Genomic DNA, 144,179 nt, shown 5'->3' with positions numbered 1-144,179 from the left:
CAGCCACGCTCACATAAGAGGCCATTAGATGGAAATGACACAACTCGAGATGCGTGCACACGTGCACGTAAACCGAGGACCGAACCTAAGGCACGGGCGGGTTCTGTAAATATTTCTTGATCTGTTCAAAAGCAGCTTGGAATCAGCCGTCCCATTGGAATTTCTTGCCTTTCTTCAGGAGACCAAAAAGTGGTTCACAAGTCAAGGTTAATTTTGAGATAAAGCGTCTTATGAATTGCACTTTACCCAGAAAGCCTCGCACCTCCTTTTCAGTCCTTGGTGGTGGCATTTCTAAGATGGCCTTGATTTTTGAAGGGTCAACCTCGATACCCCTTTGTGTAATCAGAAATCCCAGCATTTTTCCCGCTGTAACACCGAGCGTACACTTTTGAGGATTTAGCCGCAACTGAAATTCTCTGATCCTTTGAAAGAACTTTTGCAAGGCGGTGTAGTGGCCCTCTCTTTCCTTGGACTTGACAATCATGTCGTCCACGTACACTGTGGTCGCGGCCCGTTGATAAGTAGCTACGGCATTCTTCAACCCAAACGGCATTACTCTGTAGCGGTATGTTCCCCACGGGGTGGTGAATGCAGTCTTTTCTCTGTCTTCTAGTGCCATTACTATCTGATTGTACCCTGAGAAGCCATCCATGAATCAGAGCAAAGCATGCCCTGCTGTGAAATCCACCAACTCATCAATATGCGGTAAGGGAAAGTCGTCCTTCGGACTAGCTCTGTTCAAATCCCTGAAATCCACGCATACTCGGATCCTGCCATCCTTCTTCGGCACTGGAACGATGTTGGCCAACCAAGTCGGGTATTCGGATACCAGCAGGAAGCCTGCATCGATCTGCTTGGTGACCTCTTCCTTAATCTTGAGAGCCTAGTCGGGGCGGATCCTTCTGAGTTTCTGCTTGACAGGTCGGGCCTCGGGGTCAAGGGGGATCCGGTGCTGTACAATCTTAGGATCGATCCCAGGCATGTCTTCGTAGGACCACACGAAAACATCTTTGAAATCTTTTAGTAAAGCGACTAAGCGCTCGCGTTCCTCCGAAGACAACGTGGACCCGATCTGGACCAGTCGCGGGTCCTCCCCAGTACTAATATTCACGGTAATGATTTCATCCGTTAAGGGTTTGACAAACCTCTCCTGCTCCTGCTCAATTAAACGTTGCAAAACCGGAGGAATTTCGTCCTCGTCGTTTTCATCAAAATTTTGAAAGTCTGAGTTTATGCAATAAATTAAGGGCACAGAAAAATACTCAGAAACCACAGTTACTTGATTCTCATTAAGCACATCTAAATCGTCCGAGTTCTCGGTTACAACAGACTAAATGAGAAAGAAAATGACGACCTGGACATAACTGTGGCATCCGGGTTATCATCCCCAGGATTACCAGACTCAGACTCAGACTCAGTCGAGCTGGAACCTGATTCCGACTCACAAGACTCGGTGGAATCAGATTCCGGCTCACTACCTGACCCGATGTCGCTGGACAAAAATCCCTCCTCGTACTGCCAAGTGAGAGATGGTGCGATAGATGCATCCAAAATAGTCGCTGGAAGGCCCGCAGCCGTTTCATCCCCAATCATGGAAACAGAGGAGTTATCCCCCAAGCACTTTTGGTCGATCGAAGGATCTGAAAGTAGACATGCCAATGCTACCCCCATCTCAAGTTCGGTGCTCTCGGAATCCACTGCCTTACACTGCCCAAACTCAGCTGATGGGTCTGTCTGCTCTTCGGCAACGTCATCCCCGGGTAGTTGCAGATCGAAGAAGATCTCGAAACCAGGCACACGCTTCCTCTCCGCGTTCAGCCATGGTTCTGGGAAGCCGCAAAACGGAAAGTCCTCCCCCTCTCGGACGAAGCGTCCGTTTAGGGTACCCTGAATGGGCCGATGCATTAATTCAAAAGGCTTCCCAGCCTTCTTTGCCCTGGCTCTTCCGACCATCTCTTTACCCTTCCTCACCCAGTCCTCTTTGGTGGGCAGATAACCCAAGCCAAAGGTGTAAGGGTTGTGTGGCACTTCGGCCAATGCTGCGACGCCATTCCGGCAGCTCTTTCCCAATCCCATTCCGGGGATGTGTTGTAACTTGTTTATGAGGTAGACGGATTGAGCACTGATGTACACCCCCTCATTCATAGCCATAACATTCTGTACCACTCGAGCTTCAGCCAAAGTGAACCCTGATAAGAACACATCCTCAGTGCCATGCTCGATTTCCAAGACTGGTGTGGACACTTCCGACGGCGGATGGATTGATGAATTCCCGAAGACAATAGCCACCCCCTTCCCGTGAGGGTACTTCAGCATCTGATGTAAAGTGGAAGAGACTGCCCTGACCTAGTGCAACCACGGTCACCCCAAAAGTAGGTTGAAGGTTGCGGGAACGTCCAAGACATGGAATTCAACGTTGTGTTGTCCGGGACCAACCTGGGTCTGAATTTTGACAGTCCCCATCACTTCCCTGCTAGTATTATCGTACGCTCTGATCACTTGAGTAGTCGGCACGAAGTCCGCGGGCTTCAACCCGATTGCATACGCTGTTCTGGTTGGGCAGACGTTGATGGCGGACCCGGTGTCAACAAGTACCACCGGTATCCACTTGTCTCTATATTCCACGGAAATGTAGAGGGGTTTGTTGTGATTTGTGCCCTCAGGCGGTAGTTCTTTGTCTGAAAAGGTTAATGCCGGGGAACCTCCTCCCTGAAAAACCAGCCCAACCAGCTGTTCTGGTGTAGTATCTATGGAGAGTTTGGACTTGTCCATGGCAGATAAGACAGCTTGTCTATGTACTCGCGACGCCATAAGCAATCCCCAGATGGAGATGTCTGCTTGTATCTTCTTTAGCTGTTTCAGCACAGCTTCCTCTTCAATCTGCTTCTCCTTTTGTTTCTCAGCTTCTTTATCCTTCCCGGATGCCTCGGGTTGGTCTAGGTGCAGGGGCTTGAAGTACCGCCCACTTCTTGTCATGTGATCAACCTCATCGAGGTACCAAGTGTCATCCGGTTGATTGCTTCCCCAGTCTTCGTCTGTGTGGTCAAGACATAAGTCATCGTCTTCTCACCACATTCCGTTGGCATTCAAAAGGCACCTGTCTGGTTCGGGCATGTTTGTACTCGCAGCACTTTCAGCCTACATGCCCACAGTATCCTCTGTTCTTATGCGTGCGGCACTTTCGATCCCCTCATGGATTTTGGCTTTCCCGGTTCTCTCAGAACCCTGTTGTTCTACCTGCGTCAGTGTAGTTTGTTGTTCAACTTTCCCTGCATTCACAATGCTTCCGTCCTGAGCGAAATTCTTCGTACCGGCGCTCTCCGGCAATGTAACCTGACTTTCGGCCCTTCCGGCCATAGCTAATACTCTCGCCCCTGCCAGGCCCTATTCTGGTTGGGATTCTCCCACCACATCTGGTTGATCATCGAGCCATCCAGTGGCCTCTGCCGATTCCTCATAGTCAAACCAGTTGACTGCCGCGTCCCCTGATTCTTGGTCATCGAAAAACTGTAGGTTGGCAAAGTCCTCCTCCACAGCTGTCAGATCATTTGCCCCTTGCTCAAATCCATCCCCCCGGATCACACACAGCTCTCCCTTCTCTGGCAATTCTATACCCAGCCTAATCTAGCCTGTTGACAAGATGTACTCACTTGGATCGTAGGCTTCCCTAGAAAAACTCTCAAACTGTTCAATCCCAGACTCAACAATCCCATTCTTTCCTGAAGTCCGCCCTGCCCCATCTTCGATGGTCACCACCGTCGGCTCTGGTTGGGAAGTGGAGATGTCCAACATGCACAAGAAGTCAGTGCAGTCGGGAAGGAGCACCTCCGGCTTAGGTAGATGGGTGGGAGTAATATAGATGCTAGGATCGTAAGACACGACCCCAGTCTGGATAAGATTGACTCTTTTGGGAGGTGGAGTTTGGTTGTGTGTAGGGAGGAGGTTGGTTGTGACGTTGGGTTTTTCTGGCAGCAAAATCACATTTTTGTCAACGAGGTCTTGAATCTCGTGACGCAACCTGAAACATTGGTCAGTATCATGACCGTGCTACTGGTGATATGCACAGTACTTGGCTGGGTTGTGAGAGGGAGGGAGTGGATTCGGCAATGGCCTCGGCTCTAGGGGTTTTAGATGCCCCTTTCTGATCAAGACCCCCAGAGCCTTAGACAAAGGCATGTATAGTGGGGTGAAGGTTCTTTGGCCTCTGGGCTGGTATTTAGAGGTTTGAGTATTGCTTCCGGATGCACCGGAGAAGGGTGTGCCTGCCATGGGCCTTGGAAGGGGAGGGGGAATGGTGGTGACCATGCTAACCTCCGAAGCTCTTGCGGTTGCAGCGCCACTCGGGCCTGCATTGTTGTTACGGTTGAATGTTCTCTGGGGTTGCTCCCTGTCCTGGTCAATCAGACCTTGCTTCATCGCGTATTCGATTTGTACCCCCATCTCATGTAGATCCGAAAAGGTGGGAAAGGGGAGTACAATCATTTTCTGCATCAATTTTGGTTGGAGATTACGCACAATCATCCTGATTTGGTCCTTATCAGTGGGCCTCAAATTCATCATCGACGCCTTCGCCCTCCACCGAGTTACAAAATCTGAGAAAGTTTCCTTGGGCTCCTGCCTTGTCGTTTCGAGATCACGAGTTGTAATCTCGATCTGGGTGTTGTACGAGTACTGTGCGACAAAGGCCTCGGCCATTTCATCCCAACTCCTCTTTACCTCATCTTTTAACTTCGCGTACCAGATGGCGGCCACACCTGACAGGGTTCGGCCGAATAGCGAAAGCTTTTGTGGTCGGGTTAGGCCCATTGGCCGCAGGATGTCTGAGAATAGCCGAAGATAGACCATGGGGTCCCCAGACCCGTCGAAGCGGTCAATTTGCGGCATCTTGAACCTATCGGGCAATGTTACGGCCACATCGGTATATCCGTCCTCGATATCCGGAATAGCCTTTACTCCTTGTGATTTCTTGAAGAGCTTCTCAAGCTTGCTCAGTTTTAGAGCAGTATGGTCTATTTCGAACTCGAAGGGGGAGTCCGGGTGGTTGGGTGTATGGGTCTTGGACAGTTGAGGCGGAAGCGGGGGCGGAGCTGGCCCCATTGGAAGGTTCGTGTCCTCTTGTATGTTCTGGATATTTGGCACGGTGTTCTGGGTGTTTGGCAGAGCGTTCTGGATAGTAAGTGCCTGCTCTGGTAATGGGGCCCCTGGCGAAGGAGGAACTTGATGTGATGTAGATGCCGCATTCTGCTGTTGCAATCTAGTAATTAGTTCGGCCTGCTGGGCCATGATCGCGGCCTGCTGTTTGGAGATTTTCGCTTGACGGGCGGCATCCTCCTGCATTTGTCTCATGCTCTCCTGCATTTGGCGCATCAGGGCTTCCATCCCTGATGTATTTTGCTGATCCATCCGACTAACTGGTATGTCTATTTCTATAGCAACAATCGAGACCTCAGTCCTATTGTCCTCTGATGGAGTAACCCGCTATTCTGGCAACCTCTGTTCTGACACACTGCGCTTTCTTGGCCTTCTTCTGACAACTGGGGGTAGAGAATGAAACACTGGCTGTCCGTCAACCAGATCCTCGGATCGATTGAGTCGGCGACCTCTTGTCCAAAGTGCTTGGGAAATATCTACTGGGTTGGAAGCAATTGTGCTAGAACTGCCCTAGTAAAAAGATAAATAAAGCAAAATAAGGAATGAAATAAACAGATAAACGGACAGCATAAATGCATGACACACAGCCGGGCATAACAACACACGGTTGACAAGCTGAATACACACTGTCCTCCAACACTGATTATTATCCCCGAATCACTGCCCCCAAAACTGAATCTCTGATACCCGCAGATAACTGATTCTCAAATATTGACTGATGCCCGCAGGCCTGATGCCCAAACTCATAAACTGATACATGCATTCCTGTAGAAACGCACTCAAAAAGCACATAACAGATAAGTGAGAGCAAAAACACCCCTATGTTGGGGTAGGGTTTTCCCTGTCCTATTTTGTCAGGAGCTAAGGCTCTACTACGCACGCAGCGGTTTCAAAACAACCTATAAACGGGTAAGCAACCTGTCCTAGTTTGGAATGGTCACTATGGATCTGAATATGCACTAGGTCGAATGGTCAAAAGGGTGCCCCGGTAAAACCGGGGTTTGTGTTCCCATACTGGCAGAGCCCACAACCGGTCAGCCTTATGGTCATGCCTTGACAAGACAAGCCTCCGGCAAACCGTTCAGGAATAGCAGATGGCAAACACGGTGTCCTAGGTGCACCAATGCAAATGCAATGCAAAGAAACACATAAGTGTAGTCAAAACAAGATATCATGAGTTTGAGTCAAGTTCTCTAAATCCCCAGCAGAGTCGCCAGAAACTGTAGACGTCCCCGAACGCCCCGGGAGGATGAGTCCCGTTCTGTTCATTTGGGGTCACTACAGCTCAGGATTCTAAAATTGTCACGATTCTAAGTCTGAACCAAAGAGTCCAAATCCGGCAAATCGTTTTGAGAAAACAGATTTTGAAAGAAGTGCCAAACATGGACTGTTTTGCCAGATACAGAGTCGCCACCTAAATATTTTATGTTGGGGGAAATTTAGGAAACCCTGACTCGTTTGCCTAAGGCCACGTGTCCGTCATCACCAAAGTTGCCTCAGCTCGGGAACTTGGGTACGATTGGGGAAGGTCACTTCGTGAGCACCTCCGCTCGCCCGATCAAAGATCGGCCTCTACTAACCATGATATCTAGTTTTGAAAACATTGTGTGTTCTTATCCCGGTTATTAGCCTAGATTTACTATGTGATGCGCACAGCATACAAGTATAGACTGGATCGCCTGAATTGGAACAAAACATTTCATGTTTGTTTTTGAAAGATGGTTTGCTACTCGCAAGTAGGCTTAAAGATACAGATTTTTCCACCCTCAGGTAGGCTCAAGAAAAGATGTTTTGCCACTATCTAGTGGGCTTAAAACTCACAGTTGATGATTTGTTCCAATCCAAATAACTCAACCTTCACCCACAAGCATTCAGGCAGTTATATCACATAAGCAAATAGCCTCATGGTAAGCATGCTATTCATGGCAGTCACTCACACGCATGCAAGGATGCTAAAGCATAAAACTTACCGAGTACTCCAAGCCAAAATAGAAGCTCATTAGAAATCCATGCATGATCCTAATTATACAGAAGTGCCTAATGCAACACATGCAAAAATGCAACTATAGCAGGCTCGGCTATTCTAAACATGGCATATGAAATGCTACAGCTAACATGTATTCGATTTGGAATTGAAAATACAATGCAGTTAGTATGATGCGCCGAGCCCGGTGCATGCAATACAGATGAAATGAATGCAAACATGCTATCATACTGTATGCTAATTGAAATATGCCCTAATCTAACCATCACAAGCTGGTAAATAAAAGGGAGAAAGACGTGGGGTTGGAAGACATACATCACACACACGCACACTTATTACAACATTGCCCTCGCGCAGAGGGTCCGAATGAATAGTACAGTCCAAATAATACAGTCCAAATATATACAAATTCCTAATTAATTTACAAATTAACTAAGAAAAAAAATAAACTGGCATGCAAGCCAGGGACTGCCTTGACTCTTCTTCTGATGATGGATGATGCATTTCTGGGCTGCCTTGCGTGGAAATCCACTGAGATGCCCCAATTAGCCTCTGTTTTACAATTATTCTTGGAAAGCGCGCCAAGCTCCGGAAGGTTGCTAATTCTTGATTTGCTGCAACGAAGAGCAGGAAAGGGGCATAGCAATGTATTTTCACAAATGTATGCATGCCTCGATCCTCGTGCCACCAATCACGCATCTCGATGCATGATGGCCGAGGGGTCGAATTGTGCAACTCAATATAGAATGAATGCACATGAAAAACACAACAGGGCCTAAACTCCATCATGGATAATCCGGAGTGTCGGCGACCGGGAATTAAGACACGTTCCGTCACTCGAAGTACGAAACGTCCCTTGTTTCCCGTGCTCGGGCTAACTCCTATCCCAAGCACAATGCAATATGCATGATATGCATGAATGCAACTAATATATAACCTAACATGCAACATGCTATGAAATGGCATATACGATGCACGAGATAACACGGCATACACAATGCGCTAACATACAACCTAACATACGCAATGCTATGAAATGAAATGGCATACACAATGCAATATGGGCTTACACCAACATGAGTGGACCTCAGCCACGCTCACATAAGAGGCCATTAGATGGAAATGAGACAACTCGAGATGCGTGCACATGTGCACGCAAACCGAGGACCGAACCTAAGGCACGAATGCCACTCTACCAAAGCATGGCAAGGCATGGAACATGGTAGGCAAACATGCAAATTTCAGGGGCAATAAGTGATGCAAAACAGCCCCGAAAGATGGAAAAATGGCACCCGATGCATGACATGCGACCCGAAACATGAAATTAGGCACGTGCATTGGCCTATAGCTATACATAAACATGCATTATTTGAACATGGAATGTAAATACAGAGTCAAGACAGCCCTAAAATAAGCACATTTACAGTTCTAAGCAAGGTCAATCGGCGAATGCAAATGGGACTAAACTAGCATGCAAAAATGGCCCTAAATGTGAGATAAAGAAGTGAGTCACAGCTGCAGGCCTCAAACAGATGAGGGCCCTTCAACAATGTTGAAGAGGGGCCCAAAATATGATATTTTACAGTTTACAACAAACCACAAAAACCAACACAGGTATGGCTAAGCTCTCATGCAAGAAATGGGCCAAAAGAGGGACAAAGAAGCAAGTGGTGGTTTCTGGCCTCAAACACAAAGGGGCCCTTCAAAAATGTTGAAGAGGGGCCCAAAATATTGCACTTTACAGTTGATGGTCAGACCCAAAACAGTATGCATGCAAGCCTAAAATACTACGCAAAATAAGGCCAAAAAGAGAGATATAACACAAAGTATATAAAGGATGCCTCAAACAGTGAAATACCCTTAATGAAACATGAAGAGGGAGTCAAAATAAGGCCACTTATAGTTTGGACCAGGGCCCAAAAACAGAATCAAAAGAGGCTAACAAATCATGCAAAAATATGGCCAAAAGAGAGATATAAAGGCAAGTGATAAATGAAAGCCTCAAACATCAATGAGCCCTTCAACAATGTTGAAGAAGGGCTCAAAATAAGCCACTTTTCAGTTCATTACAGAGCTCAAAACAGTTTATACATAGGCCAAAAATACTACACAAGAAGATGGCATACAAGGGAGATAATGAAGCAAGTGCAACAAGAAGACCTCAAACGGGTAAATACCCTTAAACAAACATGAAAAATAGCTCAAAATAAGCCTAGTTCTAGTTAGGGTCAGAGCCCAAAACAGCAAGCAAGTATGGCTAAGAAAGCATGCAAAATATGGACCAAAAGGGGGGAAATGGAGCTTACCCTTGTAGACCAATCTTTTGGCAACTCTTGGCTTGAGTTTGGTGGCTCTTTAGCTTTGGAGAACAATCTCAAGCTGCTGGAATGAAGGATGGAAGGGTGGGGCTATGGGTTGGTGAAGAAATGGTGTAGGGTTTGAGAGGTTTGAAGCTTGGAAGTGTAAAGGGAGAGGGATACAATGGAAGGGGCCTAAGGCAAATGTTGTAACCCTCCAACCAACAGCTGGAGCTAGGGGAGAAAAGGGAGGGAAAAATGGAGGGAAATGAATCAAGTTTTCCCCCAAAAATGCACCCCCCCGGATACACAATCTGGAGGGAAACAGAATATACAGCTGTAAGGAACAGGGTGCAAGGATCATGACCGGCCAGCTATCTAGGGTTTAGGTGGCCGGCCGGCTACCTCCCATGGCCGGTCGGCTAGGGGTCAAAAGGGTCAAGAAGCATTAGTGGCCGGCCACCCCAAAAAGAGAGCCTCTGATGTGTGCACAACACAACCCTGTGGTTAAACACTGGAAGTAGTGAACCAGGAGAGAGAACAACCCACTTTTCAAAGGGGTTCAAAAGGTTCAACAACAATTACTGGCCGGCCACCAAATATTGGTGGCCTCCCAGATGTGTACATCACAAATATGGGGTTTAGGGTGCAAGAAAATGGCCCAATGATGGTCAACATTGGCTTTGAAGTGAGGAAAATCGGGCGACGGAGGGCGATGAAGGGATAAAGTTGGCTGACAGAACAATTACTGGCCTCCCACCCTTCTACGGCCTTTTTACCAATGAAACAGAGGTCCTTGCCAAAAATGAACCAAAACCAATGCAGAATGAAGGTTCGGGGGCCGAAACGCGCAGCCCGAGGCCCCGAAAACTGACTGTTAGGCACCAGGAGTGATGTTCGACCACGAAGTCGGTTTCTCGGGCCACAGTGTCCCTCAAAAGGGAGCAAATAAGAAGTATGCCAAAAACCGGAGCAAACGGAGATGGTTAAGCGGTCCCGAACCGAGGCACACGGCCAACGATTCCGAAAAATTGAGAACCGGACTCCAAACGGGCAAAAATGGCCTACGACCACGAAACGTAGCCTACGGCCACTGAGAGATGATCTGCGGGACCTCTCCCTCCCTTCGGGAAGAGAAACAGAGAAAACCGAGCCTGGTTCGCAAACCGAGGTAAGACGTGAAAGAGTCTGAAAGTCCGAAGGCAAGGCTCGCAGCCAAGACTCCGCGACTTCCGAACGAGCACAATATGCAACATCACCAAGCGCTCAATCGGTGACGTCTGAGTCTTAAGGTCGGTCCAAAATGGGATGTCTACAGTCATGAATCCCCCAACGGGTGATGATACAGCTAACAGATAATTCATGGGTTCTAATGGTCTATTCAGTTTTCGCGAAAAAGCATGCGACAAATATGAATACGTAGACCCCGAATCAATCAGTACATAAGCATTTTGAGTACAAGTAGAGAGAATACCTGACACGACGGTCTCGGTATTCTGCACATCTCCCGGTACTAGGGCAAACACTCGGCCCTGCCTCATGGGCTCTTTCCCGGTAGCTTTGGGGTTCGGTTTTGGTGCAACAGTTGATACTGCCATGCTTGGTGCAGCTTTACTATTGGCTTGTGGAGCAGAGGGGCAGTCTTTAACCATGTGGCCCACCTTACCACACCTGTAACAGGCTCTAGATATTTTGTAACAGACCCCTTTGTGCTTCCTGCCACACTCAGAACAGGGTGGTATGAAACCACTCCCTTGGCTGGGGCTAGTTGTTGACCCCGTATTCTGTTTCTTGTTCAATGGGTTATGCTTGCCTTTCTTGAATTTAAAACCCTACCTTTTACCACGCCATTCAGACGCTGGTGTTTTAGTTTTCAGTGCTTCGATGTTCGATTCAGCCATCAAAGCTCGGTCAAGAACATTTACATAATTCGGTAGCTTCAAAACATTAATTCTGTCCAGTATTGCAACATTAAGGCCGCCTTCAAACTTTCTGGCCTTCTTATAATCAGTGTCCACCATGTGTGGTGCATATCTAGCAAGCTCGGTGGACTTTGTTTCATATTCAGCAACGGACATTGTGCCCTGTCTCAGCTGTTCAAATTTAGTTACTTTTCTGTCCCTGACACACTGAGGGAAGTACTTTTCAAAAAAGGCTCCTTTGAATTGAGCCCAAGTCATTACAGTGTTGTCATCGCGGATAAGCATCCACCACCTTCTGGCCTCTTCTTGCAAGGTAAAGGTAGCTAATAGTACTTTATGTGCTTCAGAGCACGGAAACACTTCAAATAACTTTTCTGTCTCAAGGACCCATGCTTCAGCTTTTAACGGTTCCAGGCCTCCCTAAAAGGATGGCGGTTTCATCTTGCTGAACTTATGTGTCAGTGCAATTATGTCATCATTAACAGGTGGCTCTGGCTGTACTGGAGGAGGTGGGGGCTGTGGGTTCTGTTGTTGCCCTAATCTCTCAGTTATGAGTTCCATCATTCGCTCCAGTCTTGCCATTCTTGCCTCAGAGGATGAGGATTCAGATTCATTTGCAGTTCTTGTATTATCCATTTCACTATAAGCAATTATAGCAATTATAAACATAAGAAGTTGCATACTTAAACAGTTTATCACATTAGCATATATTCAGTCATGTCATAGTCACACATACTTTAACAAGTTCATGCAATGCCCTAATCACTTTTCTAGGACATCCTATAGCTCATTTGGACATGTGTGTGCGGTATAACTCGTGGTAAGTATCGCTCTGATACCACTCTGTCACGACCCAAACCCCCCCTATGGGTTTAGCACCGTAACCGGCCAATAATCCGAGATTATCGAAGGCCTGCTTAACAGTAATACAGTAAAACAAAGTACAGGGGCCTAGTAGAAGCCAATACAGTAAATAAACAATGTCTAATGAGCTGTGACAGTCTGTATGCCAAAAAGACTTTTCATGCATATATATATATACACAGTGCAGAATAGTATGTACAACATTTATAATCATTCAGACCAGGGACCTAATCCCTATTAAACAGTACAGTAACAGTCTATACAGTCTATACAGTTAACAAAACAGTTACAGAGACAGACGGGGGAAATTAAAACACCCCTAAACCATAGCTTGACAAGCTTGGAACCTCGCAGTGAGGCACAGTGGTTGGCTTGACAAAACTGGAGCTTACCCCGACACTTCTAGCCGCGGTCTGGTGCCTGTACACCTACATATATATATGAGCAGTGAGCTAAAGCCCAGTGAATAACATAATGTATAAAGAGGTTTAGAATGAATGTCCTTACAGTAATGAAAACAGTTCATTAAATCAGTATTTCAGTCGTTCAGTCAGTACAGTCATATGTGGTACATCCATTAGCATAACAGTACAGTAAACAGTAGGTCTTGAAAGACCGAACAATCAATGATGGCCATCAATCAGTAAACAGTCGTGGTTCCAACAAGGAAACTGACAGAGATCTCTGTAACAGTAACAATCAGTAACAGTAGTTGCTAAGGATGCCACAATACAGTTCAGAATAGAGAACATACATTCATTCTATTAACAGTATCAATTCAGAAACAGTACAGTTCAATTGTTCAGAAGATAATCATTTTTGAACATATCTTTACACAGTTGTTACTCACAGAGTTCTAGGCTACAGTTAGGCTAGAGCGCGTCCCCAGTCGCCAACCCTTCACAGTTTACAGATTGAACACACACTAAGCTACACAGTTGGGAAAGATAATAATTTAATCCCTAATTTGCCTCGGTGTGTTCTATATCTATATCCTCATTAAGATGCCTTAAACTAGGCCTAAGGATGCCTAGGATGAAATGAGGATGCAAATGTGCACTTTAAAAGCATTTTCAGAAAACAAGGGTCCCGCTCGAGCGTAGGTTAATCCGCTCGAGCAGACATGCAGACAAAGGTTTCCGCTCGAGCGTAGACTCATCCGCTCGAGCGTACTTCAAAACAGTCAAAAGTCCTGGATAGGTGAAATTCACGCTCGATTGGGCGCTCGACACCCGCTCGAGCGTAAAACACAAGATCCCTCTCGAGCGTAAATTACCCCGCTCGAGCTAACCTAAAAACAGAACAAAATACTGGGAACACGATTTCCACGCTCGAGCGCCAGTCACCCCGCTCGAGCGTGAGTTCAAAATCTGGAATTCCCAGATTTGAACCTTAAGCTCAAATTCAACTACAAATGTATCAAATTCGATTCCTTTGGGCCCATTTCATGGAAAACACTTCAAAACTCATAGTTTAACATGATTCAAAGCTCAATTGTAAAAATCAAAGTCCAAAGGTAGTTCAAATAAATCCAATTTCAAACTAATTTTCATGAACAAGATGAACATGCAACATACATGAAGGTAAACAACTTACAAGCCTCAAATACATGCCCTATTGAGCTAATATCTTCAAAGACAAGATGAATTCATGGACTTAACATAAATATGAGCATGCATGTGACAATTTTCCATGGAACCAACTCAAAATTCAATAATATAGGCATGCATGCATGAATCAAGCTATAATTCGACATGTTTAAACCATGGCTTGGCTCCTCAATTAGACATGAACCATGCAAAAATCAACTTAAACACAACAATGAGAGGTTAAATCTCCTTACCTAAGTCTTGAGTTTAAGGTGTAGGAGCTTAATTATGTAATCAACCTTCAATTTCTTTAATTCTCCAAGCAAAACACAAGAAGGAATTCAATCCTTCTCCCTCTCTCTCTCTCTTGGTCGGCTAAGGCAAGGGAAATGAGCTGATGAAATGTTTGCCATAGTGTATAATAAGGCTCAAATATAGTTCATAAAGTGGCCCACTCACAATGGCAAAGTTGTAGATAAGCCTAACTCTTTAATTAGCTTTACTTAATCTAGTTTAATCATACTAAATCAAATTTCAGATAAATATGCCATAAAATCACATAAATTATGATGATTGAAAAACACTAATTGATCTCCGGTTCGGCCGCCGATAAGGCCTTCAATTTGCAATTTAAACATAAAACATGAACAGATAATCAAACAGTCAAACAGATAGATAATGCATTTAAACAGATACAGTCAATCAATCAGTTTCAGATTTCAGTCAGTCAGTTTAGTATTTCAATCAGTTCAATTACTTTTCATAATGAGTCTCAGTTTAGCAGTAATCGGTAGTTCATCAGTAAACAGTGGTGAGGGTTGTTACAGTATATCTGTGTAATTCCTTTATATCTTCTTAGTGGATTGTTTTGTGGCTGTTGCTCATGGTTTTTTTATCACAATTGGAGGTGTCCAATTGTGATTTTTTCACATAAAATCGTTGTGTCGATTTGTCTTGATTGTTTGATTAGAATTATTATATACTACTTAAAATTGATACATAATAACAAATCAACATCTAGAGGATTTCTAGATTTTTCAAATTCAACATCCAACTTTCATTTGGGCATATAATTGCATTAAGCATAAATTTGCAATCTGTTTTTGTTTATGGTCGTAATATGATTGGTTTGCTTGTTTTAATCCTTCGCTTTTAGTACAAGCAACGATTACAATCAAGAAACAACTCCACCCGCCAAATCTGAATAGTTATTTATGTTCAAAGTTACATCTCACCCATTTGTTATTCAATTTTAGAAATGCACAAAATGGTGCAACAAGCACAAGTTTTACTAGCTAAAAAGATATTACAAACTCTTTATAGCTTTAGCAAACATATGACCTTTCTTCCCAGATAAAATTGTTTAAAGCTCTTTGAAAGGTGTCTAGAAAGCTCAATGGTGTACGAGACATCACACAACAAAATTTCTTTTTTCTGGTGAAGTGAAAGATTATAGACAAGACAATAATTAGTGTAGTTGATGCAAGAAACCTCAAGTGACTAGAAACCAACGCGACCTCACACCTGAGGTCCTTCTCTTGCTAAGTTTTGTAAATATTTACTCAAATGCTTGTAATACATAAAGCTTATGTAACCTCCAACAGTAGAATTCAAACTAGATTATTAATAATAGCATGCATAGCCCATTTAAGCAATGGAATATATATATATATATATATAACAAGTAGAAAGGAAAATAAGTTGTGCATTATAATTACAAATATACACATCACGGATGATAGTACGAAGATTTTGAAAAATAGTTCATTTAATTGCATAAAATTAACATGCTTAAAAAATACAATCTAATAAAACTATCATCATAACGAAATTCAAATTTCACAATTTAATTGAATAGTTTGGTGCAGTTTATCTGAGCTATTATGAGAGTATGTGTCAGACTACTTACTGCAACTTATACTTACAAGGTAAAAATTGATAAGGGTGTGTTTGGTAACGTTTACGTTTTCAGTTTATATTTACAAAAATTTTATAAACTGGTTTTTGTTTATTTTTTGTTTATTTTTAGAAAAACATAAACTACAAACGTGTTTGGTAATTGACAAAATGTTTAAAAAATTTTAAATATATAAAAAAGAGTGAAAAATGGCAAGTGGTGGCAAGTGGCGGCGGAAGACGGTGGTGGAAAGTGGTGACGGTGGGTGGCGGGTAGCTGGTGGTGGCGGGTGGGTGGTGGTGGTGGTGGGTGTGGGTGACGGTGGCGGGTGGTGGTGGTGGTGGTGGTGGCGGGTGGTGGTGGTGGTAGGTGGGTGGTAGTGGTGGGTGGGTGGGTGATGGTGGTGGGTGGCGGGTGGTGGGTGTTAGCGAGTGGGTGGTGGTGGTGGCGGGTGGTGGGTGGTGGCGGGTGGTGGGTGGTGGTGGCAGGTGGGTAGGTGACGGATGACAGGTGGTGGTGGGTGGGTGGGTGACGGTGGCGGGTGGTAGGTGGGAACGAGTGGGTGGTGAGTAGTGGGTGGTGGTGGCAGGTAGGTGGCGGGTGGTGGTGGTGGTGGTGGTGGGTGGTGGGTAGTGGTGGTGTGAGTGGTGAGTGGCTGGTGGTAGCAGGTGGTGGTAGGTGGGTGGTGAGTGGTGGTGGTGGTGGTGGTGGTGAGTGGTGGTGGCAAGTAGGTGGCGGGTGGTGGTGGCAGGCGGTGGATGGTGGTGGGTGGTGGCGTGTGGATGGCAGGTGGGTGGTGGTGGCGACGGTGGTGGTGGTGAGGGGTGGGTGGTGGTGGCGGAAGACGGTGGTGGAAAATGGTGGCGGGTGGTGGCTAGTGTTGAGTGGTAAAAAAAAAAAAAAACTGAAAACTCAAAATGAAAACACATTTTTTGTGTTTTCATTTTTTGGCCAAATTTAGAAACTGAGACCACTGATTTATAAACCAAAAATTTTATCAAACAAGTTTTTATTTGAGTTTTTTAAATTTTTATAAATATAAACAGAAAACTGAAAACGTAAGTGTTACCAAACAGCACCTAAGTGTTTAGGGTTTTTTTTTTTTTGTAACTTTTTTTCACCTTTAGTGGGTTTTTTTTTTAATTCAAAAAACACTCGAGTTCCACTCGACTAGATATATTGGAAAAGTTTTAAAAATAATTAAATTTTGAAAAAAAATCAGAAATGACCACACACACACACCAAAAAAAAAAAGTCTTAGAAATTATACTCATTTTCATGCATGATGTACAAACAGACAAAGCATCTTAACATATGCCCTAAGGGCACACGTTAACAAAATCCAATAAAAAAATGACTTTTTTGGAGGGGGGGAGAAGGGGGTTTGTTTCCAATTTTTAAACTTTTTTGTGTTTTACAGTTCACAATAAGTTGTACAAAACAAACCCAATATAAACAATTATCAACAACAAAGGTAATTTTCAGAAGAGTTATTATAGAATCTAAACGAAATTAACCTAATTGAAATTCACAATACAAAAGCATTAGGATGTCAGAGTAATAGAAAATATATCAAAAGATCAACAAAAAATATTTATACCAACAACAACAAAAGGTATATTCATTAAATCAAAATCAAAAGCGAAGAAACACATATTTTTCCAAACCCTAAAATCAAAAGAGAGGGAGAGGATAACCAAATAAAAGGGCAGAGAGTGAAGAAGAGTATAAGATAAGACCCTCTTTTCTTGTTTAAAAACTGTTGATTGGATTGGGTTAGGCCAAATTTTGTGAACCTTGGATGGGTTAGAAAATTGTTAGTGACTGTAACGCCCCGAAATAATAACAATTAAACCATCCACAGTAACCAATTATGATGACTATAATAAAAGGGGCGTCTTCCATTAAATCCAATATGATTTACAAAAGAGAAATATATGCATTATACATTCACAAGCCTAGCCCTGAATCTATAGCATATGCTGTAAGTTAAAAGGGAAAATGGAAGATAAACAGAAAAAAACGCCCTGAAGGCTTACATATTTCCAAGACGAGACTTGGTTACAACAAAAGTAGACTTTAGGTTCAATATATTTAAAACCCTTAGCTATACAAAACAAATCCCACAAAAGAAGCTCTTGCTCCAAATCCTCCCAAGCTAATGCCTTAGTGAAGGCATATCATCAACACCTAAAATGTTTTCCCCGCATAGCATGAGCCAAAGCCCAGCAAAAATAATTCAACACAATATATGAATCTCAACAAAGATATAAGGGTGAGATGCACATGCAATGCTCATGTCAGAACATTTTACATTTCTTTTCCCAAAACCATGCTTTGCTCAGCTTATGCCATAATTCTTGAGTCATGTTCTTTACAATAGAAAATAAGGGGGTTCTCATCCGATACAACCTTCCACGGATATTTCGTCCACGGGAAACCGTCAAACGGCACCTATGTAAACATAACCTATACAAGCGCTACTATTGCCATTTTACGGATATTTCATCCACGTGAACCGGCACTCATGTATATGCGCGTTTTTTGGGACTTTCACCTGGACACACAGGCCAACTTAATTTGGCAATACACACATCTTTCCAACATTCACCCATTTTTATTAAAATCATATACATTTGCAATGTATTAAATGAACAAAAATGTTCAATGCACATGGATGAGAAATTAATTTCAATTTACCTAATTCTCATGCAATTTCTACAGCAATCATAGATATCCTCCACCAATAGCCCAAAATAGATATTTCTAAATAGATATAAAATCTCCAATATAGATAAACTTTCCAAAATTCAAGATGCGAGCGATAATACATATCCAACTCTACAATCCATATCGATATCCATCCGATTTCACATTCCCAACATTAATTTCATTTATTTATACAAAATAAATATTGAGACATTTAGGAAAAAAACCATTTTTTTCCAAAAATTCATTCCAAGTACCAAAATTAACAATTATCTCATAACTCAACCTCCTTCACACTTTTCCAACCATTTTCAATACAATCATTTGAAAATCTCTCTTTTGAATTTTAAACCAAAACTGTAGGTTTGTTCAAAATCCTCTAAACCACAATATTATTTATAAAAAACAAATAGCTAAGTTAAAAATCATAAAAAGTGTAGAAAATCCCTACCTCAAAGCTAGAAGACGATTGAGAGAGTGAAGAAACTTTAACTACGTCAAAACTCAACTTTGATCGCACGAAAATAAAGCTCTAGATGAGCTCTACCTTTTTAACAAAGGGAGTAGGGTGGAGAAAATGGTAGATCTTGGTGTATTTGTAGAGAGAGAGTAAGTTCTAAAGAGAGTGTGTCTCAACTTTAGGGTTTTGAAATGTTTAGAGAGAGAAAGAGAAGAAAAAGTTATGGAAAAAGTGACTTTTACGAACTGATATACGCACAGTTCGCTCGAGCGCGAGAAGTGACGCTCAAGCACCCAAAAACAATAAGTTGTTCCGCTTGAGCGCAAGAAGTGACGCTCGAGCTCAGAATACACACTTCCCATAATTTTGCAGACAGCAAACCAACGCTCGAGCGCAAAAATGGCCGCTCGAGCGTAGAATAAACTCTCCCATTAGTTTTGCAAACCTATAAAAGTACTGAGCGTTCACAAAGCCCGTTCGAGCGCAAGAAGTGACGTTCAAGCGGAGAAGTAAAATTCTGGGCAACAAAAGTTTAAAAACCAAGCAACCAACCTATTCCAAATGCAACCACTACAATCCAATAGCCAAACTCAAGAAGGAAAAAGGGGAATAAGACAAGAATAACAATACAGAACCATGAAACCCGAGTTCAGAATAATAAATGGGTCGGGTCTAAAACCAGAATCGCTATAGTGGCTACAAAATCTTAAGTTTGATCCAGAGTTTTAAAAAAAAAAAAAATTACAAAAATAATTTAAATTTTTTTATTACATACGACACATCAGTTAATAAAAAAATAAAAATAATAAAAGAGAAAATTACAAAAACAAAAAATTTAGAGTTTTATCCTTGTAAAAAGATAAATTCTGAATTTTTTATTTTATCAATTTAAACTATAATATTTTTATTTGTTTTCAATAGAAATTATTTGCCTATTTTTTTAAAAGAAAATCAACAGAAAAATTGTGTTTGGTGGGGTTTTGAAAACTTAATTCCACGCCTTGGTTTGTGTACTATGTTTGGTTACAATTTTCAAACATCAATTCCACACCCACTTTTGAAAATATGTCTACCTGGTCATCCTCTCGGATGTCCCCCCAGACGTCCGGTCGGTTGACCGGAGTAGTTTTTTTTTTTGACACTTGTTATTTTTATATTTTAAATAAAAAAATATTTTCAAAATTTTTTAAAATTTTTTTATGAGTTTTGAATAGAATTTTGAGTTGTGTTTGTCTATGAGTTGTGAGTTTTTCAATCAAATATCATATATCACATTAAAATTTTCAAACTCAATTCAAAACTCTTTTCAAAACTCATAACCAAACAAATTTTTCACAATCAAATCATAATTTCAAAGCTCACAAACTCAAAATACTATTCTATTCTCAAATTATAATTCTAAAACTCTACCAAACGCTACCTAAATTTTAGTCATTAAATTCAATGTAAGTGTAGATAAAATGTCTAAAAAATATAATTTTTTTGTTGAGTTTAATGATTTAAATACTCTTTTTTTAATCAGTTTTACTTAAGGAAAATAGAAAAATAATTAAATATGTATGATTGTGTGTGTTTTGTTTTTACTTGTTTGTAATTCATTTAATTTTTAATTTTAATTTATTAATTTAAAATTTAAAATTTAAAATTTAAAATTTAAAGAATTGGACTTTTCTTTCCTTTCTTGTTCATGCACTAAGCAAGAGAGTATTTCATTCCTTAGGTAGCAATAATGGTTTGTTTGAAAATATATTATTTTAGTTAAAAAGATATTAAAAAAATTAAATAGTTACAAAGTCTTTAATTCATACAACAAAAAAAATAATGAATAAATTTTATTTATTTCTTATTTTTTGTTTTGTTACAAATGAATTATATAACCTTGTAGGTTTTTTTGTTTAGAATTTGTAATTAGTTTCTCAAGCTACTCTTATGTCAAATCAAGCAACTAATGGCATGAGATGTACTCTGGACTCTGGTTTTTAACTTCATCTAAAATATATTTGCAATCAAAGCATTGATAATTCGATTGGGTTGTTGAAGTTGATGGAGTCCGATTTTTATATCCCCCCACCCAAAAAATAAATAAATAAATAAATAAATAAATAAAATAAAATAAAATTATAGCTGTCGAATTAATAGTTAAATATTTTATGTTTCGTAAAATAATTTTAAAATTGTGTTTATATTATGAATTTGAATAATAATTTATAAAAATAAATAAAAAAAATGTAATTAAAATGTGAATAAAATATAAATTAAATATTTTTTTCTTTTTCTTTTTATTTCCATAATACTATCTAAATTTATGATCCAAATACAATATAATGATTAAGTTCAATAATTACTTATATATACATATAAAATAAAAAGATTATATATCCAAAAATAATTGGGGGGAAAAAACTATCATGAGCAAAGAGAAAAATGAAATCAAACATTTAAGTAATTAAAACATTACATCAAACTTATGGTAGGTAAGAACCCATATGTAGTCACATAAGAGAGTTCTAAATTCTTAAACAAATAATGAAAAACCTAGCCACATACTTTTTAAAGACTCTGTTTAAAAGAAAGAATTTAATGAAAATCTCTTCAATTTTAATTATTTTATTTGAGACTCATGGTTTGAAAAAAACTAATTTAGAATGAGAATTTGATATATAAACAAAATTTGTACATTGAATTTGCATATAGCATGATGCAATTGTATTGAGATTTATCATTTTAAAATAAAATATTTATTTATATAGGCCTTGTTTGAGAACAGGTTTTTTTAGTAACTTTTTGACTTTTTGGCTAAAATGTGATATAAAAAAATTAGTATATTTGGGATAATTTTTTGGTTTTTTACGAAAAGATGTGCAAAAAGTAGAGAGAAAATTGAATTTTTGACTTTTTAGTATGGATTATTGGCTTTTTAATTTTTTTAATAACTTTTTGACTTTTTAGCTAAATCGGTCGCTTCCCAAACGAAGCCTTAATATAAAAAAATATAACCATGACATCGTTTTAATGACAAATTTTGGCTAAATCAATCCAAAAAAAAATGTTAAAAATTTAATAAGACAAAATATCATATTCAAATCATAATTATTTCACTTTTTTAAAAAAAAAAAAAGTAAAAAAAACTAAATCAGGGCTATTTTGAAAAGTGGGTTAAAAGCCACTTCCCAACTTTTAACCCATTTCCCTCTCTCACAAAAAGTCAAAAAAAGTCAAAAAGTAACTTTTAACCATCTTCCCAAAACACCCCTCAAACGAACTTTTTAGCCAGAGCTAGAAAAGTCAAAGTCAAAGTCAAAATGTCAAAAAGTCAACCAACTTTTCAAATAAAGCCTAAAGTTTGTCTAAAATACAAATTCCCTTCTCAGGTTCTAAAAAATATATTTTGTCTCTTGAAATTTCAAATCGCATAACAAACGCCCCATACAATTAAAATGTAGGATAAATTATAAATATACCTCCTGAGATTTGCTTAAAGTAGAGATTGCCCACTGTGATTTAAAAAATTACAAATACTCCCTTATCATAATTTTTTGCTTAATAGAATTAACTTTAAAAAAAAATTCATAATTACTCTCTTATACAATACTAAAATTACCTAAATTATTAATTGAAATATATTTATAACATCATTAAAAACTATTAATTGATTTCATGATTTATTAATAAAATGAGCGATTTGTTATGAAATTAGAAACCTCAGTGTGGGGAAATATTTTCTGAGTACCAACACGTGGCAAGGTGACGCCGACGTGTCAGCCGGGGTGCCACGTGTCTTGGTCGTTGTGTCGAAGTCATCTCGGCTAGGCCGAGGTTGCCTCCGAAGATATCGGAATCCGAGATAAGCGGATAAGGGACAAGAGTCCTAGAATGAAGAGGGAACTCAACTTGGATATGGACAAGAGTCCTAGATTGGGAGAAGACTTCAATTTGGATAAAGATAAGACTCTTAGAGAGTTTATCCTAAACCCACTAGGAGTCCCAGATTAGCAGTAATCCTAAGTCCATTAGGGTCAGGCTCCTATTGGGACTAGGATTGTATTGGCTATAAAAGAGAGACACCCCCATGGGTCTGAGGTATGCTTTTGATACTCAAGCTTGTGAGTTTAGTATTTGATTTATCTTTGAGAGATATACTGACTTGATCGTCGGAGTGCCCCTGGGTGGTCGAAACCACCGCGGGATTCTTATATTTCTGTTGCAGGTCAGTCAGGTGCCATCTATTCTGCCAGTGCTCTCCAGCTGGTTACTAAGCGGGCAGTGTGGTCGGAAAATCACCCACACAATTTAGGCCGAGGTTGCCTCCGAAGATATCGGAATCCGAGATAAGCGGATAAGGGACAAGAGTCCTAGAATGAAAAGGGAACTCAACTTGGATATGGACAAGAGTCCTAGATTGGGAGAAGACTTCAGTTTGGATAAAGATAAGACTCTTAGAGAGTTTATCCTAAACCCACTAGAAGTCCCAGATTAGCAGTAATCCTAAGTCCATTAGGGCCAGGCTCCTATTGGGACTAGGATTGTATTGGCTATAAAAGAGAGGCACCCCCATGGGTCTGAGGTATGCTTTTGATACTCAAGCTTGTGAGTTTAGTATTTGATTTATCTTTGAGAGATATACTGACTTGATCGTCGGAGTGCCCCTGGGTGGTCGAAACCATCGCGGGATTCTTATATTTCTGTTGCAGGTCAGTCAGGTGCCATCTATTCTGCCAGTGCTCTCCAGCTGGTTATTAAGCGGGCAGTGTGGTCGGAAAATCACCCACACAATTTGGCGTCGTCTGTGGGAAAGAAAGAAGAATAGATGACCAATGACGGACAGAAGGATCAGACTGGAGACAACGCTCTTGCTGGGAATAGGAGATCTATCAACCTCGACGTTGAAGGGGACAATAGCAACACAGAAACTCGTGACCAGAGTCACGGAGTGAAAGAAGCCGGTCACGAAGGTGATGCACCAAAGACGACAGATCGAAGCAACGGAGATGACCTCCAGGTATAGAAGGATAGATACCTGCGGAGGAACGAAGACCCTTCCAGAAGGGATGCAAAGACAGGGGGCATAAGCGCTCCCAAGGAAACAACATTCAAGTATAGAAGAACTCATCCTGAGTGAGCAGATCTCGGATTCCAGATCCTGGATCCCGGATCCGAGAAGACATGATCTCAGCCTAGGCAAGTAGGCCCGAGAAGACGAGAGCTCAACCTAAGTGAGCAAGATAAGATCTCAGCACCTGAATCTGAGAAGAGAAGAGCACAATGAGCAGATCTCAGATCCCAGAAGATAAAAAGAAAAACACACAAGATCGTACTAAAGTTGGCCAGAATTGAGAAGTATGCTAGGGCCAAGGAGGATATGTCGGGCACAAAGGCATCGAAACAAGAAAAGAGAAACGGCTCGCCGATGCGAGGCCGAAAATCAAACTCAGGTTGGAGCCAAGTAAGATCAATAGAGAAACGAAGGCCGACAACCTCGACTTGAATTCGACCTCGGCGACAAGGTCGAAGCTACATGTATGATGAGAACCCAAGTGGATTTTAAGTTCACACTGGGGGCACAGATAAGAAGAATGTGTTTACCGCTTGTTGAAATTTGTGGACAATTTACAAGTTGGTTAAACGGAGATAATGCTTAACCGAAGTTAAGCCGAAGATGATGTTTAACCGAAGTTAAGCCGAGATAATGCTTAACCGAAGTTAAGCCGAAGATGATGTTTAACCGAAGTTAAACCAAGATGATGCTTAACCGAAGTTAAGCCGAAGATGATGTTTAAACGAAGTCAAGCCGAGATAATGCTTAACTGAAGTTAAGCCGAAGATGATGTTTAAACGAAGTCAAGCTGAGATAATGCTTAACTGAAGTTAAGCCGAAGATGATGTTTAACTAAAGTTAAACTGAGATGGTTCCTTATCTTCACTTGTTGAAATTTGTAGCAATTTACAAGTTGAAGTTAAGCTGAGATTATTCCTTAATTCACTTGTTGAAATTTGTAGCAATTTACAAGTTGGAGTTAAGCTAGTTCCTTATCTTCGCTTGTTGAAATTTGTAGCAATTTACAAGTTGAAGTTAAACTGAGATTATTCCTTATCTTCACTTGTTGAAATTTGTAGCAATTTACAAGTTGAAGTTAAGCCGAGATGACTATTTCTCTTCACTTGTTGAAATTTGTAACAATTTACAAGTCGAAGTGAAGCCGAGGTTATAATTTGCACACTTATAGCAATCTACAGGTTGGTCCAACCAAAGAAGATGCTTAACACTTGTTAAAATTTATAGCAATTTACAAAATAACGTTAAGTCGACATATGATCATTTGTTGAAATTTGTAGCAATTTACAGGTTGAGGAAAAAGCTAAGTATGTTGTTTAAATACTTGTTGAAATTCGTAGCAATTTACAAATAGATTATTGTTTAACACTTGTTACGTTAATCCTTGTTGATCCCTGTTACAGTATATGTTAATTCTTGTTAAAACACTTATTGAAACTTGAGAAAAAGTTTGCAAAGTTAACATTGAGTAGTATATGTTTCACACTTGTTAGAATTTATGAAAAGTTTACAGGTCAGTATCTTGCCAAAGTAAAAGTTTTTGTAGCTATTATACCCAAGGTATGTAACCCCGAGAAGATTGCACAAAGGAGACAAAGTATAAAAGGCATGCAAAATATTCTAAGTATAGAATCATGCAAGAGCAGATAGAAGAAGATCAAAACAGAATTCATGGAGATTGAAAACGAGGACATAGAGGTCCTAGATGATGTCGGCAAGGAGCCAGCCGAGAAGAGTGAAAAGGCACTGAGGAAAATTCTCGTTCAGGAGGGGGATGAAGAACGCTTCTTTCTTCTCGGCTTAGGCTTAGCCGAAGAAGAAGAAAGGAAATTGGAAGCTTTTTTTAGAGCAAACATTGGGGTATTTGCTTGGACACCTTACGAAATGCCTGGCATTGATTCCAAGGTCACTTGCCACCAACTGAACGTCAACAGGTCGGCCAAACCTGTAATCCAACAAGCAAGAGGACCGACATTGATGCACGTCGAAGCAGTAGAGAAGTAGACTGACTTTTGGAGCTCAGGGCCATCCGAGAAGTCAATTACCCGACATGGCTATCAAATACAATGGAAGAAGGAATGATAATTAAGGAGCAAGGAATGTTAACACTTGTTGAAATTTTTGAGCAAATTACAAGATGAGTTAACCGAAGATTATGAAGTCTACCACTTGTTGAAATTTGTAGCAATTTACAAGTTTGGTATAGCCGAGATAACACTGAAAGACGTTTCCGAGATATGATCAACCGAGATGACCAACTAGCTTGTTAAGAGCTGAGAAGGTTGGCAAGTACAAAAATGAAGACCTTAAAGAACTAGGGACTGAAAGCAAGAATGTCGGACTAATCTGCTTCGACAGACGACAATGGTTCGGCCTCGGCAGTCAGTTGGAGGAACTTCTCTACCGCTACCTCGGCATCAATTTCAAGAAGGAAGCAAACTACTCGGCATCAGCGGTAGGTTGTGTCTCACCCCCAGAAGACAGTTGGAAAGAACTTCTCAGCAGCCTTCTTAGCCACGAGTTTAGCATCAACCTCCTGAAGAGTTTGATCAAAGCTCTTCTTGGTGATTGGCACCTCAGAGTTTTGAAAGCAAGGATTGAAAGCAAAAATCTGGGAAAAGACACAGAAAACAGAAACAAGAATGTAATTCGTAATCAAGAATGGTGATGAAGCTATCAGGAAATCAAGACAAAAAGATTGTACAAGTGTGTCAAGCCAAGAACAGTGGCAGAAATCAACAGATGTGTGAACAATGTGTATTCAAGAAGATGATTTGGAAACAACGAGTAAAACAACAATGGTGATTAACAATGAAGCAGAGCTTCTTGGAAAGCAACAAGAAATAAAACTAGGAGGAAAAGTGTCTTACCAGAAAGAGGAAAGCTTGAATGAGAATTGCCAAAGTCTGACGACGGATGCGAAAATAACAGAATCACATAAGCTTCACCGGAGAAGAGGAACGAAGACAGTTACAGAGCTTGAAAGCTTGGAACAATGGCGGATTTGAGGAAAAGAGCTAGAAAGAGAAAATTCAGAGTCAAGAAGACAACAAAGTTCATGAATAAAGCCAAGTGTACAAACATTAAGTAGGTATGTGAAGAACAAGAAAAGTAATGACCCAGGCACTATGCTAGCAACAGAAAGTAGATATAGCGAGAACAGTGCTAGACATTCAAACAACTCAAAACTTGAAAACAGACGAAAATAAAAAACAACAGAGGGCAAGTAAACGGATTCAGAAGAGTTATGAAAGATCGAGCTTAATAGCAAGTAAAGAGTTTATGAACTTACCAAGTGAAATGAACGCCGATATGAAAATCGCCGGAGTCAAATAGATGACTAGAAATCGGGAACTCACCAGAGAGTGTGAGTGAAGCAGTTGCAAAGCTCTTGGAGTTTACAAATTAATGGAACCAGAACCTCGGCTAGGAGGTGCGATTTCAAGCAGCTTGGAAAACATGAAACTTGATTCTTAACACCAGTGGACAGTAAAGTCCAGGGAACTTTGAGGTCGGCGAGTTTGATCTCGGACAGAGAGGCACAGATGAACGAACAATATAGGTTCCATCACCTCAGAATGCCGAGGTAATAGAACCTAGGGGGCAGTTGTGAGGAAATATTTTCTAAGTACCAACACGTGGCAAGGTGACGCCGACGTGTCAGCCGAGGTGCCACGTGTCTTGGTCGTTGTGTCGAAGTCATCTCGGCTAGGCCGAGGTTGCCTCCGAAGATATCGGAATCCGAGATAAGCGGATAAGGGACAAGAGTCCTAGAATGAAGAGGGAACTCAACTTGGATATGGACAAGAGTCCTAGATTGGGAGAAGACTTCAGTTTGGATAAAGATAAGACTCTTAGAGAGTTTATCCTAAACCCACTAGGAGTCCCAGATTAGCAGTAATCCTAAGTCCATTAGGGCCAGGCTCCTATTGGGACTAGGATTGTATTGGCTATAAAAGAGAGGCACCCCCATGGGTCTGAGGTATGCTTTTGATACTCAAGCTTGTGAGTTTAGTATTTGATTTATCTTTGAGAGATATACTGACTTGATCGTCGGAGTGCCCCTGGGTGGTCGAAACCACCGCGGGATTCTTATATTTCTGTTGCAGGTCAGTCAGGTGCCATCTATTCTGCCAGTACTCCCCAGCTTGTTACTAAGCGGGCAGTGTAGTCGGAAAATCACCCACACACTCAGAAAGTAAAATATAATTTCCAGAACCATAAAAGGTAGTTCATATTTTAATCAAATCTCAACAAATATATTTATAATTTACCATAAAATATATTAGCAATTTTAATTCTTAGATATTTTACGCATACTCCTTTCTCTACAAAAAAAAGAAGAAAAAAATCTCAATGACTATCACCAATAGCCTCATTCTCCTCTACCCATTCACTCTTTGACTCTTTCTCGTCCTTAATTCTTTTCAATTCTTTCCCCAATTCTCTCTCTCTCTCTCTCTCTCTCTTCTTTGTTTTCCTCTCTTCGTCTTTTTCATTTCATCAATCCCTCACGTCAAAATAGAGAATTACAAAACATTTCGTATTGTGTATTCATCAAACTTTGATGCTATTATTGCTAAAAGTCAAAATATTATAAAAGAAATATTTATAATTTCACAAATAAAAAACAAATTATATTTTAGACAAACTTATTTATATTTTTTTATGTATATAAATAGCAATTTCCATTTGGAAAGAGGGTTAAGTTTCTATCTCCCTCCAATGTAGGCAGGGTACAAGGATGGTTGTCCAACTAATGTTGATTAGAGCTAGTCTGATGTGTCAATCAAGTTTTGGTTGGTTAAAGTTGTAGAGTAGAGAGAGGGCATGATTGCCACATGGACTTTTGTGCTCACATTGCATTTGCACTGATGAGTCAAAGAGAGAAATGGGCCCTCTTTTGTTTGCTTTCAAGCAAAAAGGTCAAAAAAAAAAAAAAAAAAAAAAAAGGTGGATGCCAAAAGGACAGCTCAGATGTGGGCCCTCCTTGATTGCTTCCCTCCGAAAGTACTACGTGGCAATCATACATGGGTGCTGTTTGGTATAACTATTAAAATAGATTATAAATTATGACTTTAATTAAAAGTTGTTAATCTGTTTGGTATAGTTGTTGGATTATAGATTTAAGTTGCTAAGTAGTGTTTGTTAAATAAATTATGAAGTAACTTTTTCAATTATTTTTTATTTATTATTATTTACTATTTGTCTACGTTTTTTATAAAAAATAAAAATAATATTTTATAGTATAAAAAAATTTAAGAGTATAATCGTAAATTAACATATTCACAGCAGAAGCTGATAATCAAAAGCAAAGGGTGAGCAGCTTCTCAAAATCTATTTTTTTGACTTAAAATAAATTGTTAGAATCAGAAACTGTTTGAAATAAGTTTAACCAAACAGTTTAAAATAACTTTTTAAAAATCAAAAGCCATAAGTTAGCTTAAAAAAGTTTCACCACACACCCCATCAACAGCACTTCTCTACACCCCGGCACCATACACTTGCAATCATCAATAAGGCCAAGTTTGGGGACTTCAAAAAAACCAAAAAGCCAAAAAGTTACTCAAAAAGTTAAAAAGTTAACACTATTCACCAAAAGTCAACAATTACGGCTGCACAACTCCCAATTCAAATTTTTCCCTACAAATCAATTTTTACAATTTTTTATTACACATTTTTCAATAAAAAGTCAAAAAGTTAACCCAAACATCCATATTTTCAACCTCAATTTTTTAGTCCAAAAAGACAAAAAGTGCACTTTTTTAGTCTTCCCAAACTTGGCCTAAATGTCATCCACTAAACTTGTGCCACGTGGTAACAAAAGCAGCTGGTGCTGTTGTATTTGGCGTTAGATTGTTTTGGGTACATGATTAAAAATTGATTTTTTAATTTTTTTTTTTGACTTTTTTTATTGAAAAAAATATGTAAAAAATGTAGGAAATAATATGACCTAAAATAGTTTAAAAATTAACTTTGGACTATTAACTCACTTTTCAAAAGAACCCATTGAAGAGCATTTTGATTTTTTCTCAATTGCTCTCGTGAAATTGGTTTTATTTTTAATGAAAAAAAAAATCAAAATTTGTAAATTGATACATATACATGTGTATTTAGTATTTTATATACGCGGTCTTAAATTCAATTTTGATGGTGTTGCTAAAGGTAACTCGAGTTGGGCTAATGATAGACTAATCAAGGATCACAAACGCTTATAAATTTTAGGATTTTGGAGATGCATTGGACCATTTATGAGTATTAAAACTAAATTATGTATCCTAAGAGATAGACTAAATGTGACCATAAATATGAATTTTTTTAAAAAAAAAATGAAATGGGGATAGATTATAGATAGGAGTGTAAAAATGGCTCATGGCCCGTGGGCATCCCGAAGCCCACCCGTGACTCAAGCCTGAGCCCAGCCTGAGCCCTTAGATCTGGGCTTGGGCCATCATTTTGAAGCCCGATTCGGCCCATTGGCCAACTCCAAAGCCTAGTCAGCCTGAGGCCCAGTGTTATTTTTAGTGACAAAAATATAAAAAATTAAAAATTTTGTTTAGGCCTGCCCAAAGCCTAAGCCTAGGCCCGGCTCACCAAAGTCCAAATATCCCTAGGCCTAATTTTTTAGCCCGTTGACTAGCCCGATTTTTTGCAGGACCTCGCAAGACTCGACATGGGCCGGGCGAAAATTATACCCCTAATTATAGATTGGTGGTAGACTTGTAAGCAACATGAATAGGGATGAAAAATTTACCCAACACGATATATTTGTCGCAACTTGATTTTAATGAAAAAAAGTTTGGGAGAATATTCATAGGATAAGTTAAAGTAGAGGAGAAGGTAGGTTCAGAATTTTGATAAAATATGAAATTAAAAATAATAACGCTAAATTAGTATACAATAATATATGTTTAGTAGACTAAAGATTGAATAAATATCTAACATTTGGCATAATTACAAAGTGATTGTCCCATGACTTGAATTCATAACTTCAAGATTATTAAGTTAAGATTTTACCATTAAACAAATAATAAAATATAAAAGGGATTTTTGGTGAAACCCCCTTTTTTGGGCCTTTTTTTTAAGATAAAGTATAACTCAATGAATTCTCCTTCAAAAAGCACTTGAGTAAGAGAAGCCCAGCTTAATAACGACATTCTATAATTTGTTTTTGTTTTTTTACCATATTGCCCTCATATATATATATATATATATATCATATATTTAAACAATCTCAGCTCATACATACACCGATCTTGAAGACAATCTGCAAAGTGAAGATGATCTGCGAAATCCATGAAGACGATCTCAAAGTCTAAAGATCTCACTGCCGACGATCTCACCCTTAGTCAATAATACACGATCTCGCCATCCAGGATCAACACTCTCAATTAAATGAGAGATTACGTTGCAAAGCTGTATAAATCTGTTGTTATTTTTGATTTGTTTTTGTTGATTTGCCGAGTTCAATCAGGTGTGTGCTCTATTTTTGTTTAATATGATAAAAGTAAAATTTTACTCTGGTTTGTACTCTGTTTTTGTTTAATAGAATGAGAGTAAAATTTTACTCTGATATGTGCTCTGTTTTTATTTGATAAAATGAGAGTAAAATTTTACTCTAATGTTATCTGTTCTGTTTTCTTAACATGCAACTCTGAATTGAAAGTAAAATTTTACTGTGTTGTTGAATGTTTGTCTATACAGTTTCTGATTTGTTTTTTGATAAAATTTACTCTGAATCTTCAGAGTAAAATTTTATTGGGTTGTTGAATGTTTGTCTATGCATAAGAGAATAAACTTTATTTTTCATTAACCAAAGTAAAACTTTACTGTTGCAAAAACAGAGTACATACTAGATAAATGAATTATAGTCGAATTTTACTTTAGATCTATGAACAAATAAATAAAAAAACTCTTGATTTTTTATTGTAATATATCAATTTATCATTTTTTTGGATATATATGAGGTCATTTTATCTCAAATATGAAATTATTAATCTTAAACATGAGTTCATAGGCATCAAATCTGAGATGGTGATGGATTTCAATGGACGATTTCAAGATTTTCATTTTGCGAGATGGATCAAAAATGGAGATCAAAAGGGTTTAGGGCTTAGAAAGAGAGAAAACAGAGGGAAGAGAGAGGATACCAGTAATATAAAGATAGAAAAGAAGAAAAATGATTCAGCGAAAGTTTTGAATTATATAGAAGGGCATTTCAGCATTTTCATCATATTTTTTTATTTGAAGGACTTTTAAAACTATTATTTTATTTGGTGGGCTTCGTACAAAAAAGTCCCTGTAGAAGGGGTTTTTCACCAAAAATCTCAATATAAAATTATATCACAAAAATCTTCTAAAATGAAAATTAAGAATTCGCAGGCAAAATTCATAAAAATTACTCGTTTTCATTCCTAAACACGTATACTTCTAGTAAAAAATAATTTATAAATATATTTAAAAAATAAAATAAAATAAAAAAACATTAAAAATCACTTTTCAAACCTACCCTAAAGAGTATTTCACAGTAAAAACTCAAAGCTCAAATTTTATCCAAATCCACCAACCCAACTAACCAAGAAACATGCAAGTAACGAAAAAGAAACGCATCGAATTCCAAATGGACCCATATCTTGATCATCCAATGAAACACCTCCACGTGGACCAATCACCATTCTTTCAAAAGCCAATCACTTTACTTCCCTTGGATGCTTCCGTAGACTGTCGGCAACCCTTTGCTTAGCTGTCATTACAAGATCAACAGCAGACAGAGTCCCCCTCACACGTTGGCTCTCTCTCATTAGTCAAAGCCCAAAATTCCAATCTCCTTTCTAATAATGTGTTTTAAACTCTAAAAAAACAATAATTAATGTCAAATTATTATTGGTATAAAAAAACAACAGCATAATAACATAACAAAAGTTATTTATTATCATCTTTATATTACAATTGGATTGATTTGGTGTGCCTCTTTAGCCTCCGTTTGGGAAGTGGATTAGTTTTTTTGATTATTTTAGCCTGAGTAATGCTAGAGACCCTAAATATTCTACCAAAAGTTTTACCAAATGTCTCACATGGGTGTGGGATCCACACAATGTGGGTCCCACACCCATGTGAGACATTTGGTAAAACTTTTGGTAGAATTTTTGAGGCCTCTAGCATTTTTGTTTTAGCCTGGGCTTAAAAGCTTGGTTTGGGAAGGACTTTTTGACTTTTTGACTTTTTTGAGTTTTTTTGTGAGAGAAGAATGTAATGATTATAGGTTGGATGTGATGTTTTGTTTGTTATGGCTAAAATAGCCTATTTTATTTTTTGTGGCTAAAATAGCCAAAAAAGCCTACAAACCCACTTGCCAAACACAAGCTTAGTCATATTTAGGGTTTGTTTAGCATAATATTTTGAGTTAAAATAATCATATAAGATAAAATATGTTATTTTAATTAAACATGATAAAATGTCACATTTAATCCATAATCATTTTATTTTTTATCTCACAAAAGTCAAAAAAACTAAAAAACCTATTCCAAAAGAAATTTTTTAACCCCAAACTAAAATAATTAAAAAATCAACACACATCCCAAATGAGTTCTTATAATTAATATGATGATATCGCATCACACCACAAAATATATAGTACGTTAAATAATTAGAATAAATTATATTTTAAAGTTAATTTTAATTTAGTTGTTTCGTTTAAATTAGATGTCAAAATTAATAATTTTACAGTGTCATACGTAAATATTGAAGATAATTTGGACGGCATATTCAAATTGGTACTAACCTTAAAGGGTAAGAACTTATAAATTATTTAAATTAAAATAATAAGAATTAACCAAGCTATAAAAATAAAAATGTGATTTACCCGTATAATTACTAAAGTGTAAGGATACTGTGTTTGGTTGGAGGATTTTGAGAGGGATTTGGAAAGGGAAAGGAAAAATGTGTGTGAAACTAAGGGGTTGTTTGGGATAACCTAAATAAGTGCACTTTTTATCTTTTTACGAAAAGATGTGCAGAAAAGTAGAGAGGTGATGTGATGGAAAAAAGATAAAAAGATAAAAAGATAGATTATTTGGGACTTTCCAAACTTGGCCTAAGTGAAATATAGGCATGTTTTATTTACATTTCACCTACCTTTTCCATTTCCCTTTCCAAATCCTTCCCTAAATTCCCCAACCAAACACAGCATTAAAGAATCATTAACATATTGTTTAATATAAGCAATTAGTTTAATAAAAATTATAGAACTCTAATGTTTATCTAAATTTAAAATGTAATTATTTTTCATACGCTTTATAAGTTGTCTAATTAAGCAAATTCTAAGAAATCTAGACAAGAGATCAATATAAATATTTAATAAAATTTAACTAATTTTTTGTAAAAGTTTTTAATATTATTTTTTATTTTACAAACTGATGTAATGTGAGTTATATAATTTTAATAAGATTATTGATTTTTTTTTCAAGGAAAACAATGATAAAATTTGAACTCCACATCACACTTTGCAAAACGAGTGTCTTTGGAAATTGATTTTTTTTATTAACTTTTTATAACAAAAAAAATAATTAAAAAAAGTAGAAATAATATATTGACTTTTTGTAGTGATTTTTTAACCCCCCCCTTTTTCTTTTCTTTTTTTAAGCTAAAAACTAGCCTTCACAAATGAGTTAATTTGAAATTGTTTTATTTTAGTAATTATTTATTTATTTATTTATAAAAAATGTGCAAAAAAATAAAAATATAAAATGGACTTTTTGTAATAATTTTCAACTTCTTACTCTTTATTTTCTATATTTTATTTTGTTTATTTCTTCTTTAATCTTTATTAAGAATAACAAAAGAATATCCTATCAAATCAACTAATAAATTAAATTAAAAATAAAATTAAAACATATCTCGATTAGAAACTTGACTATTTTAATTGACATTTTGATTATTTGATTATTTTATGAAATAAAATATAAAAAAAATTATGTTTTAGATGATTTATAAATTTTTGTTATAGTTAAACAGTTGGGTATAAGGGAAAAAAAATATATATTAATAAATATATAAAATGTGTCATTTTATCATTTTAATTTTTTTATTTTTATTGACTCAAAATAGATTATTTCAAGCACCCATAGACATATATATATATTGCATCCCCACAAACACAGCTTATATAGCCTACACAGCACTAATTGTTTGTGTCGGCAGAGCAATGGGTGCATAATTGTTGGATATATTTCTCAAATATTTTGTAAATTCTTCAACATTCAGTTTAGACGCACTTTTTCTCGGTGGTTCCAAGTCATTTTCCCGGAAACTATAGGAACTGAAGATGATTAAGAGAAGATTGAATTTCAACCGTCGATTGAGCGAAAGCTCGGAGACGACGACGACGACATCGAGAGAAGAAGAGATTGAGTGGGAAATGAGACCCGGTGGAATGTTGGTGCAGAAACGAACCGACAATTCGGATCCTCAGGCTCCGAATTTTCGCATTCGGGTCGCTCACGGTACTATCCGGTACGAGATATCCGTGAGTTCTCAATCAACATTTGGTAAGTTTTGCAGATCTTCTTCTTTTTTTAATTTTCTTCTGTTTGGTTGCTGAGAAAATGTAGGAAAATGAAATGGTTGTTGGCTTGCGTTTACTTTTTCAATGGGAAAAGAAAACAAGTTTGTATGTCAAAATTAAAATGGTTTGCTACTGTTTAATAGGACGTCAAAATGGTTAGGATCCCCTTTTTTTTCTTTTTCTTTCCTATGCTTTCTCGTTAACCAAACAAAGGTACCTTAGAAGTTGCAACAACTTGGCATTTCTTTCTAAAGATAATTCTTTAATTTTCTTGGCAACCAAACGAGAGTTTGAGATTTCCATCAGATTTCATGCAAAACCACGGTATTGGAGGGAAGATCACGGGATTAATATTTTAAATGACCACAATGCCCTTGATTAGATTAGAAAAGGCCGATGATCATGCAAAATGCTTTTAAAATATATATTTTAAAAAAAATTTAAATTAAATTAAATTAAAACTATAATATAAATTTATATAAGCGTAATTGCTAATTACATTTTTTTATTTAATGTGTAATATTATATTGATTACTTTTTTCAGATTTTTTTTTTTAAATATTTATATAGAAGTAAAAAAATGTCGCTAGGAATAAATTTTTCCTTAGTTACAAATTTTACCCGTATATTATTTTTAAATTTTGAACAAAAACGAATATAAAATAATTGATTGAAGATATGCTGCATTAGTTATATTTCTTTTTTTGTGTGCAAAAAAAAAAAAAAAAGACATTTAAAAATTATAATTCACATATATATAAATAATTGTAAACACAACCCGTACAAGCACGGATGAAACATTAGTTTGTTGAAGTTAAAAGTTAATAAGCCTCCATTTGGGAAGTGGGTTAGCTTTTTGATTTTTTTGGCTATTTTAGTCTCGGCTAAAAAGTTTGGTTTGAGAATGACTTTTTTGGATTTTTTTGTGAGAGAAGAATGTAATGATTATGGGTTGGATGTGATATTTTATTTTTTGTGGCTAAAATAGCTTATTTTATTTTTTGTGACTAAAATAGTCAAAAAAATCCCATTTAGCTCTTGCCAAACGGAGCCTAATAAAATTGTAGAAGTCGAAAATAGTCATTTTCAACTTTTAGACAATCAATTTTTTTTTTATATTTATTTAAGTTATTTTTATTTAATAAATAATAAATGAAAATTACAATAAACAATCCAACACAAACTCTTAACAAATATATATAAGCAAATATATAGAAAATGATATGAGCAGTTATGATAATTTGCACCCACCAATCACATTGTTTATAATAAGAGGTCAAAAATATTCAGTATATTTGGTTTAAGTTTTTTGAATTAAGTTTTTTAAAAATTTAATTTTTTTGTTTTCGTGTTTTTTTATTTTTAGTGAATATTTTTAAAATTTTAAACATTTTTTTTACTTTTTTAAATGCACCTTAGATGTATTTAAAAAGTAAAAAATTTGTAAAAAAATATTTTAAAAATTTAATAAATACATAAAAATATAAAAAATGTACTGATTTTTTTTTTTTTTTTGTATTTTTGGTATTTAGTGAATTTTTAAAAGGTTTTTTTACAAATTTTTTACTTTTTAGGTATATTTATGTTAGGTAGGTCTAAAAAGTAAAAAAAATTGCTTAAAATATTAAAAAAATTCAGTAAAATAAAAAAATACGGAAAATAAGAAAGTAGAACTTTCTAAAAAGTGTTTTTGAAAAAACACAATCAAACAATCTGATTATTTTTTTTAATTTTCAAATAATCAATTTTTAAAAATTTATTGAAGTTATTTTTAATTAATAAGATATAATAAAAGTTACACTTTATCAATGAGAGACTCCAAATATATATTTATTAGTGGATCAAACAAGTCATACCAAACACCTACATTCTTTGCTGTAATTTTTATTCATGGATTATCAAAATGTTGATTATTTAGGAGTGAGGAGATGTGTGTGTTTGTTTATGGTTTTTTATGATTATCACAAGAAATTACACCAAACAGTCCGTCTATCATCGATGGAAATGCTAAGGGTAAAATTGTGAAATTCCAGGGGAAATGAAGAAGCTTCTGACAGCAGAATCTGGATTAGAACCAGGAGATCAACGGTTAATATTCCGAGGAAAAGAGAGAGAGAATGGGGAGTACCTGGACATGAGTGGAGTCAAAGACCGATCAAAAGTCATCCTGATCGAGGACCCATCGAGCAGAGAGAGGAGGATCATCGAGATGCGTAGGAACGCCAAGATCCAGACCGCACATCGCCAAATCAACGACATATCCACGGAGGTCGATAAGCTGGCGGAGCAGGTGAGTGAAACTCTCAACTAGCGTTGCTTTTAATGGTGGCCGTTGGATCAGGTGAATGATGATGGAGTTAGTGTGTAGAGTGGACAGCATTAGTGTCATGGTCATAACAGCTGGCAATGATGTGGAGTTACATCACCGTACAGTTGGGGTTTGTGTCATCATTGAGAATTAGAATCTTGACCGTCTAACCAACTATTCAAGTGGGAGCCATTTAATTAATTGGATTTGGATAAGTAAAATGGGTAATTATACTCGGCTCTTTTTATTCACTTTGCTTGGTTAGAATTGGTTAAAATTTTTCAAAAATATTTTTAAAAAAATTGTACTTTCTTATTTTTTATATTTTCTTGTTTTTCCTGAATTTTTTTAATATTTTAAGTAACTTTTTTTTATTTTTAGACATATTTAATATAAATATACCTAAAAAATAAAAAATTTATGAAAAAAATCTTTTAAAAATTCACTAAACACCAAAAATGCAAAAAAAAAAAATACGGGAATTCAGTATATTTTTTTATATTTTTATGTATTTATTAATTTTTTGAAATATTTTTTCATAAATTTTTTACTTTTTAGATACATCTAAGTAATGTACATCTAAAAAAGTAAAAAAAATATTTAAAATTTTAAAAATATTTACTAAAAAAAAACACGAAAATCAAAAAATTCAATTTTCAAAAAATTCAATCCAAAAACTCAAACCAAACACACTGATTTATATTTGGTGATTTTGTAGTCTTAAAAAAAAATTCTCATAATTTAATTTTTCATACAAAAATGTTTTAGAACTCTAAATTATGAGCTATAATGGAGCTTTACGGGTGGCGAGCCTGAATTGATGTGATGTTTTGGTTTTTTTTTTTTTTTTTTCATTGCCAAGTTTATAGAACTTTCTTTAGAGTTCTATTTTTAGGGGATGAATCACCGTCATTTTTCATATGTCAAGTTTTTATCAATTTATTTTTAAAATTAATTTTTGTTTAAAATTAGATAAAAAATAATACGTAAATTGTTACATTAAATAAAAAAATATATTATATATAGAGTTTGGATTTATGGCCTATTTTGATAAATAGATTAAAAATTAGTTTTTTGATTTTTTTTGAAAAAATATGTAAAAAAATAGAAAGATGATGGGCTCGTTTGGTTTGATTTTCTGAAAAAAATTTGGGAAATTTTCTCTACAAATAAGTTTTCAAAAATAATCAAACCAAACAAATTTTCCCAAAAAAATTTCCCAAAACTTGTAAACCAAACAAGTTTTCCAAACAAATCTCTCTCTCACACACATCAAATCAATCACTTTTTCCAAAACTCTATCTCAAAATAATTTTCCAAAACATCTTTTAAAAAAAACCAAACCAAACATGTTTTCGTACTTTTTATCTCTAAAACACATCTCTCAAACACAAACCAAACATACCCGATATAATCTAAAAAAATCAAAAAGTTGATTTTTAACTATTTTGCCAAAATAAGGGATTGTTTGGGATATTCTAAATAAGTGTATTTTTTAAATTTTTATGAAATATGGGTTGGATTTGAAGTGATGTGGTAAAGAGGTGATCTGACTTAAATAGGATATAGTGACTTTTTAACTTTTTTAAGGGATGCCAAACCTAGCTTAAGTCTATATTAGTGTAATTATATATAATAAAATATATTTTATATCTCGTGATTGTTAATATATATATATATATATATGTATATTTTTAATCTAATTTCGAAGCTTGTTGACTTTTCGAATAAGTTAAAAAAAATTGAAAAAAAAAACACTTAAATAGCCAAAGCAAGAAAATGACAAAGGGGGTAAAGTTATAATTAAGTACATATTTTTTTTAAAATAATTTCAAATTAGTGATAAATTTTAATAAAACTTTAATAATAAAATTTTTAATTTTTTCTATGAATTTACAAATATTTTATGAAAATACTAATGTTTTACAATTTTTCTTAAAGTGCAATTTACCCATAAAAAAATTAAGAAAAATTGTAAAACATTAGTATCTTCATAAAATATTTTGTAAATTCATAGAAAAAATTATTATTAAAGTTTTATTAAAATTTATCACTAATTTGAAATTATTTTAAAAAAAATATGTACTTAATTATAACTTATAATTTTTCCAAAAAACTACCCAAGGCCACTTGTTGGTTGGCTAGACATGGGGAAGATTCAGATACTCTTAGGGCACCTTTGGTTACCAGAATTAATAGCGAGGGAATTAATAATCTTTGAAATTTGTATAGGATTGATTATCCAAGTTGATTAGTGAGATACATAATTTCTTTTTGAAAATAAATGTAGAAATATATAATTTCAATTATATATATGTTTTGCGTTATTAGCTTTAATAATAAAATTTTTAATTTTTTCTATGAATTTACAAATATTTTATGAAAATACTAATGTTTTACAATTTTTCTTAAAGTGCAATTTACCCATAAAAAAATTAAGAAAAATTGTAAAACATTAGTATCTTCATAAAATATTTTGTAAATTCATAGAAAAAATTATTATTAAAGTTTTATTAAAATTTATCACTAATTTGAAATTATTTTAAAAAAAATATGTACTTAATTATAACTTATAATTTTTCCAAAAAACTACCCAAGGCCACTTGTTGGTTGGCTAGACATGGGGAAGATTCAGATACTCTTAGGGCACCTTTGGTTACCAGAATTAATAGCGAGGGAATTAATAATCTTTGAAATTTGTATAGGATTGATTATCCAAGTTGATTAGTGAGATACATAATTTCTTTTTGAAAATAAATGTAGAAATATATAATTTCAATTATATATATGTTTTGCGTTATTAGTTGTTGCATTAAAAAATTCGTCAATTTATTGAATAAGATAGCCATCAAAATTTAATTTGAATAAAATATGAATCTCATGAATTAATTATTCAAATTTTATATTATAATCTTCCCAATCAAACAAGCATTGAGACCATGGAACGTGGGTGGTCCTGTTTATGGTGTGAGAGATTCAGGACTGTCAAATATGTTAGCACGCAACAAGAGCTCAGTGGTTAGGACCACCTATCAAATTGCCTCTGGTCCACTTGATTTCTTGGTCTGTCGGTGATTTCTCCTTTTATATTTTCTTTCCTATACTTGCGTTTTGATTTTTGTTCTAAAAAGAAAAACGAAAACCTGTTGAAATTACTTATCAAAAATAGCTATGAAATTATGTAATTATAATTATTAAATTAATTTAATTATTTTTATAATGATTTATACACGAGCTTTCCAAAATAAATTGAATTATTGAAGTAATTCATAATTAATCTAGGGAAAATAACCAAAAAAAATAGAATTTGACCATTATAACAAAATAAACTCTTATTTTTTTAATTTTATCAATTTAAATTCTAAACTTTTAATATATTTTCAATTTAAACTATTTATATTTCATGAAGCTATGACATTTTTTAAAGCTCAAATAAATTTTGCCAAACGACCTGCAAGCTTAGATTGTCTAGATTAACTACGATCAAAATTAATATTTAATTGTGATATAAAAAATGTACGGGGATGAAATATCCTTCGCTTTTCGTACTCCTTGAACTCAAGCTTCACATAACGAAGTCTGACCTGGAAACAGAGAAACGGTGAGCTGCCCGGCGGTATGTTGCCGGATAGACCCTCCGACGATCAAGTCAGATCACTTAGGGAAGAATACTCATCTTTTTTCTTGCCTTTTGTCGGTCCAATTGTTCCAAGAAGTTTTTGGCTACTTGTTCTACATCAGTTTTTAGAGAGAGAGAGAGTTGTTCAGATAGCATACCTCCAACGTTCCCCTTCTTTCCTTTTTCTAGGCTGGCCATGCAGCTTCAGGGATTGTGCCCGCACTACCTCTGCTATCCTTCCCTAGACAGGTGGCAGTGCTCGCCTCTTACCACCTTATGCGTGTAAAGGCAAAACCTCCAAACAATACGTGTAAAACTGCCAAACGGTATTGACGCGTGCTTGGAGCCGGTATCCCCTCCACCACATCATTGGCCCAGGTGGCACACTCAACCGGGATATCATGACCGACCTATCCCTTGAAGAAACACAACTACGATCAATACGGCCAAGCTGTAAGAAGTCGGTCCTTCCGGACTAACTGGCCGTGAGGCGCACTCCTTCGCCCCGATCTAAATTCATTTCGGGCTATGCTTGGCGCGGTCCCGGTCAGGAACACGAATGCCTCGCCGAACGCCTAGCCGAATCACAGCTCAGTCAGGAACACGAATGACCCCATGCTCCGGTCGACTGATCCAACTCGGCCCTGCATGACAGCCCGTGGAGCCGCTCCGACCAAGCAAACAGTCCGGTCCGTTATAACTTGTGTTAGTGTAGCTCGGCCGTACTTATCTCGGTGCAATTCTCCCTCTCAAAAAATATTTTTAAAAAAATGTACTCGGATCAAGTTCTTAATGACTGAACTCTGCATGATTTCATTAACAAGTAGCATAAATTTACTGACATGGTTTAAAAAATTAATAATCCTCGTGCATGTTAATGCATGACTCCATAGTTTACGAGTTCATCACCCAATCACTTTTTTATGTGAATTTTCTATGTTTTTCCACAGGTTTCTGCAATTGAAAAGTCAATAGCAAATGGGAATAAGGTACCAGAAGTTCAGATCACTACACTGATTGAGATGTTAATGAGGCAAGCTGTCAAGCTTGATACGATTTCCACTGAAGGAGATGCTTGTGCTACAAAAAACTTGCAGGTATTGTGCCATGTTCTTAGTATTTTATTCCAGATCCTTCATTTAATCTGCCAATTTCTTCTTAAGAAACAATAATATTAATTATTAACCAACTTGGGTTTTTCTTTGAATCCTTTACCTTGCACTCCAGTGATGAGCTGTCAACATTAAATGCAATCTTAGCAATCAAATTTGTATCTGATTAGAATAAAGATATCAAAAATGAAAATGATGGGTGTTTCCAAACTTTTTCAGTTTTGGTTTTCGAAAACACAAAAAACAAAACGGAAGAGAATGGAAATGATAACAAACAGCCCCAAACTTTACTTGAAAGACTTTGCTGGTCTACATGAGATTACTTATTAAGAAACTAAAATAATTTGCCTGATCTAAGACTATTGACAGCTTACATCCACAATGATGAATATGATTTTCTAGCAAATTAATCTAAACTTGGTACCATGTTGTTCTGATCAAATAATATCTGAATCTGATGACTTATATAATAGAATAAAATTTTTGTGATTATGATTGTGAGAAAGTCTTACAAGGGTTCTTTAGACACTCCCTGCTGAGTAAACACCAAATGTTTGCAATCACTCGCAAATCAGATATCACTTAAGCCTGGGAGATACCAACAAAAGTCAAATTCAAAACATCTGAGTTTACAACCAACCCTAGAATTCACTCCATTTATACCTATATTTCAATGTTATTACCATTAAGGGAATGACTTAGATCCATTCTTACTAGTCATCTTACTTTTCTGGTGTTTAACATTGTGATCATTGAAAAGCTATGTGGTGTGTGACAAACCAGCAGTAATCTTGGCTGTTCTCTTTGCAGGGCAAGAGAGTGCAGAAGTGTGTTGAAGCCCTTGATGCTATCAAGGTATCAAATGCAAGAATAAAGCCCGTGATTGTCACCACCAAATGGGAGACCTTCGATCCTCCTCCTCTTCTTCCTCCTTCAACCACTACTCAGTGGGAATTTTTTGATTGATCTTTTTCTTTTTCTTTTTCTTTTTCTTTTTCTTTTTTTCTTTTCTCCCACCTATTTTCTTTCTTCATTCATTTTTCTGTATTAGCTTGAGAAAAACATAAGCCAGCTATTATGCTTGTACTTATAGCCCCCCCTCCTCCACGAACTCCCTAATAAACTTTGGTTATAATAATTAATGGATAACTAAAGTTTTGTTCAAACACTTCAATGTGGATATATTCTTCATTTAAGCAAAAAAATATCATGAAAAGTGATAACAATTGTTCTCCTGCATTTGCACAATCAGCTTGATATACATATTTTGTAGCACAAGATTTTTGAGTGAGTCGTTTGTTTGTTTATTTGAAAGGTATTGGCGCAAGGATTCAAATTTTGTCATAGGTGAGACGACTCCTCTCCCATGCTACGGTTCGGACAAAGACCAAAAACCTGCACAAGCCGCGAAATTCTGTAGGAGTAGGACCAATGGAGCAAGGATCCTCTCCTTGGCTCCCTACTTGGTGGGCTATTGGATCTAATTTTAATAATTTGAACCGTTTGCATTTTAAGATTTGTCATGTATATTATACTTGTAAAAAATTAAGTTGACCGAATATCGAAAATCACGTAAATTGAAGTTTTATTAAACAATAAAATTGTTTATTAAATATTTTTAAATAAACAATTTTTAATTCTTTTAATATCGGATCAATTTAATTTTTTATAAGTATAATATACATAATAAAATTTAAAATATAAAAAATTTAAATTATCAAAATTAAATGGGTCTAATGACCAACAAGCAAGGACTCAATGAGAGAATCCTTGATATTGTCCTAGCTCCTAACGCTACCTACTATCTTATCTTTTAACCTGGATACAGGTTCTGACTTGAGTCTCAGAGAGCCTTAGACTTATGCTGCCACACTGGTGCCACTCCAATAGCTTCTTGTGACTTGTAGAGGTGGTTAATCTTTGGGAAAATTCTAATATACAAGCATTACATTAAATTATGAAATAAATTATGTACCGGATTTATTTTTATCAAAACGAATGAATATTTAAAAGATCGAATCGAGTGTGTGACATTCTGTCCTTAAAATAGATTCGCCCTGCTACGGTGCTTACGGACTAATGGCGTCTGTCTCTCAGGATACAATGATCTTAACAAATTTATAGTAGCACTCCAAATAAATTTATCCGGCGAACTAAAACCTTGTGTTCTATACTCTCTTTAATTTTCCTAAAAATTAATATGAAGAATTTATGCAAACAAAGCAAAAAATTGAACAACATATAAGTAATTTTCAGACTGTATTTCGGATGTAGAAAAATACTGGAACAGATCTGGTTTTATAGACATGAACAGGTGTTAATTTCAAACTAGAATAGATCTGGAACAGGTGCACTGTTTCGAATGCTGCAGTTAAATAAACTGTCCATATTTTGAATTTGTCTGGACAGTTATGAATCTATTCGGGTTCCAACATTGGACTGGAAGAAGTAACATTGGACTGAAAAATTAAATTCAAATTTAGCACAAAACTTGAATTAATTTCGTTAAGAATTCAAATAAATTTTCTCTAAAAAATTAAAGTTATAACTGACCTGACCCACAACTGCACGGCCGGTCGGCGGTGGGCCGCGCATGTGTGGTGGTTTGAGCCAAGATTCCATTTATCCATAACTCCCTCTTTCTACAAACTTGGGGTGCCCCTTGGGACCCAACTAAAGTTAGTACACCAAGAACTTATATACACACATCAATTCTCTTCAAGTTTCAATGTGACACAAGCCTTACAAAGAAACCCACATTTAATTATTTAAATGTTCATTCCACGAATCCGAAAACGACATCAAGTTCCTATTCACCCATAAATAGTTTTGACGAACCGTCTTTACCGTGTGACTTGCCATGCGGCAAGGAACACGTCACCTTTTCGGACTAACCCCAAAGACGTTTGGGGCCCACTCAATTTTGGACTCAAAGTTGGCCCCAAAATAAGACTTATAAAACCAAATTTTCAACATTTAAAAATGATGTATCATATGTATCTTTAATTATACTATTTTTTTCTTTAGTTATAACTCATGAATTCTTTAGTTATAACTCATGAATTCTTTAGTTATGCCTCTTATTATATTTTGTTATGATTTTTTTTTTTTTTTAGTTATGATCCAAAAAATCAAAATTATGTGATTTTCCTTTTTAGTTATAAGGTGTATATGGTGCACACCCTTCTGCACGGGTAGTGTTTCCCCAATCTTTGTGTTATACCAAAAATAAAATAAAATTACATCATAAAATTGACTCGTAGAGAAAGAAATAATTGGTAACAAGCTCATAGTAACCTTTCATCACAACAAACCTCTCCTTTGCACCGGCCATTTTATCGAGGAAATGGCCAGGTCCTATATGTGGGCCTATCTTGTGACTCCAAATTAATTAAATAATAAATATCGACAATTAGATAATCCAATCACATTTATTTTTAAAATACAAATAGCAAGTATGATTTTTAGCTATCAATATCTTTGGATTTATTTCATGTATGCTCTATTCAATTCGCCATATAAATTAAACGATTCAAATTATCAAAATATGCTTTGAAATGAGCCCACTAAGGCAAAGCCTCTCCATTTGAATGTCAATTAAAAAGAATCCACTCTTAACTCCTATTAAGTTTTTTTTTTTTTTAATATAAAATAAAGTAAAAGAAAAAAAATTGGATATCATGCACTATTTTCTTGAATTAGATTGATCAAGATAAAATGTAATGTAATGGCTCCTGACCATCAAATATATTTTCCTGTTTGATCCCTAAATCACAAAAAATTATTGGTTGGTTTAGGACCGCCACGCCATTATGTCATTCATCAATCACAATTCATCATATTCTTTTATATTTTTCAATTACTTAATATAAATTTGTAAACCTATCCCTTCTGTCAATCAAAAAAATTTTAAACTATGAAGACCGACCAATAACTTCTCCTCAATCACTCTTATGCGTAGATTCTGTTGTACCATGCTGGTATTTTACTTTCAGTTGACCATTCATCATCAAATTACAATCAAGAAAGGCCAAACTTAGGTCAAGTTTGGTAAGTCCATAAAAAATTAAAAAGTTACTTAAAAAATTAAAAAGTTATCACTATTTACTAAAAGTCAAAAATTATGACTACACAATTCTCAATTCTAATTTTTCCCTACACACTAATTTATATAATTTTTTAATACATATTTTTTCATAAAAAGTCAAAAAATTAATCTAAACAACCATATTTTTTTCTCAATTTTTTAATCTAAAAAGTCAAAAAATTATATTTATTTAGAACATCCCAAAACAACCCATAGTTAATAGTTTCTCATTACATAAACCAACTTCAAGTCCCTTTCTCACACAAGCAATGCTATGACATGCCCACATTCTCTTCACATCCTACACCATCGTCAACTGCACCTCTCTCCCACCAAAACCCCACAAACCACTTCTCTTACTCACCACTCTCCACACCCACCATTCCTCAACAAAACCCAAAACCCAACATCCTCCAAAAATGCATTGCTCTCCTGCTAACATGCGCTTCCTCCAACTACAAGCTCAGGCAAATCCATGCCTTCTCTATCAAACATGGTGTCCCTCTCACCAACCCAGACATCGGCAAAAACCTTATCTTCCAACTTGTGTCCCTCTCAGGACCCATGTCCTATGCTGACAAAATCTTTACACAAATCCTAAACCCAAACATATTCACTTGGAACACCATGATTAGAGGCTATGCTGAGAGTGAAAACCCAAGTCCAGCTGTTGAGATTCACCACAAAATGCATTTGAACTCTGTTGAACCTGACACACACACATACCCTTTTCTTCTAAAGGCCATTGCCAAATTAATGGATGTTAGAGAGGGTGAAATGGTTCATTCCATTGCTGTGAAAAACGGGTTTGGGTCATCGGTCTTTGTGCAGAACACTTTGGTTCATATGTATGCCGCTTGTGGGCATGCTGAGAGTGCACACAAGGTGTTTGAGTTAATGTCTGAGAGAAACCTTGTGGGTTGGAATTCTGTGATTAATGGGTTTGCACTCAATGGAATGCCCAATGAGGCGTTGACACTTTACAAGGAAATGGGTTTGGAGGGTGTTGAGCCTGATGGGTTCACCATGGTTAGCTTGCTTACCGCTTGTGCCGAGCTTGGGGCTTTGGCATTGGGTAGGAGGACTCATGTGCACATGTTGAAGGTCGGGTTGAACAAGAATTCGCATGCTTCTAATGCCCTTTTGGACCTTTATGCCAAGTGTGGAAGCATTAGGGAGGCACAAAAGGTTTTTGATGAGATAGGCGAAAGGTGTGTGGTTTCTTGGAATTCTTTGATTGTTGGTTTGGCTGTGAATGGGTTTGGTAAGGAAGCCATTGAGCTTTTCAAGGAGTTGGAGAGAGAGAGATTGGTTCCAACTGAAATTACTTTCGTAGGAGTGTTGTATGCTTGTAGTCATTGTGGGATGGTGGATCAGGGGTTTGCTTATTTTAAGAGGATGAAAGATGAATTTGGCATTGTGCCGAGGATAGAACATTATGGTTGCATAGTTGATTTGTTGGGTAGGGCAGGTTTGGTGAAGAAAGCATACGAATACATTCAAAACATGCCATTGAAGCCTAATGCCGTTGTTTGGAGGACTTTATTAGGGGCATGCACGATACACGGGCAGTTGGCCCTTGGGGAGGTCGCAAGAGCCCAACTCATGCGATTAGATCCTAAGCATAGCGGAGATTATGTGCTTCTCTCTAATCTCTATGCATCAGAGCGGCGTTGGATGGATGTGCAAAATGTGAGGAGGACAATGCTGGAGGAAGGGGTGAAAAAAACACCAGGGTATAGCCTTGTTGAGTTAGGAAATCGTGTCTATGAATTCGTCATGGGAGATAGATCTCATTCCCAAAGTGAGGATATATATGCGATGTTAGGGGAGATTACAAAGAAGTTGAAATTGGAAGGTTATGCCCCTCATACTGCAAATGTGCTTGCAGACATTGAAGAAGAGGAAAAGGAAACTGCATTGTCCTATCATAGCGAGAAGATTGCAATTGCATTCGTGCTTGTTAATACGCCACCCAAGAGCCCAATTAGAGTTGTGAAGAACTTGAGGGTGTGTGCAGATTGCCACCTCGCCATAAAACTCATATCCAAGGTTTTTGATCGAGAGATTGTTGTGAGGGATCGTAGTCGGTTCCACCATTTTAAACATGGATCTTGTTCTTGTAGAGATTATTGGTAAAATTTTCAGATGGATTTTAGGTTTAATTTCTCAATTTAATTGATGTAATGATTTTTCTGTTGATTAATTGAGAGTTAATAGATCATAAATACAAGTGATGAGAAGTTCTACAATTTTCTTTATTGGGGTGGCGGTTGTAGACAAAACTTTGAAACTCAGAAGTGAAGTTACTCAACTTCTTGTCCTCTCCCTTTGTATACTGGACGCAGGTGTCTCTAATAATACAAATATTATGTACCAATAAAAAATACCAAAAAAATGGCTTAAATATGGTATAGATTAAAATTTGGTATGGTGTGAGTACCACCGAAAATAAATAAGATTTACAAGTTTTGAATTGTGAGTGTTCTATTTTCTAATATTTTTTCAAAGTATGGAACAGTTTTACTTCAATTATGATCAACTAAACACAAAAAAGTAGTATAAAAATGTTTTACGCTCAAATAAATGGAGCCTAAATAACTTTAACACTCCGTTTGGATTGACGAGTTCGATGAGAAAAGAAAATAAAATAAATGGAGAGAACGAAATTTCTCATCACTTGTTTGAATAATTAATGAGGTGAGTAATAGTAAGAAATTGTGAAAAAGCTAAATCACACTAAATTTAAGCTTTGTTTCTCACCCCAAATAATGAGATTTAGTGAGAAATCAAAATTACTTTTTTAATCACAGTCCATTCAAATAAGGTGAATAACCACTATCATTTCATTTCCTTATTTTTTTCTCACTTAGGTGAGAATGTCTAATAATTTCTTTTATTTTTCATCACCCAATCCAAACAGAGTGTAAGGATAAATTATATTTTTTACTTAAATTTGACTTGAGTCCATAACTTTTCAATTATAATAATTAAATTTATAAGTTTTAATATAATTCTCCTGTCATCTCCCCGTTTCAAAATTGAGTGAAAGTTGAAAAATATAAGACTAAGGTGAAATTTAAAAGGTAAAAAATGTATTTGAAAAAAAACAATCTCTAAAACTTGCTCACAAACACATGAACATTTGCAATCAATTTTTTTTTTTTTTTTTTTTTAAAATGGCGAGTGATGATAGGATGACATTGAAACAAAAAATTAAGAATTAACAACTTTTGTTGTAAATGGAACACCGTTGATTTGTTTGAAAATATATAAACAAAAATTACATGACTATGAATATTGTATCAATATTTTTATTTTATGAATAATCGAGACATTAAAATTTAAAAATCAAACATAATAAATCACCAAGGTAGCATCATTGGGCAAAACTGGAACATGAGTTGGGTTCAATTTTAAAATTTTCAAAATTATTTGTAAATTTAAAATACAAAATTATTGTTGTAAATCTATGTTACACTTTTATAATATGGAGTTTTTGGTAATAAGTCCCACAATTCCAAATTTTATTACCAAAAGGACAAGTTACAAAACATTTAATTCATTGGAGACTAAATTCAAAATATTTTTAAATATGACAATACTTGTCACGACCCGCTTCCCGTACCCAAGGGTTAGACATCGTGATGGCCAGTAACCGTGGTTACCTCCGGCCAAATCTTTAAACAATTTAATAAACGCAAGCGGAAGAAATATTTAAATAAGGGTACTAAAATAATCATTGGAGTTTCTATTTTTATTACAAAAGGTATTGACCAAAAAGGCCGATTTTTACATAAAAAAATACATCAATAAAAGTGCATCGTGCCTACTCCACACGCTGGTCCCGACATGTCACCTGAAAGTGGTAAAAAACTATAAGCTCATGGCAGAGTGAGAAATATTATACTAAGAGTATAAGGCATAAAATTTACCATGGATAATTGGTTAGGCCAAAAGAGCTTGATACATAGCATATATAATACATAAATCATTTGACATATACACGTAATACGGAAATCACTATACAACCATAACCACGGTACATCACTAAGTGCCAAGCACCACACTGGTCAATGGATCCACGACAAACACTGGACCACAAAGTGGTCAATCACTAAGCCCATGGTTATTTCAGTCCCCCAAGGCATAGGACTCACTAAGCCAATGGTTATTTCAGTCCCCCAAGGCATGGGACTCACTAAGCCAATGGTTATTTAAGTCCCCCAAGGCATGGGACTGCCGTGGTGGTACTTACAAAACACATTTTCATATAAGGTCACAACCAAATATTCTTTAAAAGTAAAACAAACACATCCATGGGTTTCCTTTTAAGCAAATAGGGTTCAGAAATAAAACCACGTAACTGAAACCTTCATAACTTTTATAAATATACTAATAAAACATAACTTTTATAAAATTGATTTTGGTAAGTCAAAATATAAGTAAAATACATTTTGATAACTCAAGATATAATATAATATAACTCACCTTAACTTTAATACCTTACTCTTTCTTTCCACTATCAAAGACCATTTTAGCTTCCATTATTTCTTCTTTCTTTTCTTTCTTTTTCTTTTCTTTTCTTTCTTTCTGCGGACGCCTCCGCCTTTTATAGGGGCAGAGAGCGCTACGTGGCAGATTTCGATAATAATTACAAAGGTTTATTCTTATCCTTAATAGATATTTAAGATAATTATCTTTTGACCCAATATTTTAATATAATTATATAAATAATTTAATTTTTAATTAAATTACACTTTATCTTATACTAACAGAAATTAATTATTTATTTTAATACCACACCCATTATTATTATTATTTATATTATCTATATTATTTTACAAAATTACACATAATAATATGTAATAAATTATATATTTTCAGAATTGAGATTAAATAATATTAGTATAAATTCTATAGAATAATTAGAAATCTGGGTCGTTACAATCTTCCCTCCTTTTAAAAATTCGTCCTCGAAATTTGTTACAGGTGTAAGTTATCCGCTGCGCACTCTGATATATATGTATATATATTAGATGATTAATCTGATAGAAAATAGTACCTCAAAAAAAAACTTTACCAAAAACCACTCACTGTTTACTTGTCAAAAATTAATTTGGGCCAAAATGAGAAATAATGGGCGACTTTAAAAACTTTTCACTCGCTTTGTTTATGATAAAAATAGATAAAAATGAGAACACAATGACAGAATGATATGCAAGAATTGAAAATTTTGAGATGAACTTTTCATTGATGGGCAATAATTTTAAAACTAGTATCTTTAAAATTTGAATCCACTTTAAAAAAAACATCAAAATAATTTTTTTTTGAATATTGAACTGAAAATTATATATATTTAATTATATTATAATTTTGGTAGATATTTGAGCCCGACATCCTTCTTTTCTTGTCCTTTTTTTTTTATTACTATAACAAATATAAATTATGTCAAATATCCTTCAGAAATTAAGCACAAAAAAAAAATTATTATATATGTAATCATATAAAATTATAATATAATTAAATCGACGAACAAAATATAATAATTCGGTATTAATTACCCGTTATCCCACTTCTTAAATGTGCGTGTGTCCTATGCTCCAATGATGATTTTTTTTTTTTTTTTTTTATAAACCATTGCTCTGATACCATTTGTCACGACTCGCTCCCCGTACCCAAGGGTTAGGCATCGTGATGGCCAGTAACCGTGGTTACCTCCGGCCAAATCTTTAAACAATTTAATAAACGCAAGCGGAAGAAATATTTAAATAAGGGTACTAAAATAATCATTGGAGTTTCTATTTTTATTACAAAAGGTATTGACCAAAAAGGCCGATTTTTACATAAAAAAATACATCAATAAAAGTGCTTCGTGCCTACTCCACACGCTGGTCCCGACATGTCACCTGAAAGTGGTAAAAAACTATAAGCTCATGGCAAAGTGAGAAATATTATACTAAGAGTATAAGGCATAAAATTCACCATGGATAATTGGTTAGGCCAAAAGAGCTTGATACATAGCGTATATAATACATAAATCATTTGACATATACACGTAATACGGAAATCACTATACAATCATAACCACGGTACATCACTAAGTGCCAAGCACCACACTGGTCAATGGATCCACGACAAACACTGGACCACAAAATGGTCAATCACTAAGCCCATGGTTATTTCAGTCCCCCAAGGCATAGGACTCACTAAGCCAATGGTTATTTCAGTCCCCCAAGACATGGGACTCACTAAGCCAATGGTTATTTAAGTCCCCTAAGGCATGGGACTTCCGTGGTGGTACTTACAAAACATATTTTCATATAAGGTCACAACCAAATATTCTTTAAAAGTAAAACAAACACATCCATGGGTTTCCTTTTAAGCAAATAGGGTTCAAAAATAAAACCACGTAACTGAAACCTTCATAACTTTTATAAATATACTAATAAAACATAACTTTTATAAAATAGATTTTGGTAAGTCAAAATATAAGTAAAATACATTTTGGTAACTCAAGGTATAATATAACTCACCTTAACTTTAATAGCTTACTCTTTCTTCCTACTATCAAAGACCATTTTAGCTTCCATTATTTCTTCTTTCTTTTCCTCTCTTTCTTTTCTTTCTTTTTCTTTTCTTTTCTTTCTTTCTGCGGACGCCTCCGCCTTTTATAGGGGGAGAGAGCGCTACGTGGCAGATTTCGATAATAATTACAAAGATTTATTCTTATCCTTAATAGATATTTAAGATAATTATCTTTTGATCCAATATTTTAATATAATTATATAAATAATTTAATTTTTAATTAAATTACACTTTATCTTATACTAACAGAAATTAATTATTTATTTTAATACCACACCCATTATTATTATTATTTATATTATCTATATTATTTTACAAAATTACACATAATAATATATAATAAATTATATATTTTCAGAATTGAGATTAAATAATATTAGTATAAATTCTATAGAATAATTAGAAATCTGGGTCGTTACAATACTAACTTTAACTTCTATTATTTTCTTATATTATCGCAGCCACCACTGACCATTGTCTGCCATTACCAACTACCGTTGGCCACCATTGATCACCCCAGCCGGCGAAAATTTTTCCGCGACCACTGTCGGTCAGTGAAAATTTTCTAACAAAATTCTCCGGTGACAGTAAAATTTTACTCTATTAGACAGCAAAATTTTATTGTTTACTTCAAACATATGAATAGTAAATTTTTGCCATTGTTATCACTAGCCACCACACTTATATCATATAGATATTAAATGAGAAATCAATCAAAAGATTGAATTAATAACGTTAACAGTAAAATTTTACTCTCATGTTAGAGTAAAATCTTACTATTTTGCTATTGAACTTACTAAAATAACATTTTCATTTGAGATCTCAAAATCAATATTTAAACTGATAATGACAACAAAAAAAAATGCACTAAAATAAAAATATATACATATAGCGAGAAAGAGAAATAGAGAGATAAAGAAACCACATATATTGCCTCAAATTTGGTTCAAACCAACGTAAACTTTTACTATCTAAAATTTGAAAATAGAGCATCTTAAGGAGACAAAGAGAAAGAGAGGAAGAGACAGGGGCGGAGGGACATAAGGGCGAGGGAGGTCACGTGCTCCCCGACTTTTCATTTTCTTTTTTTGAGGGGTCTTAGCTTACACACAGTCCTGCCCTTCCTATACACAGCACTCCCAATTTTACCCAAACACGCTAACACATGCACCAACTTTTCTTTCTTTCTTTTTTTGAGTCCCAATCCCAACTAAACACTGACATAATTTTTTTTGGGGGGGGTGAGTGCACACAACTTCAATTACAGCAAGGTTAAAACCCTAAAAGTATGTGAAAATTCTTTATTTTTTTATTTATTTACAATACTACTTGTTAAGTCTTTTCATATTTTCTTTATCTTTTTTGTCTCCCTTTGTTACTTTACGATTTACCGACTCGTGATTTATCAAATTAGGATCACACAACACATATTTGGAACCACACTACAACTTTGGTATCTTCTGTTCATTATTTACATGTAACTTTATTTATTAATTTTTACTTTTAAATAAAAATTATGAGTATTAATTTATAGTTATTTATTATTATTTCCAATTTTATTTGTTATTATTTATGTAAAAATAAGAGATTTTGATACGTTAAAATTATTAATCTTAATTGGTGGAGATTTATATTAAAATTAAGGATTTTGGTTTGTTGTTGTTTGTGCTAAAATTAGGGATTTGATTTGTGCTAAAATTAAAAATATTAATTTGCGGTGATTAATATTTAAATTTAGAATTTTGATTTGTTATAATTTGTGCTAAAATTATAAATTTTGATTTGTTGTGATTTGTGCTAAATTTATTTTTTTTATTTGTATTAAAATTGTAGATTTTTATTTGTGGGGGTTTGTGATTTTGACTATGAATTTTAATTTTTATTTTTATTTTTAAAACATTCATGGAGAAATATTTCAAAAGAAAATCAAAGTTTGAATTATCTCTTCCTCAAGAAGAACATGATAATTATTCTTCCGCAAAGTCGCATAGAAATCAACTTAGCAGACCTTATTGTAGATCCAGGACTATGGCCTTGGATTATGGACTATAATTCTAATGATCGAGACCAAATTCGTAGGGTATATCTACAAAAAGGTCCTTGTCAATCTCGTGATCATAATTTTTCACAAAAATCATTTGGACAAAAACTTTAGCAATTTAATCAGGCTTGGTTTAGTGAATTTCCTAATTAGTTGGAGTATAGTGTAGTAAAAAATGCAGCATTTTGTTTATGTTATTATCTTTTTAAACCCGATATTAGAGATCAAGTTGGTGGTGATTCTTTTGTTGGTGAGGGTTTCTCAAATTGGAAGAAAAAATAAAAAATTCATACTCATGTTAGAGGTTCCAATAGTGCTTATAATCAAGTTTCGAGTAAATGTCAAGGCTTGTTATACAAAACAACATATTCAAAAGATTTTTTTCAAACAATCTGATCAAGCTTAAATCAAGTATCGAACTTTCTTGATTGGGGAAGAAAAATTTTGAGATTTTAATTAATAGATGCCCCCTCTATATTAAATTCCTAGCTCCGACACTGGGGAGAGAATATAGATCTGAGATGATAGATCTCAGACCTGAGGTCGTCAATCTCAAATATGAGGCCATGGAGGTGAAAGATGACGATGGTAGTTGTTGGTGGTATAGGAGATCCAATGGCGACGATGGTTAAGACAGTTATGGTGGTGGCAGTGATGAACAATGCCACTAGTAGTGGAGACGGTGGATGTAGTGATAGTGGTAGTGGTAGTGGTAGTACTAGAGGTGGTAGTGGTGGTGGTAGAGAGAGCTCTTGAAAAGAGATAAAGAGAGTAAGAGTTAAACGAGAAAGAGAGAGAGAGTTGAGACAGAGTGAGGGAAATAAAGCAATAAAGATAGAGAGAGAGAGTGTGTGTGTGTGTGTGGGTGCGCGTGCGCGAAAGGATAAATTTGTCACAAAAAATATAAATCTGAATTTTTTTTGTTGCATTTGATAGAGTTTAAAATTATGATTTGAGAATAGAGTTGTATTTTGAGTTTGTGAGTTTTGAAATTATGATTTAAGTGTGAAAAATTTGTTTGGTTATGAGTTTTGAATTGAGTTTGAAATAATTGATGTGACATATGACATTTGATTTAAAAACTTAGAACTCATAACCAAACACACAATCCAAAGTTCTATTAAAAGCTCATAAAAAAAATTTTAAAATTTTAAAAAATTCAAAATTTTTTTTTATTTAATTATGAAAAATTACAGGTGCTAATTGCCCCAAAAATAAAAAATAAAAATTCACACTGTTCCGATCAACCGGCTGGACGTTCGGGAGGATGATCGGGTAGGCAAAATTTCAAAATTCAAGTAACCCCAGAAACGAGTTTTCAAAAGTAGTGTAGAATTAATTTTTGAATACTCTATCCAAACAGAAGGTTCAGGGAAAGGGGTGGAATCATATTTCAAAAGTTTCTCCAAATATAGCCTTTATTTTTCTTGCAAGATTTCTTTATTTTGGAGGAATTTATGATTCAAAAGATTAGAGTTTGTCTTTTTTTTAAAAAATGAGCTTTTGGAAGGAGTTATGGCCAAGTGGTAAGTTGTAAAAAATTAATTTTTTTGATTTTTTGACTTTTTAGTAGTTTTTTTGCCAAAAAATTGGGTTATTTTGGATTAAAAAAAACTAATTTTTTTAGTTAAAAAAATTAAAAAATTAGCTTTTTTGGTGTGTTCCCCAAAAAACCCCCAAAAATCCGTTTAATATTATGAATTAAAAATATTCGTTTTATCACTAAAATAAAAAGAGAATGAGAAATTTGATTATTTGTTTTTTTTTTAACTTCATATTTTTGAACTTTTTTTTTAAAAAATTTCAAGAATTTATATTTAACTCAACGAATGAATCGAAGAATTTTAAAAAGTTTTGAAAAGACAGAAATAGTAGTTTTTTTTTTTAATTTTGTTTTTTGTTTTTTTTTAATTTTTTAGAATTATTCAATAAAATATTACTTTTAAAATTTATCTTTACAAAACGATCAAAAAAAAAAAAATAATAATATAATTTTAAAAAGTTACTAAAATAAATATGGGACATTTACACATAAATTTTAATTTATGAACTTATACTCTATTAAGTTTTAATTAAGATTTTTTAGATTTTCAAATTCCATTAAATTTTTAATAATCAAAATTATCATTCAAACAATGATTGTTTATCATCTATGATTATCTATAAAGAAATATGATAATTTAATATTTATTTTGATTTTCAAAACTTTAAAATGTCAACATTTAAATTGAAAAAACTAAAAAAAAAATTTATATGCAACAAAAAAAGACTAAGGGCAAGTTTGGGAAGATCCAAAAAATCCAAAAAGTCAAAAAGTTACTCAAAAAGCTAAAAAGTTAACACTATTCACCAAAAGTCAACAATTACGGCTGCACAACTCCCAATTCAAATTTTTCCCTACAAATCAATTTTTACAATTTTTTATTACACATTTTTCAATAAAAAGTCAAAAAGTTAACCCAAACATCCATATTTTCAACCTCAATTTTTTAGTCTAAAAAGACAAAAAGTGCACTTTTTTAGTCTTCCCAAACTTGGCCTAATTGTTTTTTTTTGAAAAAATTGAATTATTTTTTTGTTCAAAATAAAAAAATTTGTGTCTATAAAAGAGCATGATGATGGAACATTAATGTGCAAAAAAATTTAAAAATGAAAAAACTGATGATATTTTCAATTTTAAAATTGAAAAAATTGATAATGGTTTCAATTTTATTAGATAGTTGAATCAAACTAATAAATAAAAAGACAAAAATGTTCAATTACATACTCTGCTTTTTTCATCAATTAGTGAAACAATTATTTAGAACATTACTACATAAAATTTAATATTTTTAGTTTTAAAAATTAAAAAAAACTGATAATATTCATAACTTATTAGCTCAAAAAATTATAGATAGAACCTAAATTATCATAGGCCTTATTTGGTTTGTTTTTAAGTGAGTAATTTTTTTTAAATTTTGTTTGGTTCAATGATTTTGGAAAAAAAATTTCACAACCACTTTCTCTCTTTTACGCATCAATCAATCACTTTTTCTCTATCTTCTCACATTCTCAATAACTTTTTATCTCACACACATCTACTCAACTACAATAAAATATCAAATCATTTCAAACTCTCATATTCCAAAATTATTTCCAAAATATACAACCAAACAAACAAAAAAATTTTCTAAACTTTCTCTCTAAAATATTTTTTGAAAATTTATCTCTCAAAACCAAACCAAACACACCCATAATATTTGTAAATAGAATTTTTAAGTAGTTAACCCAATAATTTTTATTATTTTTTATTTTTAAAGAAAAAGCTAATTTAACTCATCTTCCGAAGCAACCTCAAAAAATTGTACAAGGAGTGCAAGAGAAGGAAAGTTCCAAATTAGGGGCGGGTAAAAGCCCCCAAAATCTTTCGCGCCCTTAGAAATTCAAAAACCTGATGATAAATTTCTCGCGCCATCGACCATTCTCTCTCTTCTTCTCATCTTCTTCTTCTCTCTCTCTAACGCAAGGTGCGCACAGAAAACACTCTTCTAAAAAATGGCGGACTTTCCTCACCTCGAGAAAATGGGCAGAGAACTCAAGTGCCCCATCTGGTAAAATCTCCACCGATAAGCACACATATTTTTACATATACTTATATACAAATATATTTATTTATACACTGATTTACACTTTTACCACAAATTAACTACAATTTATATCAGTTCCAGTAATATATTCATCTGGGTTCTGTATTTCAATTCGTTTTATGTTTGTTCGCATATGTTTTTGGTGTAAAATTGTATCTGGGTTTGATTTGGAATTTGGATTGGTTGAATTTTGATAGTTTGTTATTTTATGCAGCTTGAGTCTCTTGAAATCTGCAGTTTCACTCACATGTAACCATGTATTTTGCAAGTAAGCTCTTCTGATTCAGCTTCATGCCCTTGGCTTTACATGTTTGTTTATTTATTTATTTTTTTCATTAATGTACAAATCTATGTATGGCATTTGAAAATGTGGAAGCAGAAGCCTAATGCTTTGTGTTGTTTCTATTATTTTCAGTTTATGTATTGAGAAATCTATGAAATCAGATTCCAGTTGTCCAGTTTGTAAGGTTCCATATCGTCGCAGAGGTATATGCTGTGTTGTGTGTGTGTGTGTGTGTGTGTGTTTTTTTTTTTTGACATTTTCTTTTAATCTTACTATATGAAATCGATGTAAAGTCAGTGAAGGGCTGGGTTCATGCATGCTATGATGCTATCACACACCGTGTTATGCATAATTATAGAAGCCATAGAATTATTAGTGAGCAGAAACCCAATAACTTGGGTTTTGTTAATGACTGCCCTAATGGCACTTGATAAGAAGCTTAAAATGCTTGTACATAATGTATGAAAGTGCTTGCAATATATAATATATGATCAATTTAAAGATTGTTAACCAATGCCCTTAGGACACTCGTTAACCAAACCCTAAGTTAAATGTATACGGAGTAGGTATGATACCTTGAATTGGGTTTTTCAACTATGTTAAAAGTACATACCCAAGTAGTTTTGTCATATTCTCTCTATGTTCAAAATGGTTTCTGTTGGAATAAATACAATGGCATTGTGGAAAACTGAGTATACAATCACCAGTATAATATTGGTGCATAAGATTTTAAATTTTGACATCTGAATTAAATTAATTTACTAAATTTTTGAATATTAAAATTCATGGATGACATGAATCAACCTGGTTCTCTTTCAATGCAGTTCATATGAATTTGAAGCTTCTATTGTTCTATTTTCATAATATTATGCCAATCCAATTGGAAATTGTTATCTTTGGGCTGCTAATGCTCAACACTAGCTAGAAACTTTAAACAGGATTTGTAGTGTTACATTTTGCAGATGACTGACGAGTTTTGTGAATGGACTTTTAGATCTGTACCAGCCTTATACAGCCTATTCATTGTCATCAACTAAATAATAATTCTCTTGTGCAGAGGTTCGCCCTGCTCCTCATATGGATAACCTGGTTAGCATTTACAAGAGCATGGAAATTGCTTCCGGGGTCAATATATTTGTCACTCAGACTGTACCTTCAATCAAATTAGCAGGTATATTTCAACACCCCTATTTGAAACACAAAAAATGCAATTTGAAAATATTAATCAAATCCGGCAGGCTGGTGTTAGAACAGATAATTGTATATGCATTGTCCTAAATAATGCTTTCTAGAATTAAATAAATCTCCTGGGTGCAAGACATTTTGCTTCCATATGTTTCTCAATCAAAATACATTGCACTTTCTTTTTTTCAGGCTGTGTTGTTTCTGTTAATGTTGCCACATTCTTCATTTTTCACACTGCATGGTTTCTAACCATGTAAAAAAAGTGATATTGAATAAGTTAAATGTAAGCAATAGGTGTTAGTTCTTATCAAGAACATTTTAAAGTCATAGTACATGAATGATTTATTTTTTGTTTATGCAAATAATTGAGATTTATGAATGTTAAAAGCGTTAGGTCATTGTGTTGAACATTTGATTGTTGCCATCCATAACCTAGATTGGCATGTCTTTATCCTAATAAAATATTCTCTGTTCAAACAAGTTGTATGTGTTAAAAGTTATCTAATATTGAAGGCCAATATCAATTCAAGTCTTACATGCTTTCCATTTTCTGGTTGGTGCAGAGGAAGATAACCAACTTGAAGGTGGTAAGATTTGTGAACAAGAGAGTGGTAGAACTTGCCAAGACACACCAAAGAATCGAAGAAGATTCAAAGGAAAGCAGCCGAAAAAGTCATTAAAGACTAACCAAGAAAGTTCAAATACAGATCCTGTGAAACCATCCTTTCCAACAAAGAAAAGGGTCCAGCTTCCACAATTTCCTCCTTCAGCATCTCCAATAAGACCTGCAATGTTTGGAAGTGGATTGGGTGAGAATACCAAAAATCAACCAGAGAAAAGTTCAGTTGTACTTAAGGAAAAACGTGCTGTAAATGAAAAGGGAGAAGCGGTCTTTACTCCATTTTTCTGGTTAAGAGATGAAGAGGATGTAGAAAAATTAAGTCAGCAGACGGATGGGGGTCATAACCTGGATACACCACCAAACGCTCCTTGTTTTAGTGATATCAAGGACTCGGATGATGAAATCCCCTCTGGTATAGCCCCAAAAGTAAGTTACCAAATATTAATCTGTTTAGAAGTAGCTTGATCTTAGATCTGAAAAATCACTTGCCTTGCTCTTATTGATTTGCAATCAGAAGTAAATCTGGGTAAGTTAGCCCTGACCAACATACAATCAGTAACGAGTTATTGGAGAATGTTAATATTTGGTCATTGCTGACAGTTCCCTCTGAAAATTTGAAGAATTTCATAAGGGACTGTCTGAAGGATCTTATTAATTTGTTAAAAGGGTCCAGTTCACCATTTCTGATGCAATTTGGAAGCCGGACCTGAGTGACTGGTTTATCAATTGAAGGGTTTCTTCTATTTAAATTTTAAATTGTGTAAAAGCCCCCTATCATTTGATGCCATAAACTTGTTTTAAAATTTATTTTTACTTCATGTAGGAGGGAACGAACATTGCATTGAATGATGCTAATTACTTCGATAGTGAGATGTTTGAGTGGACACAAAGGCCTTGCTCTCCTGAACTCTGTTCAAGCCCCATAAATTTACAGGTATATAACACCTTTTTACATGTTGGCAATATCATCAAATGGTATCACAACTGTTGTCTCCATATAGTATTTATATCTTTTATCTTGCTTAATTCATCTCCCTGGTACTAAATTTTGTTGTGAACTGCAGGTTGCAGATACTGATGAATTTAATGGAATTCAGGAAAAGGAATGCAAAGCATCCTCACAAGGTGCTGTGATTAATGGGGAAATCAGAATTGAAAAGTCAGAAAATGTGGTTTCCAAACCAAGGACTGACAATGTGGAAGGAAGCTTAATTGCATTGTCCTTGCCAAGAACGGAAAATATAAACACTGGAGATAGAATGAAAAAATCTAAGAAGAGAGGTAGGAAGGCGAGTGAAATAACCAAAAAGAAACAAACCAAAAGTACTATGAGTGAAGTTCTTGGAGTCCCAGTTGAATCACAGAAAGTGGCTGAAAATAGTATTCTTAAGCAGAATTTGTTAAATTTGAACACTAGAACCCATAAGAGGGACAAGAAGGTAATGTTTGACATTAGTGTCATAGAACTTGTACCAGAAAACATTTCTGTTTTAGGTGTTGAAGCAAGTCCTCTGAATCAGGATAATGATACTGTGGTCACTGACTTGCCAGCTTCATCAGATAAGAAAGAAAGCAGTAATAAGAGCATTGGTCGGCGGAGAGATCAGCCTAAAAGATTGAAAACCCACAACCTAGGTTCATCTAAGAATAACATAACACAAAACCAAAGTAAGGAGGATTTTATATCCCAATTATCCAGTATATATCTTCCTCTAGCTGTTAAAAAGAATGTTCCTGATTTGGGTGTGAAAACCAGCAAAAGCGAAATTAAGACCACAACGAATCCAAAATGTGATCAAGATATGAGAAGGTCAAAAAAGCAAAAAATCTACACTGATGAAATCTCGAAGGATAATAAGTTGGTTGATGCTGCTTTGGATGGTTGTAACGAGGTTACTGTCAAGAAAACTCAACTCTCTGGAAAGGTTCAAGGTAATTCTGAAGTCTTGCAGGGCATTTCGGTGACAGAGAAGTCTCTTCGTGCTTCTGAAGGAGTGGTATTTTATAAATGTGATACTGATCCTCATAAAGTCCAGTGTGCTTTCTGTCGTTCTACAAAAGACTCTGAGGTATCTGAATTCTCTTTTTACATGCTTCTCTACTACCAGCCCTTTGGCTTGTCTGTTGTAGTCCATTGGTTGATTCTGTGTTGGTAATTTGCCCCTTTTTAATCTGCAAACCGAAATTACAGGTCTCAGGAATCATGGTTCACTACCTCAATGGCAAGCCTGTTTCAGCAGATTACAATGGTGGATCAAAGGTCATACACGCACATAAGAATTGCACAGAATGGTATGAAGTTCTTTCGAACAACACAAAAAGAACTACTTTTCAAGTTGTTATATTTATATATTGTGGTCTAATACAGTATGTAAACAACTGCATTGCTATTTTCAATCAAATAAAAAAAATCTAAAACTAACCAGAAGCAGACATAATAAACAAAAACAAAACTTTACTAATACTAATAACTTGACTATACATGGTTCCTTTAGAACCCCCTTGAATCATGATAATTTCTTAATATTGTTGTTTCTTTAATTGCTTCTTGAGTTTCTTATAGCCTGCATCGCCATGATGATACAATATTTAATGGATAAGAAAACTGCACTTCAAGTGAAATTTCATTGGAATTCCATGATTTGACTACTAAACTGTGACTGACCTTTATGTACTCATAAAGCTTTGGAGTAGAAAGTCCTCGAGTAGCATAAGTGGCTTGAATCATTTTCTAAGTCTTGGTTTTGATATCAATGATATAGTTTTAACTAGTCAAATCACATGTGCAGGGCTCCTAATGTATATTTTGAAGATGATAATGCCATCAACCTTGAAGCTGAATTAGCAAGAAGCCGGAGGATTAAATGCTGTTGCTGCGACATCAAAGGGGCAGCTCTTGGATGTTATGAGAAAAGTTGCCGCAAGAGCTTCCATGTTCCTTGTGCAAAGTTGATCCCACAATGTCGGTGGGATAATGTAAGTATTAAATGGAGTTTGTAAAATTTCATAATAAATACATTTTCTGATTTTGTATCATGCCACAGGATAACTTTGTCATGTTATGTCCTCTACATGCCTCTTCTAAACTTCCTAATGAGAAATCTGGAACTCAGATAAAAAGGAAAAAGAAATGCATTCCAAAAGGGTAAGCTAATGATTTCAATGCCCAAGTTTTGGATTTATTTGAACTGGATTTTAAAACTTCACTACAATACGTTTCCTCCAAATTTCTCTGAACTTCATTTCTCAGACCATCCCCAAGCTACCAACCAGAAGTTGCTGTTAAACATGCCAGTAGCACTTGTAAGCGTTGGAGCTCTCATGGATCATCCGAAAGAATGGTCCTATGTTGTTCAGCTCTCGCAAATGCAGAGAGGGTAAATAAAAGTTTAGATATAGTTTTTGTCTATTGGATTATAAGAAAATGTTTCATCATTTTATTTACTTGATAGTTGGGTTTACAGGAAATTGTTTCTGAGTTTGAGAGATCATCAAAAGTTATGGTATTGAAAAACTGGGATTCCAGTGTCACCCATGTCATTGCATCTACGGACGAGAATGGAGCCTGCAGAAGAACCCTCAAAGTTTTGATGGGAATCTTAGAGGGAAAGTGGATACTGAATATTGAATGTTAGTACACTTTTTTCCATCACAATGGAATCATTGACTTAGATATTAGCAACTCGAAGATTCTAAGAGCCTATAATTTTGTAATGAATACACATATATCCTTTTAACTCAGTTTGCTTTTGGTGTTGCAGGGATTAAGGCTAGCATGAAAGCCATGGAACCTGTTGATGAACAGCTATATGAAATTGGTGTTGACATTCATGGAATCAAGGATGGTCCTCGACTTGGAAGATTAAGAGTTCTAAACAAGGTCATTTTCTTATTTAGAAATAATTCAGACATTTGAATTGACTGTGATTACTTTCAAAAGAAACAAATATATGAATTGAGTGTGATACATATGAAGTCTCCATTCCTGCAAGTAAGCATAGTCAGTAATTTATCTCTTAACCAATTTTAGTCATAGCTAATGATTTAAGGTGTCGTTTGGTAACACTTACGTTTTCAGTTTTTTGTTTATATTTACAAAAATTTAAGAAACTCAAATAAAAACTTGTTTGGTAAAATTTTTGATTTATAAATAAGTGGTCTCAGTTTATAAATTTGGCCAAAAAATAATAACACAAAAAATGTGTTTCCGTTTTGAGTTTTGAGTTTTTTTTTTTTTTTACCACCCAACACTAGCCACCACTCACCACCATTTTCCACCATTGTCTTCCGCCACCACCACCCACCACCCACCACCACCACGACCTATCACCACCACCCATCACCCACCTGCCACTCACTCCCCACCACCCACCTACCATCCACCCTCCACTACCATCCACCGCCCGCCACCTACTTGCCACCACCACTCACCACCCACCACCATCCACCACCTGCCACCCACCACCACCAGCCACCTATCACCCACCCGCCACCACCACCCACCACCACCACCACCATCACTCACCCGCCACCCACCACCACTCACCACCCGCCACCGCCACCGCCACCACCCACTCGCTATCACTTACCACCTGCCACCGTCACCCACCCACCACCACCACCACCCACCCACCCACCATTACCACCCACCACCTACCTGCCACCACCACCCACCACCTACTCGCTACCACCCATTACCTGCCACCGTCACCCACCCACCCACCATCACCACCTACCACCACCACCCACCCGCCACCACCACCCGCCACCCACTCGCTACCACCCGCCACCATCACCGTCACCTACCCACCCACCACCACCCGCTATCCGCCACCCACTTGCCACCACCACCTGCCTCCACCACTACCACCCACCCGCCACCACCAGCTACCCATCACCCACCATCACAACTTTCCACGACCGTCTTCCGCCGTCACTTGCCATTTCTCATTCTTTTTTATATTTTTAAACATTTTGTTAATTACCAAACGTATTTGTAGTTTACGTTTTTTTAAAAATAAATAAAAATCAGTTTATAAAATTTTTGTAAATATAAACTGAAAACGTAAACGTTACCAAACACACAATGTTTGCTATGATGAATGGGTTTCATGAGAAAAATTTTACCATTCAATTTACTCTTCAGATGTGTAGCTTCTCTTACCATTGTCATTTTATCCTTTTTCTTTTTTCTTTTCCTTTTTTTTTAAAAAAAAAAAACTAGTTTTCCACAATGCAATGTAACCCATAATTAGTATCCGTTTAGCAAAGTTGACACTGAGAAGGATTTGATTTGCCAAATCCATCCAAAATCTAGGCTGTGGTCTATGTCTCAAAAAAGAAAAAAAGAAAAAAAAAAGAGGTATTTTCTGGCATTATTTTAATCCCGGGGAAAGTTAAAACACCAACAAAAGCCTTCCTGGCCTTTTTCCTGGTAAAGGGATCAACATATTCTAAGTGGCAGTAGCATAGAATCTGATAATTGCAGTTTGTGGTTCTATACAGAATACATGACATGAGAATCATAAATTCGATTAAATTTTTGTGTATGAACACTCAAACAATTCTTTTCTTGTTTGCAGCAACCAAAGCTCTTTAATGGGTTCAAGTTTTATTTTGCTGGAGATTTTGTTACTTCATACAAGGGGTACTTACATGATCTCATAACTGCGGCTGGAGGGACTGTTCTACAAAGGAAGCCTATTCCAAGTGGTCATGAATCCCTGTCAACATTCATCATTTACAGCCGTGAGCTACCCGATAAGTGTGATCCCAGCAAGAGAAATTTGATTTTCAACACGAGGCAGTCAGATGCAAAAGCTCTAGCAAGTTCCACTGGAGCCACAGTGGCCAGCAACTCATGGGTTTTGAACTCCATTGCAGCCTGCAAGCTGCAAAATCTTGCAGAATGATCCTGTTTCATGTTTTCATTGTTCTGTACTGTAATAACAGTAAGTTTTGCTTGCATTTGATATTTATAAAGTTCATTTTAACTATCAAAATTGCAAGTTTGGTTATGTGTAAATTGTTAATTACTTCAGACAAAGCAAGGTGTTTATAAAGTTCTTTGATTGTTGGTAAAAATGGATCTGTCAAAATCAGAACTCTGTTGCAGAAATTTTGTGGGTTTTTTTGGTTTTGTTTGCTCCAAGCCCAAAAGCTTTGTTTATGTTGAATTTGTGGACCCTGATTAGTACTGTACATTTCATTATGTGAAATTTGATGTAAATCCTGATATATATTGTTGTTTATATAGTAGTTGCATTGTACTACTATTTTCTTTCAGTATATTGGAACTAGTGAGATGTGAACGTAGATAATTTTGTTAAACAGCATAAATTTTTGTGCCATATTTTCTTTTTTGTGATTGTTTCTTCTTGCTATTGTTTGTGTTTGGTTTATTGTGCAACTTATACATGTACCATGGTAATATTGAAAGATTGAAGGACAATATTAAGGTTGTGGAAAACTTTAACGTGAAAACAAGAGATTAAAGAACAGCGTACAACATTCTCATTAACTCTTTGGCTGCCAAGAAAACAGGGAAAGTAAGAAACTGAACCAATCAATATTAATTGAACTGTGTACAACATTTACTAATCACACATTTTGAACATTTTACAACTGACTCCCTTTTATTTATTATTCCATAATTTAGAAATAGAGGATGGATTCTCTCCAATCTCTTGGACTGGAGAGAACAGTCCGATTAACAAATTTGTGCCACCTCGGTATTTTTTCGTAAATATTTGGATTTTGTCTGCCCATTAACCCATTAAATCTTGGGTTGCATTTTTTTGTTCAGATGTAATATTGGGTTTGGGTTTTTAAGTAGGTGGACAAAATCTAAACCACCAATTTACAACAAATACCGACGTGGCAAGCGTGCATGCAGTGCTCGGATTGGATCTGAACTGGAGGCAAGCTCGGCCCTAGAAAACAAATTGTGTTTTCTCCATCTAAATGGAAAACATGTGGTTCTAAGTTGGCCTTTCTTCTCATGCTAGGACAGAAGGCTTGCATGCACTGATCTCGCCTTTCGGTTTAACACAATCCCCTTTCGTTTGACCATGTTTCAAAACCTTCATTTCAAAGGATTCAAACATGTGCTCCAATTCTGATATCTCTTCCTCAATATCCAACGGTTGGTCACTCCCTATTGCCATTCGCTGCTGGAATCCTCGAATCCTCTCCAAGCTATCTCCGACCTCAATCCCCATTTCCTCCATTGTGGCACGCATTGTTGCGTTTTCCTCTTGTGCTTCTCTTAGCCTCCTCTTCGCAGATCTGTACCCATCAAGAGACCTCAAGAGCTTCTCTGAGAGCTCATTGTTTCGTTCTTGGAGTGCTGCGTTCGCTTGTACATCTCCTCCACTGCTAGGCTTCTTCTCTTTGTGCTCTGCAGCATACTCTTGTACTTTCGCCAACAACGTCTTGTTTTGGGCCCTAAGGTCGTTGACAAGTTCCTCCATTTCATTGCATTCGTGAACCTTTCGCGCCAACTCCGCTGTCATAATCTCTCTCTCCTTTCCCAAGCTTGAACACATGACTTCAAGGCTCTTTCGCGCTGCTAGACTCCCAGTTAGCTCTCTTCTTAGCTTCTCTTTCTCATCAATGGGCTCAGTTGGCCTTTTGTCCCTCGGGACATGGCTAGGCCTAAGATCAGTGTTGCAACGCCTAAGCTCGGCTTCCTTTTTTTTCCCAAAAGATTGACAATTTTGAATCCGCGTTCTAATGTTCTCGAGGATTGTCATCATTCCAGCCACCCTCAGCATTCTTTGGCTGCTGTTTTGCTCTTTCACGCATGCTTCTTTGTGGTCTTGGACTAGCTTTAGCAGCAATTTGACAGTTGCAGCAACACCTAAAACGAAGAAACGGAATCAAAACTGTTTTTGGAAGTACTTTTGGTGCAAGGGTTTTGGATTAATTTGTTTCTGTAATCTCATGTTTGGAACATAACAAACTTGATATGTTTTAGACATCAAAGCGAAGGATTGATTGATTATTTTCTCTAAGTTAGCATTCCATCCTGTTTTGCGTTTTTGTTTTCTGTTTTATGTTTTCATTTTTTGAAAACACAGAAAACTCATTTGGCAAACTATTTTTTTTTTTTTAAATGTTTTTTTCTCCCTTCTGAAAACACCTCTTTTTTTTAGGAAATACTAAAAAGTTGTCTGTTAATTTTTGATAGATTGAAAACAAGAGCTTTCAAATTTCTCATTGTTTTGTTTTCTAAAACACAAAAAACAAAAACAAGAGCACAACCAAACAGGGGAGCCTTGTTCAATTATAGCATTGATAGAATTTTCTGAAGCATCAAAAGAAAAGAAAAGAAAACATGTAGGAGGGGGGATAATTCACCTTCTAAACTCGAATCATCATGTTGGTTGTTGTCCATTGAAGAAGGAACTAATTCGGGAGATGAATGTGTTCGAATCCTATGCATATTTTCCCAAGAAATCAGTGGGAAAATTTCCAAGATGAAGTCCAAGAAATGGGAGCTACAAAAACTGTATGAAGAAGAGACCACAGAAGATGTTGAATTGAGAAGAAAGTTAAAGACTAATTTTAATAATTAAAAAATAAATAAAATGTTTTAATATGTTTGAGAGATCCAAAAAAGAGAGATTTGCATTAGCAGTCTCTCTTTTTCTCTGTCTCTCTTTTTTTTTTTTTTTTTCTTTTTTCTTCTTCTTCTTCAACTCTTTTGTATGCAAGTTTGATTTTGTTTGGTTAATTGAGAGAATGGTCGGTTGATGTTAGTTAAATTCCCGCAATTATAGAGGATGGTTTGACTTTTTGATTGGTTGGTTGTTGCTTAGACTTTTTGAAGACACACAGAGGTGTGGCACTCATGTTCCACCCTATACAAATCAAATATTCATTTCACTTCTCACACATCCACATGCATGGGGTTCAATCAATTATGCACCTTACGCGTGTACTACATGTGATCACTCTCTTCTCTCTTTCTTTCTTTTCAAAATTTATTTTTTATTATTTTATTTATTTTTTAATTAAATTTTTAAGTGGTATGTAGACTGCCTTTTCTTAACATGGACTCTACATTGTTTGGGGCAATTGGGTGGCTTAAAATTTTATTCTAGGGTGATTCAACAAGTCACTGGTATTTTTAGATTTTTAAGCTTATAAAATTTATTGAAATTAGTTTTCACATGATACACTGATATATTATATGTTTATAATGATAGAAATGATATAAACTTGACAAATTACAAAGACCATTCATAATATGCATCAGTATTAGGGAAAATATGTGTGATTCCCCACAAGTAAATCAATCAATGGGAATAATAATTAATGCGGAAAAATTAAATCAAAGGCAACACAAGAATTTTTACGTGGTTCCCTCAATGTGAGGTACGTCCATGGGATCGAAATCCGATTCCACTATCAACCAAATAAGTTCCAAACGATTACAAACGAGACACTAATGGTCTCACAAAATCACCTTTAGGTAAATTCCAAATAATCACAAATAAACAAGAGGAAAGACCTCACCAAATAGATGAATCAAAATTTTCATAACCAAAGTTGAAGAAGATCCAAAATAATTAACCCAAATTACCTTCTTCAATGCGGAAGTTGTTAACAAAAACTTCAAACAATGCTCCAGGAACAAAAGCCCACCGAAAATCAATTTTGTAGCCTTGCAGCCGCACGCACACCCACGGGAAAAGTAAACCAAAACCTCCTTTTTTTCCTTGGGAAAACAATATTGTGGATTTAGGGTTTATTATCAAACCTTAGTTATTTCCAAATTGGATTGGGTCTCCTCAAATATAATATATAAAAATATATTATACCTAAACCAAGTTAAATTAAAATTCTTTAACAAACCAATTGGGTCCCACACTCCAATAAAGAGGTATACCCAACAATTCTCCCCCTACCGACTTAGGTGGAGAAATCAACCATACCCGCCAAAGTTCGACACTTTAAATGTTTGTCCTTCGACAAAGTTTTTGTGAACATATCTGAAATATTATCATCTGTGTGAACCTTTTCGAGTTGTAATAACTTCGAATCTAACACATTACGAATCCAATGGTATCTCACATCAATGTGTTTCGATCTCGAATGAAAAGTAGAATTTTTACTCAAGTGAATAATACTTTGACTATCACAATAAAGCACATACTTTTCTTGCTTCAAACCCAACTCTTGCAAAAATTTCTTCAACCATAACTCTTCTTTGCAAACTTCTGTAATAGTAATAAATTCAGCTTCGATAGTTGAGAGAGCAACACATTTTTGTAATTTAGATTGCCATGCCACAGCTCCCCCTGCAAAAGTCATCAAATACCCCGAAGTAGATTTCCTAGAATCAATATCACCGGCCATGTCAGAATCTGTGAACCCATCAAGCATCGGCTTACCATCCCCAAAATACAAACACACCTTCGAAGTCCCTCGAAGATACCTTAGAATCCATTTTACCGCTGCCCAATGTTCTTTACCCGGATTAGAGAGAAAACGACTCACCACACCAACGACGCGAGCAATATCCGGCCTTGTACAAACCATGGCGTACATCAAAGAACCAACTGCAGAAGCATAAGGAACTTTCAGCATCTCTTCTTTGTCTTTCTCACTTGTAGGACATTGATTCGAACTAAGTTTGAAGTGACCCGCAAGTGGACAACCAATCGGCTTTGCTTTATTCATGTTGAACCTCTCAAGAACTTTCTCAATGTAGCTTTCTTGAGACAACCAAATCAGCCCCTCTTTGCGATCACGAACAATTTTCATACCAAGAATTTGCTTTGCCGGCCCCAAATCTTTCATAGCAAAAGACTTGCTTAACTCCAATTTCAACCTGTTTATCATGGTAGAATCTTGACCCACAATTAACATGTCATCAACATAAAGCAAAAAAATAATAAATTTGCCATCCGAAAATTTTTTCACAAACACACAATGGTCCGAAGTGGTTTTAGAAAAACTATTATTCATCATGAAAGAGTCAAATTTTTTGTACCATTGCCGCCGGGCTTGCTTGAGACCATACAAACTTTTCTTCAATTTGCAAACAAATTTCTCTTTCCCTTTTTCTACAAAACCTTCCGGTTGCTCCATGTAAATTTCTTTTTCAAGGTCACCATGAAGAAATGCAGTCTTCACATCAAGTTGCTCAACTTCAAGGTTCATACTTGCAGCCATGCCAAGTACAACCCGAATAGAAGACATCTTCACAACTGGCGAGAAAATCTCATCAAAATCAATACATTTCTTTTGCCCAAAACCTTTCACAACAAGACATGCCTTGTACCTCAGATTCTTGCCATCATTCTTCAATTTGAAAACCCACTTATTTTTCAAAATTTTCCTCTCTTTAGGCAAATTCACTAAATCATAAGTCTAGTTTTCAAGCAAGGAATTCATCTCCTCGTTCATGGCCTTTTTCCAATCACCTTTCTTTACATGCTCAATTGCTTCTTGGTAGCTCTCAGGCTCCCCTTGATCAGAAATCAACACAAATTCATTAGAAGGATACTTTCTTGAAGGTTGTCGGTCCCTTGTAGATTTCCTCAACTCAAGTTGTGGTGGTGGTTCTTGAGTTGGATGCTCTTTCTCAATTTCTGACTCAATTTCATTAGAATTAGCATCATCCTCTATATCTTCAATAGGTGGCTGCACATCTCCCCCATTTTCATCATCAACTGAAGATGAAGGAGATGGATCCATGTCAATGAGATCACTAGTTTTTGGCTCCGGTTGATCACCTTTGCCAAAGTCTTCAATTATTTGGTCTTCAAGAAACACAACATCACGGCTTCGAATGACTTTCTTGTCGACCGGATCCCACAATCTATAACCAAATTCATCACGTCCATAGCCAAGAAAAATACATTGTCTTGACTTGCTATCAAGCTTGGACCTCTCATCTTTTGGAATATGAACAAAGGCTCGGCAACCAAACACTCTCAAGTGCTCATAAGACACATCTTTGCCGGTCCAAACTCTTTCTGGAACATCACCATTCAAAGGATAGGAAGGAGACAAATTGATCACGTCAACCGCTGTCTTCAATGCCTCACCCCAAAAGGATCTTGGCAATTTAGCTTGTGAAAGCAAACACCTTGTTCTTTCCACAATGGTGCGGTTCATCCTCTCGGCAACTCCATTTTGTTGAGGAGTCTTCTTAACTGTCTTTTGATGCCGAATACCTTGGCTGCGACAATACTCATCAAATGGCCCAATGTATTCACCACCATTGTCTGATCGGATGCACTTCAATTTCTGTCATGTTTCTTTTTCAACCATGGCCTGAAAATGCTTAAATACTTCTAGAATTTGATCTTTAGTTTTTAGTAGAAAAGCCCAAACTTTCCTTGAATAATCATCAATGAAAGTGACAAAATAAAGTGCACCACTATGTGTTCTAACTTTTAAAGGACCACAAACATCCGAGTAAATCAACTCCAAAACATTTTCTTTTCTAGAAGCAACATTTTTATGAAAAGAAACTATATGTTGTTTACCCGCCAAACAATGAACACAAGTTTTAAGATGTGTACCTTTCAAACCGGGTAGAAGCTCTTTCTTGAACAAAACTTGCAGCCCCTTTTCACTCATGTGGCCAAGCCGCTTGTGCCACAATTCGGTAGAAGTATCATCTTGAAGTGCATTGACAACACCTTTACAAATTTTTCCTTGCATCGAATAAAGTGTATGAGTCTTCTTACACTTAGCCACCACCAAAGAACCCTTTGTGAGCTTCCATATTCCATCACCAAATTTGTTGTTAAAGCCTTCATCATCTAGCTTCCCGGTAGAGATCAAATTGAGGCGAATGTCGGGAACATGCCTCACATCTTTAAGTAACAACTTGCAACCCAAATTTGTTTCCAAGCAAACATCACCCATACCAATAATCTTGGACAAACCTTCATTACCCATTCGAACAGAACCATAATCTCCTTCGGTATAGGTAGTGAAGAAATCAACTTGAGAAGTCACATGAAAAGAACCACCGGAATCAATCACCTAATTGCTCTCTTGGCCCACAAAATTGATACAATCATCTTCACAAACGACCATGAGATCACCATTAGTAGTAACTGTCGTTGTGTTTTCTTGTTTCTTGTCCACACTTTTGTCACGCCTTTTCTCCTTATTCTTGAGCTTTCGGCATTCTTGCTTCATGTGCCCTTTCTCATGGCAATAATAACACTCAACGTCTTTCTTTGAAAAAGAGCCATCTCTTGACTTGTCAGGGCTTTGATCACGACCATGAGGAGTCTTACTCCTCCCCCTTGTTTTGCTTCGGCCTCTCACAACAAATGCTTCCGAATGAGAAGAACCGGCTGATTTTCTGTCATAAAGGCCCTCTAATTTTTTTCATAAATCATATGCCGAAGTTTTAGTAGCAACATGATGAAACACACTGTCATCAATCCATTGACGGATAACACCAATGGCCTTTCGATTAAGCCTATTCCATTCATCATCTTTCATACCCTCGTGTTTGCCACTATCACCCTCAATGGGTCCATACAAATCTTTACAAAATAATAGGTCCTCCATTTTAGTTTTCCAAGTTACCCAATTACTTCCATTGAAGCTAGACATACGACCCACATTCCCCTCCATTGATTTACACAAATATATAAACCCAAATAAATCGTAAGCTCTGATACCAGTTGTTAGGGAAAATATGTGTGATTCCCCACAAATAAATCAATCAATGGGAATAAAAATTAATGCGAAAAAATTAAATCAAAGGCAACACAAGAATTTTTACGTGGTTCCCTCAATGTGAGGTACGTCCACGGGATCGAAATCCGATTCCACTATCAACCAAATAAGTTCCAAACAATTACAAACGAAACACTAATGGTCTCACAAAACCACCCTTAGGTGAATTTCAAATAATCACAAATAAATAAGAAGAAAGACCTCACCAAATAGATGAACCAAAATCTTCAGAATCAAAGTTGAAGAAGATCCAAAATAATTAATCCAAATTACCTTCTTCAATGCGGAAGTTGTTAACAAAAACTTCAAACAATGCTCCAGGAACAAAAGCCCATCGAAAATCAATTTTGTAGCCTTGCAGCCGCACGCACACCCACGGGAAAAGTAAACCAAAACCTCCTTTTTTTTTTTTTTCTTGGGAAAACAATATTGTGGATCTAGGATTTATTATCAAACCTTAGTTATTTTCAAATTGGATTAGGTCTCCTCAAATATAATATATAAAAATATATTATACCTAAATCAAGTTAAATTAAAATTCTTTAACAAATTAATTAAATCTCACACTCTAATAAAGAAGTATACCCAACAATCAGAGCCTGAGCCAAAGAAAATTGAGATTGGTACATCATGACAAATGCACAATGTTGTCTATTAGTGCTTCAGCACATGCATCATGATTTGGGCAATAACACCCACACCCAAGGCCAAGGCTCACGACAAGCCAACGAAAATTGTCAAAGTATGATCTATATATAAAGAATTGGTATTTTTATAATTTTTTCAAGTCGAATTATATAAATAAAAAAATAAAAAAACATTTTAAGGTTGTGTTTAGTTTATAAATTTTGAGAGAGATTTGAAAAAAAAAACAGAAAATGTATGTGAAATATAATTATATTACATTCATATTTTACTTGCCTTTTTTTTCTGTTTTTAAATTATTTTCTGAATTTATGAATTAAATACAACCTAAAAGAAGAAGTGAAAGATTGGATAGTTGTGATGACTAAAATTTGTGGAATGGGGTGAGATTGAGAGTGGTGTGGGATTACAAGAAAAGGAAGGGGAGTTGTTAGAGGTGGTGGAGGCAGGGGAGTGAGGGATTGAGAAGGTGGAGGAGTGGTAGGCAGAGGGTGGCTGGTGAAGTGTTGAGAGGGAAGAGGACAATTAGAGGGATAAAAGGGAAAATATGGTATTTTGCTAAAATTGATTCTAACATTTGTAATTATTTTTTCAGCATTGATAGAGACCTCCTCCAATCACTACCCCACCACCCCCCACACACGTGGCGATTGGTGATTGGAAGAGAAGGAAAAAGAAAAAAAGAAAAAAAAAAAGAAAAACTGGCCGATGGGAGGAAAAGGGGGTTTAAAACATTTTTCTTATTTTTTATTTTGAAAATATGGTATTTATTTCGTTAGATTATATTGAAAATAAATTATATACACAAATAACATAGTACAAAACTTTCAGTTATGATTTTTCTCACATTATATAAATTATTTTATTTGATATTATTAACGATTTAAAAAAATTGATAGAGTTTAATTTTAATGAATTAATTAATTTAGTTGTACCAATTTTTATTTCTTTTTAAATTTATGTGCAATTCGGACAACTTGAACAATTCAGACCAAGCTTGGATAGATGAGGCTTTGAGAGTTGAAGGTGAAATGATTATTGTATCCTCAACTTTAGTAAAATTAAATTTCAGCCATCCAAAAACTCACTCTAGAGGATCCTACCTTGGGTTACAATTCGAATTTAGGTAGACCTGAGTAGTTCTCAACACAATTCGAGCTAGTATTGGACAACCTCTCAATCAACCTACTCGAGTTACACCTCTAATAAAAGTTTCGTTTGTTATGTGATTAAAACCTTGAGGGAGCGAAATGTAATTTTTAAAATCACACCTCGTTTGGCATGCAACACTTTTAGCTTAAAAACTAAAAAGTTACTAAAAAAATTAAAAAGTTTATAATATATATTAAAAAGTTAAGGATTCTTTTTTCTCTCCATTTTTTGCATATATTTTCGTAAAAAATTAAAAAATTATTCCAAACATATAAATTTTTTTATTTCATATTTTAGCCAAAAAAATAAAAAATTACTAAAATAACATGTTTCCAAACGAGACTGAATAATTTATATTTTAAGTAAGAGTAATGTTACGCATTATGAAAAAATATCATAATTTTTTTTTTTATAAAACTAATTCAAAAGGTATTGCACAACATACCTAAAAGATTACAAACTAATCTAAAATGATACTTATTTTATGATTGTATTATTTAAGTAACCTTGAGAAGGTTTATTTAAAAAAAAATTTTATTTTTATTTTTTTAATCATAAATATGCAGTAGTAACAAAAAACGTCGGTGAAATTTGTATATCCCCATTTCATTTTCCTCCCCAAACCAAAACCCTAAACAACACAGGTGCCCAAAGCAACACTCTTCCTCGAAAGATTCTGACAAATTTTCTAGGAAAATTTTCCCAAATCAATGGCGTCCTCCTCGAGTTCTTCGCCGCCACAGTTGGAGGCGAACGAGACTCGTAACTGGGTGGAGCTTCCTCGAGACGTGATGGCGATGATTCTTCACAAGCTCGGTGCGATTCACATACTCGAGAGTGCTCAGAAAGTGTGTATGACTTGGCGTAACATCTGCAAAGACCCAGCAATGTGGAGGTCCATCGACATGTCGCAATCCCGAGACCTATTGAGCATGCCCTACAATCTCGAGAAGATGGCTAGGCATGCCATCGATCGAAGCTGTGGAGAACTTGTAGACATCAATCTCGAGTATTTCGTCACCGATGAACTCCTTCAGTACTTGGCCGATCGGTATAATTTCATATATATGTCAATTTTGAATTATTATGTGTTTTGGCTTCATTGATGATGATAAATCTATGTAGTTAGTTTTTATTTAGTGGTTAAATGTTGTGTGGATGTTGAGGATATGTGATGAGTGGATAGAATATTTTAGGGTTCGGGCATATTCGGTTGTGATTGAATTTTAAAAAAAAAAAGAAAAAAAAAAAGTTTTATAGAGTGAATTTTTATAATTAAAGACGCATTATTTCATTGCTTTATTTTCTTTGTTATCAATTATCATGCATTTGTTAGGTATAAAAATGAATATGGGAATATTCACATTATGTATAATATCTTCACTCTCAATAGGAACTCACAAATCTATAGAACATAGAACAACAAGATGCCCAAGATGTGTGCATGTCCCCAATTCGTTGGGCCTTTCGATCCAATACCATATTCTAGGAGCCGTTGACAATTGACTGCTTTTGCTGACCACGGGTTATCACAATGTTTTTTTTAGAACCTTTTATACTGGTCCAGAGGCATTAGGGGTGGTGCAGACCCTTGGGGCAGGGCTTTTAATGGTTTGAGTTGCTGTCATAAATTAATTTTCTACTTTGGTTTAGGCAAAAAATAATTTGCACACACAATTAATGTCATTGGGAAATGAAGAAAATAAAATATGGTTGATTGGAGAGGAGTGTGGATCTGAATTTGTTTATTTTTTTAGATGATGTAATTGGTTAGGCGTTGTTAGTGTCTTCCCGTATTGAGGTTTTTTTGTATTCTTTTGCATCGTATTGATGCTTTCTCAATAAAGTTTATTTATTTATCAATATATATATATATATATATAATAAAGTAGAAGAATTATGAATTAGATTTTTTATTTTCTTAGCTTAAAATAAAATGTGATTTGCAAATAAATCGAGGCAAAACATCTATATCACTGATTAACATTGATTTTTTATGTTTTTATTAGTTGTGAAATAATGATTCTCCAAAAGTATATTGCTTGTTTTTACAAATTTGTGTTGAATTGTTTGAATGGTATGCATGTTACTTCGTTTTACACTCCAAGATGGTAACATATACAATGAAGGAAAATGAATAGTATTGGAAATTCTGATTATCAGTTTAGTTTTTAGAATGTGAAGGATTCAACTCAAAACTGAGCCATCAACTGAGCCATAACATGTCTCTTGTTAATGTCAATTATCTTGGCACTTAACTGTAATAATAGCTTCTTCTTTTTTTTTATGTAGATAATATATGTAATAGATGTGAACCCAAAATAAATGAGGATTAATAAGAGTTGGTCATGTCATCTGTGGTGCTGGGAGCTGTAGATTGGGCACACCCTACATGTCAACAATTTATAATGGAGGGTTTTTGGTCCATTCAGAAGCCCTGCCTGAATCCCTTTTTTTGGGAAATCTTTGGATGAATATTCACTCCAAATTATAATTTATCCAGAATGCAGACAACTTTTTGGGTCAAATTTTGTGGAAAACATAATTAAGTAGCCCTTCCTTTTGAGTTCTGACTCCTCTTTTTATTTTACTGAAATTTTCTTGTATTCTGAACTTCCTGCTAGGTGTTTTGTATTCTAGGTAGATAGTACAGCTTGAAAATGTCAAGCTAAGACCATTACGAAGTAAATAGGGTCTGTCTCAAAAAGATTGTGTCTTCAACCATTCCGTATATACTTATATTTTATGGATGCTGGTCTTAGTTTATCTAACTTGAATTAGAATATATTTTCCAATTTGGGTTTCAGAGGAAATTTGTTAAAAATTTGGCAAATTTTAAAACTCCTGGTTTTATGTCCATGAGGTGGTTTCTCATAGACTTGAACAAGTCTGTAGCATTGCATCAAGTGATGATGACCCTAATACAGGAAAGAAATAGTATATCTAAATCTTGATTCATATTTGTTGATTTAATTTCTGGAAAATGATAAGTTTGTTTCTGTTATTGAATGCTACTGATTTGGACATTTTTTCTGCATGGCATTCTTTAGTTTATATATCACTTATAGGTGATGTTCAATTTGAATCTTTTTGAATTTTATTTACTACACTTCGTTGTAACCTTCATTTGATAGGTGATTAAATGGACAGAATGTCTAAAATAAATTGTACTTATATGGTATTGTATGCTTGTGGGAATTTGTCCATCCTTTCTCTTTTCCATTGTAGAAGATAACCATTTGAGGACTCAGTTTGATCTTCTCCTCAGGTCATAATTAGTGAAAATTCTACATGAAGATTTAAGGAAAATTACATTAATGTCGCATAATATTTGACTAATAATATTTGATTCCTTGTTGTTGTGAAAATTACATCCTCCTCCCTATAATTTGCAATCACATTACTAATTCTCCCTCCTGTTAAGCAGCCATTAAGGAGGTAAACACAATATTGCTAGCTTCTCTATCCTCATTAGAATGTCCATTTTACTCACATGCTTGATTATTTCTTGGACAAAGATGGCAAACCAAGGTACACATATTTAATGTTTTGAGCGGTTATGCATTGCTCTAGTGGAGTTGAAAATTGCTTTTCCATTAGTAACATATATATATATATATATATATTTATAGATTCTAGGATCATCAACCTCCGTTGTTTTTGCCACTTGACCACTACCTTCATATTATTACCACAATCCACTAGAACTCATCACCAGTAAACCATCGGCACCCACCAATGGCCACAACTACATCTTCATCTTTCTCAATTTATTTTGCTCTCTTTTCTTTTCTCTGTTATAGAAGAAAACAGGCTTTCATTATATATTATTCTATACACAGGAGAACATGAATATACAAAGCACAAAAGGCGAAAAAAAGAATAAGGAAAGAATGCCTGAGATGAGGTGTTCCAATGTTTTAAAAACCGGACCGGTGAACGAACCGGAAAAGGCATCGGGTGGACGGGTCACCGGTTCAACCGACGGTTGAACCGGAATCGAACCGTGACGTAATAAATATATTAAAATTATATTTAAATAAAAATATAAGTAATAAAATTATAAATTAAAAATATTAAAAATATTAAATTATCTTAAATATTTGTCCTAATATTTTTTTTACTGAAAAATATAATAATATATTTTAAAATATTATTAATTTCAATTTTGGAAGATGAAATCAAATATTTAATATTCCCTCCATATGATTTTAATTCAAATAATTTGATTGAAAGGAAAACAAAAATTTTGGAGGGATATCAAAATTTCAATATTCCCTCCAATACATTTGATTGAATCCCACATGGATTTCTTGAGTTTTTTTGAAAGAATTTTTTTCTTATAAATAGGTGAAGACTTTCACAATAATTTCATCAAACTCTTAATGGGATTCCTCACAAGAGGAGACTCTTGAAAAAGAGTTTCAAATTAAAATTTTCTTATATTCTTATATTTTATATATATATATATATATATAAAATAAGAAAGAAAGAAAGAAAAGAAAGAAAATTAAAAAAAAACAAAGAAAAAATAATAAATAAAAAAAATTTGAAACCGGTCCGGTTCGATCAACCCGTGACCGGGTCGACCGGTTTAACCGGTGGGTTCACCGGTTTTCAAAAAATAGGCCGGTTTTTACAATTGGCCGGTTTAAGGGGTCTGACCAGACCGGAACCCCATCCGGTCACCGGTTCAACCGGTTGAACCGGCCGGTCCGGTCCGATTTTTAAAACCATGAGGTGTTCTACTGCCTGAGACAAGGGCTACTCCAATTTAATATATTAATGTATTCTTAACAATGCTGCTAGAGATAAGGTCCGAATATTGCTCTGCACTCAGTAGTGCTCTAATACAAATTGCTCCAGTAGTGCCCCAATAATTTATTAATGCATTCATCTCATTTTGTTCTTCTTCTCTAATCACCACTAATCCATTGCCACCCACCAAAGGCCACAGCTACATCATTGTCATAATCATCATCTTTTGGGCTAGCCAAAGTTGCCCTCGCCAATGTTGAGGAAATGGAACTTGGTGCACATGTTGGTCAATACCTGGGTTAAAGAAGTTGGTGCCAACTGCCAAGCAGAGTCATGATGACTGGCTGTTATGCTGCTTGAGCTTCACTTAATTGAATTTTAATCAATCTCATCACCAAACTAGTTCTACAAGACTTGTTCAAACTTTGCATTCAGGGCTTGATTGGTTTCTGGGCCTAATAATTCACTATTCAATGTACTTTTTTAAGTCATCAATGCAAATTCAAAAGATTTTGAAATTCTTATCATTATATGAAGGCACGTGGATAGACCAAGTTCATGTTCCTATGTATTTGCTGATGTTTTTCTGTCACTTTGTTTTGTACCCTGTTGACAGAGCGAGTCAGCTGAGACGTCTTCGACTTGCGTGTTGCTCTGAGATTTCAGATGAGGGTTTGAGTGAAGCTGCTAAAAAACTACCATTATTGGAGGAGCTTCACATTTATTTGAGCCCACTTTCAAAAGTGTCCCTTGAGACTGTTGGGCGTTGCTGCCCTCGTCTGAAATCTCTGAAATTTAATGATCGAGGGTCCAGGTCCTCATACGTGGGGTGTGATGATGAGGTTGCGGTGGTTATCGGAGAAACCATGCCTGGATTACATGATCTTCAGCTCTTTGGAAATAAGATGACGAATGATGGGTTGCAGGCTATTCTCAACGGCTGTCCCCACCTTGAATCCCTGGACCTGCGGCAGTGTTTCAATGTTCATCTTGTAGGACCTTTTGGGAAAAGATGTTCTGAACGGGTCAAAGTTCTTCAGCGTCCGTACGATCCCACCGATGACTATGAGTTTGATACAACTGTTTATGATGATGATGAGGATTCATTTGATGATGAGTACCCATCTGGGTTTTCTGAGATCGACTTCTTGTCTGACGTTGACAATGATTATGAATTCTCAGGCGGCGGCAGTGATTATTCCGACTATGGAGAGCTGTTTTTTGATGACTACTAATCCTCTGTTGGGTTGAAAAGCCCAGGGTATGTACTCTACATCCTTTTATCAATTTTTGAGGTTCATAACATTTTACGATGTTATTTAAACCTATTATTAGGACACCATTTTAGTGCACAAATTTGAATATCATCAAGCTTCATTGATGAGATTGTCTGTGTTTTGCAGGTGGAGATCGATTGATAGGATGGCTAAAACATAAAGTGGGTTAGGTCTGGCTCTTATTATCCGACTTATGTTGTAGCTTTTGTCTGTAAGGGGGGGGTGGGGGGTTTGTTTATGACTGCTATGTCTCTCTAGTTATATTTTCATATGACTTTTCATGTTTTGGTTTTGTCTGCCTCTGTTTCTGTAGAAAGATATCATCATGATGTGTTTAGTTGGACTTTGGTTCTTGTTGTGAAACAAATAATATTCTTCTGGTTTATATAAAGAAAAATGCCTTTTAGCTCGAGGAGGGATGGGGTTGAATGGTCCGAATCGATGTTTACTGGACAATCAGCCGAATGATCATTCCGATGACCGGATGAAACACTTGTCTACCGCGATTGTCACTTTGTCGATCACAGCTGTTAGCCTTCTCAACGGACACCTAGCCGGATGACTGGCTAGACGACCGGTAAGATGAATTTCGAGTCATACGGGCCAAGCTCAAATTTGAGCTACGTAGCAGTGTGTTATATAAATATATAAATAAGTCTCTGGATCATGATTTTATGTGTTGGTTTGGTTCCCTAACAAATCAAAAGTTTTATTTTACACTCGGAAAAGGGAAAATATTTTTCAATGAAAATCTGTTTTTTTAATTTTATGAAATATTTATGCAAGTAGAAAATGATATATTCATCTGGTTTATATAAGTAGGTCAAGTTGAGAGCTACTTCATTTGGGATTTTAATTTTTAGAATTCAGTTTTTTAAAAGTTGTGTTTTTTGTAATTTTTTTTTTTGTAGTGAATATTTTTTAAATTTTAAGTAATTTTAAAAAAAAAAAATTTATATGTATTTTAATTAGATGCATCTAAATAATAAAATATTTGTAAAAAAAAATATTTTAAAAAATACCCAAAAATATGAAAATTATATTGAATTTTTGCATTTTTGATATTTAGTGATTTTTTAAAAAATTTTACAAATATTATATTTTATAAGTGTATTTATGTTAAGTGTGTTTAAAAAATAAAAATAAAAAATTGCTTAAAATATTAAAAAATTCAGTGAAAATAAAAAAATACAAAAAAAATGAAAAAGTAAATTTAGAAAAAAGTGAATTTTGAAAATTGAAATCAAACATGGTGATTGTTTTTTAATTGCTCTGAACGAGTTTTTTTTTTTTTCATATTCTAAAAAAAAAAATAATAATTTAGAGAATTGATTCACTTTTAAAATTATTTGAGAAACTAACTTGGTTTTGGAAAAATGCGATTTTGAAATTGAAATTGTATTTTTAACATGTAATTTCACCTTGAAATTGTATGTTGAAAATACAATTTTAAAAAGTGAAATTCATGTCATTATAAATTGCATTTTCAACATGCGATTTCAGGTGAAATTACATGTTGAAAATGTAATTTCAATTTCAATTTCAATTTCAAGTCATATGTTAAAAATACAATTTTAATTTTAAAATCTCATTTTCAAAATGTGATTTTTTAAATAATTTGAGAAGTAGGTCAATTCTGTAAATTGTTTTTTTTAAAGAATATTTAACAAAAAAAAAAAAACTCTGCTTTGTACACTGAGCGGGGCATGGCAAATGAAAAATAATAATAATATGATTTATTATTGATAATAATTTATAAATTATGAGAGCTACTTAAAAAAAGGTTGAATATGAGATCTTCATTATGAGGGAGGTTTTATAAGCCGTATGTTCGTTAGATTCTCTGGGTTGTAAAATCAAGAGAATTCAAAATTTATTCCGCTGCTTGGTTTGTATAAAAAATAATTAAAATTAATATTTTTAAATAATTATATAAACAAAATAATAATAATTTTCATCTTTGTGTTATCATGAATTGTTTATGTTTTAGGTCATTACATATAGATCATTTATTAAAAAAATTAAATTCAACTCAATTTAATAATCATAATCACATAATTTTATTAGATTTGTCTATAAAAAATGGACAATCTATTTCAAACTTATAACTCTTGTTCATTTTATTTTATTTTTTTAAACAAATATAATGAAATTATTTAGTTATGAGTATCAGATCAAGTTGATTTATATTTTTTTTCAAAATGGTTTATATATAAAGACTCAAGAAAAAAAACAATTTCAGGTCTCATAAGCTCAACAATACCTCTACTTTTTTCCAACTAGTGGAAAGCCATATCCATTTTGAATAATCATTTGGATTAAACAACACTAATTATGTATTGTAATTTTTCATTAAATAGAAATACCGCGAAAACAATATTACATAATATTTCAGAAATAATTTCCCAGTAGCCAGCCATACCTGTACCTGTTTATTAGCAGCACAAACACATAACATCCCCATCAATCCAAAGCCAATATTCTCACAAATCCAAATCTTATCCATTTGAGGCTAACTACCCAATATAGGAGTGCCACATCAGCAAACAAGTATCTAAGTGTATCCAAACACTGGCATTTTGAAGCCACAAACTCTTCATGTGGCTGAGCTACAGAGCTGCCAACAGTTTTATAATCCATTTAAATCAAATTAAAGCAAGAACTGTAAAAATATCAGCACAGAGAGAGAGAGAGAGATCTACCATACATTTTTTTTTTTCAAATTTGATCAGTGTTTGAAGTTGAGGAGATGGCAACAGCAGTGATGACCTCTCTCCCACAGTTCAGTGGGCTAAGACCCAAATCATCATCATCTGCTTCACCAATTCAAACCCTGGTCAGTGTTACCTTTTCTCTTTCACTTGGTTTAGCTTGAATCTTGAATTTGTAATGAGAAAATAAAAAGAAAGGGAAAAAGAAAATGAGTAAATGAACTCAATTTTTTTTCTATTTTTGGTTAGATTAGGAAAATGAGAACAAAATAAATTTAAAATTTGTTTCTTTATTGTTTTCCTATTTTTCTTTTTTCTTTTTCTTTTTTTTTTTGTTTACAAATTCAATATTTAAAGTCTTGTCTTATGTTTAGTTGATTGGAATGAAATGAAATAAGAGTGACTATTATTGAGATCCAAAATGCTCTATTGCATAAATTAGTACTCTCTCTCTATCCCTCTCTCTCTCTCTCTCTGAGCTTAAGCATCTTCTTGCAATATTGCAGGTAGCAGTTCAACCAATGAGACGTAGGGGGAAGGGAGCTTTAGGCGCTCGCTGCGATTTCATCGGCTCCCCCACAAATTTGGTATCCACTTCACAAAAATGGTTTTTGTTTCTAAAATTGAAAATCAAATTAAATTATCACACTTGGGTCATGCTAACAAAAATGTCATTTATTTACTTAGGTAGCATTTGACAATGTTTTCAGTTTTCAGGGTTCTGTTTACAGAAAACATAAAACATGTTTTCACTTATGCCATTCTTCTTGAAAACTGCTTTCGAAAACACCCTTTTAGAACTCAATTGAGAAAATTGTTTTAAAAAAAAATTTGCACATTTGTGGGATTCATTGCATTGTACTTGTTAACAAAATCTAGTGTTTATAAGTAAACAAGTCGAGCTTGAACTGTTTATAAACAATTCAATTGATTTGTAACCCTCACGGGACTATTCTAGTAAAAATAGTATCAAAGTATGCCTTTTGCATGCCATTCTTCTTCGTAACTGCTTTTCAAAAACACTCATAGAACACAATTGATGAGGAGAATGTTAAAATTGATTTTGTTATTCTGGACAGATAATGGTGTTTTCAACAAGCTTGATGCTGTTTGCGGGTCGGTTTGGGTTGGCTCCATCAGCAAACAGGAAAGCCACAGCAGGGTTGAAGCTTGAGATAAGGGAGTCTGGCCTTCAAACTGGTGACCCTGCTGGTTTCACCCTTGCAGATACCTTGGCTTGTGGCTCTTTTGGTCACATTATTGGTGTTGGGGTTGTTCTTGGCCTCAAGAACATTGGTGCTCTTTGAATAAACATATGTTCTAAAATTTGTTAATTAATATATAATAGAACTTTCTTGTTGTTTCAATTTACATCACGGTTGGTTTTGCACCCTATCTTTCTGTTTGTTTCGAGGAAAAATATTTTTTCTAGAGATTTAAAAAAATGTTTTTTTTGGTATAAATTGTGTTACTGTGATTGGCTATGATCTTGAAATTGCTATGGTAATGATGGTGGTCATGGTAGAATGTAGAAAAGTCGTGATTGGGATAATGGTGACAACAATGACAGAAAAAAAAGGTTATTTCTACAAAAAAAAATTATACATAATTTATCATAAGAATGATGTAGCTATGGTGTTTTCGCAATTAACAATAATCTTGATAAGTTTTTTATTTTTAAGTGATAGGATCACAATTCAATCATATCATTCTATTCAAATTATTGTGCAGTTACAAGTTGAATGAACTCTTGAGAAGAGTTCAATATCTATTGATGTTAATCTAATTTATTAATTCACTAATATTTATTGAGTAAAAAAAAAAAAAAAAAAACTATATGGACTGCAGTTTATATGTATGTATGTATATATAATCAACCAAGCTTTCATAAATTAAAGTATGATTGTACAAAGGTATTATATATGAACACGAATCTCTTCAATTGGAAAGATATTATTGTTTTCATAGCAAGAAATGTGAGTTCATAACTCACTAGTTATAAAATTATTATTTCAAAATTATAATATATTCTTGTTTGACATTGGAAAAGTGGACTTGGAATTTCTAATAAGAACAAAAATTAGTAGGAACCGTTTATTTTATAATATAGCACATTTAAAAAAAATAATTTGTTGAATGTGATTGGAGCCATGTTTATTTTATCAAAATAGTAATAGATAATTAACTATTGCATGTTGTTATAGTCAAATATGTATTTTGATAATTTTCTAAGTAAAAAAATAAAAAGTAAATAATATGTTAATGCTTAGGGATTTGATTGGATCCTATTAAACACTCAAACTATCAAAATAATTACAAATCATACTTAGATATTGATTATTTTCATATTAAACATTCATTAAAAGTTGTATTATGACATTTCATCCAAAAAAAAAAAAAAAAGAAGTGGAAGACGAAGAGAAGAAGAAGGAGATAAAAATAAGTCCAAATTTGTTAGTTCCAACAAAATGTAAAACGTGAATCGAAATGTAAAACATATTATAAACCATGCAATTAACGGTCAATTATATCTCAAAATATAGTGAGAGGGCGATTTATGATCTGGAGTTGGACCGAGGTAGCGACCGAGCAGGTTGAGAGCCCAGCAGCGCATGGGGTCGAGATGATCGACTATTCGCCCAGAGATGGGCTGCCAGAACTTGGGCCGAGTACGTCCCGCCCCAGACCGTAAAGAAGCGGCTCGGCAAGGCAATGCTCGGTCGGACCGGGATGCTCGGTCCGAGGATAGCTGAAGCCAGACAAGCCGAGTGACCGGCGCCCGGAAAGGCGCAGTCAGCCGAGGTTACCGTTTGACCGGCAGGAAAGCCGACCACGGGGTGCTTCGGGCTAGGCTTTGCCGAGATGCCGCCTAGCCCGGTCCTCCTTGCTCTTTGCCAGTGAAGTGCTTGGGTATGAAGCACGGCACGACGCAGCAACGCATAGAGCACTCGGCTACCGAGCTCCAGCTGTGATGGCGGGCAGTTGAGATTAGGTGATGTTCAGCAAGGTCTATGCTGACAGATGGGATAAGCGAAGCCACGTGTCAGGAGATGACTGAGAGTAGATATGGGGCACAGAGGGTATAAAAGCATGTCTGCGCCCCCCATACGAAAAAGATGAACACATTGTAAGGAAATTCTTACATTCAAACACTCCTCCCTCTCTCTCTCTATCCTAAGGTGTGTGCTAACTTGATCGTCGGAGGGTTTTTCTGGCCACACACCGCCGGGTAGCTCACCCTTATTGGCTCGCAGGTGATCGGACATAAACGGAGCTTGGAAGAAAGGAGTACGGGCTCGCCGGAATATTTGCTCCCCGCACATATAGTTATTCATAAATTCATATCAATTTTTGCATGAATCCTTTATTCATAAATTCATATCAATTTTTGCATGAATCCTAAATTGTAAAATCTTGGTAACAAAGCCTAAAAGCATCTTAAATTGAATATTGTATTATACCAACAGTTAAATGTTAATAATATTAGAGGGTTATTATTTATTCTTAGTTTTTTTCTTAGAGCTCCCACCTCTTTTGAAAAATTCTATTTTCACACACCTAATTATCTTAGTACACACATTTAATGAAATATTATTTTAATAGCAATTATACCCTAAATTAAAATGACCATGATGGACATCTACGAGCTCCCATAATATTATATGAAAATATTCTATGTACACATCTTTTAAAAATAAAATAAAAAAATCTCAATACCTTTTGAGTAAAAAAAATTAAACCCTAATTTTTTCATTGTTGTCACTTTGCTTGCTACACACTCTATACTCTTCTATTGATTGTAAAGTAATACTCTCATAACAATTCTCATATTATTTTAATCTCTATATTTATACTATATTAGTGATGAAAATATTAGTTTTTTTGTGCATAGTTTTTTTTTTCCCCCCTTTTGTTGTTTTCAGTGGGACAACCAGTGCCAAATTATTTCATTATATTCGGGCATCAACTGCTGAACATTTTTTTATTTTTTTTCGGAATAAATTTGTCGAACTAATCATTTTTATTCGGAAGTTAAGTTTTCGAATTAAATGTATAATTTCCAAAAACTAGTGCCGAAATTCCCAAACCGAAAAACATAAAAAAAAATTTTTAAAAAAGAAAAATAAAAAGGAGTTTTATGGCAATGGAGTGCACAGAGATCTAAAAATGGTAAATAGAATAACAAAATGGAAAGATACTTCATCTTCAACAATATTTTGGAGGGTTTTCAATGGTATTTTTAATGGAGGTTCAATAGAGTCTTCAATAGAAGTCTTCAATGGAGAACTTTGTCTTCACTTCACTTCACACTGTAGTCTTGAATGGTCTTCACGTGGCTTTACAATGGGTCTACAAATCTGGAAGCATGATCACTCAACAAGTGTGTGGAAATGAGGGTTGAGTGGTGTGTGTACAATGATTATGAGTGAAGGCTATAATTGTAACTTTTAGTGTGTGGATTGAGAAAATTAATTAATAAGTGTGTGTACTGAGAGAATATGTTCATTGAGGCAATTAAATGTGTGGAAATATAATTTCCCATCTCTTTTATTTATTTATTTTTATTCCAATTTTGTCCAAACATAAAATTTCATTTTTGTCCTCATCCCTAATCCTAATTTCCCGAATCCTAACCTTAATCCCCACCCCACCAGTTATTCTCTTCACCTCAAGCAGCCACCATTACCTCCGGCCGTCACCATTCCTTTTCCCTTACCTTCTGCCACCCATCTTCGACTCCCTTCAACCTTTCTCATGCTCCGATGAGAGAGACGAAGAGAGAGATCACGAGATAAACATAGAAATAGATTGTGAGAGAGATCTAGATACGTTGGAAGTCGAAGTCGCCATTGCGATCGTACCCTAGCCGCTGCTGTAATCGCGAGCGTGAGAGAGAGATAAAGAAAGATATATGAAGTTGAGTGGAGATGGCAATGGGTGACGGTGGTGGTTGGAGATGGAGAAGCGAAGTTACCGTTGTGATCGTGCCTTAACCGCCACTACAGTGGCGATTGTACGCAAGAGAGAGAGATGAGTCTAGGTGGAGATAGTGATATGTGACAGTGGTGTTTGGTGATGGAGAAATGAAGTCACCATTGCTATCTTGTTCGTCGTTACAATAGCAATTGCGCATAAGAAGAGAATGAGGTTTGCAATGGGGAGGTCGCCGGAAGGGAGGTCATCGATGGTAGGAAAGACTGCTAGCGATAGGAAGAGTTTACTAGAAGATAGGGCTGCAAACGAGCCGTATAGCGATCCTGGTTTTGACCCGTTATCTATTGTATTCCGAACTCGGGTTGGTATGGTTTAGAATGGTTATTCATGTCTTGTTCCCCTTGTCTCCCCTTTATTTTGGTTATCAGGTTATAATTATGTGTTTGGAACAGGTTGGTTGTGTGTTTTTCCAAACCTGTGATGTCCAGATTTTGGCTCTTCCACTCGAGCAGGCATTCTTGTGCTCGAGCGGGCTTCACAAATTTTGCTCCTTCACTCGAGCGGCAATTCTTACGCTCGAACGGGATTTGTTAACTATCGGTATTTCTTTTTGCAGGTCTGTAAATGCTGAAAGTGTGCATTGGACACTCAAGCATCCAGTCTCACGCTCGAGCGGAAACCTTGTGTCTGACGCTTGAGCGGGGCTTTCTACTCTCGAGCGAACTGCGTGTATAACAGTCCGAGAAGATGACATTTTGAATCACTTTTTCTTTTCTCTATCTCTCTTTCTAAAACTTTCCCAAAAGCTTGTTCTTGAGCCTCTCTCTCTAAAATTCACATTCTTTCTAAGATCTCATCTAGATCCATTGGGATTTCCACTCGAGTGCCTTTGAGAAAAAGGTAGAGCTCGTCAAGATCTTCATTTTGAACCGAATATAAGTGGGTTTCGTCGTTCTTGGAGTCTCACTCTTGCTTGGCTCATCTTCTTCCTTTGAGGTAGGGATCTTTCTACACCTTCATATGATATTTAGCTTAGTTATTTGTCTCTTGCGTAACAATGGTGTGATTTAGAGATGTTTTAAACAAACCTAGGGTTTGGGCATAAAATGGAAATAGGGGTTTTGGGTGAAGGTGAAATAAATGCTTGTGGGGTTTGAAAATGATGTTGTGTTATGTCTAATTTGATGATTCTGGCACTTGGCAAATATTTGGGAAAAATTAGAGAGTTTGCCCTAATTGGATCAAACTATTATTTGGTGTAAATAATTGAAGTTGACATTGAAAATGTGAAATTGAGAGGGTATTAATATGAATGGTGGGATTGGTTATGTATTAACTCGTTCTCTTAGAAGTTTTGAATAAACTATATGTTTGAGACTGAGTATCTGTCTAGAAATAACTGTATTGGGTTATCGGTGGAGGATAACCATGATTGTTGTAGAAATTACACGAGAATTAGGTGAATTGAAACTAATCTTGTGTTGTTTGTGTCACGACCCAAACCCGGCCCTATGGGTTTAGCACCGTAACCGGCCAGTAATCCGAGATTACCGAAGGCCTGCAGAACAGTAATACAGTAAAACAGAGTACAGGGCCTGGCGGAAGCCAATACAGTAATTAAATAGTGTCCATTGAGCTGTGACAGTCTGTATGCCAAAAAGACTTTTCACACATTATACATAAACAGTACAAAACAGTATACACAATATTCACATCCATTCAACTAGGGACTCAACCCTAGATAACAGTACAGAAAACATTCCGTCTGTACAAAACAGTACGGTCTATACAAAATTAACAGTCACACAGTACAGGGACCTAATCCCTGTATAACAGTACAGTAAACAGTCAGTCTATACAGAACAGTTAGACAGTACAGAAGACAGGCGGGGGAAACGACCAAAACACCCCCAAGCCATAGCATGGCAACTCGGAACCTCGCAGTGAGGCGCAAAGGCTGGCTTGACAAAACTGGAGTTACCCTGACGCGATCTGGTGCCTGTACACCTACATATATATATGAGCAGTGAGCTAAAGCCCAGTGAATAACACAATATGTAAAGAGGTTAAGAATGAATGTCCTTACAGTATGAAAACAGTTCGTTTCAATCAGTCATTCAGTTGTTCAGTACAGTAAACAGTCATATGTGGTACATCCATTAGCATAACAGTAACAGTAGGTCTTAAAAGACCGAACAGTAATGATGGCCATCAGTCAGTAAACAGTAGTGGTTCCACGAGGGGACCGACAGAGATCTCTGTAACAGTAACAGTAAACCGTAGGTACTAAGGATGCCACAGTACAGTTCAGAAATAAAGGACATACATTCATTCAGTAATATCAGTTCAATAAACAGTTCAGTTCAGTATTCAGAAGATAATCATTTGAACATATCTTTACACAATTGTTACTCACAGAGTTCTGGGCTACAGTATGCTAGAGCGTGTCTCCCCAGTTGCCAACCCTACACAGTTCACAGGTTGAACACACTAAGCTACACAGTTGGGAAATCTCATGACTTAATCCCTAATTTGCCTTGGTGTGTTCTACAATGATATCCTCATCTAAATGTCTTAAACTAGGCCTAAGAATGCCTAGGATGGGATGAGGATGCAAAAATACACTTAGAAAATATTTTGTAAAGTTTGCTGAAAATAGGAGCCTCGCTCGAGCGAGACTTTCTACGCTCGAGCGTAAGTCCAAAATCAAAGGCTTCGCTCGAGCGAGTAAACCTTCGCTCGAGCGGTCTGCAAAACAGTAAAAGTACTGGATGATGAAATTTTACGCGCGATGGTCGCTCGATGGTCGCTCGAGCGGAGCCCTGGACAAAGGTGCTCGCTCGAGCGGGGAATCCTTCGCTCGAGCGAGGAAGCCAAATCTGGAATTTCCAGATTTGCCTCCCAAGCTCAAACCAAGCATTCAACCACTCCAAACTCGACCTCTTGGGCCCAAATTCTGGAAAACATCATTAAATTCAATGTATAACAAGTTTCAAAGCTCAATGTGTGAATTCAAGCCCCAAAGGTGAGTCAATTAGAACCATATTCAAACCCATTTTCAAGAATATGAAGAACATGCAACATGCAAGGATTTAAACCAAATCAAAGCTTCAAAGCTTGCTCAAATGAGCTCATTCTTTTCAAAACAAGATGAAAACATGGTCTACTCCTACAACATGGACATGCATGTAACCATTTACCATGAATTCAACTCAAAACTCAATAATTCAACCATGCATGCAAGAAATGAGCTTCAATTCACCATTAATGACCCAAATCATGACTTAGTTCTACAATGAAGCATGAACCATGCAAGAACTAGTTCAATAGCATCAATAAGAAGATAAGATCCTTACCTAGAGCTTGAATTAGAAGACTAGGAGCTCAAATATGCAATCTATACTTCAATTCCTCAAACAATTCCAAGCAATTCAAGATGAAAACCAACTCCTCAAGTCTCTCTCTCTCTAAGGTCGGTTGAGGCAAGAAGAGGAGAAGAAATGTTTGGTTTGATCACATACGTGGAGTGTAAAAGGCTCAAGTGTGTGTGTGTTTGAGATAGTGGCCCACTCAAGGGCATAACGGTAAATAAGTCCAACTCTTTAATTAGCTTATTTAATCTAATTTAATCATACCTAATCAATTTTCAGATAATTATACCATAAAATCACATTAATTGTGAGGGTCACGGAACATCAATCGGTTTCTAATTCGGCCGCCGATAAGGCCTTCAAATAGCAGTTTAAACATATAAACATGAACAGATAATCAGACAATCAAACAGATAGAATGCAATTAACTAACATATACTCAGTCAATTCAGTTTCAATTTCAGTCAGTCGGTTCAGTATTTTTAATCAGTCCAATTATCAGTCATTATCAGCTTCGTTTAACAGTAATCGGTGATTAACGGTAATCAATCGGTCATAAATCAGTAAACAGTACGAGGGTTGTTACAGTTTGTCATTGAGTATGACTATGTTTATATACATTGTACATGTATGACTATGTGGGAGTGGAAAGAGGATGTACTCCATTATTTGATTATGTGTTTAAATACATTGCATATGTATGAATGGTTGTTTGGGAGGAGAAAGAGGATGGACTCCATTGTTTGGGAGGAGAAAGATGATGGACTTCATTATAATTAAGTTGGGCAGAGTGTCATTGGTGAAAGTCCTAAAATTATACATGGGGCCTAGCCCGTGGACGAAATATTCGTAAAATGGCAATTGTAGTGCTTGTATAGCCTACGTTTACATGGGTCCCGTTTGACGGCTACTCGCGGACGAAATATCCGTGAAATGGAAGTCTGAAGTGTTTATGCATATGTGTTGTGTAAATTGAAAGTAATTGAGTTGTAGCCTCAGTTCGGTTGTTGAGAAATAATGAAATTGACTCATGAATTGAGAAAGATAAGTAATTGGAATGTAAATTGAAAGAAAATGGATTAAGACTTGAATTTGATATCTTATAACAAGTTTTATCACAAGCATTGTTTAAGCACTTGTACTTATACCTTTGCTAAATTTCATATATTGTGTTAGATGGTTCCTACTGGGCTGTGGCTCACCCTTTTTGGGAATAACATTTTTAGGTGTTGGTGACGTACCTCCACTAAGACAATAGCTTGGGGGGACATTTTGGGAGCAAGAGCTTCTTATCTTGATTGCATATTTTTGTAAAGCCAAGGGCTTAAGATATAATGAGCGAAGCTCACTTTTGTTGTAACCAAGCCAAGGCTTGTAAAGGTGTTAGCCAATAGGGCGTTTATTTTGTTAAATTCTTTTGTATCTTTAACTTTCATGTAATGGAAGGATTATTTACCCTGATTTATGCTGTCATTTATAAATGTTATGGGATATATTTATTGTATATTTTGAGGGCGTTACAAGACGAGTCGAGCTTCGGCTTGTTTGCTTATTAAGCTTGTTTATTGAGCTTAAACTTGATAAGTAACTGGGCTTGAGCTCGAGCTCGAGCTCGAGCTCGGCTCAGGAAGATTTTTTAAAACATTATTTCTATTATTTAAATAAAATCATTTAAATAAAAATATTATTAATATATAAATAATGTATTTTTATAATTATATATATATTATTTGATATATTAATAATATATTTATTATATAATTTAAATAAAAATAAATGAGCCAAGCTTGACGAGTCGAACTTATTTGAGTTCGAGCTCGGCTAAGCCTTTATCAAGCCGAACCAAGCTTGTCCATGAACAGCTCAGTTCATTTGCAACCTTACCAGAAGATAAGTTGGGGATCTAGGTTATAGTTATGATTAAAGCGGAGGTTCAAAGGGAAAATAGAAGAGACTTAATTGAGTGGATAGGAGTTAAAAGAAGTGGGAGTCTAAAGAAAAAAAGGAAAGGATAAATAACATCCCTCTAAAATTAAACTTATAAAATAAAAGCATAAAACAAAATGACTATTTCACTATTTTAGGTTACCTATTTAGCATATAATTCCACATTATTATAAACTAACTGCTCTGACCTCCAACCACAAGAATGGTCCTAATGGAGAGTTTAAAAGTTTTTTGGACTCCCCATTTCCCATATCTTTGGATCCCCACTAATTATTACTTATAAAAATTGTTTGGAGATCTTGCTTAATACGAAAATTATTACTCTCTTGATGCTAATTCTAACTTCAACCCCACTTTTAATTCCACTAATGTCTACCACCAACTCTCACCGCCCTGCCTTGCCCCTTTGTAGCTTTTGGTTTCCACCTTTAGCCTCGGCCTTACCGTTAGACGCAACCTTCTAGCCCTCTCTCCTACCTAACACCCCTCGTCTTCCCTTCTTACTCCATATTTGCAATGCAATCTCTCTCTCTCTCTCTCTCTCTCTCTCTCGTATAGGTTCTCTATTGAAGGGACTATAAGAGAGTAAGAGAAGAGAGGTGGCTATCAGGTGAAGAGGAAGAGGAGGGAACAGTAAGGATGCTACTAAAGGCAGATAGATAGTAATGGGGACGGGCAAGGGAGGTGTGATTAAATTTTAAAAGTTAGTTTTTAATTAAATAAATAAAAAATGTAAAAGTTTTTTTTGGGTAAGACTTTGGATAGGGGTGTAAATCTGGCCCGACCCATGTTTGGCCTCGTGGGCTCCCGCCAAAATTCAAGTCCAGTCGGGCCGACCCATGGGCCAAAAAACAAGCCCAGACCTAGGCCTAAGGGTATTCGACTCTTGGGCGAGCCAGTGGACCGGGCCTCAGGTCGGCCTAGTGGGCTTGGGTGGGTCTGACCAATTTTTTTTTGTTTTTTTAATTTTTTTACCAAAATTTTATTATTTTCTACTAAAAAAGACATTGGATCTCGGGCGGTCCGGACCTCTGGCGGGGCTTTGAGTAGGCCTTAAGCAGGTCGAGTCCACGGGTTAGGCCGAGCTTCAAAATGATAGCTCAGGCCCAAGCCTAGAGGCTCGACCTGGGCTCGGGCCCTAGCCCAAATGGGCCTAAACAAGACGGGCTCACGACGGGTTGCAATTCGTTTTTACACTCCCAACTTTAGAGTTGGTTTGGAAATAGGTTATTTTAGTAATTTTTTAATTTTTTTACTAAAATATGAGGTAAAAAAATTAATATGCTTAGAATAGTTTTTTGATTTTTTATGAAAAACTTATAAAAGTAGTAGAAAAAAAGAATTTTCAATTTTTTTAATGATTTTTTGACTTTTTAATTTAGTGATTTGTGATTTTTTTGACTTTTTAAAGATGTGTCCAAACTAAACCTTAAAAAAACAAATTAAAAAAATAGTTTTCCATTAACAATTTAATTTTTCACAAATTATACACATCAATTTTTTTCTCCCACAAAAAAAAAAAAAAAAAAAAGGTCAAATCATGTCCGCCCTAAGCATGAATACGACGACGTTTTAGCCTATCCCGGTGTCTGTCGGCCACTGTCTCTGTTGTGTGTCTCCCTCGTTGTGTGTCTCCCTCATTGTGTGTAGTGTTTGTATATCCGGTGGTGGTGATGTTTCTGTCTCTACCATTCACAGCTGCAGCTTGAAAGGGAAAACCCACTTCAAAAGCTACAAAAACCCGAGAGAGAGAGAGAAAGGGTTAGGGTTCACACTTCTCACGCGCACACACACACATATATATATATATATATATAGAGAGAGAGAGAGAGAGAGAGAGAGGGTTAGGGTTCCACAGAGCGAGAGAGAGAAAGAGAACGAGAAGATGAGTATATGGAACTACGTAGTCACGGCTCACAAGCCCACCAACGTCACGCATTCCTGCGTCGGCAATTTTACTGGCCCTCAAGAACTCAATCTCATCATTGCGTAAGCTCACTCCGATTGTTCACTATCTCTTTACTCGTATGCATTTTATGCAGTTTTTTAGAGTTGTTTGCATATTTTTTTTTTGTCTATTTCTATTAGATTGCTCTCTATTAGGCTATCTTATCACAGAAATTTGGGGATTTTTTTTCCTGGGTTTTCCTTTATCTTCATTATTTTGTCGTAAAAATTGTTGTTTTTACTTTTTCCATATATTCGAGTTTAGGGTTTGTGCTCACATGTTGATTCATCTCAGGAAATGCACCCGTATCGAGATTCATTTACTTACTCCCCAGGGTTTGCAGGTACTATTTAATTTGTCTTCCCAACTCTCATTACAGTTAGCATTTTTTTGCTCTTCAGACCCTTTATAATTTTTTATTTAAATTTTGTTGATTGACTTCTTTATTTGATAATTTTTCTTTCATTTCCCTCTTTCCTTTCATATTGTGTTCATTTCATATCGTAGTTGGTTTGGAAATTTTGCTGAGTCAAGATTGTTTAAGTATACCCACAAGTTAATCTTGCAAGAGATCCTTGATCACACACATGAAAACGAAAAACATGCCCACAAAAGTTTTTTACTTAAAGCCAAATCTATGTGAAGTTGCAGAATTCACCAATTGCGAATATTACTTCTCATTAGTATATGTAATCCTGATGTGTATGCCAAAATTGAAGACTAAAACTCATGCCTAGCATATGTTGCTTTCCAATTATATCAATTCACTTGTCAGTTCGGTGATATTTGGCAACTATCTACTAAACAATGGGGAAACTTTGTCATTGTATGATAAAATAACTTCAGCCTCGACCCATTTGGTATATAAGTGGCCAATGTAAGATATTAGGATTAGATGAACTTAGACAAAGACTCTGGAAGTGTTGTAGAATGGAAGTGGGTGGGTTGAATAGGACATCCTAAATTTTAATCAAAATTTAAAGTAATTAAACTTTATAGAGTTTTTAGCTCAGTTCACCCCCAATGCAAAATCTCTTGTTTTTGCAATGTATTGGGCCTACTAGCTTGGTGTCTGGTCAACTAACCTAACTCTTGGTCATCCAAGTTTGTGCAAGTTTACAAGATGCTCAATTATTAAGGTTTATTCACTTTACCATGCTCAATTATTAAGGTCTATGCCCTTTTCACCATATCAAGAATGATACGAGTTTAATCACATATACATGTAAAGTTATATTATTGAAGGCTCAACAATCTCATACATTTAATATATGAAAAATTATGACACGTAAATAAAGAGATGATCACAAAATGTATAGTGATTTGGCCACTTCTTGTGAACATCCACACTTTTGCAACCCCCTTGGTTGAAGATTCCAATCCACCAATTGAGGGTTTCATGTATTCACCCCAATAACCGGTGACTTACAGGCTACAATGGGCAATTCAACTACCTACGTAATGTCTTCTCGCAAGAACAAACACAAAGCCTTGAAGGTTTCTCCTAGACCTTGTTGCTTGTCAAGTTTAACCCACCATTGCTGTGAAAATAGTTTTAATTGATAAAGTTTAAGAATATAATTAGTGTACCGATCATGGTTGTTTGAGTTACAGTGACAGTTATAAATATTGAGTTAACACAGATGAGGGTTGATTATTTTGTCGGCTATGGGTATGTCAAAAACTATATAGCTTATAAAAAAAAGTTTGGGTTCTATGTTAAATTAAGTTTATTCTGCTGCAGCCTATGTTGGATGTGCCGATATATGGAAGAATTGCAACGCTTGAACTCTTTCGACCTCATGTGAGTATATGGTTTGAAATATTGAATTTTAATAAAGAAGTAATATTTCAAAAACTTAAGTCTTCTTGTGTTCATATTTAATTTGTGGCTTTACTAACAGGGTGAAGCACAAGATCTTTTGTTCATTGCAACAGAAAGATATAAATTCTGTGTTCTTCAATGGGACTCTGAGGCAGCTGAGGTTATTACAAGGTTTAAGCATGATAGAGAAATATTTGGTTTGCTTTTCATTTGGATATTAAACTTTCACAATAGTTTCATTTCTACAAAAGTGCTTTACGTTATTTACGATCCTTTCATATTTACCTCACATAAATCATGCATCCTTTTATTGGCCTCATCGGTAGAACTGATGATGACTGGTTCTTCTTCTTCTTCTTCATCTTTCATTGTTGAACTTATGTAATTCCTCTTGCAGAGCAATGGGGGATGTCTCGGATCGTATAGGTCGTCCTACAGATAATGGCCAGGTATTAACTTGAATTGTTAGATAAAATTATTATTAAATATGTCTGTGTTGTCACTTGTCACTTGTTGAATTTCAGATCTTTAATTTAGTTTATGCAGAAAATCTGCAAAGTTAGGATTTTACATTTTTCTCAAGGTGGCATTTTCCTTTTTTTTTTTTTTCTTTTTGGTTTTCAGATTGGCATTATTGATCCTGATTGCAGATTGATTGGACTCCATCTGTATGATGGATTATTTAAGGTATATGCTCTTATAAACTGCTAATACTTCTTTAATACCTTATACATTTTGTATTGTTTAGCCCATGATTTTGTACATTTATGGTTCCTTATGGTTTTAGAATGACCACTGTGTGCTTTCATCAGGTTATTCCATTTGATAATAAAGGGCAGCTTAAGGAAGCATTCAACATTAGGTATCCTCTCTTAATATTATTTTTGTGAAAACTTTATATTCATTGCAATTTTGATGATGAATTGGGTATAGAGAAAGTACTCCGGTATATGTATATTTTATGAATAGTGTGGCCAACATGAACATTGTATAAGCTAACTCGTAATTTATATATGATGTGTGTGTATGTTCTTTTTTTCTTTTATTTTTTTAATTATTGCATTGAGTTTAAGGTTATGTTTGCTTAAACTTGGGTAATTTCTTGGGTTATATTAACTAATGGGGACAGTAGTTGGTTAGATGCAATGTCCCCCAAAGAAGCACGGACACGGACACGTGACACGACAAGGATACGACACGGACACGTAGACACGGCAATTTTCAAAAAATATAGGACACGACACGTGCGGGACAAGCACAAAATATATAATTTTATATATTTGTTATATGTCATACATATGAACATGTCATTCTAAGATAATAAATAAATACAATAGAACATTAATTTCTATAAATTGACATTATTTTTCCTTTATCATTTTATTTTAAGTTATTTTGTTCAAACTTATAATTAGTTTCGTATGTCTAGTCAATGGACAAGCGTGTCCTTCAAATGTCCAAAGAGTGTCCAAGTTCTAAATTCTTTATAAAAAACTAAGACACGTTTGGATGAGCATCGGACATGTGTCGGGAGAGTGTCTGATGAGTATCGGTGTCCGACACGGACACGACACGGATACGCCACATTTTTAGAAGCGTCCGTGATTCTTAGATGTCCCAAAAAATGAGAGAATGGTTTAATGTATGTTGTCCCAGATTTAATTGTTAATAATAGGTTAGACTTAAGATATCTTATATGCTGGACTTGCTTGTTTCTTCTCATAAATACCTTTGGTGGAGTTTTGATGCACTAGCAGAAATTAGTTGACTTTTCCTTTTATTTCTTCACGAAGTCTTTTGCGAAGGATTACATTGAAGCAAAAGATATACGAAACTATGGTACAATCATTGAACTTCAGTTTCATTTCACTTTATGTTGACACTCAGTTTTCCTAGTCCCCACAAAATTTCAGCTCCAAACATAGAAACTTTTCAAGCTTACCAGGCAGTTTTTTTTTCCATTAAAGAGCAAGTCCCAGTCTTAAGGAGGGAAAAACCTAAACTAACATGGGAAGAAGTACTAAAAAAATATATGAATTATTTAATTTCTTGACAAAGCAGAATGGAAAAAAAGATTTATGTAGCCAACCCTACCTAAGTGGGACACATGTCTTAGTTTGGTTTGGGTGAAATTTGCTGGCCACTTAAAATATTGATTATGAAGGTTTTTGAAGATACATAGCTGATTGCGAACAAGGTTTCGAGGTAAATGTAAAACGCATCAAGACTTTGATTTTTAGGTTATACTCCCCAAAATCTTGTGCATCACAATCTAAGGCATGTGCCTTAGATGCACGTTGTACGCCTTTGCACATAAGCATATGAAAAGTACGCATATGAAAAGGTTGTCTTAGGCACTTGTTAAACTTAGTCTAGTAGATGGTTTAAACATCAAAAGCAAAAAATAAGAAAGAACCCTTGTTGTGACTATATTCTATAAAAAAGTAAGTAAATAACCATTCAAGAAAAAATACTAAGTGAATGCTCAATTGAGAAGCTCAATCACTAAAGCTAAGAATGTCAATTTCACTTTCAATGAAGGTAAGTTTCATTCTCTGCAATGAAATGTTCGACGTCTTACGGAGAAAAATATTTGCACCTTTTTATTTATTTTTTCACTATTTAAAAATATTTAATTTGTTTGCTAAATATTAAAATTTAAAATTCGAAATGCTTGCGCCTCGACGCCTTAAGGCTTACTGCTCTCCTCATGAGAGGTCAAATGCCTCGATTTACGCATTCGCCTTTAAAAACATTGGTTGCGAATAGTAATTTTGTTGAAGGGTGATTCTTGTCATGCATATGATGTATTATTGTTTTGGGAAATAGTTCCAGGTATGTTTTGAGTGTTGAGCTGCATTCCTAAGAATGCCAAACATTCATATGAAGAAAGAACTATGAATACTACTGATCCACAAAATAGTAGAATTGTGATATAGTGGCATATACATTTGGTTCCATGTTATTCTTTGTGGCTTGTGGCTTGAGCTTCCAATAACATGTTTACTACACCCAATTAAATAGTAGTTCTTGCACTTGTTTGACTGTATATGATCCTCTCTGTAACTTGCATGTTTAATGGTGGCTTGTTTCAGACTTGAGGAGCTTCAGGTTTTGGATATCAAATTTCTCTATGGTTGCCCGCGACCGACAATTGTTGTTCTCTACCAGGTTACTATTTTGCTGTTTATCTGTATTTTGTTCAAGTGTTACAACTCAAAAACAAACCCTAATAATGTTGAGTATCGATCAAGTTGGCCTTCTTTTTTCTCCCATGGATGCTGTTTATGTTGGGTTGACAAATGGATTCAGTTTCTTTTTTGGTATAGATCTCTTGAAGATCCATGTAACATCTGTTTGTCTGTTCTTATCATGTACCTGCAGGCTATGAATAACATATGAATTCATGATTATCAGCTGCATCTAGTTTTTTATTTAGTAATTTTAGAGTTATTTGTGGTGATTCCTAGAGAGAGTCTGGTCTCTCAACATAGGATTTTGGTGCTAGATTTATGTTTTAGAGGGCAATACCAAGCTAGGAAGGATGGTGGGCGTCGTAGGACGAGATGGTGGGACCTAAAAGGGGATAAACTAGAAATATTTAAGAATTGAATGGATAAGGAAGGTACTTGGGACTTAGAAGGTGATGCTAACACTATGTGGAATTCGATGGCCAATTGTATGAGGAGAATCTCAAGAGAAGTGCTTGGAGAGTCGAAAGGAACGGGACCCAGCTCTAGGGAAACTTGGTGGTGGAGGGAAGAGGTTCAAGCGGTAGTTAAGGTAAAAAAAGAGTGCTTTAAAAAGTGGCAGAAGGATAGAATTGAGGAAAACCTTAAGAGCTATAGATTGGCTAATAAGGAGGTCAAGAAAGTAGTGAGAGAGACTAAGTTGAAAGCTTGTGATGACCTATACACTAGACTAGATAGTAAGGAGGGAGAGAAGAGGGTATACAAACTTGCTAAGATACGGGAGAGGAAAACAAGAGATTTTAATCAAGTAAAGTGCATCAAGAGTGAGGATTCTAAGGTATTGGTGAAGGATGATGAGATTAAGGAAAGATGGAAGAATTATTTTGAGAAACTGTTAAATGGGGAACATGAAAGCACGTCAATAGGGAAAGAAATAACCAGTAATACGATAAACCAAGACTATAGGTTCTATCGCAGGATTAGGAACTTTGAAGTGGAGATTGCACTTAAGAAGATGAAATCAAATAAGGTTTTAGGACCTGATGATATCCCTGTTGAAGCTTGGAAGTGTTTGGGTAAAAAGGAAGTTGCTTGGTTGACTAGGTTGTTTAGCAAAATTTTGTTGACTAAGAACATGCCAGATGAGTGGAGGAAGAGTATTTTAGTGTCAATCTATAAGAATAAAGGTGATGTCCAGAATTGTAACAACTATAGAGGAATCAAGTTAATGCGTCATATAATGAAAGTGTGGGAAAGGGTGATGGAATGCCGATTGCGAGACATAACAGAGGTGTCAGAGAATCAATTTGGGTTTATGCCTGGTAGGTCAACAATGGAAGCAATCTATCTTTTGAGGAGAGTAATAGAAAAGTATAAAGAAAAGAAAAGAGACATTCATATAGTGTTTATCGACCTTGAGAAAGCATATGACCAAGGTTTTAAAAAGCGGCCGCAACCGTTACGTAACGCCGTTACGTAACGGTTGTGGTAGTTACCGCCACCCGTTACGGCCACTTTTGCAGTATGATTGAGATTCACAGGTGTATCAGCCGTAGCGGCTGCTATAGCTGTTGTAACGGTGCCATAACGGCCTGTTACGCACCGTTACGTAACGGTTCCGAATTGCTTCTTTCGAAAAAACACAAAAAAAAAAAAAGTTGAAAATGGGAGAAGAGAGATAGAGAGAGAAGAGGGAAAATGGAGGAACAAGAGATAGAGAGAGAGAATAGGGAAGATGAAGAGCATGTTATTGATTTGTTGAAGTTGTAAGACCTATGCTATTCTATTCAGCTGCTATCACTCAACCATTTTGTTTGTGTGTGTCTATCTATATATTGTTTAAAAATAATAATAATAATAATAATAAGTGTGGTCATTACCTATTTGGCTTGATTAATATATATATATATATATATTTAGGCTTTTATTTATTCTCTTACTTTTGTCATTGTTAATCTTATATATAATAGTTAGTGATTGATTTTTTGTATAATACAAAGTCATTAATTATTAAAATAAAATGTAGAAAATTCAGTTTATAGTGATTTAAAAATATGAAATATATTAGATCAAACTTAAAAATTTATAAAAATTGATCAATATTTATTTTAAAACCCAATAAATATGATCATGGAAAAAAAATGTGCGTATCGGTAAGTTTTATTCAAATTGTACGAAAAATAAAAAAATTCACGGTCCCAGTTACTGCAACCGTTACGCTATGGCCTTTACATTCCACAACCGCAACCGCGTCACCGCCACCGTTACGGCGACCGCAACCGCTTTTCAGAACCTTGCATATGACAGAGTGCCCCGAGATATAATATAGTAGGTGTTAGAGAAGAAAGGGGTGACAAAAGGCTACATTGACGTGATTAGGGACATGTATGAAGGGGTAGTGACCACTATTAGATCGCCAGCTGGAGAGACAAATGAATTTCCTATCACTGTAGGGTTACACCAAGGATTTACCTTAAGTCCTTATCTTTTTGCTTTAGTTATGGACGAGTTGACGATAAATATTCAGGTTGACGTGTCATGGTGTATGCTTTTTGCAGACGATATTGTGTTAGTGGATGAGACTAGAGAAGGAGTTAACACAAAGTTGGAGATTTGGAGAAAAGCGCTTGAATCTAAAGGATTTCGGATAAGCAGAACTAAGACAGAGTACATGGAGTGTAAATTTAGTAACAGTAACAATGAAAGCAGAGGAGAAGTGAATATTGAGAACCAAGAACTGCCTAAGAGTGAATATTTTCGTTATTTAGGGTCGATTATCACAACAGCGGGAGAGATTGATGCAGATGTGGCCCATAGGATTAAAGCAGAATGGTGTAAGTGGAGAAGTGCGTTTGGGATATTGTGCGATAAACGAATACCCACTAGACTAAAAGGTAAGTTTTATAGAACAGCTATTAGACCAGCTATGTTATATGGGACGGAGTGTTGAGCAACCAAGAAACAACATGTGGATAAGATGAGTGTGGCTGAGATGAGGATGCTAAGGTGGATATGTGGTAAGACTTGACAGGACAGGATTAGGAATGAGTGTATTCGGGAATGGGTAGGAGTAGCACCGATAGAAGATAAGTTGAGAGAGAATCGTTTGAGATGGTTTGGTCATATTCAACGGAGACCAACAGAGGCAGTAGTGAAGAGATGCGATGCTGTAACGGTAGATGGAAGTGTTAGGGGACGGGGTAGGCCTAGATTAACGTTAACTAGCGTTATAAATAGAGATATGAATCTACTTAATTTGACTAATGAAATGGCCTTTGATAGGGCCGCGTGGAGAAGAAGGATTCATGTAGCCGACCCCATTTGATGGGACTTAAGGCTTGGTTTGGTTAGAGTTATTTGTGGTAGAAAGTTCTACTGTTATCATGTCTTTGTTATCTTATTTTGCAGGATAACAAGGATGCTCGTCATGTCAAAACGTATGAGGTTGCTCTGAAGGATAAAGATTTTGTTGAGGGTCCATGGTCTCAGAATAATCTTGATAATGGGGCTGCTTTGCTCATTCCAGTACCACCGCCTCTCTGTGGTGTTCTTATTATTGGAGAAGAAACAATTGTGTATTGTAGTGCCTCTGCATTTAAAGCAATCCCAATTAGACCTGTAAGTCACTTATTTGCAACATGTGTCCTTCCTCCTTCCAATAGAAGAAAGTTATTTTCTAAGGATTTGCAAGGTCCAATTTTTTAGTGAGAAATAATGATATTACTCTTTCTGTGATGTGTACTTGCAGTCCATCACAAGAGCCTATGGAAGGGTTGATGCCGATGGTTCTAGATACTTACTTGGTGATCATGCCGGACTTCTTCACCTTCTTGTTATAATCCATGAGAAAGAAAAGTAAGTGATTGTTCTTGTTTTATTCGGATAATTGAGTTACTACCCTCAACCTTCACTTTTCTAAACGATAAAATAAACAAAACAATGTTTGCTTTCTAGATTCGTCTGACGTGGATTCATATTTTATATTATTTCAGAGTGACTGGACTCAAAATTGAACTCCTGGGGGAAACTTCTATTGCATCGACTATATCATATCTTGATAATGCATTTGTTTATGTTGGCTCAAGCTATGGAGATTCACAGGTATATAAAAGAAAATTATCTTATTTTGAATGTCATATTTTGAAGTAAAATATGGCTTGATTCCATTATTTCTAAAATTTCATGATGGGGTAACTGTTTATATTGTGACAAAGATTTGGGATGTGAATTTCATTTAAAATGGGTATATGCCCACATTTATAGGACACATACAATGATTTAATTTCTTTTGGCATTTGTTAGGAAGAATTAATTTGAACATAATTGTAAAAAAATATTTATCTTGACGTCACAATTCTTAATATAAGATCAAGGTGGACTTTCTACTTTGGCTCTTGTTGCCTGATTGATGATAACATCTACTTTTTTTGTGCCCTATCATTTTTAGGGGAAAATTAATTATGACATGATGTTTATGTGCACTGGCAGAGCATATTTTGCAAGGCTCTTGGAAATTTGATGCTGTTAGTTAGAACATAGATTCCAATAATGTGGTCATACATTACAAGACAAGTTCATGATATAACTTTTGCAACTATAACTTCTTTTCTTTTCTTTTTTTTTTTTCCCGTGACCGTTGGAACATTTAAACTTCTGTTCTATCATAACATTCTGTTGTTGGCACTTTATTATTCACAAAGAGAAAACCTCCTTGACCAGAAGCTTTGTTAGTTCATTCACACGTTCTTGCTATATAAAGATGTGTAATAGTCATCGCCATGGAATGGAATGCCATCTTTCTAAAAGTATACATACTTACATCCTAATGCTTCTATTTTTGGCCTCAAGAAATTAAAATATTGACACTAAATTTTATTGTAAATTAAGTCCAAATTTTTTAGATATTGGTGCTTATTATTTTCTCTCTCTCTCTCTCTCTCTCTCTCTCTTAATTTGAGAATGTATTTAAAGATGCACAGTGTGGGTGTTTGGGAAGTGGCTATTTTAGAGGCTTTTTGGCTATTTTAGTAGACTATTTTAGTTTGTGCTTGGAAAGATAGGATGGATTTTTATTTGAGTTGGTGTATTGAAAAATGTGTTGTAATGATGTTTGAAGTATGACAAATTTGTCCCTAACTTCACATTTTCCAAAATTAATCTAAAGGGGTAAAATTGTAATTTACCTACCTGTCACTGTGACGGTGTAGGCACCATAGTGACAGCCCACTGCCGGCCTTTTTTTTTTTTTTTTTTTTTTTTCTAGGAGCTTTTAGGCTAAAATTGTTTTTGAGGCTATTTTAGCCTTAAAGCTAGGTTCCCAAACACCCCCAGTATGAAGGATAGATATACTGTGGTTGTGAAAAAGGTTCTCTACAATTCTCATAGTCATATTTTGATGCAAGTGATTTCAGTTTCATTTCATGTTCATGTTGTTTGCAATTTTTAAATGTAATTTAGTAGATATTGTGTTTTTTATTTTGTATAATTGTTTATTTCTTTTGTAATTTTAGAATGGTTTAACGTTATACAATGTGCATGCTATATTATGTTTGTGAAATACTTGTTCTCAAGACTAATTCTCATGATTTTCTATTAATGCAAGTGTTCTCAGTTTTTCATTTGCGATTTTATCTCAACTTGATTTTCCGGTGGCATTGCAGCTGATAAAGCTAAATCTCCAACCAGATACAAAAGGTTCTTATGTAGAAGTTCTAGAAAAGTATGTCAATTTGGGCCCGATTGTTGACTTTTGTGTGGTTGACCTCGAGAGGCAAGGTCAAGGTCAGGTTGTAACTTGCTCTGGAGCCTATAAAGATGGGTCTCTTCGCATAGTTCGAAATGGAATTGGAATCAATGAACAGGTTTTTCTTTATTGAAATTGCTTTATATTTTTTTCCCGCAATTTTTTCTTCAACTTCTAATTGTTTCCGCTAAGCTCATGCACAAAGCCATTTTGTAGGCATCGGTAGAGCTTCAAGGCATCAAAGGAATGTGGTCACTTAGAGCAGCTACTGATGATCCCTATGACACCTTCTTGGTGGTTAGTTTTATTAGTGAGACGCGAATTTTGGCTATGAATCTTGAGGATGAGTTGGAAGAAACTGAGATAGAGGGCTTTTGTTCCCAAGTTCAGACTTTGTTCTGTCATGATGCTGTGTACAATCAACTTGTACAGGTTGGTTTTCTTGTCTTTAATGTGTTGCTAAATGGATCTTTTCTCCAATTGCTGAAAGTAATTCTCTCAATTAAATCTTCAAGAATTGCTTACTTGTATGTCATGATGGTGAGAGAACTAGAAACCCTAATATAAGAACTATTGTATAACATGTGGCAAAATCAACTTTTTTTTACATATATAATATATATGAATGTTTGACGCTATTTTTTACAGTTTGTGCCAAATTATGATTCTTGATTCTATATAATTTGCGCGATTCACGATACGATTTTCAATTTGACAACTATGCATGTACATATGACGAGTGCAAAAAGAGAACGAAATAGAAGAAAGAAATCTATATTCTCATCTCCTCCTGAGAAATTTGATTTGGAACCAATCAAAACTTACAATCAACCCCCTAAGCAAGTAACTGTGGGAAGTAGCATCAAATTCTTCAATTTCATGATTTTCAATTTTTGCTTCCTCAAAAGGGACAAAATTGAAATTGCTGCTTTGGACCAGGACAGATGCTCAATAATGTTCTATTTACTTGGGCACCAGTCCTTCGTTTTTTTTTTTTTTTTTTGAGAAGATAAACTATTCACTAGGTAGTGTCAAGGGGACAAAACTCATAACATATGAGGTGTACCAAAAGAGAACAAATCAAAGCAAAAGAAAGCCATATTCTTGTCTTTGCCCCAAAAAAATCTGAGAAAGAATAGTGTAACTGCGAATCACCAGCTAATCAAGAGGGAAGCTGAGCATCTATTTACAATTTCAGATTGTCATTGTGCCACTGCAAAGGGATGTCTAGCCCACTCATTCCATAAGCACCATTACAGGAAAACTGGTGCTGCTTTTCGCACCAATTTAACAATCCCTCCGTGCACCAAACTTTTTTGTAGAACTGCTTGTATTGCCAGATGATATGGACCTATGGAACCATCTTTTAGGATTGGTTGCTGTTGAACTCTATGTCTAGGTAAATTAGCTGTAAACTTTTGGCACACTATGACAAAATAGATGGTTGCGGTTGCTTCATTAGGTAGATGTGAACTAATATTAAACAATTCTCTTTGATAATGACGTGACAGAACATAAAGCATATTACATAAACTAAAATGCACATGGATGCATGCACTAGTACATATATGCGTGCAGAGATAGACAGAGCACTTATGTCTTTGCTTTCTTCCTCTGTTGTTCTTCAACTGGTGCTTGACATGTTATTATTGCTGTTTATCACCTATTGATAGACGTGCTTTCTTTGTATGAGTTACATGAGTGGATCAATCTTTTTCTTATAGAATGATTACTACAATCTATTTGTGTTTTTTTGATGAATCGCCATGACAGGTTACTTCAAGCTCTGTAAGACTGGTCAGTTCTACCTCTAGAGAGCTGCGAAATGAATGGAAAGCTCCAGCAGGATATTCAGTTAATGTTGCCACTGCTAATGCCACCCAGGTTAGTTTCTGACCACTTTCTGTATGGTTATTATTACTATTTTTGGCTTCTAGACTGTTCATAGGTTGTTCTATGAATTTGTAGCTTAATAAGATTATTTATATTGAATTCACCTGCTTTGCTCAAGATGGTCTCCATGCTGCTTTGTTCTGGGATCTCTTTTTTGATCGGCAACCAACAAAGATATATTAAGGCACAAGGCCAAGAAAAAAAGAGGATAAGGCATCCTCTTACAAGAGAGATGGAAAAAACCAAAAAGAGAAAAAAGAAAATACAAAAATACCAAACTCAAAACTACTACACAGAACAAACTGACACCCAATCGGTGGCAAGCAAAAAAAGCGGAATCCCTCAGAATATTGAGCTCGCTGAGGCCCAAAAAGACACTAAGTATCTCACCCTATCTCATAAATAGTCTATATCCTGGGCAACTCCTTCGAAAACACGGGCGTTTTTTTCCAACCAAACAATGTAGCAAATTGCAAAGACGACACTACTCCAAAGCACTTTAGCCCTCTTCGACCTTCCAAAAACTTGAAAATCAAATTATAGCATTTGAGCACATCCTGTTGAGGCCACCCACATCACAATACCCAATCCAAACACCCTATGCCATAACCACCTAGCCATCGAGCAATGCAAAAAGAGATGATCCAGAGATTCTCCACTTTTACAACACATGATGCACCATTGAGGATTAAGATACCGCGAAGGTCTCCTCTTTTGCAATGAATCATTTGTCAAAGTGTCCCCATGAACCAAGATCCATATGAACATTTTCGCCGTAGGAGGAGCACATGCCTTCCAAATCATGTTATGAGAAGTATCATTGATTTTATCAAGAAAGGATTTACAAGTAAAAAAACCCGACGAATGAATATTTTAAACCAACCTATTCTTCAAATTTGGAGACAAAGAAACATTTTCAAGTCTTGACAAAAGAGAAACCAATTCCGAAACTTCCCTCTCATGAAGATTCTGGCGGAAATTAAAATTCCAAGATAAAGGAGCCACCAAAGAACCCGCCACAGACGCAACAGAACAATTATGAGACTGAGAAACGCCATACAAAAGTGGATAGGACTCAACCAAGGACGTCGAGCCCACCCAAACATTCTCCCAAAATTTGACATTTTCCCCATTACCCACCCTCACAGAAATGAATCGGGACCAAACTGGATAAATTTGAGAAATGAACTTCCAAGGAGCACGCCCGTTACCCCTCGAGACCACCTGAGAGTCCCTACCATTAACCTGAGTCCCATATTTACTTTTAATAACCGCATGCCATAATGAACCACACTCATTGGGAAAATGCCATAACCACTTGCCTAGCAGAGCCTTGTTTCTAGCCACTATATTACTAATGGCCAAACCCCCCATCTCCTTAGATAAGGACACCGTTTCCTAGTTCACCAAATGATCCTTCCTTCCCTCATCTTTCCCTTCCCAAAGAAAATCTCTCATTAACTTTTCAATAGATTTTGCTACCTTGACTGGAATCTTAAACACAAACATGAAATAAATTGAAATTCCACTTAGCACTGTCTTAACCAGAGTGTACCTACCCCCACGAGATAGTAAAGCCCTTCTCCACCGTTCTAACCTCTTTCCTATCTTTTCCACAACCGGATTCCAAAACACTTCACCCCTTGGGTTACCTCCCAGCTGGAGCCCCAAATACTTCATCGGAAATGTCTTTATACCACACCCAAGTAACTCAGCCACTCTCTGAATCAAACTTGAATCAGCATTAATACCCGCTACCCTAATCTTCTTTAAATTTACCCTGAGAGAGCACCCCAAAAAGCCTAACCACCGAAAAGAGACTCACCATTTGGCTCTCGTCCCCCTCAGAGAAGAAAAAATTGTCATCCACAAATTGCAAATGTGTCACACTAATTTTATCTCTACCGACCTATAAGTCTTCAAACAAACCTACCTCTTTAGCCCTTTCCACCATCCTTCCTAACACATCCGCTACCATGATGAAGAGGAAAGGAGATAAAGGATCGTCCTGTCTCAACTCTCGAGATGCCTTCAAATTCTACCCTGGTTTACCATTGACTTTCACCGACATACTGTAAGACGCCAAACATCCCCTAATTCAGGACTTCCATCTCTCACCATACCCTTTCCTATCCACCACAAAATCCAAAAAATGGGAATCTACATGATCGTATGCTTTCTCAAAATATACCTTAAACACAAGACCTCTCTTTCCAGACTTCCTACACTCCTTAACCACCGCATTCGCCATCAGAACCACATCTAGAATCTATCTACCTTGTACAAAAGCCCCCTGAGTTGGAGAGATTGTATCCCCTAAAGAAGCCCTCAACCTTTTTGACAAAATCTTCCTCAAAATCTTATAGAGTGATGTCACCAAACTAATTGGTTTAAATCACCAATTCAGATGGTTCCATCCCTCTTAGGAATCAAATAGATAAATGTGGCATTTGCACATAAATTAACCACTCCTGTCTCATAAAATTCCATGAAAACTCTCAGCAAATCCCCCTTCACCACCTCCCAACAATCTTGAAAAACTGCTATGGAAAACCCATCGGGGCTTGGAGCCTTGTCTCTCTTGCACTCAAAAATTGCATCCTTAATCTCCATTTCCTCAAAAGGTCTCTCTAACCAAGTGGCGCTTTCCTGATCAATAGGCCTCCACTCAAGCCCTTCTAGCCCAGGCTTGACTCTCTCGTCCTTTGAAAACAATTTTGAGTAAAAATAAAAAATCCCTTAGACTATTTGCTCCTCTGAGCCCACCACTACCCTTGGCCTTACTTTTAACCTCTTAATGAACTTTTTCTTCCTTTTTCTATCAGCAATCCTATGAAAGAATTTTGAACTAACATCCCCTTCCTTTAACCACCTTACCTTTGCTTTTTGTGCCTAAAAAATCTACTCTCTAAGATTCAACTCTTCCAACTTCACGCCTAACTCCCTCCTCTCTCTCCTCAAATCCTCAACCTCATTCCCTTGCATCTCCAAAGAGTCTATCTCCTCCATTCTACCCATAACTTGAAGTTTAGATGATTCCAAATTCCCAAACACCTCCCTATTCCAAAGTTTCACACGTTTTTTAATGACCTTCAACTTTCTCATGAATCTAAAACCCTCCCACCCGTGACATCTAGCATTATTCCACCACCCTGCAAAGTTTTCCTTAAACAAATGATGATCCATTCACATATTCTCAAACCTAAATGGAAAAGGACGACTCTCGATCATAATGGGGCAATGATCGGACACCAATCTTGGAAACGCCTCCTGTCTCACATTGGGGAAAACCTCCTCTCAATCCAAAGAAAATAAAAATCTATCTAGTTTACAACATACCTGACTTTTCCTAAGGTTAAACCATGTGAATCTGCATTAAATAAAGGAGAATCCACCAACTCACGTCCTCTAATGAACCCGTCAAAATCTCTCATACTCCTATTGATTCTACCCCCATTAAGCTTCTCTGAAACCTTTCTAACCACATTGAAATCCCCCCCTAAACACCAGTTGGGGTAGCATAACCCATATAACCCACATAACTCCTCCTACAAAGCCTGTCTCTTAGAGGGACAAATTGGGCCATATACGCCCGACAGCCACCACTCACTATTATTTAGATTCTTGAACCTAATTGATAATGAAAACTCTCCAACTAAAGAGTCACACTGAAAAACCGCCCTCTCATCCCAAATACATAAAAGACCTCCAGACCTTCCCACTGATGGTACAAAAGCCCCCTTTTTATGCCTAACTCCCAAACACTTTTAATAAAATTCCTATCACAAGCTTCCACTTTAGTTTCCTGAAAAATGAAAATATCAGGTTGATGTTTCCTCAAAAAATCCCTAATGACCCCCCTCTTCTTCCGAGAGCTTAAACCCCTCACATTCCAACTAACAATATTTATTGAGAAACATTGCCATTCCTAACCTCCTCATGTCTCCTATCAGAATTAATTGTGCTCACCAAATTCCTTAACTCCCTAGTCCCCTTTCTAACCGAAGCCCTTCCCCTTCTAACACACTCCCTCCTAGAGACACTAATTTCCTTTCCACTAACCTCCTCCCTCCCATTTAACCTTACTAACGAAAGCCCCATAAACTTAAAGCAAATGCTTGAAAATGAGTACTTCATTTTCCTCAATAGGACAAGACGCATGCTTGCTTAACTCCATCAACCAATGCTCTGTTTCTACCTTATTATCCCTCACCCCACTAAAAATACAGCTTCTCCTGGGCATATGATTAACAGAATGTCCCGCTTGAGCATCATTTACTTGGCCTACAGGAATGTTAGCATTATAGGACACAAGATTAATAGTAGAGCCAGTCATCATGGCTCTGGAAATATCCAGCAAGACTCCTTGATCATCCATTCCCCTAACAGAACAATCAAGACCCAGACATTGAGATCGCCCTACCCCATCCCCAAGAGAAGAAAAGACTTGACTAGCAGTGTTACCCCTCTCAGATGCTGGAGCTGTGGTATCTTGGATAACAGTGTCACTGACATGATCCATTGTTTCAGAGAAACCCTCGGCCTCCTCCTTCTCAACAGTGCCTTGTTCCTTAAAGAGATTACACAGCTGAAAATCATACTCTTCTTAATCACCTCCATCGCCGTTTAAACTAGAGACAAACTCAGAGCTCGTCTCAGACCCATACATTTCCAGAGCTTGCAGCACTTCGTTAGGCTCAAAACACCCATCATCTACCTTGCGACTCAACAAATCAGCATCGTTTACATCCTCTATCCTATCATCGACCCACTCCTCCGTATTCCCCTCTGTTCTCTGCAGATCCTCAACAGATTCATTCATGAAATCAGCTAATCCTAGCTGAATCTTGTCCCTCGTTAGTCGAAATTGATTATTCCTCGGAGAATTCATCTCGCAATCAACATCCATAGCCTCTTGCACCCCAGACGACTATCGACGCTGAGCCTCCTCCTCTCCAATGGATCGTCTCTCCTCTACAAGCAATTCGGATCGATCAGCATCATGGATCCTCTCTTCTGAACCATGAACCCCCTTCAATTGACCCACTAGGCCCAATTTAGCTGAGTAGACCTCATCCACACTTTGAGGCCCAACATTATAATCCATTTGCTGCTTATAGACTGGTCCAGCTCTTGGAGAATACGAACTAGCTATGAAGCACAGGTACAGGTACGGGTACGGGTACTGGTACAATACGGGTACGTCGATACGGTAAAATTCAAAAAAAATAGGGTACGGGTACGGCTTCGGCTTGGTACGTTTGTAAAAAAATATTTATTTTTAATTTAGAGTAATGCAAAAATTAATTAAATTGTTTAATTTGTTAAGGTCCAACTTATAATTAACATTTAATGCCAAAAGGAAAAGTATAAATCAAAATTAAATGTTAATATATTAAACAATTTACAAACCATTGTTTAATTTTAAAATCATGCTAAGCATAAAATAAAAACTAAAAAACGAATCTAGTGAAATAAGTTTTATCTCTGTAGTAGAAGGAAAATATTGTTTCAACTGAGATACGGTACAGCTTGGATATATACTCGGTATGCCTGGGTACGTCAAAAATTAAGAAGAAAAAACTTGGGTACGTGGTTCGTGTACCCGGTACGTATACAGAAGTACCATACGAGGTACGGTACGCCGGTAAGTACCCGGTACGGGTACGACATGTTTTTCGAAGTACCCATGCTTCATAGCGAACTAGGGCATTGATTAATAAACCTCCGGCCCTTATCATAAAAATCACTTGGGCCCAAAATAAAAGTTGGCCCACTATGCCCCATTGGCCCATTTGGGACCTCCCTAAGCCCCTTATCCCTTGATTTGCCCTCCATCTCAGCCACCACACGAGATCTGACCCCAGCCCTTTCGACTTCTGCACCCTTTCGATTTTTCCCTACCAAGCCACCACGTGTCCACCCTGGCTGTCTCTCCCCTTCGTCTTCCTCGTCACCGGCGAAAGATTCGCCTGAAGACTTTTGTCGGAAAATCGTTGGCCAAACTTCCCCATTCCGTCGCACTGACTTGGACAATGGCTTGAGGCACACCATAGAAGATTGATCTCCCTCTGTAACCTCCATACAAGCTGGCAGAAAACCGCAATCAAAGTCTTTGACTTTCAATCTTACCTCAAATAGATTGTCCAAAGAGAGTTCTTCTATCCACTTCCAACAAACCACCACATCTCTGTCCTAGTACCTGTTCATTCCAAAGGGTAAATGGCAAGTCATACACTGCAATCCACCTTCTGTAAGAGACAATAACCTCTTGTTTAACATGCTTCACCTCTGATCACTTCTCCAAACTGATCGCCACATCTTTGTCAAAGAACCTCAATTCCTTGTTTTCAATAAAATTCGCTTTCTCTCTATTCCTTACCTTGAACAAAGCTCTATTGATTTGAAATGGTCGAAGAGAAATAGGCATCTTTAAATATTTGCGCAATTCCTTTTCAATTTGAGCCTAACTGCTTGAAAAATCGCATCTTACACAGACTACAGCCTGCTCCATATCAGCCCTTAAATTACCCATTCGATTCTTAGTGAACAAATCAACAAACTTCTTTCCTCTATTCACCCATGTTTTCCCTTCCCTAGCCTTCTCCTTTGTCCCCTTGCTCTGAACTCCTTTTGTAACTCTAACCCTGGCGTCCATACCTATAGTGTTCCTCTTGGGTTCATTGCAAATGACATTACGAAGCATGGCAGCTGTATCCATCCACCCACTACCATTTAGCTTGTTTGGTTTCAGTTTTCAGAAAATTCTACTTTTTTATTTTTTCGTATTTTAATGTTTTCAATGAATTTTTTTAATATTTTAAGCTTTTTTTTTTTAATTTTTAGACACACCTAACATAAATATACTTAAAAAGTATAATATTTGTGAAAAAAATCTCTAAAAAATACACTAAATACCAAAAAATACAAAAAAAAAATGAAAATTCAGTACATTTTTGTATTTTTGTTTATTTATTAATTTTTTAAAATATTTTTTTACAAATATTTTACTATTTTAGATACATCTAAGTAAGGTACATCTAAAAGAGTAAAAAAATTACTTAAAATTTTAAAAATATTCACTAAAAACAAAAAAATACGAAAAACAATAAACTCAATTTTCAGAAAACTAAATTTAGAAAACTGAAACCAAACACACTGATTATTCCCTGCCGGAATAATGATGTTGCATTTCGTGACACCTCCCTCCCATTTCAACAAGTCAACAAAAACACCCCTACCGTTGGTATACTTCTGTAAACAAAACACAACGGAGCTGCTATGGTATTTGCTAAAGAAAGAGCCTCCTTTGTAAAGCTTCCCCACCTGCTAAAGAGCTTGCACTGCCCAACTTACACCTCCCAAATCTATCTTCAGTGAGAAGCTTTGTAGTCGATTCTTCTCTATAATCTCCACTAGACTCCCTCTAGATCTCTCGTCAACCTGGATAATGATTATGCCATGTTATTTTGTTGGCTTTTATATATTTTTTGGGTAAGTAGCTTTTATATATTTCACTTACCTACCAAAAAAGAAGAAGAAATTAATTGGTGGCAAAATAATAAACCAGCCTTTCTCCTTTCTTTATACAAATTGTCGGCAAAAAGCACCTGGTTCATGCATAATCAAGTTTATATATATGCGTTCATTTTGAAGATGAGCTATGTTTTATATATGTTAATTTGCACACAAAATATTAATATAGATATAGTTTAGTTGCATGAAGTGAGGGTGGGGGAGCAAGGGCATGTAGAAGTTTTTGAGGTTGAGAGTGCCTATGAGTGCGTGTATATTACATTTAAATATATGTCGACAAATTTTTTTTCCTGCTTAGTTGTAATATATGTGTTAAATATGAATAAATGTTAGAGATTGATGTCAACTACAAATTGATTTACTCTTTCTCCACTTGTGATCTCTATGAGGGACTTGTTCCTCCTTCAAGTCTTCACTTCATTGCCTCCTTTGTTAACATAATTATAAAAAAGCAGACTATAGCAAAATGACTGTTTTTGTTGTATCTGAAAAGGAAAGTGAACACCCTTTCCTATCAAAACCTATTATCTATATCTTAGGAGCCTGTAACCCTTCCTGAAGAGAAGATTGAATCAGAAACCTATATTTAGTGGTCTTAACCTGTATTAAGGCGGGATGGTGTAAGTGGAGAAGTGCGTCTGGGGTACTATGTGATAAACGAATACCCACTAAACTTAAAGGTAAGTTCTATAGAACAGCTATTAGACTAGCGATGTTGTATGAGATAGAGTGTTGGGCAATCAAGAAACAACATGTAGCTAAGATGAGTGTGGATGAGATGAGAATGCTAAGGTGGATGTGTGGCAAGATTAGACAAGACAGAATTAAGAATGAGTGTATTAGGGAATGGGTAGGAGTAGCACCGATAGAAGATAAGTTGAAAGAGAATCGATTGAGATGGTTTGGTCATATTCAACGGAGACTAACAGAGACAGTAGTAAAGAGATGCGATGCTGTAACGGTAGATGGAAGTGTTAGGGGACGGGGTAGACCTAGATTAGCATTGGTTAGCCTTGTAAATAGAGATATGGATCTACTTAATTTGACTAACGAAATGACCTTTGATAGGGCCGCGTGGAGAAGAAAGATTGATGTAGTGGATCCTATTTGATGGGACTGAAGGCTTGGTTTGGTTGGTTGGTACAATTGCCACCTTATACATTCATTGATTCAGCCATTAGCATTTGCATGAAATAATCATATTGATTTCTGTTTTCAATTTGGTTAGGAAAAATTGCCCTATTTTCTATTTTTTCAATTCTACAAGTTCAACCTTTAGAAATCATTTATTACTTTTTTGTTTGTACTCTTTAAGCTTCTATGTTTCAAAGTCTAGATCTCATTACTCATGGAGGGATTTAGAGGTTTCAAATGCATTATTTTGTATACTTTCCAGAGATTGTCTCATCTGTGTAATTCCCATGAAGTCTGTACGTTGTTATTCCTGTTGGCACATAAATTTTAAACCAAATTTATGTTTAAATTTCAAATACAGTCAATGACACACATAGAGCCTACAATAAGATTGTTGTAGGCAATCACTTCCCAAAATGATTAATTTGCTCCGTTGAGGTATATAAATAAAACAACGTCGTATCTTAACGACGTTATTCAAGATGCTCAAATGACACGTGGAGCCTACGAAAAAATGACACCTGTAGAGCCTACAACAAAGACATCACACAGGATGAAACCCCAAAGATCAATTCGGTTAATCAGATATACGATTAATCAGATAGCGCTATTATTCAAAATTTAAATAGCGTTATCATTCAATTTGAAATTCAAATATCATTCAATTTGAAATTCAAAATGAAGATGAAGCGTTCCTATCACCTGATGGCCCTCCATAAATATGAGGACCATCACACAAGACCGGGGGATAGAAAAATCAGAAGTGAAAAGATCAGAGAGAGAGAGAGAAAGAAATTGAGAGCTAAACAATTCGTTACAAGAAAGAAGAGGAGAAGCCTAGAGAACTCAAGAACCTACGCTAATGGCAATGAATAGGTAAAGGGTTCCAAACCCAAACTGTATTTTGTATTCGAGGGTTCAAAACCCATAACAATCTCAATAAAATATTTATTTATTTTTTCTTAAATTATCTTTTGTTGTTTATTTTGTTCTTCATTAATCGGAGGTTTCATTTATATAAAATGTCTAATTAACGATCTGAAATACAGATCGGAAATAGGAACCTGCTATTCAAATAATCAACACTGTTTAGTCCAAAAAAACTAAACAGTGGACATTTGTAACGTAAATTTTGAAATGTGCTGAAACACTTCATGTTTTAAAATTTGTGTCTACAAATTCTGGCACGCCCAGTGGGACTTATTTCTCCTCCCATCTTTTGAAGAACAAAAAAAAAAAAAAATAATATATATATATAGTTGAAACTTACTGACGTATTCTTTTGTTATAGGAATGCTGAAGCAACTGTTAGGAGACAAACCTACACTCCAGTGGTTCTGAAATCACCAAGGTTGGAGATAACACCCATCACCCAAGGGGCTCCGGAGCGAATGCTCTTGGCTGTCCCAAAGGTAGAGCCAACGAAATCCTGGAAAGATGCACTTCTTTCCCCTGCCACCCAAGGGGCTCCGGAGCGAAAGCTCTTGGCTGTCCCGAAGGTAACTGGTGTGACAAAGAAAGTCACACTTCTCCAGAAAGCTGAAAGTTTGAGAAAGATTACTGAAGATTATGTGAAAGCGTCAAAGCAGTACGCAATTGTGAGGGCCACAGCCCGAACGAAGAACTTTCTAATTCAGGCAAAGGAGGCTAATCAGTTTGCAACTACGACTTTTGTTGCAGCTTCAACGGGGGCAACAAAAAATGTTGTGGCCCAACTACTCAAAAGGGTAGAAGACTCCATTAAAATGGTGGAGTCTGCCCAGAAGAAAGCTTCTGTTGAAAACATGGCCATCATTAGGGCCATTGGGAGGAGGGTAATGACCCAAACTTCTGTTGATGGAAAAAAGGCCCCTGTTGTTGAAAAAACAGTTGATGCCTATAAACCGATAGTTCTGTTCAGAGCACAAAATCGGTCAAACCAAATCTTAGTCAACTCTCAGGAGCCAAAGGAACACTCGTTGGCTCAACAGGATTCAAATAAGGAACACCCGTTGGCCCGACAGAATAAGGAACACCTGTTGGCCCAACAGAATAAGAAACACCCTTTGGCCCAACGGGATTTGAATCAACATCAATTGACCCACTCTAAAAATGTAGGGACTGTTTTGAAAATTCATGAGGAATTTGCAAAGGCACAAACGGTTCCTTCTATGCCCTTAGGGGCTCAACTTGATATGTCATTCGGTCCAGTTTCGAAAAGACAAAGGCGAAGAAGAAATAAAGCTTTAAAGAAACTGGAACTAAGAACAGTGGCAACAAATGTTATAGGAGCTATTGAAAGGGCTCTCTCGAAAGATGAACCCCAAAAACAAATTGAAAGTCCTATCTTTGTTGGAAAATCCAAGGTGGATGAGGGTAAGCAACCCTTGAGAAATATTTCTACTTTGGTTGAACTATCTATGGAGGGAATAAGAAAAGGGCCTGTGACAAGGTCCATAACCCGTCAGGCTCAAAACAAAGCATCGCAGTCAGATGCTTCAAATATGAATAATGTTGTGGGGGTTGATAATCCTTTATACGAACAACATGATTCTATCTCGTTTGTTTCAACGAATATTGGAAACAATGAATTGAAAGATATCAACAAAGTCGCAGTTATGATGACTGAGGTTGAGAAAGAAGGTGAAAATTCGCAGGTCCAGCAAGACCAAGGTCTCAAGGAAAAAGTGGTGGCCCTACAGGAACAACTCGAGAGAAGAGAACGGGAAATGGCTGCTATGTTGGAGCAAATGCAACAGTCGCAGGCCCAAATGACAGGACCAGGAAGTGCACCCAAACAAACGACACAACCTGTTGTGGGGACATCTGTAGGCATACAAAGTACACTAGCCCCAGGGGGCAATGGTCCTTGTTACTCTGATCTAACCAGTGGTGGTATGAATCCAATGTTCATGGCCATGATTGATGATATGGTGAGGAGACAAGTAAAGAAAGTCAAAGAAAAAGATGATGAGAATTTTCGAATAATTACAAAACCTTACCCAGCATGGGTAGATGCTGTTCCATTTCCTTCTGGTTTTTCCCAACCAGATTTCAAAATGTTTGATGGAACAGGAGATCCAAGACAACATGTGGCTCATTTCCTTTCAAGATGCGGACCAATAGCCCAGAATGAGGCCCTGTGCCTGCAGCTATTTGTCCAATCGCTTGAAAGTTCTGCATTTACTTGGTATGCTAATCTTTCTGAGGGATCAATCCTAAATTGGGATTCCATGGTGAAGGAGTTCCTTAAACAGTTCTGCAACACACAAAGACGAGTTGGAGTACCAGAACTGATTGAGACCAAGCAACGTGACAATGAGTCTGTTACAGATTTCATTGCAAGATGGCGAGCTTTGACATTTGCTTGTCCTCAAAAGTTTACACAATTAGAGTTAATTCGGATGTGCCTTAACAACTTCCGACATGAGCTCTCTACGGCTCTTATGGTTCAAACTTTTGAAGGATTCAATGATCTATGTACTAAAGCTCATGATATGGAGCTGCATCTAGCTAAACGAAGGAGGCCTAGGGCCGTTGAAAGGGTTGAGTCCTCGACCGCAGCTACAATCGAAACCAGAAAGAAGGGTCCCGTTGTAGTAGGGGCTAAAAAGCCTAAGGAATTTAAAAAGGTGACTATGAAAGAGAGGTTGGAGAAGAAGTATTCTTTCATGGATGATCTGGTCGAAGACCTATTTGAAGATCTGTTGGAGCAAAAGTTGATTGCTCTCCCTGAGGTGAAAAGACCACATGAGGTAGGAAAGACCAATGATCCAAAGTATTGCCCCTACCATCGTTTGATTAGCCATCCGATAAAAGAGTGCTTTGTTCTGAAAGATAAAATTCAAGAACTTTTGGACTCTAAAATTATTGAACTCCCTCCTCAAGAGAAAACATCTGCTAACCCAATCACTATCGACAATGATAATGAAGGTGAATGGGTTGTTTATCAGTCAAAAAGCATGAAGAAAAAACAAAATGCCACAGTGAAAGCTAGAAGTGTGGTTGATTCAACAACACAAGGGCCAAAAGTTTCCAAAAAGAAAAAATCAAAGTTTCTAGGAAACAGAAAAAAGCCAAAGTAAGTAAGAGAAAAGGAAAAAAGCACCAAAGAAGGAAAAGGGGGAGAAATTGGTCCCTGATGAGCAGTTAGAGCAAGGTCCTCTTGTCCCAGTCACATTGGAGGAATTTCTACCTTCAAAATTTCAATCTGTGGAGTTGCAGACATACTTTGATAAAAGGAGGAAGGAAAAGTTTACTTTGGCCCCTTGCCTAACCATCATTGTTTTGAGTGATAGCGAGGAAGATGAGGGTGAAATTGGTTCAAAAGTTAGGGAAGGGGATTGCATTACATCTCCTATCTGTATACCTGACTCACCAGAGTATACACCAACTTCTCCAGAATACACACCAGCCTCTCCAGAATACACACCAGCCTCTCCAGAATATACACCAGCTTCTCCAGAGTATACACCAGAAGCCTTTTCTCCAGAGTATTCGCCAGTACCACCAATGTACTATCAAAGCACTCCAGAATATGTAAGGGGAACAGAACAAAGAGACACCGGGTGTAGGTCCGACTCTGAGCTTGTAAAAAAGGCGAAAAAATGACTACACTTCAAGGATGATGAGGTGAATGGCAGGTGTATGTCGGATGATGAAGTATGGAAGCATTCAAGTAAACAAGCAAAGTCATCTCAAGTTGAGGATCCTAATGAAGATTGGGAACTTAACTTTTCCCCTGATGATTCACCATACACATCCCCAGCTAGGACATACGATGGAGAAAGTGTATCAAGTGACCACTTTGACTTTCCTTGTAATGTCATCACTGTGGACGTAAATTTTGAAGAGCGAGAAATACATATCATTCGCAATCCAGGTGATGATGAGAAAGCAAAAATTGAAGCTAGAAGGGAAACAGAACATCAGGCAAAAGTAACAGTCTCTTTGAAAGATGAGAGTTTTGAAGCCCATCAAAATTTAAGTATTGAAAGAAATCAAATTTCTGGACACCCTTTCCCTAATTGGGTCGAATGGGTTCAGTTCCCACGAGGATATGCAGTACCTCGTTTTCCTTTATATAATGGGACAGGTTGTCCAAGGCGCCATTTGGTTCGTTTCCTTGCACAATGTGGAAATACAGTAAAAAGCCAGGCGTTACTTCTACGGCAGTTCGTTCTTTATTTGGAAGGATGGGCAGCGGATTGGTACTTCAGCCTGCCACCTAATTCAATCCCAGATTGGGACACCATGGCTGATTGATTTTATAGGACATTTTATAAGCCATGGCCAATAGAAATTGAGATGTCAGAACATTTGGATGACGAAGGTACATCTTCTCAAACATATGATTTCATAGAAGGCACAATTGAGGAGAAGATTGAAACTGCCCTTGACCTTCGAGAGATGGGCACTTATCGCCCAAGGGATTTGTTCCCTTTATGGGTAGAGCAAACACCATTTCCTGAAGGATACGAACTTCCAAATTTTGTCCTATATGAGGGTTATGGAGATCCTCAAAAACATATTAGGCGTTTTTTGAAACAGTGTGGGGAAACAGCTCAAAATGAAGCACTTTGCCTAAAACAATTCCCCCTTTCCTTAGAAGGGATCGCCTTTGACTGGTATTGCTCCCTCGATGGAGTCGTGGTGCCTAGTTGGGAGGCCATGAAGAATGGTTTTGAAGAATCTCAATGCTTTTATAGGCGTGACTCCCGGTACCTAAGAAATGGGAGAAGAATGCAGCTCCAAGAAGATGGAGAAGTGACTGATGATGATGATCACCCTACAGCTGGACCAGTTAACATGGTCCAAATAAGTGAGGGAATAAAAGAAGTTGAGGTCAACGAAAAAGCGGTTGCTGAAGTATGCCAGACTTATTTGACCTACCGGAGGAAATTACGAAATCCTCAGGACCCTCAAATGTCGGAAGTTCCACAAGTTTTGCTGGAGGAAGAGCAAGTGAAATATGATGTACTAGCTCATCTAAAGAAAATTCCAGCATTGTTGAGTGTATATGATGCACTAAAAATGTCTCCAGAGCTTCGAAAGTCTTTAATATATGCCCTGTCCAAGCCAGAGGATTTCCACAAAGAAATTGAGTGTAGAAATCAAGAGAAGGCAACTACATGCATGGCTATGGTAACCTTTGGTGACAAAGACATGTGTGCTGAAATATGACAGACCATAATCGGCCTTTGTTTATCACTGGGCTTATCCATGATGTGAAAATTTCTCGAATTCTGGTTGATGGAGGATCTGCGGTAAACCTCCTGCCTCGGAGGGCCTTAAACTTATTAGGGGTTCGAATTTCACAACTTCGCCCAAGTCGTTTGGTCATTCAAGGATTTAATCAGAATGAACAACGCCCAATGGGGAAGATTGAATTGCGAACCAAGTTTGGGGATATTGAAGAAAGCACTGAGTTCTTGGTCATTGATGTAGACACCTCTTACAATGCTTTGCTTGGGAGACCATGGATGCATAATCATCATGCAGTGCCATCAACTTATCACCAATGTATTAAGTACCCGTTGCCTTCACCTAAAAAAGAGGGGACAATTGTGGCTGACGATGATCCATTTGGAGAAGTAGAGGCCTACTATGCTGATGCTCGCTTCTATACAAAGACTTCACAAAGAAAGGGAAAAGATGTGAAGAAGTCTGAAGATACTCCGAATGTCAAAGACGCTCTAGAGTCTATTCCAGTTTCAACAAAAAGAACTTTTCGATATGTGCCAAAGTCCGAAAGGAAATTGGGGGCAAAGGCTCTAGCTCCAATAAATCCAATTTTGGATCTAAAGGGTGAGTTCACGTTGCCATTAAGGAAGACAGAATGCACTTATGTGGAGAAATATAATAAAATTGTGGTCCCTTCTAAAGGAAAAGGGTCGAAACCCATCATATTCCACTCACTTGGAGATGTTGAACAGAAAGTGAAAGTTGAACAAATGCCAGAAGAAAACATCTCGAGTTTTGAGAAGCCTACCTTCAGTGCAGAAATCACATAGATGTTGGTAAAAGTTGGTTTAGATCCTGAAAAAATACCAGGAACAATGACATCCTTTGACTTTGCATTAACACTTTCACAGAGGCAGGCTATCCAGCAAGGCGGTATTATCACCGCTAGGACAGAGGGGTTAGGCTATCAGGGGAATGAGGAAAAATTTCCAGTAAACATGACTATCACTCAAGATGTATTGGAAGATGTTGACCAAGATGAAGCTCAACCTGCACCAACAGAATTTGAAGCAGGAGGCCAAGCCACCGTGGATGACCTTCGTGAAATAAATCTGGGTGATGAAGGAGAAAACAAACCAACCTTCATTAGTGCAAATTTAAAGGAAGAAGAAGCTCGGCAATATATTTTCTTTTTAAGGGAGTATCGTGACATATTTGCATGGAACTACAGTGAGATGCCTGGTCTTAATCCAGAGATTGCAGTCCATAAGCTTGCAATTCACCCTGAGAAACGGCCAGTTAAACAGCCTCAAAGGCGAACTCAACCAGAGCTTACAGCCCAAATTGAAGCCGAAGTCGACAAGCTTATCAATGCAGGATTCATCAGAGAAGTCAAATATCCAGCTTGGCTAGCAAACATAGTGCCAGTCAAGAAAAAGAATGGTCAAATCAGGGTTTGCATTGATTTCCGTGATCTCAATGAGGCTTGTCCTAAAGATGACTTTCCTTTGCCCATCACTGAACTTCTTGTAGATGCAACTACTGGGTATGAAACCTTGTCTTTTATGGATGGATACTCAGGATACAATCAAATCCGAATGGCACCTAAAGATGAAGAAATGACTGCATTTAGGACTCCGAGAGGAGTCTTTTGCTATAAGGTAATGCCTTTTGGCCTGAAAAATGCTGGGGCCACGTATCAAAGGGCGATGACTATAATTTTTGGTGATATGCTCCATGACATCATCGAATGCTATGTTGATGATCTTGTCGTCAAGACAAAGGAAAAGGAAAACCATGTGGAAGATTTGAGAAAAATCTTCGAACGTTTGAGGAGGTACAAACTCAAGATGAACCCACTAAAATGTGCATTTGGAGTTTCATCAGGAAAATTTCTTGGGTTTGTGGTTCGAAACAAAGGGATTGAAATTGACCCTACCAAGATTAAAGCTATTGCCGAAATGCCTCCTCCACGAAATTTAAGGGAATTGAAGGGGCTACAAGGGAGATTGGCCTATATCAGAAGATTTATTTCTAACTTGGCTGGTCGATGTTTGCCGTTCTCAAGATTGATGAAAAAGGGTGTTCCATTTGAATGGGATCAGCAATGCCAAAATGCTTTTAATAGTATTAAGGAGTATCTTTTGAAGCCTCCAGTACTTATGAGCCCAATAAAAGGAAAACCACTTTTGTTGTACATAACAGCCTTGGATGGTTCATTAGGGGCATTGTTGGCACAACATAATGAGCATGGGAAAGAAAATGCCTTGTATTACTTGAGTCGTACTTTGGTTGGGGCAGAGTTCAATTACTCCCCTATCGAAAAGACATGTCTTGCCTTGGTGTTTGCCTTGCAAAAACTAAAGCACTATGTCTTGGAACACGAAGTCAAGTTGATATCAAGAGCAGACCCCTTGAAATATATACTTTCACGGCCCATACTTTCAGGGAAAATTGCAAAGTGGGCTGTAATTCTCCAACAATTCGCAATTGAATATGTTCCCCAAAGAGCTGTAAAGGGGCAGGCTCTAGCAGATTTTTTGGCAGCACATCCTATACCTGATGACTCACCTCTAGTAACTGATTTACCAGATGAAGAGGTTATGCAAGTAGAAATTCAGAAAGGATGGGAGATGTATTTTGATGGAGCTTCAAGGAGTCCAGATGGCAAAAAGCAAGAAAATCCTAAAAACAATAAAGCTGGAATTGGAATTGTGTTTGTGACTCCAGACAATGCTATAATCACCCATTCTTTCGCCTTAAGTGAAGGATGCTCCAATAATGAGGCAGAATATGAAGCTGTAATTGCTGGATTAGAATTGGCATTACAAATTCCTATTGAAGAACTCTCAATTTATGGAGATTCGGAACTGGTGGTAAAGCAACTCCGTGGAGAATACATTGTTAAGAAAACAAGTCTCATCCCGTATCATGAAAGGGCTGATCAATTGCTTTCGCAATTCAGAAAAACACATATTTTCCATGTGAAGAGAAGAACAAATGCTCGAGCTGATTCACTTGCAAGTTTGGCTGCATCACTCACCCTACCAGATAGCAAAACAATTACTATCACAGTAGGTGAAAGAAGGGTGTTACAACCTTTAAAAGAGGTTTCTGACTTGGTTCCAATCTTGGTTGTCACCACGAAAGGAGAAAACGAGGAGGATTGGCGGGAACCATTCATAACTTACCTCCAACATGGTAGGCTACCTGAAGATAAAGTAAAAAGAATTGAAGTGAGACGCAGGGCTACCAAATTCGTCCTGTGGAAAGATGGAACGTTATACAAAAGGTCTTTGGATGGAATGTTCATGCGGTGTATAGCCAAGGAGCGTATTCAAGAGGTAATGGCAGAAATACATGCAGGTGTATGTGGGGCACACCAAAGTGGTCCTAAATTACATATGTAGCTAAAACGGTTGGGATACTATTGGCCGACTATGATTGCAGATTGCATAAATTATGCTCGAAGATGCCAAGTCTACCAATTCCATGGGAACTTTCTCCACCAACCCCCAGAGCCTTTACATTTAACAACTTGTTCTTGGCCATTTGCAGCATGGGGTATGGACATTATTGGTCCCTTTGTACCTCCATCTTCAGCAGGATATCGATACATCCTAGCTGCAACTGACTATTTTTCAAAATGGGCAGAGGCTGTGGCTTTAAAGGATATAAAAAGCACAGTTGTCTCCGAGTTCATCCGAACCCATATCATTTACAGGTTTGGGATTCCAGAAAGTATCATCATGGATAATGAACAGCCATTCAGGAGTGATGCTTTGAACAAGTTATTTGCCAAGTACAAAATCAAAAACAACCATTCATCAAGATATCATGCACCTGCCAATGGTTTGGCAGAAGCTTTCAACAAGACATTGTGCAAAATTCTTAAGAAGATGGTGGATAAGAACAAAAAAGCTTGGCACGAAAAGTTACAAGAAGCTTTGTGGGCTTATCGAACTTCGCACAGAACTCCTACTCAAGCAACCCCTTATTCGTTGGTTTTTGGAGGAGAAGCAGTGTTACCACTTGAGGTTCAAATACCATCATTACGAGTGGCAATACAAGAGTCCTTAACAGAAGATGAAAGTGCAAGAGTGAGGTTGGCTGAGCTGGAGACCCTGGATGAAAGAAGGTTGTATGCTCAACAGAACTTGGAAATCTACCAACAAAGGATGGCAAATGCATTCAATAAAAGAGTGAGGCTTCGTTCCTTTAAAAAGGGGGACTTGGTACTAATGGTTAGAACACCCATAGTAGTCTCACGAAGAACCAAAGGAAAGCTTGAGCCCAAATGGGAAGGACCTTATGTGATTGAGAAGGTTTATTCTAATGGAGCCTATTTGTTGATAACGATGGATGGTGACAGAATCATTCCCCCAACCAATGCAAGGTTCTTGAAGAGATATTACCCTTAAGAAAGCCTGCTAGGTTGAAACCCGAAAGGGCGGCCTAGGCAAAAGTTAGGGCAAAAAAAAAAAAAAAAAAAACCCACCAACGGTATTGTATGTGGTTAAACTGCTAAAATACCTCACCGAAATCTAAGGTGATAAAACATTAGATACTCCTGGCCCGCAAGAGTATAAACTGTGTATGGCCAAACAAAAGTCAAACCCCACCAACGGTATTGTATGTGGTTAAACTGCTAAAATACCTCACCGAAATCTAAGGTGATAAAACATTGGATACTCCTGGCCCGCAAGAGTATAAACTGTGTACGGCCAAACAAAAGTCAAAAAAACCACCAACGGTATTGTATGTGGTTAAACTGCTAAAATACCTCACCGAAATCTAAGGTGATAAAACATTGGATACTCCTGGCCCGCAAGAGTATAAACTGTGCACGGCCAAACAAAAGTCAAACACCACCAACGGTATTGTATGTGGTTAAACAGCTAAAATACCTCACCGAAATCTAAGGTGATAAAACATTGGATACTCCTGGCCCGCAAGAGTATAAACTGTGTACGGCCAAAATAAGATAAATCAATGTATTGTATTGAGAAATTTCATATAAACAAATAAATCTATTGTGTACGGCTAAAATAAGACTAATCAATGTATTGAGAAATTTCATATAACAAATAAATCTATCATTGAGCGAAATTTCATAAATACATTATGTTCGGATGAATAAAAAAATAAAAGTGCATTCATTCATTAAGAGAAGCCTTAGCCCTTTCAAAAGCACGTTCCACAACACTGTGTTGTCCATTCTTCTTCTTGTGTTGGTTCAAAACATTCAGAGCAATTTGCATGCCTTCTTCTGATTTAGAAACACTCTCGGAAGCTTGTGCAAAATCACACATAAAGGATGCACGTTCCGCTTGGGTGGATGACAATTCCTCTTCAAGTTGTTTGAGTAACTCTTTAGTTTGAATAATCCTTTGATTAAGACCCGCAATGTGCTCATCCGACTTGATAATTGAAGCAGACAATTGTTCATGTTCGCCAGAAACTTTGTCGAAATGAAGCTTCTTCTCATAATATTGGGCCTCAAATTCTGCAGTAGACAAGTTTGAAGAATCTGCAAGTTGGGTTTTCAAAGCAAAGCACTCAAGGAATATCTTAACCTTCTCATAAAAGGAGATGAAGTCTACACCCAAACTCTTCAAAATCATAAAAACGTTGTTTGCTACAGCAATCATGTCATTAACATCCGTCATTGATTGGAGGGAAATAGTAAGACATTTCTGAATATGGGTGGCTGCTTCGTTAGAAGAAGTTCCCAAAAGAAGGTTAGATGGAGCAAAGGGTGCTTCAAGTTTGTCAAATAATTTGTTAACCCCATTTGCTTCAAGTAAGTCTGCAAGAATTTGAGCCTCTTCCGAGGTATCAGAAGTAATTTCGTCTGTCTCTTCCAATGTGTCAGAAGTATTTTCTGTGAAAATAGAAGGAGATACTCAATGAAAACGCAGAAGGTAAAAGCAATATATATATAGATGAATGAAGTATACCTTGGTGTACGGCTTGAAGAGACTTAGGTGAATGAGACAAATTCTGATTCCCACAAGTGGACCATGGATTTTGCAATGTGGCATGATCTAAAGAGAAAAGAGTTCCTTGAGTATGTATACATGATGAAATAAAATGAGATACAAGGAATGAATAAGAATACCCTTAAAGGTAGCCAATGGCATATGCGAGGCAGCTGGGGAAGTTTGAGGCGCAGTACCTAAGAAAATGAAAGGTATTAAAAAATAAAATAAAATAAATAAATAAATAAATAAATTTTTTTATACCTTTCTCTAATAGCTTGGGTGACTCGTTCGAAGGAGAAGAAAAAGCTACATTTGCTGAAGGCGATTTACTCATCTTAGTCGGTGTGCCATCTAAAAGAGGGGTGTAGTCATAAAACTCATCTTCACTCTCGCTACTTCCATTGAGAGAACAATCAAAAGATTTGGTAGGAGAAGGAATTTCAACACTCTTAATGTGAATACGACCCAAGGCAGTTAATTCATACCCATCTCCCTCAAAGAGTTCTTGAATCATATTCTCATCTTTATCTTCAAGAAAAGAGTACAAGTATGTGCGAAATTGATCCATTGGGGTTTTGGTCGCTACAGTGGGTTGGGAAGTTCCTGTACAATCACTGATAGACATAGTCTCTGGAAAAAGCTTTGCGAGACTAGAAAATTGGGGACCAGAATCTGCTTGCTCAAAGCTAAATCTCATTTTAAATTGAGAATTACACATATCCTCGAAAAGATGAAGGAGATCTGAAGCCGAGTAACTAGATCGAGAAGGAGCAATAAGTGGTCGACTATTATCCATTCTCTGAAGTGATGATTCTTCCAGAGCAATAGGTGAAGATGATGACCTAGCTCTAGAGTAAGGAGGATTTTTCGTCTTTCGGTCTTTAATTGACATATCTAGTTTTCTCTTGCGTGAAGATTTCGACTGGGAATGAGTAACATATTGAAGCACGGTAAAGGAAGTTCCCAACCACCAATTGGCATAAGGCATGGTTACGTGAGAAGTAGATTGGGAGCCTGGTAACTCCAATGAGACTTTTGTACCGTAGCGTAGCATATGGCGCCAGTTGTAATAAAATTTAGCCCACTCAGAGGGTTGCCGACAAGATACATTAAGCGGTTAGGGGAGTACGGTTCAGAAATTGACGACCGAATCGGTTAGGGGAGTACGGTTCAGAAATGAAATTAAATCCCATTTTAAAAGTTAAAACCCCTTGCCTCAAAGATATAAGATAGCCAAGATGGAAAGATGATATCCTTTCAGAGTCGACCAGAATGCCTGAAGGTTCACTTTCATGGGTAAGAGCCCTAAACTGACACTCCGTACGATAAGTTAGGAGAGAGTCCACAAATGGAAATTTATCATTAAAAAACTGGGCTGCCGATTGGTTTCTAATAAACCCAAGATATGGCATGAAATGAATATCAGGAATTGGACAAATCAACTGAGGATCCCCATGAGAGTAAGTCTTGACAAAATATAGTGAAATCCATCCAAAAAAGTAATGTAAAGGACCTTGAATATTTTCCTTCCCAGGTGAAGATGATGATGCCATTTTACCAAGAGAATGATAGAGGTATGCAAGGACGGGGATGGCCAGGCTAAATAAGGTTCCACCTGCCATTTTGGTGGCTACATGAAAGGTCGTCGGACGAATTTCCCCAGAAGAGTGAGGGAAAACAAATCCGCTAAGCCAGCTCGCCAAAAAACCGGAAAGATACACATCATCAGGAATTCTATCCTTTCGTTGAAACCCACTGATCGAAGTTGGGGATTCGTCAATGAATTTAAAAGTCCAGTGGTTAAACTTCTTGGATTGAACAGAGCTGGCATAAATGTTGAAAAGCCCACGGCACGCCTTGGATGTCTGGGACGAATATAAAATGTCATTGGATGGGGTAAACTCTTCATAAAACTCACCACGAATGGGGAGCCCGCTAATGCGATGAAGGTCCCATAAAGAGATCCCAAGTTCGCCATAAATGGTGTGGAAAGTGTTAGTATCGGGTGACCACCGCTCTAAGAATCCTTTGAGCAAGGAGACATTCCTAGCATATGCAAATTGGGATACATAGATTGCAGCATAAATCCCACATTTCTTCAAAATAGGGGCAAATGTGGAAAGAACGTCATTCAACCAAAAAATCCATATGGGGGATTGCAAATGGGTAGAAATGCCACGGACATTAAAAGAATTATCCCACTTCAGTTTTTCATGCTTCATTCTCTTGAGAAGAGTATTAAATTCAGAGTAGTCAAGGTCCTCAGAAAATGGACGAAGGATTGAGACAGGGAATGAACCAATTGATTTTGAGTGCCCTTTCTCGAGAATCTCACAGCAGTTTCGAATTCCTGTATAAACCAAGTCTTCGGAAGCCGTATGTAAAGGGATGTAGGGGTCCAACTCGGTGGGTGACAATAAAGCAGTGATAGGTTTGTGCCGAATTATTTTCGGACCAGATTTATCCAGTACATCCCTCTCGTCACGTCGAAGATATTCAAGGGTCTTGTCCATGCTTCCTAAATAAAAAAAAAAATATATATATATATATATAATAAAATAAAATAAAATAAAAAATGGTTAGTGAAGGCAAAATGTCATAATATAAAGAGATTAACAAAAGCCCCTTAGCCAAGAACTCAAGCCGTTAGGGTGACGGACACGTTCACTGCCAAGAACTCAAGCCGTTGGGGTGACGGACACGTTCACTGCCAAGGACCCAAGCCGTTGGGGTGACGGACACAATCACTGCCAAGGACTCAATTCATTGGGGTGACGGACACGTTCACTGCCAAGAACTCAAGCCGTTGGGGTGATGGACACGTTCACTGCCAAGGACCCAAGCCGTTGGGGTGACGGACACAATCACTGCCAAGGACTCAATTCATTGGGGTGACGGACACGTTCACTGCCAAGGACCCAATCCGTTGGGGTGACGGACACGTTCACTGCCAAGGACTCAATTCGTTGGGGTGACGGACACGTTCACTGCCAAGGACCCAATCCGTTGGGGTGACGGACACGTTCACTGCCAAGGACCCAATCCGTTGGGGTGACGGACACGTTCACTACCAAGGACCCAAGCCGTTGGGGTGACGGACACGTTCACTGCCAAGGTTTCAAGCCGTTGGGGTGACGGACACATTCACTGCCAAGGACTCAAGCCGTTGGGGTGACGGACACAATCACTGCCAAGGACTCAAGCCGTTGGGGTGACGGACACAATCACTGCCAAGATTTCAAGCCGTTGGGGTGACGGACACAATCACTGCCAAGAACTCAAGCAGTTGGGGTGACGGACACAATCATTGCCAAGGTTTCAAGCCGTTGGGGTGACGGACACATTCACTGCCAAGGACTCAAGCCGTTGGGGTGACGGACAAAATCACTGCCAAGAACTCAAGCCGTTGGGGTGACGGACACAATCACTGCCAAGGTTTCAAGCCGTTGGGGTGACGGACACATTCACTGCCAATGATTCAAGCCGTTGGGGTGAAAGGACACAATCACTGCCAAGAACTCAAGTCGTTGGGGTGACGGACACAATCACTGCCAAGGTTTCAAGCCGTTGGGGTGACGGACACATTCACTGCCAAGGATTTAAGCCGCTGGGGTGAAAGGACACAATCACTGCCAAGGATTCAAGCCATTGGGGTGAAAGGACACAATCACTGCCAAGAATTTAAGCCACTCATTGCCATTAGGTTGGAAAGAGCAATGATACCTGCAAACAAACTCTGACGTCTTGCGTGTTGCCTGCAAAAGAGATAAAAAGACATGAAATAATTGTTAACCGAAAAAAAAAAAAAAAAAAAAATTAGTCATCATGATTCATGCAATTAAAATTCACTTGCACGAATCACGAGGGGCAAGGTTGATTTGACTTTTAACAAAAAAATTGGCCAATTGTACAAAGGGCTGCTACTAATACAATATAAAATAAAAGGTAGCAGGCTTAAAAAATTCAATTTTCAAAAAAAAAAAAAAAAAAAAAAAAAAAAAAAATGGTCTGTTCATATTTGGGTTTAGCAAAATCTGCTGTTAAAAAAAAAGTATAGCAGGTTTTTTCTTTAAACAGGAAAAGTCGTTGTTTGGGCTCATAGTTAAAAAACAATTCGATTTAAAAAAAAAAAAAAAAAAAAAGTCTGTTCATATTTGGGTTTAGCAACATCTGCTAAATAAACAAATATTTGCTGTTATTAAAAAAAAAAAAAAAACATTATATTCAAACAAGAAAACTCTATGTGTCCTCTTCAAGAAACCGAACAAATCAACAGAACCCATGCTTTCTTAATTGGGGCCTTTGAACATATATTAAATTGAGGCCTTTAAAATATGTTGATGACAAGAATCTGGGATAGTTTGGCTACCCACTACAATGGAGAAGGAAAATACCTAGCTGATTAAGCATCCCAAAACCATTTGGGCCACGTGGGCTCAACCATCTATGACTTACAACCTCCTGATATTACATGGGTTGTGACTGTAGAAAAACAAGATATCCATGAAGCTAGTGTGGGAATTAAAAAAGGCAATCTGCGTTGGTTTGTTCTTCTAAAAAATAAAAAAATAAAAAAAATAAATAAATAAATTTTAAAAAAAAAACAAACAAACAAACAGTTTGAAACTTTGTTTGACCTATTTAGATTCATGGTCTACAAAAAAAAAAAGGGTTTAAAAAAAAAAAAAAAAAAAAAAACCTGCTAAATAGTTTGAAATTTTTGAAATCCTTTGTTGGCCTATTTAGATTCATGGTCTAAAAAAAAAAAAAAAGATGAAGCTAGTGTGGGAAATAAAAAAAAAAGGGGTTCTGTGACTCAGATTTTGTGACTCAACAATAAGTAGATTGCTAGATGCCATGACCAAGTTACTAAACTTGTTCAGATTTTTTTTTGGTCTTTAAACAAGCAACTCTTCTTAAGCAAAAAAAATACATGCTGTTAAAAAAAAAGGAAGCAACAAATAGGGAAGTATACCGGATTGAAAGGAATTTGAAGGATTTCTTTTGGCACCTTCTTTAAAGTACAAGAAGAACAGCTTTTGTTGGAAAGAAAAAAAAAAAAAAAAAAAAAAAAAAGTTGCTGGAAATTTTCTGGAAGCAAGAAAAATTTGCTGAAAAAAAAAAATCTGCAGGGAAAAAAAGGCTGTAGGGAAAAAATATCTGAAAAGGTGTAATATAAAGGAAAAGTCTTGCTTAAGAAAAGAGGTAGTGGTCTCCTAAAATACTTCAAAGAAGCAAGAGTTTATGTAGGATTTGAAATACTAAGTAAGAGTTTGTGTAGGATTAGAAATCCTACTAATGCCAATCCCAAACTCCTAAAATATATATATATATATGTTGTAAAAAAAAAAAAAAAGTGGCAAGTTGAAGGCCCACAAAAAAGGGCCCAATTAAAAATAGTGGCCTAGAAAAGGAAAGGTCCATGATGGCCTAGAAAAAATAAAAATAATAATAAAATCTGCTGTAAAAAAATGGTGGCAAGTTGGAGGCCCACAAAAGAAAAGGCCCAATTTAAAAAATAGTGGCCTAGAAAAGGAAAGGTCCACGATGGTCTAGAAAAAAACCATGGCCTAGAAAAGGAAAAGTCTATGATGGCCTAAAAAAAAATAATAATAAAAAAAAATAAATAAAAAAATAAAAATGGTGGCAAGTTGGAGGTCCACAAAAGAAAAAAAAACCAATAAAAAAATGGTGGCCTAAAAGAGGAAAGATTCATGATGGTCTAAAAAATCCATGATAGGCTAAAAATAAAAATAAAAATCTCTACCACAAAAAAATTGGCGGCAAATTGGAGGCCCACAAAAGGAAATGTCCAATTAAATCTTGGACCTTACTCATGACCCTTCAAAAATAAAAAAAATAAAAGGTCAAGTCCATAAGAAGGACCCATGCAACAAAAGTAAAAGGGCCTATGAAAAGAGCCGTCAACCCAAAAATAAATAAAAATAAAAATAAAATAAAAAAAAAGGCCAGGGACCAAAACACAGAAATAATCCCATCCAAGACCTAAAGATCATCCACATAAAAGTGCCAAATTGTCGTGACTCGCACAGTTAAAAAAATTCACTTGTGCAAGTCACGAGGGGCATTTGTTGGCACATAAATTTTAAACCAAATTTATGTTTAAATTTCAAAAACAGTCAATGACACACATAGAGCCTACAATAAGATTGTTGTAGGCAATCACTTCCCAAAATGATTAATTTGCTCCGTTGAGGTATATAAATAAAACAACGTCGTATCTTAACGACGTTATTCAAGATGCTCAAATGACACGTGGAGCCTACGAAAAAATGACACCTGTAGAGCCTACAGCAAAGACATCACACAGGATGAAACCCCAAAGATCAATTCGGTTAATCAGATATACGATTAATCAGATAGCGCTATTATTCAAAATTTAAATAGCGTTATCATTCAATTTGAAATTCAAATATCATTCAATTTGAAATTCAAAATGAAGATGAAGCGTTCCTATCACCTGATGGCCCTCCATAAATATGAGGACCATCACACAAGACCGGGGGATAGAAAAATCAGAAGTGAAAAGATCAGAGAGAGAGAGAGAAAGAAATTGAGAGCTAAACAATTCGTTACAAGAAAGAAGAGGAGAAGCCTAGAGAACTCAAGAGCCTACGCTAATGGCAATGAATAGGTAAAGGGTTCCAAACCCAAACTGTATTTTGTATTCGAGGGTTCAAAACCCATAACAATCTCAATAAAATATTTATTTATTTTTTCTTAAATTATCTTTTGTTGTTTATTTTGTTCTTCATTAATCGGAAGTTTCATTTATATAAAATGTCTAATTAACGATCTGAAATACAGATCGGAAATAGGAACCTGCTATTCAAATAATCAACACTGTTTAGTCCAAAAAAACTAAACAGTGGACATTTGTAACGTAAATTTTGAAATGTGCTGAAACACTTCATGTTTTAAAATTTGTGTCTACAATTCCTCTGTACTTATTCTTGGTGGTTGGCGGCTGAGGCTTATTAGCTTGACAGCACTTTGAACATGTTAAATGTTTTCAAGAGCATGAATTTGTGATTGCGATCTCTACAGTGAATCCTTTTTTATATTTTCGACATAGCATTTTGTCTTTATGATTAGTTTCTCTTAATCCAATATAGTGTTATGTTACAAGCTTTGACCTCTCATTGTACGTTTTCTCTTAACAGGTTTTATTGGCTACTGGTGGTGGTCATTTAGTGTACCTAGAAATTGGTGATGGGATATTGACAGAAGTGAAACATGCACAATTGGAGTATGATATATCATGCCTTGATATAAATCCCATTGGTGAAAATCCCAACTGCAGTCAGCTAGCTGCGGTGGGAATGTGGACTGATATAAGTGTTAGAATATTTTCTCTACCTGACTTGAATCTCATTACGAAGGAAAATTTGGGAGGAGAGATTATACCACGCTCTGTTCTTTTATGTTCATTTGAAGGGGTATGTTTTATGCGTAAGCTTTATGGGCCTCTGTGTTCTGTATTTATCTTGATCTGCATGCATGCAGATTGTTTTTGATAGGGAATGTAAGATTTTCTATTATAGATTCAGAATGCTCTACAACTGCAATATATGAAAATGGCACACGTTCTAGACTGCGTCTTCCATTATAAACCACTTAAAATTTTGGATCTTTGATCCCTTTTGTTTTAGCATTGTTTTGAACCATAATAATGGTGGACCAATCTGGCATTGAGATTCCTGAAAAATGAAGCTGGGATGGCTTTGGAACTGAGCGTGTGCCACTTTCGTCAACATGTTAATTGTAAAATATATCTACGCAGTTTATACTTACTTCATGCCCCCATTGCTTGATTTCTTTTCAGATATCTTATTTGCTATGTGCCCTTGGAGATGGTCATCTCTTAAACTTTTTATTGAACATGAGCACTGGGGAGTTGACAGATAGGAAAAAGGTGTCCCTTGGGACCCAGCCTATAACACTCCGCACTTTCTCATCAAAGAATACAACACATGTATTTGCTGCATCAGATAGGCCAACTGTCATTTACAGTAGTAACAAGAAATTACTCTACAGCAATGTAAATTTGAAAGAGGTCAGTCATATGTGCCCTTTCAACTCTGCTGCTTTTCCAGACAGGTAAATTTGGCTCTCTCTCTGAATTTTAAGTTCCCCCCCCCCCCCCCCCCCCCTCTCATCATTGTCAATTGAAATGTTGGAACTTGATTCTTTTGTATTTTTGCTTAAACACACTTCTTGAATGGGAAAAGGAGAAATTTTTAATTTTTATTCTAGTCCATGCTTCTAAAAGTAATTCTATGCCACTTCTTTTTAATTTTAGCTCTACAGTTTGTTTTGGTCAAAGTCATCACTCCTACCGTTGAACTCTCTCTCTCTCTCTCTCCACTGTTGTGGTTTTCTGTCATTAAAGAATAATTGCTTTGTAAGAAAAGGTGTAGTGATCTCTCTTAGGACCTGTATACTTGCATAAATTGTGGCAGTTTTTTTTTTATTTTTTGGTAAGCAATTAGCTAGTGCTAGAATGGATCTAACTATAATGTATTACGAACATTGGATTCCCTAATGTAATATTGCTTTCTATAATTGTCAAATGTTACCATTACAATTGGTTCATGCGTCGTTGATTCTCTCAATTTTTGCCTGGTCTATTTTCTTGTACAATGTTATGCTGGTTTAAAGCTAAAACTGTATTTTTTTAAACACATTTTTCTCTTTTCTAGTTAAGATTTCTAATGAGTGGTCCATTTGCTGTCCACAGCCTTGCAATTGCCAAAGAAGGGGAGCTTACAATTGGCACGATAGATGATATCCAAAAGCTTCACATCCGCTCCATCCCTCTTGGGGAGCATGCACGCCGTATATGTCATCAAGAGCAGACTAGGACCTTTGCCATATGTAGTATGAAGTATAACCAATCAAATACGGAAGAGGCTGAAATGCACTTTATCCGCTTGCTAGATGACCAAACCTTTGAGTTCATATCAACATACCCACTTGACCAATACGAGTATGGTTGCTCCATACTTAGCTGCTCCTTTTCTGATGATAATAATGTGTATTACTGTGTTGGGACTGCTTATGTTATGCCTGAGGAGAATGAACCAACCAAGGTAAGATGTCATGCAGGTTATCGTCATTTACTAACCTCAATTGCTTTTTAAACTATTGAATTTTTGAACTAGCGAAGCTTTGGGGCTTCATCTTCTTCCATTAGATGAGTTCCATGTGAGGATCTTACAATTGAAAATAGCCCTATGTAATGAATCTGTATCTTACAAAGCATCCAACATTTATATGACATCCAATAAAATAAAAGCATGTATGAACATATGATTTTAATCTATTTTCTTTAGTGATAATTTCATTGCCGAATTTTTTTTAAGTAAAATACTTGTCATAATGGAATTAACTGAATCCTTTCTGAGGCCCCCAAGGAAAAAGTTCTAGCTTTGTCCCTGAATGATAGGTAGAAACTACTAGAACAAGTACAATAGTCAAATATGCATAACAAATGCTGCTGAACCTTGCCCATTCGCACTCTATTATTGGTTTTTTGAGTGAGATGACACGGGCACATAGTTCTGCTGTACTGGATATTCTAGAATGGAATTCTTGGGCAACCATAATTTTCTGTTTTAATCCTATTCCTACATTTCACCCATAGAAGATCCTGTTTTGCTCACATAGAACCAAAGTTTTGCAAATTGCTTACCTCTTATTTTGTATCTCCTTCTACCACAGGGACGGATACTGGTATTCATAGTTGAAGATCAGAAGTTACAGCTAATTGCCGAGAAGGAAACCAAGGGGGCTGTTTACTCTGTAAATGCCTTTAATGGAAAGCTTCTTGCTGCTATCAATCAAAAGATTCAGTTGTACAAGTGGATGCTCCGTGATGATGGTAGCCGGGAATTGCAGTCTGAATGTGGGCATCACGGACACATACTTGCCCTTTATGTTCAAACTCGCGGAGATTTCATTGTTGTTGGTGATCTGATGAAATCAATCTCCTTGTTAATCTATAAGGTGAAGTGACCAATCCATTCATAGTATATGTAATTGTGAATCTCCTTTTATTTTGCTAGTACTTCTAAAGGTGTCTAGGTGGACCCCTTCATGTGGGTATTTCTTGTCCTTTCTGTTGGCGGTTTAGATGTGCCATGAATTTGACAAATTAGTTGTATAGTTTTATTCTATTTTCTTGCTAATGCTCTTGAGTTGGTGGTGTCTTCAGCATGAGGAGGGTGCTATTGAGGAACGAGCCCGCGATTACAATGCAAATTGGATGTCAGCCGTTGCGATCCTTGATGATGAAATTTACCTTGGTGGAGAGAATAATTTCAACCTCTTCACTGTCCGAAAGAACAGTGAAGGTGCCACTGATGAGGAGCGTGGCCGTCTTGAGGTTGTCGGAGAGTACCACCTCGGTGAATTCGTTAACCGGTTCCGACACGGCTCTCTTGTCATGCGCTTGCCAGATTCCGATGTGGGTCAGATTCCAACTGTAATTTTTGGCACGGTTAACGGTGTTATCGGGGTCATTGCCTCCCTTCCTCATGACCAGTACCTCTTCTTCGAGAAACTCCAATCAAACTTGAGGAAAGTGATAAAGGGTGTTGGAGGATTGAGTCACGAGCAATGGAGATCATTCTACAATGAGAAAAAGACCGTAGATGCCAAAAATTTCTTGGATGGAGATCTAATCGAGTCATTCCTTGATCTGGGAAGGGTTCGAATGGAAGAGATATCGAAGGCAATGTGTGTTTCAGTGGAGGAGCTTATGAAGAGAGTAGAAGAGTTGACAAGGTTGCATTGATAATGTGACCTGGTTTGTCTCTGCACTTTTCTTTCTTTCTTTCGGATTTGTTGTTAAATCAAATCTGTAACTTTCACTTCGTTTTCTGGTTATATTCTTGATATAGTCTTTATGTTTGTAAGATAAATGTTTTCTGGAGCTTAGCCTACACATATGCTTGTATGACCGACCCCTCTTATCTCTGTTGGCTTTTTTACTTTAATTTTAGAGTAAATTACAAATACACTTTTTGTTATTTGTTTAAAGTACAAATTGTTATTCTTTTGTTAAAATTTTTTATTTAACAGAATTAACTGAAAAAAGAAATTCATAATTACTTTCTTATACAATAATAAAATTACTTAAATTATTTATTGAAACAAATTTGTAACATCATTAAAAACTGTTAATTGACTTGATGATTTATTGATAAAATGAGCGATTTGTTATGATATTAAAAATTTTAGGGTGTTATGTAAACATGAGGGACGATTTGTATTTTAATCAAATTTCAGTGGTGTATTTGTAATTTATCCTTAATTTTAAGTGAGTGCCATTATTAGCACCTCATAAATTATTTTGAATTCTTCAGTTTTTAAATTTTTTTAATTACAATAATAATTTCGAATAAAATTACTATAAAGGACATCATTAATTTTGGGATACTACATCTCACAATTAAATTTACACACACATACTAAATCATGAATTAGGGTTTGTGAGAGTATTTACCTCTATCACCACCATCTGTCTTTTTCAAATCCCACTTTCAAAACCTACCCACCCTCAAAACTTTAAAAATCCTTTGGCGGTAATATTCCGACGGTAATTGTGGCAACCATTTGACTATCTATACTTCTCCGGCAATGATTATGAGTAGAAGTTTTTCTGGTGACAGCAACTCTATAAGACGAGAGGAGTACAACAATAAAAGTTAGAAAAGATTCATAGCTTTGATGTTGTCTTTAACTTAGAGGAGATTGGCCTTGTAAGAGTAAGTTTTTTGAAAAAAAATAGCAAAAATAATAAAATCTGTTTGTCATTTTTTCGGGACTGAACTCTTTAACATATAACCGAAATTCGAGAACACAGGTTCGAACATTATTTATTTGTTCAGAAAGACATTCCCAAACAAATAAGTAATGTTCGGGAATGCAAGTCCAAACATGAAAATTTCTTAACACATTGAACGGTTAAAATTGTTAACGCTTGTAGAGGTTTTCATTTTTTCAAGTTCGGGAATAGTCCAGAACATTACTTATTTGTTCGGGAAGGCATTTCTAAGCAAATAAGTAATGTTCGGGAATGCAGGTCCGAACATGAAAATTTTTTAACACATTGAACGGTTAAAATTGCTAACGCTTGCAAAAGTTTTTATTCTTTCAAATTCGGGAATATAGGCCCGAACATGGAAATTTCTTAACATATTGAATGGTCAAAATTTTTAACATTTGCAAAAGTTATCAGAAGTAGCCCAAATCCATTATCAGGTTGAAAAGTTATTCCTTTATCATGTAGCTTTGATAATATTGCTGCGTAATTCTCTGCTAAACTCACAATTTTATATTATCTACTAACAAAACCAACCAAACCAATTATTATAAGTTTTTTTTTTCCTATAAGAGAAGAAATTATTACGAAAAAACTAAAAAATTATGTATATATTATGTATATATATATATATATATAGAGAGAGAGAGAGAGAGAGAGAGTATACCAACTATGATAATGGTGGATGATGAGATAGCAGAGACAATAATCACATTGGCTCTTCTTCTTCTTGGTGGATTTTGTTAGGATATTTTGGAATAGGGGTTTTTTTTTTAGTGTGCAAGGGTTTGCATTCAATGGGTGAAATATTTTCACAAGGATAATTTTGATATTATTTGAGGAGAAAATAAAATTTTGAGAGTTTCAAAATATATAAGTAGGGGCTCAAAGAAATGAAGAATCTAAAATAATTTATGGAAGGCTAATAGTGACCCTTGTTAAGTTTGGAAAGTGATTCCAGCAATGCATTTCTTACATAATTACTTTGCTGGTTGATATGTTGCAATCTGTCAGGTGTTTTCTATGCTTGAAATGCAATATGGTATTGGAAAACTTCCAATATGCTTGCAAGACATTTGTGTTTTGTTAAATGGGATTTTTACAGTACTGTTGTGATATTTCTATGTGGCAGAGTAATAATTTTCTATTATGTAGTTATTTTGCATCAGTTTTTATCTGATTCAACTCAAAATGATAATAGAAAACAGAGAACATAATAGTTTAGGATCTGTTTAATAACGTTTATATTTATAAGTTTTTATTTATAAAATTTTGAAAATTGTAATAAATAAATAAATAAACTTGTTATTTATCTTTGTTTTCAAAAAATTGTAACAATACTTATAGAAGTTATCAAATTCTTTCATTCTTTCATTCCCTCCCACCATGTTTATCAACCACCTACCGCTCATCACTATAACCGGCTACAAAATGAAT

General features: G+C 36.2%; 8 protein-coding genes across 8 annotated transcripts; 6 read left to right on the top strand and 2 right to left on the bottom strand.

Moving 5' to 3' along the window:
- Nucleotides 1-35,062: 35,062 nt before the first annotated feature.
- On the top strand, nt 35,063-43,694 carry LOC114297099 (BAG family molecular chaperone regulator 2). The gene is made up of 4 exons (XM_028241459.2): nt 35,063-35,472; nt 37,523-37,779; nt 42,367-42,513; nt 43,339-43,694. Exons 1-4 carry the CDS (start codon nt 35,250-35,252, stop codon nt 43,492-43,494), a joined length of 783 nt encoding a protein of 260 aa, XP_028097260.2. The 5' UTR covers nt 35,063-35,249; the 3' UTR covers nt 43,495-43,694.
- A 3,169-nt stretch (nt 43,695-46,863) lies between these two features.
- On the top strand, nt 46,864-48,867 carry LOC114297098 (Tetratricopeptide repeat (TPR)-like superfamily protein). Its single transcript, XM_028241458.2, has one exon. The coding sequence runs from the start codon at nt 46,895-46,897 to the stop codon at nt 48,752-48,754; it is 1,860 nt and encodes a 619-aa protein (XP_028097259.2). The 5' UTR covers nt 46,864-46,894; the 3' UTR covers nt 48,755-48,867.
- Nucleotides 48,868-58,587: 9,720 nt separating this feature from the next.
- On the top strand, nt 58,588-67,044 carry BRCA1 (breast cancer susceptibility1). Its single transcript, XM_028241460.2, has 14 exons — nt 58,588-58,834; nt 59,085-59,138; nt 59,286-59,356; nt 60,211-60,324; nt 60,902-61,386; nt 61,784-61,894; nt 62,025-63,029; nt 63,152-63,252; nt 63,750-63,936; nt 64,005-64,105; nt 64,211-64,337; nt 64,425-64,590; nt 64,722-64,840; nt 66,543-67,044. The coding sequence occupies exons 1-14, from the start codon at nt 58,779-58,781 to the stop codon at nt 66,870-66,872; spliced, it is 3,027 nt and encodes a 1,008-aa protein (XP_028097261.2). The 5' UTR covers nt 58,588-58,778; the 3' UTR covers nt 66,873-67,044.
- A 406-nt stretch (nt 67,045-67,450) lies between these two features.
- On the bottom strand, nt 67,451-69,668 carry LOC114297101 (myosin heavy chain-like protein). The gene is made up of 2 exons (XM_028241461.2): nt 69,322-69,668; nt 67,451-68,821 (listed from the first exon to the last, which is right to left on the bottom strand). The coding sequence occupies exons 1-2, from the start codon at nt 69,404-69,406 to the stop codon at nt 67,959-67,961; spliced, it is 948 nt and encodes a 315-aa protein (XP_028097262.2). The 5' UTR covers nt 69,407-69,668; the 3' UTR covers nt 67,451-67,958.
- Nucleotides 69,669-76,982: 7,314 nt separating this feature from the next.
- On the top strand, nt 76,983-82,911 carry LOC114297102 (F-box protein SKIP19). The gene is made up of 3 exons (XM_028241462.2): nt 76,983-77,530; nt 81,854-82,498; nt 82,641-82,911. Exons 1-2 carry the CDS (start codon nt 77,190-77,192, stop codon nt 82,470-82,472), a joined length of 960 nt encoding a protein of 319 aa, XP_028097263.2. The 5' UTR covers nt 76,983-77,189; the 3' UTR covers nt 82,473-82,498; nt 82,641-82,911.
- A 2,184-nt stretch (nt 82,912-85,095) lies between these two features.
- On the top strand, nt 85,096-86,596 carry PSAK (photosystem I subunit K). Its single transcript, XM_028241463.2, has 3 exons — nt 85,096-85,350; nt 85,732-85,812; nt 86,305-86,596. The coding sequence occupies exons 1-3, from the start codon at nt 85,264-85,266 to the stop codon at nt 86,530-86,532; spliced, it is 396 nt and encodes a 131-aa protein (XP_028097264.1). The 5' UTR covers nt 85,096-85,263; the 3' UTR covers nt 86,533-86,596.
- Nucleotides 86,597-96,999: 10,403 nt separating this feature from the next.
- Nucleotides 97,000-141,958, top strand: LOC114297105 (DNA damage-binding protein 1). The gene is made up of 19 exons (XM_028241464.2): nt 97,000-97,467; nt 97,721-97,769; nt 99,171-99,230; nt 99,331-99,422; nt 99,649-99,700; nt 99,876-99,938; nt 100,064-100,113; nt 102,347-102,422; nt 105,851-106,060; nt 106,191-106,297; nt 106,435-106,543; nt 108,103-108,303; nt 108,402-108,617; nt 109,959-110,069; nt 138,079-138,354; nt 138,741-139,015; nt 139,656-140,007; nt 140,639-140,923; nt 141,132-141,958. The coding sequence occupies exons 1-19, from the start codon at nt 97,364-97,366 to the stop codon at nt 141,711-141,713; spliced, it is 3,270 nt and encodes a 1,089-aa protein (XP_028097265.2). The 5' UTR covers nt 97,000-97,363; the 3' UTR covers nt 141,714-141,958.
- LOC145798978 (uncharacterized) lies at nt 130,067-132,048 on the bottom strand. Its single transcript, XM_082888493.1, has 4 exons — nt 131,156-132,048; nt 131,032-131,088; nt 130,871-130,957; nt 130,067-130,794 (listed from the first exon to the last, which is right to left on the bottom strand). Exons 1-4 carry the CDS (start codon nt 131,946-131,948, stop codon nt 130,067-130,069), a joined length of 1,665 nt encoding a protein of 554 aa, XP_082744619.1. The 5' UTR covers nt 131,949-132,048.
- Nucleotides 141,959-144,179: the final 2,221 nt, after the last annotated feature.

Source organism: Camellia sinensis, chromosome 9 (assembly GCF_055761805.1).
Source record: "Camellia sinensis isolate YWXY chromosome 9, ASM5576180v1, whole genome shotgun sequence".
Taxonomy (NCBI): Eukaryota; Viridiplantae; Streptophyta; class Magnoliopsida; order Ericales; family Theaceae; genus Camellia; species Camellia sinensis.
Note: the sequence above shows the minus strand (reverse complement) of the source record. Positions and strands in the feature narration are given on the sequence as shown.

What these genes read in the sequence shown, in the direction of transcription:
- LOC114297101 (XM_028241461.2), bottom strand. Translation starts at nt 69,406, where the DNA reads ATGCATAGGATTCGAACACATTCATCTCCCGAATTAGTTCCTTCTTCA. An exon ending in TGATGATTCGAGTTTAGAAG is followed by an intron (nt 68,822 to 69,321) that starts GTGAATTATCCC and finishes TCTTCGTTTTAG; the next exon opens with GTGTTGCTGCAACTGTCAAA.
- PSAK (XM_028241463.2), top strand. Translation starts at nt 85,264, where the DNA reads ATGGCAACAGCAGTGATGACCTCTCTCCCACAGTTCAGTGGGCTAAGA. An exon ending in CTTCACCAATTCAAACCCTG is followed by an intron (nt 85,351 to 85,731) that starts GTCAGTGTTACC and finishes GCAATATTGCAG; the next exon opens with GTAGCAGTTCAACCAATGAG. An exon ending in TCGGCTCCCCCACAAATTTG is followed by an intron (nt 85,813 to 86,304) that starts GTATCCACTTCA and finishes TATTCTGGACAG; the next exon opens with ATAATGGTGTTTTCAACAAG.
- LOC114297099 (XM_028241459.2), top strand. Translation starts at nt 35,250, where the DNA reads ATGATTAAGAGAAGATTGAATTTCAACCGTCGATTGAGCGAAAGCTCG. An exon ending in TCGATAAGCTGGCGGAGCAG is followed by an intron (nt 37,780 to 42,366) that starts GTGAGTGAAACT and finishes GTTTTTCCACAG; the next exon opens with GTTTCTGCAATTGAAAAGTC. An exon ending in GTGCTACAAAAAACTTGCAG is followed by an intron (nt 42,514 to 43,338) that starts GTATTGTGCCAT and finishes TTCTCTTTGCAG; the next exon opens with GGCAAGAGAGTGCAGAAGTG.
- LOC114297102 (XM_028241462.2), top strand. Translation starts at nt 77,190, where the DNA reads ATGGCGTCCTCCTCGAGTTCTTCGCCGCCACAGTTGGAGGCGAACGAG. An exon ending in CTTCAGTACTTGGCCGATCG is followed by an intron (nt 77,531 to 81,853) that starts GTATAATTTCAT and finishes CCCTGTTGACAG; the next exon opens with AGCGAGTCAGCTGAGACGTC.
- BRCA1 (XM_028241460.2), top strand. Translation starts at nt 58,779, where the DNA reads ATGGCGGACTTTCCTCACCTCGAGAAAATGGGCAGAGAACTCAAGTGC. An exon ending in GAACTCAAGTGCCCCATCTG is followed by an intron (nt 58,835 to 59,084) that starts GTAAAATCTCCA and finishes TATTTTATGCAG; the next exon opens with CTTGAGTCTCTTGAAATCTG. An exon ending in TGTAACCATGTATTTTGCAA is followed by an intron (nt 59,139 to 59,285) that starts GTAAGCTCTTCT and finishes TATTATTTTCAG; the next exon opens with TTTATGTATTGAGAAATCTA.
- LOC114297098 (XM_028241458.2), top strand. Translation starts at nt 46,895, where the DNA reads ATGCCCACATTCTCTTCACATCCTACACCATCGTCAACTGCACCTCTC.
- LOC114297105 (XM_028241464.2), top strand. Translation starts at nt 97,364, where the DNA reads ATGAGTATATGGAACTACGTAGTCACGGCTCACAAGCCCACCAACGTC. An exon ending in CAAGCTATGGAGATTCACAG is followed by an intron (nt 106,544 to 108,102) that starts GTATATAAAAGA and finishes GTGGCATTGCAG; the next exon opens with CTGATAAAGCTAAATCTCCA. An exon ending in GAATTGGAATCAATGAACAG is followed by an intron (nt 108,304 to 108,401) that starts GTTTTTCTTTAT and finishes GCCATTTTGTAG; the next exon opens with GCATCGGTAGAGCTTCAAGG.
- LOC145798978 (XM_082888493.1), bottom strand. Translation starts at nt 131,948, where the DNA reads ATGCTACGCTACGGTACAAAAGTCTCATTGGAGTTACCAGGCTCCCAA. An exon ending in ACCCAAGCTATTAGAGAAAG is followed by an intron (nt 131,089 to 131,155) that starts GTATAAAAAAAT and finishes TCATTTTCTTAG; the next exon opens with GTACTGCGCCTCAAACTTCC. An exon ending in GCCATTGGCTACCTTTAAGG is followed by an intron (nt 130,958 to 131,031) that starts GTATTCTTATTC and finishes TTTTCTCTTTAG; the next exon opens with ATCATGCCACATTGCAAAAT.